General features: G+C 50.1%; 1 protein-coding gene and 1 long non-coding RNA gene across 5 annotated transcripts; both read right to left on the reverse strand.

The window, feature by feature from the left end:
• Nucleotides 1-48229: 48229 nt before the first annotated feature.
• LOC101833610 (core histone macro-H2A.1) lies at nucleotides 48230-108898 on the reverse strand. 4 transcript variants are annotated; one of them, XM_040756063.1, is made up of 9 exons: nucleotides 108751-108898; nucleotides 99641-99845; nucleotides 77791-77897; nucleotides 77234-77431; nucleotides 71105-71212; nucleotides 63257-63347; nucleotides 59049-59138; nucleotides 56878-57052; nucleotides 48230-48975 (listed from the first exon to the last, which is right to left on the reverse strand). In XM_040756063.1, exons 2-9 carry the CDS (start codon nucleotides 99810-99812, stop codon nucleotides 48810-48812), a joined length of 1107 nt encoding a protein of 368 aa, XP_040611997.1. In that variant the 5' UTR covers nucleotides 99813-99845; nucleotides 108751-108898; the 3' UTR covers nucleotides 48230-48809. The 4 variants fall into 4 exon arrangements, with proteins under 4 accessions (XP_040611997.1, XP_040611995.1, XP_040611993.1 ...); XM_040756061.1 differs by having other exon boundaries at nucleotides 71105-71215; XM_040756059.1 differs by lacking the exon at nucleotides 63257-63347 and adding an exon at nucleotides 64903-65002 and having other exon boundaries at nucleotides 71105-71215.
• A 9698-nt stretch (nucleotides 108899-118596) lies between these two features.
• Nucleotides 118597-120103, reverse strand: LOC121143785. The gene is made up of 2 exons (XR_005881109.1): nucleotides 119952-120103; nucleotides 118597-119698 (listed from the first exon to the last, which is right to left on the reverse strand). It is a non-coding gene; the product is annotated as an uncharacterized LOC121143785 (long non-coding RNA).
• Between the last annotated feature and the right edge of the window lie 22996 nt (nucleotides 120104-143099).

The raw sequence follows: 143099 nt of genomic DNA on the forward strand, positions 1-143099 counted from the left end.
ACCTAAGGTCATAGCAGACAGTGAGTATGTTTGAGCTCATGTCTACACAGAACCAGGGGACATGCCTGCCTGTCTGCCTGCCTGCCTGCACTTACAGGGGCCTGAGGTGTGTATAGTGTGCTAGGGACAGAGCTTGGAAGGCAGACTCTGTGTCAAGTAGCTGAATAACAAGACCATACCATCCCCTGTTGTGGCAAACGGAACAGGAGAAAAAGGTCCAGCAGAAGCCCCGAGATTCAGGGCCCATGGAGGAGTTTCTGAGAGCTGTAGACAGGGACGAGCCTGAGATGGATGGACAGGACTCCACTCTGCCGGACACACAGAAAGGTTGTGGACTGGCCCCAAGAGTTCAGTGAACTGTCTGGGTTAAAACCCCACCTCTGCTATTTTGTCCTCAAATGGCTTTTTAACCCGTCCATGCCTTTCATCATCTGGGGAGACAGTAGCCGTGCATCTGGCACGCAGCTGTCCTGGGAAGCAGATGAATGAGTTCTAGACTTTAGCTGGCCTTCCTTAGGGTGGCCAGCACCGAGCACAGCATTTCCCGGGCTTTTTAGACTTTTTCCCACTTGACTGGGCTGGAGCTGGCAGGGAAGAATTTGACTGGGGAGGCACTCTGCACCTAACACCTGACGCTGGTGCCTTCGTCTTCTAGGTAACAGCATGAGCTGGCTCAGGAAGGGCGAGCCGGGTGTGGTCCTCTCCAATGGGGAAGCTCACGGTCTTGTGGGAGGACAGTTGTCCACTCATTCATGCCTCCACACAGCCACCATTTATTGAACAGCTGCTTTGGGCCAGGGACCTTCCTAGCTACCGGGCACAGAGCAGACAGGGCATAACGGGGACAATTGACTGTGGGTTTGTGTTACCAGAGTATCATCAAGATACATGTCATTTGGAGTGGTCAACCTGGCCTTCATTCCCTACTTGTCCTGGCCACACATCTTTCCAAGACCCTGAAATCAGAAGAGCCTGGGTTTGTGTCTCAAAGTTTTTCCAAGGAAATGAGAGGCTAATGAGCAAGACAAGAAGCAGCTCAAACCTATATTTCCAAAAAGTTTCTGTTAACATGGGAAGATTTGCCATGCAGGCTGATGAATATTTCTAAGTTTAATGATGCATGTTGATCAGAGTCCAGCACAGCCGTACAAAGAATGGACCGCTGTTGTTCTTGGCATGGGAAAAAAAGTCTCTAAAGGATAAAATCACAGTACAGGTCTGTACTTTGGGGGACGACATCTATGTAACCATTGTGCACCTCAACACTAACCCAGATGGCGTGACAAAGCCACTGTGTCATTCCATCATGACTCTGAAGCAGTCATAACACAAAACAATGGGCTCAGTCCATTTGGGACCCCTGTGTTCATTGTGGGGTTTGACTTTGGTGGGCAGAATTAGACCAGCGCCCCCAGGCACATACTGGGGCTGGAAATACCATAGAGTGGCTGCCAAGCCCAGGCATGAGTTTCCAAAGGAGAACTGCACTAAGGAAGCCATTGCGTTGGATGATCTGACCAATGTGATCAAAGCACTCCTGCAAGTGGTTTGGTCAGGTGACACATAAGTGGAACTCGCTGTCGTGAGGTGAGATTAGTCCCCCAAGATTTTAAATAGTGGGGAGACCGAGAAATGGGTTGTTCAAATTGAAAGAGGAAAGGAAAAACTACAAAGCCTTGCGATGAAGTAAATCTTGGCTTGAAGCAGCTTTGAAGCTGGATCGTGCGGGAGTCTCCATGACGGGTGGGTCCCCCTCCAGCCACTTGGCCACCTTCTAAATACCTGACAAACTATGAAATGGAAAAAGCTAGATACCCATCTGTAAATGACTGGATATAGACGAATATGATGAGGGGTGCGTGCGTGTGTGTGTGTGTGTGTGTGTGTATGTGTGTGTGCGTGCGTGCATGCGTGTGTGTGTGTGTGTGAGTGACAGAGAGATGCATCCTTTGTGTGTGTGTGTGTGTGTGTGTGTGTGTGAGAGAGAGAGAGAGAGATGCATCCTTTGTGTGTGTGTGTGAGAGAGAGGGAGAGGGGGAGAGAGAGATGCATCCTTTGTGTGTGTGTGTGTGTGTGTGTGTGTGAGAGAGAGATGCATCCTTTGTGTGTGTGTGTGTGTGTGTGTGTGTGAGAGAGAGAGATGCATCCTTTGTGTGTGTGTGTGTGTGTGTGTGTGAGAGAGAGAGAGAGAGAGAGAGAGAGAGAGAGAGAGAGAGAGATGCATCCTTGTATCTTTGCATCATCTGCATCCTCGCATCCACCCATCCTGGCTTCCTCACTAGGAAGACGGCGTTAGAACTAGCCGCTCTCCCTCACTCCTGTTAGCCCCACACTTCCCATCTCGCTCTCAAACAGAGACAGCGTCCATCTGTCAGGTCAGTACCTAGGCCAGTAATTCCATTGTGTTGATCTTCAGAAAGCTGCCCACAGTGGAGCTGCAGTGACACCCTTTCCTGACCCATGTTTCTTCCCAGGATTTAGACTTTTCCAACTTTGCCGAGATAATGGGTGTGTCACTAATTCAACACCAAACTCTCAGTAGAATTAAGTTCATCTCAAAATTGCATTTTCATTCTTCGTTCTGTTGGCTTTGTCTTCTTAAAGGCGCCCCTCCTGGGACCTTCTCAGTCCGGCTGGTGCTTCCTGGGTCTGTCACTCAGCTGTTCGGAGATCATTCTCTGCTACAATCTTGGCTCACACCATCTACATCTTGACATTCTGGTGGCTGGAAGTCTAGGGTGGAGCAGCAGTGTCATCGGTCTGAGGTGAGGCCTCTCTTCCTGCCCTGAGGTCAACATCACGTATTCACTGTGTCTTCCTGTGACCTTGCTCCGTGCCACGTGGACAGAGCCGACACTTCTGTCGTTACTATCTCCTATAAGGAGATGGATGCCATTGCAGCGGGCCCCTCCCTCACAGTGTTCTTTCATCCTAACCACCCCTTTGAAGGCTCTATCTCCACATACAATCCTATTCAGGGCTAGGTCTTTGATAGAGTTGGGGGGAGGGAAGGTGGCAGTTAATTCCACAACAATACGTTTTGTCTCCCGTAGTCCTCAAGCTTTGTTCTGTTTCTTCTACCTTCTGCTGGACGTGGTGATCCCAGGACTTTCTCGGATTCTCCAGAACCTATCCTTTGAGTCTCCTGCTGCAGCAGTGGTCTTAGGGGACAGGGATGTTTGGCTGTCTTCAGCCGTCTAAAGCAGCCCTCTTCTTCATAGGTCCCACCACAGAGACGTTGAGGATGCTGACCCCCAGGTCTTTCCCTCCATCGCTGTTGTTTGGGGCTTGGTTTCTCAGATCTTCTCTGTCCATCACCAATTGTCCAGCTGCTCATCTTCTTGCTGCTGGGTTCTCTCTCTCCCCAGGGACTGGTTGAACGGTGGCTTTGGGTGAGTGCCGCTTGGTCCATGCTTGCTCACGTCCCTTCTCCGAGAGCTACCTCTTCCTTCACCCCGGCGCTCCACAGAATGCTCTGCACTGAGTGTCTGTCTAATGCCGATGCTCTGTTGGCCTCTGGGGACACTCGGTCTGCTACCATTTGACCTAACGATGGGCAGCTCCCCGGGGCCCAGCACAAGGACACCGACCTCTTAGTGAACTCCAGCAGTGGTGTGTGCTTTGAGGCAAACAAAGAACCTTCTCCCTTCTCTGAGCACGCTTTCCCTGCATTCAAAATGCTAGTATGTTGTCAGTAGAATCGAGCCTGCCTGTGTCAGTCTCCCTCTGTTGATTTTGATAGATCATATTGCTGCACGGCATACTGTCTAAATCAGTTCTATTAAACTTCCTTCTTCATAAGTCTTTTCCTGAGATTTTTAACAAAGGTTGAACTGACACTCCATGAATCTGAGTCTCATTAGAAACTTTGACATTTGTGTGTTCTAATGGGTACAGACTTAAAGTATCTAAAATCCTGTGAGCTCTGTTGGTGTTTCTGATCTGAGCAAACCTGCACACACAACGTTCGATGCACAGCATTTTACTTCATTTTGACCAAAAAGGAAGATGGTATTCCATTAGCACCTGCAGCATAGTAGGTAGTGTTCTACTTAAAACTAGGAATAAACAATATTTCATCTATATGGAGTTCTCATAAAACCCCCAGGAGGTAGATACAGATACATATCTAACAAATGCATGGAAGAAGGCAGTTTAGAATGTAGTCCAGATCCCATCGTTTTACAAACCATTTTTGAAAGAGGAAGTTGATTAACAGTCTGGCGTGGGGTGGGTGCAGGGTGGGCGTGAGGCAGGCGCAGGGCGGCCACAGGGCGGGCGCTCAACCATGTTTGTGCTGCAGTTACTGTAATGAGGCCAGTGGCGTGCACTGCGGTGAGGCCAGTGGCATGCACTGCAATGAGGCCAGTGGCGTGCACTGCAATGAGGCCAGTGATATGCACTGCAATGAGGCCAGTGATGTGCACTGCAATGAAGCCAGTGGCGTGCACTGCAGTGAGGCCAGTGGCGTGCACTGCAGTGAGGCCAGTGGCGTGCACTGCAGTGAGGCCAGTGGCGTGCACTGCAGTGAGGCCAGTGGCGTGCACTGCAGTGAGGCCAGTGGCGTGCACTGCAGTGAGGCCAGTGGCGTGCACTGCAGTGAGGACAGTGCCGTGCACTGCAATGAGGACAGTGGCGTGCACTGCAGTGAGGCCAGTGGCATGCACCGGAAGCGTTTGGAGGAGATTTACGATGTCACCCTAAGAGAAGATGTCCTAGCAGGGACTATTATTTCAAATCTGACTTAGACCCCACTGTAGCTCTGTCATGTCAGCTCTCCCTGGCATCACGGCCACAGCTGTAGATGCGTTGTCACAGCCAGGCTCCTACCTTGTCTCCATTCAGCAGCCAGCCTGGGAGTTTTTTGTTTTCAATTTTAGATAAAGTTTACCAACACGTGCACTCTTAAGTGTGTAACCTGACCAATCTTGAGAAAACCATACACACAGGACCAATCCCAGGACCAGACACAAGCAGGCCCATGAGCACTAAAAGCCCCTTGGAGTTTTCCTCCTCACCAACCCGGAGTCAGCGACTATGTTTATCTTTGCCACCATCAATTAGTTTGTTTTTGAACCTCCAACTTCATTTCTCCCACATCAATACCCAGTTATTTCAGCACTGTTAAAAATGACTTAAGAGTATCCTTTAAAATAAGGCTGTGTTCTACTATATGAATTGGTTTAGGTCCTTGACCAAAAAATTTTCTGTGTGAGAATATTCCTGGATTATGCATCCTTATCTGCTGGTATATTTGATTATGTCTGTCAGTGCTGAACCATTCTAGTTATTGGAAATTTATAATAAATCTTAAAACCAGTGAGGTCCTCCAGATATGTTTGCAGTGTTGCATTTTTATTACAGCAAAGAATTCTTGTGGTGTACCACGTGATGATTTGACATATTCATTCATAGTAAAGAGTTATCATAAGTCTAAAAACGACCAAAATTTCATATGAAATTATATCTTTTTGTGTAAAAAGGAAGCAAGGCCGTGCATATGACGTGCCTTATTTCAGCTCCTACAGTGTCCTCCAAGTTTGTCCAAGTTGTGGCAAATGACAGATCTGTGTGTGCATCGGAGGGACGCGTGCTCCATACATGGGCTTGGGGGGCTCAGAGGTGGGTGCTGTGTGTTACCTTTTGAGATGGGGGTCTCTGACCCACCCTGCAGTTCACTGACTTACCAGACTTGCTAGCCAGTGAGTCCCCAGGACCCTTCTGTCTTTACCTCCAGTGCTGGTATTATGGGTGCACGTTGCCGCATCTGACCTTTCTATGTGGGTTGCAGCCAAGCTCAGGTCATTATGACCACACAGTCTGTCTTTACCCACCATGCCAGCCCCCTAGGCATGGAGTCTCTCTTTAAAGACTGAATGATAGTCTCTCTCTCTCTCTCTCTGTCTCTCTCTCTCTGTCTCTCTCTCTCTCTCTCTCTGTCTCTCTCTCTCTCTCTCTCTCTCTCTCTCTCACACACACCCCACATCATATTCTTCTTTATCCAGTCATTTACTGATGGATATCTATCCAGCTTTTTCAATTTCGTGGTTGTAATACTACAGTGAACAAGGGAGCGTGAGAGCACCGGTTGGAGGGTTATTTCATTTGTGTGCTATTCGCAGTGGCTGCCCAACGTTTGTCCTCCCCAAGAGTAGATAAGGGCTCCCTTTCCTCTACATCTCTGCCAACACTAGTTACTGCTTACCTGTCTATGAGAGCCATTCTACCAGGCATAAGGTGCTATCTCATCATGGTTTAGATTTTTCATTTCCGTGGTAAGTGATGTTGAATGCCTTTTTATCTAGGTCTTGGTCTTGGGTTGATTTTTATGGTACACAATGAGTCCACTTTCATTCTTTCTCACGTGGGTACCCACTTTCCCCCCACCACCCTTAATGAGTGGAAAAGACTTCCCATACCCTTTTTGGTGTCACTAATTTTGGTGCCAGAAATTAATTAAGCATGTGTTTGGGTTGTTTTAGGGTCTAGTCTGTTGACTTTTGTGTTGTTTACATCAGTCATGCTGTGTTGATGGCCATCTCTGAGACCAGAAAATGTGGTGCCTCCAGCTTTGTTTTTGTTTCTCAAAATATTTTTGGCTATTCTGGGTCTTTTATAGTTCCATACAAACTTAGAATGTTTGTTGCTATTCCTATAAAGAATTTCAAAGTAAGTTTGGTAGGTTCCACTGTGAATCTATATATTGCTTTTGGCTGTATGAACATTTAAACAATGTTCTAATATAGAAGTATAGAGTATGTATCTATCTGTACATATATATACATATACATATGTTCTTCAGTTTCTTTTATCAGAAATGCACAGTTCTCAGTGTGTAGAGTGTAGTTATTTTACCATCTTGACTGAGTTCATTAAAATATTTTGTTTGCCTTCAATATTTTCATAAGTTGGCAGATCCCCCTTGGTTTTCTTTAGGGTTATGATGAACAAAGATACAACTAATTTGGAGACTTTAATTTTTTTGAAACACAGAACTTTGCTGAATTCATTTATTCTTATACTTGGGGTGTCTTTGAGGTCACACTGCCTACAAATGGGGGTAATTTTGTTTTTAGCTTCTTCGTTGGTATTCCTTACACTTCTTTTTGCTTATCTAATCGCTCTTGCTAGAACTTCTGTGTCACAATGCACAGAAGAGGCTTGGACAGTACCCTTGTCTCACCCCTGATCTTAGAGTTCAAGAGTTCTATCTTCTCCACTGACGAGGACGTTAGCTTCGGGCTTTTCCACAAATGACTTTTATTGTGGTGAGGAGATCTCCTTCTGTATCTAAGTTGTAAGAAACTCCTGTTAAGAGTGCCAAGTGCTTCTTCTGCCCCCAGTAGGATGACCAGGCATGTCTGTGTGCCCTTCTTTAATGATGGAGTGTATCACACCTGCTGGCCTGCATATGTCAGGCATGCTTGCACGCCATGGGTACATTCCCCTTGGCTGTCGTGAACCGTCTTTCTAATGAGTTACTGCATTTGCTTTGCTCTTTTTTTCTTTATTGTTGGGAATTTTCTACATCTGTGTTTACCAGTTTGCTTTTCCTGTGCTGTCATTGTCTGTTTTGGGTATCAAAGTGATATTAGTCTCAGCCGGGTGGTGGTGACGCACGCCTTTAATCCCAGCACTCAGGAGGCAGAGGCACGAAGGTCTCTGTGAGTTTGAGACCAGCCTGGTCTAAAAGAGCTAGTTCCAGGACAGACTCCAAAGACGCAGAGAAACCCTGTCTCAGAAAACCAAAAAAAAGTGGTATTAGTCTCATCATTTTTAAACATTTGTTTCTATTTTATTTTATGTATACCTGTTTTGCCTACATGTATGTCTGTGCATTGCATGTAATCAGTCTCTACAGAGGCCAGACAAGGCCATGGGATCCCTCAGAACTGGAACATGGATGGAATGTCTATTGTGTGTGCTTGTGAACATGGATGGAACCCTTACTCTGTGTGTGTGTGTGTGTGTGTGTGTGTGTGTGTGTGTTCGTGAACATGGATGGAATGTCTATTTGGTCTTTATAGTTGTTTTTAGATTATTCACACCCTCTGAATTTTCAGATACTATGATCAGTCTGCTGTTTCCACAAAAGAGCACACTACGTTGTGGTTGGCACTCCCTCAGTTTGAAGCGAAGACTGTAGAGCTCCCCCAGGTCTTAACAGTCCTCCAGTGTGACAGAGGTCTCAGCCCGTTCAAAGCTCCTTTAGTTCCTGTCATCATTATAATTCTAATTTTCCTAAGAGGCCCTCCTGTCTCCTGCTAGATTTCTAGATATCTTGTGTTTTATGTTGCTGTAAATTGTATTGTTTCTCGCACTCAGTGTTTAGTGTATGTTATGTACATACATAAAGTATCATAAATAACATAATAACAACGTATTATGTCTTAAATATCATTAATTGCTTGCTATCAGGATGTAGCAGTGTAACAGATTTTTCCATTTTGGCTTTTATCCTGAGACAGAATATCTCCTTTCTTAGTACTAGTTGTGGAGGGTGGGTATTTGGTATGAATGCATTCTCAGAGTTTGTCATAGAAACAGTTGTGTCTTCAGGGCAGGGAGAGACGGTTTGCCTTTGCCTGCTGGCCTTCATGTCTAACTTGTTGTTTGTTGCACTGTAAAGTCCCTCAAAAACGGCGTGGGTGAGAGTTCGCATCTTTTTGCTCTTCTCTGCCTTAGGGAGGGAAGCTGTTATTGTTCAGCTAATAAACATCACACCAGTGCCATCAGCAAGAGCTCTCTGCGTGTGCCCCTGGTAGCAGGCAGTCGCTAAGGTAGCTCAGAGGTTTAAATCCCTGTTTAGCTTGCTGCTGTGCGAGCTCTTTCCCTTTGCTGTTGGGTGGACTTCCTGCCCTGCCCCAACGAATGGAATACAGCAAGAGGGATGGAGTGTCAATGCCAAATTAAACTCTGTTTGGTAAAAGATTGAAACTTCCATCTTGGGGCTCAATCTCCCTTGCTGGCTTGCTTGCTGGGAAGGTGGCCACATTGCAAAATGACTGAGAGTTCTGGTCAGCGGTCAGTCAAGTACAGAGACAGTGATTTCAGTAGCTGACAGGGGAACTAGTCCAGTGACATCACAGAAGGACTCGGAAGGACACTCGCTGCCCTTTTAGTCTTCAGAGAACATTGTGGCCGTTAAGTGTCACTGTGGTGCGACACTGGAGTCTCGTCCACACTCACATTCCCGACTGGAGACTGTGACAATATTTGTTCCATGTTTCTTTTCTTTCTAGACGTGTTGTATAGTTTTCATGTTGTATAGTTTTTTTTTTCACAGCAACTAGCATTGATTCTTATCTTGTCAATATGAGTCCCCTGGGATGACTAAGCAGTTGCTAGCCTTTATTCTGTTGATATGGTAAATTATATTGATTTCCATGCAAACCTCACATGGCCTCATTAGGATTTTTATGTAGTATTGTGTTCCCCTTACTAATATTTTAAAGTTCATTATTGTGTTTTTATGACAAATACTGGTCTGTGGTTTTCATTTTATTATATGATATAGTTCATATACCATAAAATTTAGCACCATCAAAATGATGTGCAAGCCAGTGGCTTTAGTATGTTTGCAAGGCTGTGACGCTGTCACTGCTGTCTGACAATAGACCCTTTCCTCTGGCTCCAAAGGAGCCTCAGACCTATGAGCAGCTGTTCCCCTGCTCCCCCTCCCATCCTGCCTCTTGTCCAGCCCCTGAAAACCACAAGCCTGCTCCCTCCTCCTGTGGATTCTTATTCTGAACATGTTATACAAGCGGACACCCGAGTCATGAGTCACTTTCTAATTTCTTACTTGGTATACTGCTTTTGTGATCTGTCCATATTTAAGTCGTGGAATGAAATGCATATACAATTCCTTGTTTCTTTTTACGGAGACATAGTACTAGGTAGCATACATAGGCTGTGTTTTGCTTGTCCATTCACAGCTGCAGGTATTTACATGGCTCCCCCATCTTTTTTTGTTGTTGTTGTTGTTACTCTGAGTAATAGCCCTCTGCGTATCCATGACCAAATTGTGCGAGTACATGTTCTCACTTGGGTTATACCCGGGAGCAGAATCTTTGCGTTGTGTGATGGTTTTTGTCTAACTTCCTCAGCAATGACTGGTGTGTTTGCACAGTGGAAACGCCATTTTCATTCTTTGTTTATATCTGCCTTTATATGTGTGGTGTCCGTCTTTTTTTTTTTTTTATTGCATCCATCCCAGTGGGACGAGGAAGATTCTCATGGCTTGGAGTTGCTTTTCTCTGATTATAGTAAGCATCTTTTCATGTGCAAGCTGACCATCTGTCTGTCTATCTTCTCTGGAGGTATCAAGTTACATAAATTGCCTGTTTTTAAACATTGGGTTATTTATTCTTATCGAGTTGGTATAGTTCTTTGTGTGTTCTAAACACAGGTCTCTCTTCAGATAACTGATTTGCAAAAATTTCATGGGTTGTCATTTTAGTTTCTTACTAAGATTCTTTGAAGTATGAATTAAACATTTCAGTGGTGTCCAGTTTATTTAATTTTTGTGTCTCCGAGAGTCATATTTAGGAAACAAACTATCACCAAAACAAAGATCACAGGATGTGTGTTTAAAGTTTCTTCAAGGGCTGCATAGTTTTAGTCTTACATGTAGATTTTTGATCTATTTCCAGTTAAATTTGGTGCATAACATGAAGAAGTGATTCACATTTATTGTCCTATATAGAGCTACGCTTTCACCCAGTGAGTTGACTTGATGCCTTTGTTAGCACCGGGATTACATCAGTCTGTTCTTTGTTACTGTAGTAAATGCCCAAGGACAAGCTAATTTCATATGGACCAGAGGCCTCAGTGTGTCACTCTGGCATTGGCTTCTCTCTGGCTGCATCACCTCATGGTGGCAACATGTGTGTGAGGAATAGGTCACATCTCAAAACTGGATGCCAGAGGGAGACTGTCTTAGAGTCCCTTCCAAACTCCCCTTACCCACATGACCCGAGGGTTTCCCCATGTGTGATACCTCTTAAAAGCCCATCGCTGCCAGTGTTGCCTTAGGGGACCAGGCTTCTAACATATGAATCTTTGGAGGACACATTCAGTTATGTCCAAACCATAGCATCCTGTCCAAGATTCATGTCTACCTCTCAATGCAAAATGTACCCTATCCCCATAGTCCAGAGCCATAGCCATTCCAGTACTTATCAAGTCCAAATTCAGGGCTAGGGGAGATAGCTCATGTGGTGGTGTGATTGCCACACAAAAGCATGGAGATCTGAGTTTGGTCTGAGTAAAAACCTACATATGATAGCAAGTGCTGTGACCTAGTGCTATTGAAACAGACACTCATTGACCAGCCAACATAGTCTGTAACTCCAACTCCAGAGGATGCAGTGCCCTCTTCTGGCCTCTGCAGGCACTGCATCCATGTGCGCATACACACCTATATACATGTATGTAATTAAAAATGAACTTTAAAATAAATAACTCAGACTTACAAGAAAGTTGTAGAGTTGGTTCTGGAACTCTGTCTCCTTTCCACCCCCATAGCCATAGTACAATTCTTAGAACTAGGAAATTAGCGTTGCTCCAATATCACAAACTTAACAGACTTTATTCTAGCCATAAGGTTTTCTCAGGAAAGTCAGTGGAGAATTTTTGCTGTCATACTTCCTTAGCCGCCTCCTGTCTACTTCAGTTCCTCACTTGGCTTTTTGTGATCGTGACACCTTAGAAGGGCTACTCTGTGGTTTGTCTCTTGAGCTGGGCCTGGTTTTTCTCATGGTAGCCCGAGATTGGACATTTTGGAGAAGGGTTCCCTCTAAATGCTAGGCTAGTCTCAGTTATCCACCTGTCAGTCTCATTTAACATGCCCCACCCACTCACGTGGTCTTGGCTGCGTTCTCTGCAGAAAGTGTCCATTTGTGGTCGATAAATACCACGGGGGAGTAGCTTCGAGGTCGTGCAAACCCCACTGGTGCTGTGGACCTGGTCTGCAGCAGCTGCTGTGATGAGCAGCGGTTCCTTGTTCTTTGACTGCAGCGGTTGCAGTTACTCTGTAAGCAAGAGCTGTTCCTCTACCCCACTTACTCATGCCTCCCTTTATTATGTCAGTATTGATCCTCACACACTCATTCTATAGCTTATGCTTATGTGTGTTTTGATGCTCAGACTGTGTCTGCTTTGGCCATTGAGAATTCTTCGAGGTTGTTTTTTGTGACCCTGTGATCCTTACGTGGATTTATCTTTTATATCAGGAAGGGGTTCTTGGGGATGGTGCTAGGGTCATCGACTGACAAGATGCTTCCATCAGATTCCCTGCAGGCAAATCTGTGGTGCATTTTCTTGGTTAATGATTGATGTGGTAGGGTCCCGCCCACTGAGAGCAATGCCATTCCTGGGTCCTGGCTGGTATAAGAGATCAGAATGGGCGAGCATGCTGCAGAAGAGCCCTTAGCCGAGGCTTTCACCCTGCCAGGCCTCGACCTGCTGGGGGCTGGGATGATGTCTGTGGTACTTGTTACCACTGAGGGCCATGCCCAAGGTCTGTGCTGCAGCCTGATATCCATAGGCTGTGCTGCTGCCAGAGGCCATACGGATGTGAGCGGCCCGTACTGCCACCTGAGACCACGGTGATTTCTGGTTCTTTGCTGCCACCAAGGGCCACGTCTGGGCCTGAGGCCCTACAGTAGCCAGTCTGTGCTGATGTCAGTGGTCTGAGTTGCCACCAAAGGTTGTGTGGATATCTGTGGGCTGTGCAGCCACTGGGGGTCCATACTGATCTGAGTGGCCTGCCCTGCCACCTGAAGCCATGCTAATAGGCTCTGCTACTGCCAAGGGCCATGTCTGGGTCCGTGGTCCTACTGCAACACAGGGATCAGTGGTTGTGATCTGTGCCATCACCAAAGACCACGTGGAGCATACTCCTGCTGACGATGAAGAGTAAAGAGGCTACTTTTGCTGTAATCGGAGATGGTTGCAGATGTGCAGTTGAGAGGGAGGGGCATGGAAAACTTCTGTGACAGCTCCTACCACCCTCAACCTCCCAATAAAGTAACAGCCTAGACAGGAAGCCATCAGAAGGAACTCTTAGAAAGTGTGACGGACATGCTGAAGAGTAGCTCTCTGCAATGGATGGATTCTAGCAGAGGGATGGGAGGGAAAGGACTTAGATCTGTTTGAGTGGCAGGCCACTAAGAATGTGACCATGCTCCAGTGAGTGTATAGATAACACAAAGTAGACTCTTTTATTATTGTTGTTGTTATCTTCTTTTGGGGGGTCACAAGGCAGTGGTGGACATAGGACTGGGAAGGGTCTGGGATTCAGGGTGCGTGATGTGAAGCTCTCAATAGAAATGTTATGGGGGAAGAAAGAAATCAAAAAGAGCGAGCTTCAGGGAGCAAGCCAGCAAGCAGCGTTCCTCCATGGGTCTCCGCTTCAGTTCCTGCCCCCAGGTTTCTGCCTTGAGTTAACGCCCCAACTTCCCTTCATGATAGATTGTGAGCTTCGAGGTGAAATAAACACTCTCCTCCTCACGTTGCTTTCAGCCTGTGTTTTATCACTGCAGCAGAGCGCAAGCTGGGTGGGGATCAAATGCAGGGCGTGGTCTCTGCCATGGGACTGCATCCCCAACTGCAATCGTTGATGCTCCTTTGTATTCTGGTACCACAGAGTGCTCCGGGATCCTTTTCTAAGAAAGAAGTGCGCTCTGTCTTAGTCCTAGAATTAATCCTTTCCCCGTTTAGTGTCTGTTTGCTTATTTTAATTAGGGGAAGTGTATTTAGAAACTAAGATCTGGTTAGCCTATGTCCTCATGGCTACCATGATACCATTGTCTCCCAGTCAGAGCAAAGAGCTCGGGATTACATGTGTATACCAACCCATGCACACAGCATTTATATTTTCTCCTTTGCTTGTCTAACTGAATGTATTTCAATATTTGGTTCATATTGATGTTTCAAATTCTAACCCATCCCCAGCATTCACTTGGACCACCCTCGTTCCCTCACTGTAGCTGTCTCAGGTTGCAAAGAGCCCGACTGCAATATTTACATTTTTTTAACGTATAAAGTTGCTTCAAAACTGCCTAGTTTTTCAAAACTTTGGGAGATGCAAACTTGCTAATGACAGCACAGTATTTACACAGTGTTTGATTTGTTTTCTCTGGTTCCATGGTGCTTGGTTAGAACGTGGTTTCTGAGCGACTTGAGGTAGTTCCTTTCTTGCCTGTCTCCTCCACTGTACCGAAGTCATCATTTCTAACACACATCCATCCCTTACAATCTGTGTTCCTTCCCGGCTCTCTTCCTGTTCGGATTGCTGTTGTGATAGAGATTGACACTGGACGTCTTACTTGATAGTTCTCTCTACCTTATTTTTTTAAGATTTATTTTAACCCTCTCCCCCCTCTCCCCCCTCTCCCTCCCTCCTTCCCTCCCTCCCTCCCTCCCTCCCTCCCTCCTTCCCTCTCTCTCTCTCTCTCTCTCTCTCTCTCTCTCTCTCTCTCTCTCTCTCTCTCCCTGTATTCATGTACACATGCGTGCAGGTATCTGCAAAGGCCAGAGCTGTAACTGCCCCCGGCGCTGGCATTACAGGTTAATTTGAGCCACCTGATGTGGGTGCTGGGCCATGACTGGGTCCTCCGCAAGAATAGCACATGCTCACATGCTCTTAACCGTTGAGCCATCTCTCCAGGTCCCCCGCCTTGTTTTTTGAGACAAGGATTCTCACTGAAACCTGGTCACATTAATTTGACTAGAATGACTGCAGAGGCACGGATAAGGATTCATGGGACTAGGTTCAAATATTAAATATAATTTTTAAAGTCTCTGTTACATTTATTTAATAGATAGTACAATAATCATCTCAGAAGTCTTTCTCTTTATCAGATGTTTGAGCCCCTTGCAAAACCCTTTGTTTCCTATCTTGAACATAGATCTTTATTCCATCAATAACATGATTTTCTTGTTGTAGCACATATTCTGAAGTTCTTCCTCTGAAGAAAACTGAACCCAACCCATGCCTCTGTGAAAGCCAGTCTCTCTGTCAAAAGGTACAGTACATGTTGACCACTACCTATACACAGCGCCATTGCTTGACTGATGGTGGAGACTGCCATGTAATTTATCTCAAGGAAAAGTCACTTTCACAAGAAGCAGATGGCCACCGCAGGTTCCCGCTCTAAGGATCCGCACAGGCTGCTCCCTGTGACTCAACCGACCTGATGGAGAGAGCCACCTGCCCGGACCCCAGAACTAAACTCACTCCCCATCACATCCTCACCTGTGACCATGCCCAAACAGGCGTGGTCAGTGCTACAGGTGGATATGCCACTACAATTCCCCTTTTAGTCTAAAGAAAAAGATTTAGACTTGATACAAAACTATATACAAAGATAGCAAGTAACAAGTGTGCTCTAGGAGAAGGAAAAGTAGGAACACCCACACTTAAGACCTATAGCCAGAGAAGCAACAAGAGCAAATGGCAAGAACTACATATCCAGTCCTAGGGTAAAGGCATAACAGAGATTACCATAGAGCTGTCCTTAGCTGGAAAGTTTAAGTCTTATACCTAATATTTCTATCTGGGGAGAGAGAACAATAATTGTGATAGTCTAATCTTCAACCTCATAAAAAACCTGAGAAGGAAGTTAACAGTATCAGGGTAGACAGGAAGTCCAGGTGAGCAACTTCCAAAGGTGCAGTGAAGACAGAAATAGCACACTACCTGGACAGTCACCCAGAGTCTCACAGCAGCGTAGGGGCAACCAGCTTTGGCTAAGACCTAGAGTATCAGAGTGACCAACACAGACGCAGGGAGGTAGAAAGGCTGTCTTACCCTGACTTGGCAAGGTTCAGCAGTCTTCTAATTTATCTCCTGCAAGCACAGTAGGACAACATGCCCAAAGTCAGCGGTCAAGGTAGGGGCAGTTTTCTGCACAAGAGGCCATTAGCCGAAGAGAGAACAGACTCCAGAAGGAGTGACATCGGTGCCCAACATTTTCTCAGGCATAGCTCAGTGACGTCAGGAGCAATTGTGTCTCATGTAAACGGGGTACTAATATTTAAACATTTAAATGTCATATTCTGCAAGTCTATGAAGTGTTTGAAGACCAAATAGCTATGTCTGACTAATCTCATAGATAAGAAACATGGGTGGTAATAATCTGTAATTCTCAGAAACATAGTTGTACAATGGCTGAAGCTTCCCAAAATGAATGAACCAGGACAGTGACTTTAAAAAAATGTAGCTACATGCACACACACACACACACACACACACACACACACACACACACACATATAAAATTCTCAATAACAGAGATTGAACTGAAATGTCTTGACTAGAGATAGAACTGTAAAGTGTAATCTGATAAAATATCCTAAGTTGTATCAATATACAAAATGTATATACATCAAGATAGTTTCATATTTGTGTGTAAAACATTGTAAACAGACAGAAGACCCTAAACAGTCAACATATGATAATATAAAAATTTAAGTTATCTTAGCTAACAGTTGTTAGTTAGTTCATTAGAAAATCTACCTATATCCTATCTTAACTATGCCTTTCCCATCTATAGCCTAAAACTTATAGAGATACCCGAGTCTGGGCATCACCTTCCATACCCAACCCTAAACAACTAAAACCAACCCTATGTAGGTGAATACTATCCCTTAAAGTCAACAGTAGGGAAAAGGGGCATTGTTTTCTTAGGATTACTTCCTGTTGAAATGGGATGACGATAACTCCATGGACTCCTGTAGGTAAATAAATAATTAGAGCAACAAAAGGACTAGCCGTAACATTTGTAGCTAGTCTCTGCGTAGCAGCGGAGATGCTTGACTGAAGTTCTTATCTATGTTTTGCTTATCAACTCGGCACGGTTGTCTAGGTTCACTCATGCTGTCACAAAGACAGGGTCCGCCAGGTTTTTAAGACTGCCTCCTTTTCTATTGCGTGTATAACACACAGCTTTTTTTAATCCATCAGTTGATGGACACTTAGGTTGACTCCATATTTTGGCGATTGTCTCATTGTTGTTTCAATTTAAATCATTCGTCCCTGGTGCTTAGTGAACACTGATAGGGAAAGGAGCCCCTCTCCCAGCATGGAACTTTCTGGCAGCCAGCATGTTCAAGCTGTGGGGGCAAAGGAGGTGCACAGAGCCAACTGCAGAACGGATGGGAACCTCCAAGCAAATGTCTGTTTCCTTGCCACTGCAGAGGCAAAAGCACAAAGCCAGACTTGACTGTGAGCTCCTGGCTGCTCCTGACTTACTAAGGGTTTTCTCTCTCCTCCCTTTAAACCAGGTTTGACAGCTCTTTCCTGATTGGTCCCATTTTTCACCTCATCTGCATAACCCACACTCAACCAATCAGGGCCTAGCTAGCCCCTATACATTCAGATGAGATGGACTACAGACCACAGAACCACCACAGAGCTTGATAGAAGAGTAGAAAGACTCCCCCCAAGAAGTGCCTGGGGTCAGGTTCAGCAGTGGCATCTCCCTGTGGCTGAGGCTTCTACCCTGGACAGAGAGCTGGCTTGAGGTAGCCTCCAGAATTTGGCCTGAGGCTGCAAAAACTGCTTCCACTCTCCCGTCTTTCTGATGAGCAGCTTTGGAGACCCCCAGGAGCTATGATACTTCTTGGAGTTGTAGTGGCTCGTGACTGGTGTTCAGCTGCTTACTGGGGTTCAACGTCTGTTCAGCTGTATCGTCAAATCCCACATAGTCACCTTCTTATCCTCTACAGTTGTTAATCCTGAAGCAGCAACAAAGCATCTCCTGTCTGTATACTGTCTTCACTGTCTGTCCTCTCCATTTTTAGAGAGGGTTGGTAAGGACCTAGTTGGGAACAGCAGATGGTCTCTCCTGACTATCTCGGTGCTGGTCAGCTTTTGCGTACAATCAACCATTTGCATGTCTTCATTTGAGAAATATCTGCTCAGGTCTTTGTCAATATTTTTTAAAAATCAAGTTCTCTCTTTTTGTGTATTTGTTTTCTCAAGACAGGGTTTCTCTGTGTAGCCCTGGCTGTCCTGGAGCTCATTCTGTAGATCAGGCTAGCCTCAGACTCACAGAGATCTGCTTGCTCCTGCCTTCTTAAGGAGGTGTGAACCACCACCCGGCTCAAGTACTCGTTTTGTCATTGAGTTTGTATTCCTTATACGTTCTAGATCTCTGTTCCCCAGGCATGATGTACCATTTTGAACCAGAGAATCTGTGATTACCCACATCAGTCCCTCGCAGGACTGAACCCATTAATGCTCCCTTGTAGAAATGGGGAGGACTTACAAGTGGCTCTTAGTACGGCAGAAGCGGCGCACGGTTGCCCGAGGCACAGGGAAGACGTCCCTAGCCTCTGAGTTATCCTTGCTCCTGTCCATCACACTCCTCACTGCTGTTCTGTAAGTCACCCAATTCGTCACTGGTTCATCAGGCTAGATGGCGGGGTGGGGTGTTTCTTTGTGATCAGTGTCCTGTCTGGGGTGGGGACATTTGTTTACATGACTCCAGAAAAGTCACACAGTATTTCAGTGTGTGTGTGTGTGTGTGTGTGTGTGTGTGTGTGTGTGTGTGTGTTACCCTCTTACTAGAAGCGGTTTTCTTTCTCCCATCCTATGGGTTATCTCATTTTGTAAATTGTTTCTTTCACTGTGTATGGTTTTTGTTTGTTTTGATGTTATTTGATTTCTTCTCGTCGCTTTTGAGATCATAGCCAAAAGCATCATCCTGACCACCGTTGTGGAGCTCCTGCCTGGAGTTTTCTTCTAGTTGTTTTATAGTTCCATGCTTTGCTCCTAAGTCTAACCCGTTTCGAGTTGCTTTTGATATCTGGTGTGGGAGAAGGGCCCATCTTCATTCTTCTGCATGTGGTCATTCAGCTTTTCCAGTGCCACTTACTGAAGACTCAGTCCTTTCCCAGCTGTAGAAAACCTGTTGAATGGGAGCGCACAGCTTTAGAATCGTCTTCTAACCCTTGTTCTCACAGAGCATGCGCTGCCTTCCTGCTGCCCGGCTGTGTTTCCTCCAGTATCTCCAGCTTGTTTCTTGTGTGTCTGGGTGCGACGTTTCTTGAACTCTGCTCAGTTTGAAGTCTATTTAGCTTATTTATTCACAACTTTGTATTTTTTCTTGTACCAAAGTTTCAAACTAAAACATATTTAAATATTTTTTTCTTCCTGTGCTACTGTCTTTTCTCTTGGGGACTTCCAATGGCATGGATGTTAGACCCTTTGGAATGATCACAGGTCTGTGGAATTCTGTTCGTTGCCCTTAAACTTTCCTATTGTTTAATTTAGATAATTCTTCTAAAAGTGTTTGTACATTCTTGTTTCTATAATCTCCATGCTGTTGAACGTACCCTGTGACTTATAGTCTCAGATGTTCAGTTTATCAGTTGTAAAGTCTGCATTTTCTTCTTCATCATTGTTTCTGTGTATTTACATGTCTGTTTTCCATTCAGTCTGAGACTGTTTATGCTTATTTTGTGGAGGGTAATTCTGTAGTTACATTTAAAATCTCAGTTTAAGAATCCTAGCATCTGCATCATCTTGGGGCTGATGCCCATTGAAGATCTTTCCCTTTGATACATGTCATAATTTTCTTGATGCTTGCTATGTTGAGTGATTTTGAACGCAGGATACTGTGTGGTAAGCTGTCAAACCATGGATTCTATAAAACATTCTGGGTACTGTTCATTGTTTACAATTGCCAGTTAGGCTCAAGCTGCAGACTCAGCTTGCTTTCCGTGGCCAGCTCTTGGTCTGAGTAGGTTCTGCACATGTATAGCATGGGTCATGCTTAGGGGGTTGTTGGCTTTACGAGGGGTTGGCCTTTCTGATCACTCCAGCTTCCAAGGTCCCACCTTTTATGGTTCTCAGACCTAGAGAGTCCTATTCTCTTGTCTGTCTGTGTTTGTTTGACCTACCAGTACTCTTGCATGATGGGACTTGTTCCAGTGGCCACAGACAGAGAAGGACAATGTCTCTCCCAAAAGGACAGGTTCCAACAGGGCTTCAGTGCCCTCGCTGCTGCTACTGCAGGGCTGGCCAAGGCTCAGCATGTGGTCCTCCTCGGCACGGGGCTTCCATGGCACGTCCCTCATGGTTCACATGCTTGTTGGCGTTGTTGAGGACGGGTGGCAAGAATTTAAAATGAGCTAAAAATGTGCCCTAAAATAAGTTTTCATTTCTATAACGATCACATTAAACGTGGGAGTGCACCAATGCTGGCCAGATGCCACTGGCTATGACATCAGGCTCTTTTCCAGGCAGGGCAGAAGTGGGAGAGGCTCAGCTTTACAAGGGCATGTCACCACTAAAGCCCGGAGACTGTGAGGCTTGAGAGAGCCCTGACTGCTCTTCCTGTTTCCCAGCACCCACACAGCAGCTCACAACCATCTGTAACTCCAGGTGCCCACTTCTGCACTCCATGAGTACCAGTCAGGCAAGGGGTGCGCACACGCGCACGTGTACACACACACACACACACACACACACACACACACGTGCGCGCGCGCATGCGCGCGTACTCGCATAGGCAAAACATCAATAAGCATTTTCTTTAATTAAAATCCCAGACTACAAGGAATATTGAGTGCTTTGTAAAAAAAAGTCTGTCTTTGTTCTTGTGGCCACCATAGTTGTCACCAGCTCTTCTGGGATGCACCCGACACCTTTGAGCCACCCGTGTTTCTGTAAGTAGCTCCTCACCCTTACTACCTCTAAGTAACCCCAGGAAACTCACGGGTTCACTAGGCTAAATTTAGGTGGAGTCAAGTATTTGGTCTGTTGCTGGAGCCATTTCTGGAGTGAGCAGACGTTGTGTGGTTCTCTCCAGCCGCACAAGAAGACTGGAGAAAGGGGAAGCGGGAGAAGGGACAGGAAGAGGAGGAGGAAGATGGAGATGATGGTGCTAATATGTCTAACAGCAAATGCTTATGTACCACTTGATGTGGCTGGAGCAGTTTGCACACAGTTTCTCAGTAATAGATGGCCAGGATGAAGGGCACCATCCAACTGTGTTTCAGACAAGCCCAGTGCCAGGTGGTTAGTGGGTGGGGTATGTCTAGGCTCCACGTCCTGGAGGGGGGGGGTAATCCCACCACTCTCTTTGGACTCTTCCCTGAGGGCGGACAGAACTCCGGTCCTGTTAGTGGTGTGGGTCATCCGTCTGCCAGAGCCCTATCCAGGCAAGTGCCACCCAGGAAGGTCGGAAGCCCTTTGTCTCCTTCCCATCTCAACTCGTTCTGTTTCGGGCATAGACAGGTTCCTAGTAAAAGGTCCTGTGACATGTGTCTTCTTGGCCAGTGACCTCACCCCACATGCTCTATGAATGAATGTGCACCTTGTACAAGTTGGTGAGCATCCTGGAAGGTTTCCGCTAGGCACTTGGGTGTGACTGGTGCCATTCAGGGGCCTGGCATAGTATGAGTTGATTGTTTCAAATCTGGGACATTCGACTGGTCTGAGACTCTGCGCTGAAGTTGCTAAGATCTGTACTGCAGTAACATATTTTGAAGGGGAGGCCATATCCACATAACTATATTCTAATGTACTGTTTTGTTTCATTATTGGTTTTCATTGTTGATCTTTTACTGTGCGTAATCTATAAATTAAACTTCACATGTGTATGTATGCATGCATGCATAGGAAATCGTGGTACATACACAGTTTGGTACTATCGTGGTTCTGGCAGCTGCTGGAGGTCTAGGAACATATCCTTCCCAGATAAGGCAGGCCCACTGTGTCTTCTCTGGTGTGTTTTTAATTGTGAGGACGGTACTGTTCACAGAACTGCAGAACCTGAAGAGTTGTGGCTAGAGAAAGGTAGGTTGCTGCAGCATGCTCTTACGTTGGGGTAATGGGTTACCTGATCCTCCATCTCTGTCTTCACTCCCCAGCCGTTGTGGGGTGGTGAGTTTCCGCTGTCCTGTGCTCTCACCAGGATACACTGCCTGCCACAAGCCTGGAAGCAGCAGGCTCGAACAGCTGCGCCTTAGACCTGTGACGCCATGTGCTCAGGTAAACTTTACCTTTCTGTCAAGTTGATGCTATCACTTGGGACAAGCAGTGTTTCCTGAAGGTTTACATTTTGGACATGTAGTCACCAGATGGTGGTACCATTCGGGGAGGTTGTGGAATCCTATGGAGATGGAGGTAGCTAGAGGCAGTGAGTCCCTGGGGGCTTTTGGGGACACCTTCCTGTCATGTTCCTGTCTGCCATCAGGCGAAAAGCACCCCATCAAATGCTCCTGCCGGCCTGTTGCCCAGGCGGTGTGGGGCCGAGTAGCCATGGACTACACTCTCTGAAACCACCTCTCCCACTTATGGCTCTTCCGTTAGGTATTTTTGGTCATGGTGACAAGAAAAATACAGCAGGATGGGGGCTGCTTCTGGGATGGAACCTGACAGTGTGGTTCCTAGGCCTTTGGAACTGATTTATGAGACCAATTTGGAAACATTTGGAGCTGCAAATTTGGAGAAGTTCTAGAATGCCGTAAGCATAGCCTGATGGGTGAGAGTTCAGGAAACTAGAACGCTGGTAGGAGTACAGACCATAAATAACGATGAGGCAGAAGGGAGCAAGTGCTCTCCTGGGAACCTTTATTTACTCAGGGATAGCGAAAAAGACTCCTATGGCCTTGCGAGTAGTATTTATAAGAATTCCAAGCTGGGAACAGGCACACTGACCACCCAGTGACAAACAGATAAACAAATTGTGATGGACTTATACTGTCAAATAGTGGTTGATAAAAGAAATATTCCTGCACACAACAAGGCAGCTGGATCTCAAAAAAACACTAAGTGAAAATCGTCTCCTCGTGTGACTCCATTTATGTGAAATTCTGTGAAAGGAAGATTATAGGAGATCATGGGGGGGCAGGGTCAAAGGCCAGTGGACTGGCCCCCACTGCAGAGAGCATGCAGAGGGAATGTTTTGGGGGACAGTAGAAAGGTTGACTGTGTGTCTGCATATTAATTGTGGCTATGGTCACATAACTATTTACAAAATACCGAGGTTAATCAAACTGTGTCCTTAAAACCAGCAAATGTTATTGCCTGTGATTTATACCTCAATAAATTTATGGAGGAATATATTTCAAATGTAAAAACATGAAACAAAAACTAGTGGTTCCGAGTGCTGGTGGGTGGAGTAATTGGGACTGTCACACATTGTTTGTTGAAGTGTAAAATTGGGCAGCCCCTCTGGGAATGGAGCTGGCAGTTTCCCTCAGAGGAAAGCACACACTTGCCATATTCCATTCCCGGGTATTTATTCAAGAGAAATGGAAACATATGTTCACCAAGAGACTTTTACGTGAATATTAATAGCAGCTTCATTCATCAGAGACTCAAACTTGGAATGACCCGAGTTTCATCAGTCAAGTGAATGGATGGATGGTGGTGCAGTTGCACAGTGAAATACCACTTGGCAATAAAATAACAAAACACAACGCCCACACGCCAGTGAACTACCAAGAAACACAGAATCCAGGGTGCATCTTACCCGAATGCTGGGCAGGAAAAGGATGCTTCCATGAGAGTCCCTGGAACAGACACAGCCATTGTCTGGGGTGAACGATTTGGCTGTGGAGGGGCTCGAAGGAGATTTGTAGAAATAGAATATTCCTGGTTTTGTCTGACTGTGTTGGGCTCCAGGTATGTCTGTGTTTATCAAAAAACAAAACAAAACAAACAAACAAACAAAAAACCGCTGGAGACAAAGTGGAAACATTTCACTTTACCTTTAAAAGAGAATTCTGCTAACCAAGACCTGCCAGCAAGGAGTTTCGGTGCGTTTGTTATTAGAGTGGGTGTATGACTTGGCCTTCTGGTTTTAGATACTCTGCACTAGAAACTGGAAACAAGCCAATTTTGAAAAAGCCTCTTCATTTTACTTTTTTTAGTGTTGAACTTTTGCTTTATATAAATATGTATGCTTTGTGTGTGTGTGTGTGTGTGTGTGTGTGTGTGTGTGCTTGTATGTATGCAAGTGTGTGTGTATGCATGTACCACATGTGTGCCTGGTTCCCACAGAGGCCACAAGAGAATGTGGGTCCCATGGGACTGGAGTTACGGGTGATTGTGAGCCACCATGCGGGTGCTGGGAACCGAAACCAGGTCCTCTGAAAGAGCAGCCAGTGTTCCTAACATCTGAGCTGTGTCTCCAGCCCCAAAGTGTCTGGTTTCAAAAGTGGGAGATGCAGCCTTCATTAAGGATTTATGTCTCCTCCATTTTGCCACGAACTTTGCACCTTCCCAGGGATTTTTCCCATGTGGTTTTCCCCGTAAGGAGCAGTTACCGTGAGACACAGCACTGCACGAGAAGCCGCACCCTCCGTCGTCTGGAAGTAAGACCGGGGCTTAGGTCTCCACACAGCGCACTAGGCTCCTTGCTTATCTGTTTATTGCACATACAGGAAACTCGAAGCTTATTTGGATAATATCTGAATAATCTTTTCATTCCCTGTTATCTTAATGATCTAGTAACAGTAATTTTAAAAATTATTTTGTGCTATCTAAATAATGGATTCACTGGCCTACTTTTGGGGATAAGGGTGGCTCAGACGTGCTGTATTCTGAAACGGAAGGGAAGGGACAGATATTTATGGTGTGCGTGCTGGGCACAGGCTCAGTTGTCATATTTAGTTCTGCTCTTGCAGCTGGCAGAACCCCAGTTTAACCCTGTAGCTGAGGCTCAGATCAAGGAAGCCGCATGGATTTTACGTGGTTAAAAACGTGTTGTAGCCCAGGATCTCCCTAGCCCGTGGTTTGTCTGTGGTACAGCGAGGCAGATGCACTGTGATCCAGAGGCAAGTAAGCGAGCAACCTCTTCCCTCAGATCTGAGGTGACATCCAGCCTGCCCGTGACTGTGGCATGCAACAGCTGATGACCACACTGGAAACCCACACTTCCATCCAATCCACCGTCAGCAGGGTAATTCTCTGTAGCCGTGGAGAGTCTGAGTGAGCCTTTCCCCGCCCGGACGGACAGACACACTCTGTGAAATAAGTACCTTCCAGCCCACCCAAGAGACCCCACAGTTTTTCTTGTGAAAAGACCAACAAAGTTCTCAGCGTGTGAAGAGCTTGTATTACCGTCTTCTGCGGAGCATATCTTGCACTGGATTGAATTTCCCTTCCTTATGCAGAAATCAGCACCAAGCACAAAAAATACTACCAAGAGTAGTGAAGATGAAGAACGCATTGTTCTGCCCTTAAACATTTGGGCCAGGCAGGTGCGTCACCCTGTCAGGATCTGCCCAAGTCCGTCCATAGGCTCCTGATGGTGCAAGGAGTTAGGGCTGAGCAGGGCATTTGTAAGGCAGAGTGATGGCTTTTGTGTGTGTTTGAGGCTGGGGGCCAGGTTCATGGCCAGGTCACAGTGCCAGCATTCCTTCCTGGGCCAGCGGCACTGAGGGCTGGGCTGGAGCAGCTAAGGGGGGTGGGGGAGGAGTGGAGGGTGCGGGTCTTAGAAGGCAGGGCTGCAGCTGCTGTGTTTGGTTTCCCCTTGGACTCGGGGATTTAGATAAAAGGGTTGCTTTTATTGATTGAGGGGACTGGGGGGAGGGAAGGGCCCCTAGAATCAGCCTTCGCCTTTTTTGTTTTTCTAAGCAAACATTTATTGAGCATTTACTGTGTGCCAGGCATCCTGCCAAACGCTTTTCATGCGTTATCAAGTTTAATCCTCATGGCAGGCCTGCTGTTACGGTCTCTTTTCAACTGGGCAGACGAAAACCTCAGAAAGGTTAAGTATTCTACCCAAGGCCACACAGCTTACAAAGGGTAAGGAGCATGGACCCAGGCGCGCGCTCTCCTGGATGGAGGGCCTCCCTCCTTCCCGCCCTGAGCCCGGCCCACCTGCTGTGCTGACACCACAGTGGTCTGAGAAGTCAGTCCTGTGTCACCAGTGGCTCTCTGCCCGGGCACCCAGCAGCGTGGCATTCTGGATCCGGCCTCTCTCTCTGCAAACCGTCCCACCCAGCCACGCCCTTTCTGTGTCCTGAGCTGAGTTGGTGGGTGGCATCCTAGTGACAAGCGTGTGCGTCACTGCTCCTGGGGGCTGGGGGTACAGTTAGCTTTCGTGGAGACACCTCCCTCTTTGCCGCCTTTGCTCTCAACGCCAAGCTACTGCCTGGCTCTTCTCTGCCTCCCCTGCCTCATGACATGGTCAGGACTATCTCATACCCTCTCCCATGGGTGTGGCCCCCCGTCCCTAAGGGAGGGCCTGGCTCAGTCACTATTGCTTGACTGGTCATAAAACCACATGAAGAAGCTGGCGGTGGCACTGCCTATGCCTTCTGCTAAGCTGAGTGTGAAGCTGGCGGGTGGCACTGCCTATGCCTTCTGCTAAGCTGAGTGTACTTCGAGGACTTTGAGGCCGAGGCAGCGGATGGCCCAGACAATTATGGTCTGGGAGATGGAGTGGGCTGGATCCTGCCCAGAGTGTTTGGCTCTCTCTGGTCAGTCCACAGAGGAGCTGGGGTACTGCATGGGACAGCTGGAGCTATCAGAACCACGTCAAGCGAAGGGCTCACTCTGGCATGCCAGGTGTTGCTCTGGCCAACGGGGAGCCAGCCGGGCAAGGATTATCCACTGTGAGATCACAGAGATAGAAACGCATCTGATGCCACTCGCTGAAATGAGTTAGGACCCTGGCTTGGGTGTTCAGGTTGCAAAACCTCTCAGAGGTCTTAGGGGAGATCAGGGCTACCCACTCTGGGTAATGAGCTGACAATGTTGCCATGGAAACCCCCCAGGTGCCTCCTAAGGAAACAGCCTTCTAGTTTCCTTGATGAATTCTTCTGGAGCCCCAGTTTCCTCGTCTGTGACCGAAGCCCTCGCACAGCCTCAGAGCAGCTCACAGGAAGTGGCATCCAGAACAGTGACCCCCCCTCGCCCCCATCCGTAGTACAGAAGCATCTCTCCCCTGGGTGGAGATCAGTTCTGTCTATTGCTGCTAACCGGTTGCTTTAGGTGACTAGAGGATCCATTCTGAGTTTCTGTAGTTCCCAGGAATTGTAATCTGAATCCCAGGCACGGGTTGAGCAGCCCTCAGAGAACGAGGCGGGGGCTGATGTTCAAACTCGCAATGGCGATGAAGCGGCTTGGATGGTGTTAGGATGGCATCAGAGTCACAGGCAAGGCCCGCAGCTGGCTAACTGACCCCAGCTCTGTGACCACCAAGGGCAAGATGGGAACGTGGGCAAGAGCCCTGGCTTTTGTGAAACAGACAGGCTGGCCCAGAACCCTGTACTCTCCACGTGACCTTGAGTGAATTCCTCAGACTTGCGCGCTTACACTGTGGTGGCCTCAAACCCCAGCAGGGTCTTTGGGCGTTAGGTTATAGCTGACAGCCCTAGAGGAAGCGGATCCTCCCGAGCCCCGCATCTGCAGAGTGCTGACCCCAAAGGACAGGTCCCTCCACTAGGTGGTCCCTGTGCCCTTGGAGCCTCTTCTGCACATGGAGATCCTGTTAAGACATGGCGTCTATTGTTCAATCAGCCAGGCTAATCTGCCTGTCCCTCGATAAGGAGAGCGATCAGGTTTCAGGGAGATTTTCCTGGGATTACTTCTAGTAGCCGCTCAGTCTAGACGGGCCTCTCAGTTACAGGGGTATAGACAAAGGCGAGAACTGGGAATGCATGGGCATGAGGTAGCCACAGATCCCTTGGACGCCTCCTCCTGCCCCCCCCACCTCCTTCTATCTTTATCTTCTCTTCCTGGGAGGCCAGGCAGGGAGGAGACCGGGGACTAACCTGTGGGCTCTGGTCAATCTAGTCTAGAGTCCTGAACCCCCGTAGTGTGTCAGGCCAGCTGCGGAGAAACATCCTAAAATGCTGATTAGAGTATGCATTCTGTTTGATCACCGGAGTCCTCTTGATGACACGGTGATGCTTGCTGTGGCCGGTTTACAAATGAGGCTGGTTAGGTACCCAGTGAAGCACTCCAGCTGGAAGGGGGCAGGGATGTTGTAGCGCTGAGGGACAGGCTGGGAGGGGCACGCTGAGCACTGATGTCCTGCAGTGTGCTTATGGGAGACACATACGTGTTGCTGCTGGCTGTTGCTTGGAGTCAGGCTGACAGTGAACACACAATCTGCCTGCCTCAGCTTTCAGAGTGCTGGGATTATAGATCCGTATGGCCATGAAACGGTTACCATACATTGCATGTTGGCGCACCCACCTTGCCACAAAGGGACCTCAAAGGCCTCTAGGCGGTATGTGCCGTCCGTCTACAGACCTCCATTCTTGGTTTTAGCGTGGTGCGATGTTCCTTGTTCAGGGCAAGCCATTCCTGGCCTCAGTGCGCTCATCTGTGACGTTGGCAGAATGCCAAACCTGCTTTGATGTCGTGAGAGTGGCTGAAGAGAAGCCCTGTACGGTGAATCCGAGAACTGTGGAGTGCTGTGTCAGCGTTTGTGGTCAGTCCCCCTCTGTACCACCAGCCCCCAAATCACGGCACAGAGACTTATTAATTACCAAAGCTCGGCCTTAGCTTGGGCTTGTTCCTTACTAGCTCTCATAACTCGAATCAGCCCGTTTCTGTTCCTCTGCATGCTGCCGCATGGCTCATGGCTTTTACCGCTCCTCCTGTGCGTCCTGATTTCTGTGCATTGGGCTGGAGACTCCCACGTCCTTCTCCCCAGAGCGCGCTCTGCCCAGAAGTCCTGCCTAGCTATTGGCCATTTAGCTTTTTATTAAACCAATCGCAGTGACATAACTTTACACAGTGTAATCACATAGCTTGCAACAAATGTTAGTCACCAGTTCCTACCTGGCTGCTGTCATAGAATAGGCTACAAAGGAATGAATGAATGGATGGATGAATGAATGAGGCAGGCTGTCCTAACATGGACTGGCGTGTTTGTCTACCTCTTTCCCTATCTCCCTGCTTGGCCTGGCCCTGAGGAACGTGGGGGCAGTCCTGATTGGCAGGTACCCTCAGGGATCTCATTCTGTGATGACAGGGGGCAGTGGAGGCCCTAGGTTTCCTGACGTCATAAACAGGGCACACACCCTGGCCCACCCTGGTGACCTGAGGACAGGCAGGCATGACCTTGTGCTGAGTCGAGGAAGGGCCCGTTCTTCCCACTGTTTGCAACAAAGCTTGGACAGGCACCCTGAGAAGGGGGGGGTATGTCCGGGTACTCACACTCAACTTGGTAAGGCCTGAGGGCGGGAAGGGGGGAGGTCATCAGACAGACAGACGTGGCTGCTTATGTTGGGTCTGAAACGGTCTGATGTGATTTCCCTTGCTTTCATGCTCTCTCCTCATCCCTTTGCTCTGCCGTGTCCTCCGATAGCGAGCGTTCAGAGGCTTGGCTCAAGAGAACAGGTATGGCTCCTTTAATGGACTAGGTTTCTCCAGAGTAACACACCGCAAGCCATAACAGGATGAACCCCCTTGCTTTTCAGAAGAGACTTCCACGCCAGCATCAGCTTGGTATCGAGGGCCTCAAATCAGAGCCGGGGTGGGCAGAGGCTGCCTGGTTCTCTGCACAGTGCTCCCCTGTGTAGAGTCTTGAGTGAACGACTTTCTTCCTGTAGAGTCTTGAGTGAACCACTTCCTTTCTGTAGAGTCTTGAGTGAACCACTTCCTTTCTGTAGAGTCTTGAGTGAACCACTTCCTTTCTGTAGAGTCTTGAGTGAACCACTTCCTTTCTGTAGAGTCTTGAGTGAACGACTTCCTTTCTGTAGAGTCTTGAGTGAACGACTTTCTTTCTGTAGAGTCTTGAGTGAACGACTTTCTTTCTGTAGAGTCTTGAGTGAACGACTTTCTTTCTGTAGAGTCTTAAGTGAACCACTTCCTTTCTGTAGAGCCTTGAGTGAACCACTTCCTTTCTGTAGAGTCTTGAGTGAACGACTTTCTTCCTGTAGAGTCTTGAGTGAACGACTTTCTTTCTGTAGAGTCTTGAGTGAACCACTTCCTTTCTGTAGAGTCTTGAGTGAACCACTTCCTTTCTGTAGAGTCTTGAGTGAACGACTTTCTTTCTGTAGAGTCTTAAGTGAACCACTTCCTTTCTGTAGAGCCTTGAGTGAACCACTTCCTTTCTGTAGAGTCTTGAGTGAACGACTTTCTTCCTGTAGAGTCTTGAGTGAACGACTTTCTTCCTGTAGAGTCTTGAGTGAACCACCTGGCTGCTTTGGGTCTCTCATTCTTCTCAGTCTTCCAAATATCGTGATTCTCAGCCCATCTTCCCTGGGCTGGGTTGAAGACTCTGGAAGTATGTGCTGAGACACGGGCAAGTGTGTGGTCCTGTCCTGTCGTAAAGACTTGTTACTGATGGAAAAAGATGGTGGCATGTGGCTTTCACTGGCAGGGTGTGATTTGTGGTATTCAGTGCTTAGCTTTAGGTTTCTGCATTTTAAGAAACAGGCACAGACAGTGACTTTCTGAGTGAGACTCTGGTGGCTCAGGACATAATGGCAAGACAGGACAAGTGAGCTCGTGACCAGTTAAATGGAAATGACAGAAGACAGGCAGCCTTTAGGACGAGAGGAGACCTCGTCACCTGGCAGGGGATTGACATCCAAAACACATAAGGAACTGCAGATGTCAGGCTCCCAATGAGTTAGCACACCAGCTAACGAATGGGCGAATGAGCTGAACTCAAGCATTAAAGACTTGCTCGGTGTCTTTAGCTGTGAGAAAGATGTGTACCCAAGGTGGCCTGGCATGTTATGTCATCCAGGGAGGGTACAAGGAAAGTAATAACAGAGTGCATGATGGGAAAGGGTCACTCTTATACTATTAGTCAGATTGTAAACTAGTCCAGGCACTAGGGAAACCAGTATGAACATTCCTCAAAAAAAAAAAAAAAGAAAAGAAAAAAGAAATACCATATGACCCAGCTATGCTATTCCTGGGTACATTCCTAAAGGAATCAGTCATGTGCTGGCTAGAACAGTATCTGCTTGTTGCAACACTATGCACAGTGGCTGAGTTAGGGAATCAGCCCATGTGTTCAACAATGAAAAAACGTGGGGTAGCTACACAGTGGGGCATTATAACAAATAATAAACCATGTTGTTGATGAAACTAGACAGACTTACAAGCTACCATGCTAAATGAAATGAGCTGGGCTCAGAGAGGCCGATGTCACCAATGTCACCCGCTTCTCTCATGTGTGGCTCTAGTTGGTAGGGAAGGGAGAAGCATGAGAATCATGGGGTAAACAGGAGTTAAGTACACTATGCACGGTGCATGATGGGGCCACAATAAAGCTCTCTTTGTAAAATTAATATGCAAAGAAGTTTAGACTTCTGAAATGTATGGATGACTCGGAAAACATGTCAAATAAGACAAGTGTTTAAACGTTTCAAGAATCCATTCTCCCTCCTCTGTCTCCTTTGGTGACTCAGAGCGGGCAGAAGTCAGTCCATTCTCTCTGACTTGCCTATCATGACTTATATATCACGTTAATAGCTTTAGCACCTGTACTATCTAATCTCCAGCACATAGTTAAGCAGAAAATCCTGGGATTAACACTACTTCCTAGTGAATCAACAGAGGACAGTGAGATAATTCACCTCAAATCACCAGCTGGAGATGGAACCCCGGAATCCCTCACCTTGGATACCTACCTGTGTTGATTTTCTCATGTCACTATAACAAATTACCACCAAGATGGTGGCTTAAGGCATCTTCAGTTGTGACCTTGGAAGGTCCTGAAGGATCTTCACGGATCAAATGTGAGTGAGCCCACTACATTCCTCTCAGAGGCTTCAGAGCCTGCTACATTCCCCTCAGAGGCTTCAAGGAAGATCTTTTTTTCATATTTTCTTCACCAGCTTCTAAAGGCCGCCCTGAGCCCCTTGTCTCCTGGCCACCATCTCCAACGTCAAAGCCATCCCTGGAGGGTCGTGGTCTCCTATGCCCGTCACTTGCCTTTGTCTTCTGCACCCTCCTAAGGTCCTTGTAGCCACACTGGGTCTCCCCCAGAACATCTCACTCCCTTACAGGCAGCTGGTTAGTAACCTCCAGTCTAGGGAGATCTTAATTCCCCCTTCTCATGCAGTCTGATCTCTACAGTCTCTGGGGGTTATAACGAGCACAGGCACAATATAAAACAATCCAGGCCATCTTTCGCTTTGAGATTGGCCAGCGAGCAAGCTACACATGCCCATTACTTTGCCAATCGCATTACCCAAGATAAACAAGAATGTTTACCCTGTGAAGGCGTGCATGTGGTTGTTCATAGCAGTGATACATACATACATATATATGTGTGTATATATATATATATATATATCTCGAACAGCCGCCAACTGTGACAAGGCCGAGTGTCCATTAGCTGATTAGTTCATATATATGATATATATATATCATATATAAAACAGCAGCCAACTGTGATGATAGCCTGAGTGTCCATTAGCTGATTATTGATGGATAAATGAAGCATGGCATCCATTTAGCACAGTGTGATGTCACAGCGAAAGTACAGGGATTACTTACACATGTCGCCGTATGGATGAGCTTTGAAAACATGAATTAAGCAAACAGGAAGCAGAGCCAGTATACAATGTCCTTTATGTGAAATTTCCCACAAAGGCAGGTCTACAGAGACTGTGAAAAAGGTTATGGAAGAAACACTCGGGACAATGTGGAGGAGGAGATGGACGAGTTCCAGAGCTAACCTGGGGTAAAGGCTATACAATGCATTCACTCACTATTTTCAAGTTTGTTAATTTCGCAGCAATCAATTCACAATTCACTTGAACTTCTAAAGCGCTGGTTCTCAACCTACGGATCATGACTGGGTCACCCAAGACTCTCAGAAAAGCATAGATACGTGTATTATGATTCATAACAGCAGCAAGATTACAGTTATGCAGTAGCAATGAAAGTAAGTTTGTGGCTGGGGTCACCACAATCTGGGGAACTGTGTTAAGAGGTCACAGTGTTAGGAAGGTCAGGACCAGTGGTTCGAGAGGCTGCGTTTAAGCAATAAGAAGGCCGGGCAGCAGGTGGTTGTGGGGCAGCATTCTGGTGTGTTTAGCAATAATGGAGTAATGGAGCAGGGAGACGACTTTGTGAGCAAAGTGCTTGCCATGCAGGTGTGGGGACCTGATTTGCATCGTTAACACCAAAGCTGGGCCTGGTGCTTTTCAGTCATTCTAGGGCTGGAGGTAGAGCAGGAGCTCCCTGGAGCTCACTGGACAGGTAGCCTTGCTGCATCAGAGCACTCTAGTTTAGAGAGATTCTCTCTCAAAACCTGGTGCTCGCCTTTGATCCCAGCACTCAGGAGGCAGCGGCAGCTTGACCTCTGTGTCAGCCTGGTCTATGTAGTGGTAGTGCAGTAGTAAGATTCCATGTCAAAACACCAATTAATAGGTAACACACACACTTGCCTGTTATGACATGCTACTCTGCTTTCTGCAGTAACCCAGAACCTACTCTATTCATTCATGTGGCAGTCGGTCCCTGCTCTGAATGGTCCCAAGCTACAGATATGCTGTTTTAAAGGTTTCTTTCTACGGACTCAAGTGGCTCTGCCTCCTTGATTTTGCTGCTGGCTGAGCCTGGTCACTTAATGCTGTCAACTGGGTTGCCCTGGTCCTGACTTGCCTCACTCACTGCCTCTGTCTGCGATGGCTTAGATGCCCTGGAGATGAGTTTGTCAGACTCATCTGACTCTGAGGGTGTTCTGTGCGGAGAAGAATTGGGCCTTCCAGGTGTGAAGCCTCTCGGCTCTTTCAGGACTCTGGGTCTGTCTTGTCCTCTAAAATGCCCTGGACCAGGAAGGTAACCTGAGAGTTGGCCTCCCGCATCACAAACCACCATCTCACTTGGCCAGGGGCAGCTGCTATCTTCCTAGACCAGTTTCTCCCGCGCTGCAGTCTACAGATTATGTGAGGCTTGGCATCCTTAGGTCACATACAAGCTCAGACGCTGCTGAGTGTCCATGAGTCCAATGGCTAGACTTTCTGCAAGGCAGATTAGATTGTCTATATGCAACCCCTTAAGAGGGGGCCTCAAGGGGTGTCACCCAGGGAGACACCAGATGATTCTCTGAGTAGACCTTAGCAAGCCACGCCTGTTGATGCACTGAGAAATCAGCTCAGCCTTGTTTCCAGGGCCAGCCCTCATCTCTGAGACTCACACGGTTTCTTCGCTGCTCAGTCACACACGGCCAGAGTTTCTCCATTTGTGCACGGACCCAGCGCTCATGAGACCCTACCCTCTTCCTGTCCGGCCTTCTCAGGGCTGGGAGCAAGGTGCTTTCAGGGACAAAGTCCTGAAACAACTATCAGTGGAGGACACATTTCCTGTGACGTCTCTGGGCTTAGGACAGGTGACTCCAGGCTGGGAAGTTGCCCTGTGAAATTTGGCCCTATCACCCACAGATAGACATGCACCATCCTGCAGCTGTGAGTTTAGTTTCTTGTCTCACTTGTGTTGGCCATTCTCCTCAGAGTAGCCTTGGCCCGCCATGGAAAAGTGGGAAGATTAAGCTGTAACTACTTGCAAAGGCCGTTCCTATAGTGAGAAGGGGTTGGGGAGCTTGAACAAAATCGGGGTTGCCCTTTCTGTTCGGGCTTAGGCTGAGTGTTCTCTTGGGAATGATAGCCAGGGTGTGTGCTTCCAGGAGAGGCCCAGAAGCAACCCTGCACCTTGGAGTGACAGGTTTTTTTTTCTTCCCTAAGCCCAGCTGCTGCAAGCCAAGGAGGCTTGCACGGCCCATGGTGGGCTTCTGGAGGATCCCATTGGCTTCCTCATCCTTCAACAAATGGGCTTGAAGAGCAACCTACTCCCTATGACTCCATCTGTGCCAGTCTCTGTGGTAGGAGGCCAGACTAAGAAGTAAGTACCTGGTCCTCTTTTGCCAAGAGAATTAGCTGACATATTCAGAAACTATCCGTTCTCTTTTGAGCCCTAGACTCTCATGTCATTGGGAGGCCAGATTGGAGGCCCCAAGGTTTCCTCTGGATAGATAGTATAATACCCACAAACCACCTGCCTTGCATCTGTCTCCAGGAAACAATGTATTGGCCTCCATGTATAACACTAGAGAGGGAGCCCATCCAGAACGCAGCTTAGATCCCATCTTCCCTGGGACCTCTGAAGAATTATATGGTGTTTTATTGGTTCTTGGGGTGTTTTCATCCACGCGTACAGTGATCATATCCAGCTCCGTTCTTCTTTCTAACTCTTCCCGATACACTCCCAACCTTCTCCCACTCCTCAAATTTCACACCCTTATTTTCTTATAGCCCACTGAGTCCATTTTCAGGGCTGTTATCAAGGAGGGTAGGGACTGAGAAGACAGCTGTCTCCCTTGACAAGTGCCACTCTGTCCTCTGTAACTCTGCTTCTCCTCCTTCCCCAGACGTTCTCTCTGGTTCTGTCTACGTCTGACCTGTACACTGATTTGGGACTGGACTGTAGTGGCACCTTGCCTTGGCAGTGAACTTGTAGTAGTGGCCTCACGTTGGGCGCCAAATGAAGGCAGTGGTTTAAATGAGTTCGCCAGACTCAAGATAAATGACACATAGGTGTTTTTCAGGGAAGGACTTACACAGAGCCGAGGTCTTCCTGCTCCAGAACTCTCTTCTCTCCGGTGCTCTCCACGACCCAAGAGTGCAGGCCAGCCCCTCCTCTACCTAAATAGGTCACATTTATACCTGAAACCACGCCCAAAGGGTGTGACCTCTCTTACAAGTTCACTGGCAAGGCAAGGTGCCACTACACAGGACCCAGCCTCTTTAACGTCTGTTCTTGTATTTGTGTGTGCACATGTGTACATGCATACGTGTGTGTGGAGGCCAGAGGCCAACATCAGATGTCTTCCTTGACTGCTTTCCATCTGCTTGCTGATTGGCTGGACCGCCTGGCCAGTGAACTCCTGGGATCCACCTGTTTCCACCCGCCCCGGGAACTAGGTTTGCAGAGGTAAGCCACTGTACGTGGCTTTTTATATGGATGGTGCAGACTGAAACTTGGGTTGGGTCCTTACGCTTGTAAATAAGAACTTACCTGACTGGGCTGGCTCTGCAGTCTAAATCCCATCCTGTTCATATGGCTAACATTGGTGGGTTCTAGGTCCATTCAGAAAGAAGATGAAGCTGTTTCACAGATCCTCCTAGGATACATGAATTTCACAAAGGTGACCAGCAGACCATTCTCAGAATTCAAAAAGCGATATCAACTTCCCAGAGATTTCCAGGTTGGGATGTAGCAGAGGGATGCTAGCTCACAGGAGGGATGCTCACAGGAGGGATGCTCACAGGAGGGATGCTCACAAGAGGGATGCCAGCTCACAAGAGGGATGCCAGCTCACAAGAGGGATGCCAGCTCACAAGAGGGATGCTATGTGGCCCTGTCTGGGATGCCTACCACCCCGACCCTCCTTAGTCAGACAGCTTTGGTTGCCCCAGCCTTTAAGGGAGCCTAGTGCAGCTAACTATCCAAGTAAGGTGTGTATCTTCTGGAGCAGATGAAAAAAACCCAGCCATGCATTGGACTGAATGTCACAGTGAGCCTGCTTCCCCTGGAGAACCGGCACTGAATCACGGTGCGAGCTAAGATCAGCCCTTCCTTTCTCTTTTGTTCAGGAGCCTGGCTCCTTCCCAAGCCAGGGAACCTGTCCAATGGTGCAGCCATTGGTGTGACCAATGCGGGTGGCAGCTAACTGAGGATGGGAAAGGCTTCATTTTGTCTGCCGGCTCTCGAGGTTCCAGTCTGTTTCTGCCTGTGGTGAGGCTCACAGTGGCGCTAAACCCTCGCTCACAGGGGACACTGGGAAGCAAAGGAGATGGAGAGACCAAGACACTGTAGCTTACTCCCAGTGACCCCGAACCTTCTTCCCACTCTTAACATTACTGTTCTCTCCCAATCACTTCATATTTGGGGGAGCCCTCAGTGTGTGGGGGCTTTTGGAGAACAAGATCTAAACCACAGCATTTCCTTAGAGAGGTGTTGGTGTTCTGAGCTGCCATTTACTGAGGACTCATTCCATTCCAGGCTCATCTATCATGTCATTCCATCTTGACAGCCATTTCACCGTGGCGGTGTGTGTCTGTGTGTATAGCGGTAGTGCATTTTTTTAATATGCAAGTTATAGACCCAGAGAAACTTAGTATATACCGCAAGTCACGGTTACTAGAGCATAGAGCTGGAAGCCTAGCACGGCTACCACTTGACACGAAAGCGCCAAGGCCCGGCATTCTGTGATTTGCACATGGGAGCTGCCTAAGACAGATGAGCAGAAGGCTCTGCACTAGTCCTGATTCCTGGCCTCCGATGGGCTGCCAGGCAGGCAGGTTGCATCCTCCAGCACTGCCCCGAGGTGAGGAGTGCCCAGAGTGGTCTCCCTGTTCCTCCCAGGCAGGTAGGCGAGCATCTGTGGAGGCAGGACTGCCAACCTGGTGGGCAAGCGCAGGGCTGCTTAGACTTAAGGGGTAAGTTCAAAGCAGAAAGGAAGCTGTCTTTAAATGCAGGGGCAGTGTGTGTGCTGGGGCCAAAGGAGGATGGTGGAGAATTCCTAGTAAAACTTTACGGCTTCCTGCCTTCCCCTTCTCTCCATCTTTAAGCCATGAAAGTCATGCATCTGGGGGGGCCGTCTTGCTGAGTGAGGGCAGGAACCACCCAGCCCCCCCTTAGACCAGCCAGGGTAGGACCTCCAGCTTCATCAGCCTCCACCCTCGACTTTCCAGTGTGCGGCCATCTTCCAGCCCCGGGGTGACAAAGAGCAGCCTTGAGCTGCTCTCAGAAACTGATGGCACCTACTGCCCTTGGCCGGCCGGGCTGCGAGCGGGCAGAGGAAGCTCAGCTGTTATCCTTTTTATGTGTATTGACTTAGTAGAGTGCAAACATGTTAAAAGTTCACTTTCTCCTTTATAGGAGTCTATAAAAAAGGCTCTTAAACCAGAGTCCTAGGGCTTCCGCAAGACAAATGCGGGCCAAGGCCTCGGGGAGGTGCTGCGCCTCCCTCTGCCCCTTGCAGGGCTGTGGGCTGCTCCAGGGCGCTGATTCAGGCCAGAGCCTGGGTGAGCACCTGGGCCTTTCCATCACGACGCGTCCATGCCCGTGGCCAGAGGAGCCCGCTGTGGGGGAGACCTCCCTGAGGCTGGCAGCCTGTTTCTGGTGAGTCCTTGGTGACCCCCTGGGTGTGAGTGGGGAGTTCTGGGGTCCAGGACTATTTCCTGGACCCCATGACAGGGCCAGTGGTTCTGAGTCGCTGAATACGCGGTGACTGTGGGGCAAGGAAATGTCCTCTCTCAGAGTGACAGTTCTCAGCAACTGTCCTGCCCAGTGACTCAGGTCCCTGTGCAGCCGGCAGTGAGGAGGGACACTTGGGAGGCCTGGAATGGAAAAGGGGGCTCCTCGTTTGGCTTTGGGAGCCACAGCCTTGTCTAGCCTTGTCTGTGGAAACCGCCCTCTTACAGCCGAGGGGGCAGGTGAGGCAGTTAGAGGTTAAGCCCCGAGGTGCACTATGGAGGGTTGGCAACTGCCAGGGCCCTTCCAGCCTTAGTTTCTTCGCCTGCCATCGTGGCAATGGTCCCTTCTCTGAGTGCTAGGCTCCTGGCTTTGTCACAGGAGACAGTAAAGTCAGAGGACGGGAACTGAGCAGGGGGTGGGTGCCGTGACCCAGAGGAACTGGCAACTAACAGTCTCCTCGCAGCTACCAGGCATACTTGGCCCTGAGGCAGGTGAGCAACACTCACTCTTGGCTCAATGAACAGCCGAGGACGGCTAACAAATTGTGAGGCCCTGGGCTCTTGGAGAGTCCGGCCAGTCCCTTTGCCCGGCTTTCTTCCCTGCTGTGCGTCCTGGCTGTGGCTTGAAACAGGAACGGGCAGGCTCTCTCTGACCTCAGGCGCACGCACTGGGTATCACCTGGCACGCACTTATGCCCAGTCCAGCTCCACGAACCGGACCCCCGAAGAGGGCCGGAGCACAGAGCTCAGTCTACCATCTCTGCATGGTGACCGACCCAGGTGGACTGCAGAGGAGCAGGTCCTCTTGGGACCTGGAAGACGCTGGGTGAGCATTGACTCGGAGTGCCCCCTCACAGCCCTACAGCAGAGATGGTATCCACGCCGAGAACCTGAGGTCACCTAGGCTCCCAGAGGAGCAGAACAGCGCAGAGAAGGAAGAATATTCATGCTGCTGTGCAAATCCACCCAGAACTCCCGGTGACAGAGCGGCGTTGCAGCCAGGCCTGGCCTGGCCACTCCGCCTGGGTCCTGTGGGCCCTCTGGGTCTTGGACAGTGGAGATGAGTCACTAACAGGAGAGTCCTTCCCGGGAGTCCAACCTGATAGCAGGCGTCAGGCATTTCGTGATGATGATGTCACCGTGTGAGCACTGTTGTTGCTGTTCTCCGCGCCTCAGTGTGGTGGCGTGTAGTGCCTCAGCATCATTTGCTCATGAAGTGCCCTGGCTGGGACATTCATTCCATAGTCCAAATGAAGGGACACAGAAAACTCGGGCCCTGTGGCCTTCGGTGTCGTAGAATCAGGCTGTTCCGCGTAACTCTGTCCTACTGGAGATGTTCCGTCCTTAGCGCCATCAAGCCGTGTGGCTTCCCCTGACCAGGTGTGGCCATCACACGCTTGAAACGTGACCAGTGTGGCTGTGAAAATGGATTAGCGACTTCATTTAGTCTTAGCTAGCTTAAATTTAACCTGGTTAGCATCTGCCATCTCAGTCAATACTGTTCTAGAATGTTCTTTCCAAGCTGGGCTTTATTCCCTGGCTGTCCTGAGCCATGACAGTGTCACATGGAGAGGGGCTCCGAAGGCTTCGGTCCCTTTGGCCTCGTACGATAAAGGTGGCTCCTATGCTTGGGGAGTAACCACATGGGTGAGATAACTACTCCCCAAACCTGGTCATGGCTCGTCTGGGTGTGAGCTCTGCCAGCACACAGCTTCTACCCTGTATGGCGGTTAAGGAATGAAAGCAGTTCTTACTTCCAGGCCACTGGTGACCAGCACGTTGTCACCAACCCTACACAACAGGGGAGGCGACTTTTCACAAGATCACACAGCAGTGGTGGTTTAGGTCTTCACTCTCCTAGGAGCTCCTCAGAGCACAAACGGAAAGACCAGCCAGGCCTCCCCTGCAGCAAAGGCAGGACACAGGGACCCTGCGGTCACGGGCCCCGGGGTACCATCCCTCTTATGGGAGCTCCTCTGCGTCCATCCACCTTCACAGGCTCCCCAGCGGGGAGTCGCCTGTCCTCGCCCTGTCATCTGTTCATGGCAGGGTCCCCTGGCTAGGCGTGGCCATGGTGGGGAAAGAGCTTCCTGTTTGTATGTGTCGTGATGGCGGCTTTGAGATGCTGAGTGACCTGCAGGGTGGAGACTCAGGACAGCCTTCATAGCTTTCCATTTCTGAGCCCCATTCTCTGCCACCATGCTGTCCCTGACTCTGAGTGACATCTGTGACATTTGCAGGGAGCACCGGCCACGCCCCTGGGCACATCTCTGTGAAGTGGCCTCTTGGAGTGAGCGCTACCCTGAGTTGGGAAGGGCGAAGAGTGGGGTGGTCCCTGCTCTGTGGGGCGGGAGCCCTGAAAGGACCTTAATAGGCACATTGTCCCCATGTTTCCAGAGTGCCGCCCGCCCGGCCACTTCCTCACACGCTGAGCGCTGGATGAGCTCATGTCTGAGGCTTGAGCAGCACAGAGAGCTGGGCCTGGCTGCTGGGAGGCCCTGTGGCCTAAGAAGCCCTCGCAGGCTGAAGGCTGGCAGAGTCCTGGAGCGGAACCTTGTAATGAGCTGAGCGCCGCCTGGATTTATGGGGCTGCGCACATGGGCCTGGCCTTCCTGCGAGGGCCTCCACACGGGAACAAAAACAAGTGCTGGCCCAAGTGTGGCGCGACTGCGTCTTAACAAGAGTCTGCTAATTATGGGAAGGTCTCAGCCAGAACCCTAACCGGAGGAGGAGAGCAATTCCTGTCTGCCGGGGCTCTGCTGGCGTAGCCTGTCTCTGCCCAGGAGACCGAGGGCATGCAGACCATGGTGCCTATTCACCAACTCTGCAGCCTCAGACATTGCATTGAGCTCACCTTCGCCTCACGTGTCCTCATCTGTAAAACGGGATCCCAGCTTTTCAAGGCCAGTGGAAGGTAGTGTCCCCGAACAAATAAGGGCTAATTTCAGAATTTGCCATTCCTGCCTTGCATCCTGGTTAGGCCAGGTCCCTGTTCTGTGGCCCGCACAAATTGTTTTACCTCTCGGATCCAAAAAGTGTTGCCTAGAAGACGGATACAAGGAATGGCGCGCGGAACTGTTAGGAGGACGTGGTGTCGTCTGTGGGCTGCTCTGCCTACACTCAGTGCTCACACAGGGCGTAGTCTGTGGGCTGCTCTGCCTACACTCAGTGCTCACACAGGGCGTCGTCTGTGGGCTGCTCTGCCTACACTCAGTGCTCACACAGGGCGTCGTCTGTGGGCTGCTCTGCCTACACTCAGTGCTCACACAGGGCGTCGTCTGTGGGCTGCTCTGCCTACACTCAGTGCTCACACAGGACGTAGTCGCGTCCCTGTGACGTTGATGTTGGTTCCAACCTGGGAACAGAGGTGGCCACTGCCTGAGTCCTGTGCTGGTCTCTCAAAGGCCCTGCTGCCATGGTGACAATGCTTGGTGGCGTGACAGTCAGGGAAGCAGAGGTGGGACACACTTCCTGCCAAGAGAGCATAGAGACCGATCTGGGCAGCCACGCTGAGGGTCACGGCCCCTCTTTTGGATGAGAGAATAAAACAACAAACAATAAGACAGTACCAGGAGCCAGGCTGTGGTACTGTGGAGCAAGCTGCAGGACCTATGAGGAGCCTCCTGACACACACACGTACACAATCATCAAGGTATGCTGACATACACATGTACACAATCATCAGGATACACTGACACACGTGTACACAATCATCAGGGTACGCTGACACACACATGTACACAATCATCAGGGTACGCTGACACATGTGTACACAATCATCAGGGTACGCTGACACACACATGTACACAATCATCAGAGTACATTGACACTCAGGCCCTTTGGGAAAGGGATAGAGGGTGTGTCATTGTAGGACCGTGTCTTTGTGGAGGGCAGAGTCTCCTTACTCAGTATCCCCAGAGCCTTGTACCAGGCATGGCCCATGGAAGTCAGAGACTGTGTACGCAGACATAGGCAAGGGTCGGGTGGAGGGGCAGCTGCATAGGACCCACCGTCTGGCAAACCCGCTGCTGCAGCCCGTGGATATGTAGGGTGGACTGAAAGAGGGTGCCCTTCCAGGAGAAAGCATTCCCGGAGGATGCTGGGAGTGTCCAAGGGGTGGAGACATGCAGGGTTGGGCGGGACTATAAATAAGCAAAGGTGATGGTGGTGGTCTTCCGGAGACAGCCGGTGCGTGCCAAGGGCTGGTCGGCCAAGACGTGTGGCCCCTCTGGAGTGAGGTCAGGCGCAGCTGTGCCTGGGGAGAGATCTGGTCTTTTTCCTTGATAAACCTCAGGTGAAGGCAGCCCCCTACGTCCATGGTCTCAGTTTATCTATTCTATAAAACAGACACGGAGTCAGTGGCAGTGTGTGTACGTGTGTTCTGCATGCTGGAAGAGGTCATGTAGACGGGATGGTTGCTGTGCTGGAGACACTAGGAGGCAGAAGAGAGTTCCAGAGAAAGCCTTTGGGAAGTAGGCCTCGGAGGCGATACTGATACTCATCTGCTTGAACGGGCCATCGTTAACTCCTAGAGCACTCTTAGGGACGGCGGGCAAATAGGACAAACACTTGAAGCGAGTGGAAGTTCCTTAAGTTCCCATGTCACTTGTCCCTGTGACGTTTCCTGTAGTGCATGCAGCCAGAGGACCTCAAGGTGAGACCTCATAGCCAGGACCTCTGTGGGACCTAATGAGGAGCTGCTCGGTTTCAATTATGCGAGGGGCTCTGCCTCGCACGGTTTGACTGACAGCTCATTACCCTGCTGCCGTTTTTTTGGGCAGTGGAATTTAATCTCCCAGGTGGGAAGCAAATCAATTTGCCCATCTGCCACAGCTGAGCCTACTTAAACTCAACTCTAATTTATTCTCTTAAGCTTTGTTGTTTCGGAGTACAGAAATATTAAGTTTCCCAGGCAGCTTGGGCAGGGTGCACAGGCAGATGTCCCAGAGAGTCTCGTCTGGGGTCTGGCCTGGGCAAGCCATGGTGGTCACCTGGGGATGATGGTGTGTTGGGAGTGTGTGGGGGTCACCATGAAAATCACCTGCCTAAGGCCTCGGGGTAAGAAAGGACTCCTGCCAGCAAGGCACATGGGCTTCCCGTTTTCTGTATGTTCTAAGCTGCGCTACTCCACGCTGCAGTCAGTAGTGTGGTGTCGTGCTAAGCACAGACTCGGAGAGCGTCATTCTGGTGCTGCATGCTTTTCCCGCTCCTACTGTGTATACCCTAGAACGTGCCCAGGCTGACATCAAGTACCTGGGAGTCACGGTAAGAGATGGCGCACTCTGCTCAGAGTCTCCAGAGACTTGTCTCAAGTTCTTCAAGGGGTTATGATGACAAATCTGTAGACAGTTGTACCACTTCACAGAGCAAAACAGGTCCAGAAGGACACCTTAGAAATTGTAAACTGTGGGTTACAATTGGTGGGAGGTGGCTCCCTCTGCTTCTACTCGGGTTCTAAAGATGGTTATTTGCATGTCCCTCAGTTCTGTCCTTGACCAAACAGAAGGCTCCAGAAACTCCTATGTATGTGTACGTATACCATTATGTGTAGGCATGTGTGTGTGTGTGTGTGTGTGTGTGTGCATGTGTGCATGCGCACACGTGGGCATAGGATGGAGTCGCTGGAGGGGCAGCAGAGGAGGCAGGTGTGTCCTGTGGTGGGAAGCAGTGTTTCTGCCACAGTTCTGAGTCTGACAGTCCAGCCCCTGCTGGCTTGGTTTCCAGGGGTCAGGGAGAGGCCAGTCTATTTACATGCCTTCGCCAGGAGTGCAGGGGGTGTCGGGGCCTGGGGATTAATGAGCAGTGCATTGCCTCACCTGTTGGGAGGGTCATGTGATATGATTTTGATATGAGGGGGCCCCAGAAGCAAACATGGCAGGTCAAGTTATAAATAGAAGAAAAGCCCAAAGAAAGGTGGCTCCGCCCCTTGCCATTGAACGTGTGTCTTTCTTCTCACTGAGCAGTGGGTGTCAGGCTCCCTCCTGCCCCGGTACCCTCAGGCAGACACCCCCCTCCCCGCAAGGTGGCTCCAAGGCCAGCTTCTAAGATAAAGTGCTTCGGGGACAATTAAATATCATGGTTGCTAATGAGGATATGGGACAAGCTTTGCCTCCAGGACCCCAGGATGACAGCCAAGCAGTGTGAATGGCAACCGCACAATGGAGAAGCTGGCAGGGCCCTGCCTCCTGAGGAAGGCTGAGCAGACAGCCGAGAAGCCCTGGGACCCGGGAGGTGTGGACTCTGGGTGAAGCATGGAGGCCGGTGCCCGCAGCGCCCTCCTCCGCCACCCCTTCAGTGTGTAAGCTGACCTGTCTGTCAGGGCTGGCTATAGCGCGACCCAATATCGACCTGACCCTGAATGGAAAGGAATTTGCCAAACGCTGAGACGAGGGTGCAGAGGCTGGGGAGGAGGGGCTGTTGTGAGTGGGGGTGGGGTACAGGCCGGGGTCCTCAGCGAAGGGGCCCAGGGTGCCTCCTGCCTGGAGCTGCCCATGTTACGCTCGGCTCTCTTGGGTGAGAGATTCCAACCTTTCCGACCAAGTCTAGGGCATGAGGTTAAATGTTCCCAGAGACTCTGGAGCTCCCACATGAGAAGCCAAAGCTCGGTCCTCCAAACCCATCACCTGTGTGACAGGCCACTCCATACAGAATGCATTCAGTCATGTCAAGCACTAGCTTGCTTACATACACATTTTTCGAGTTTTATTCTTATATATGTGGGTGCTCTGTGTGCACCTGTGCCTGGTACCCAAAGAGGCCAAGAGGCCAGGAGGGTGTTGGGACCCCTGGAACTGGAGTTACAGACGGTTGTGAGCCGCCATGTGGGTGCCGGGAACGAAACCTGGGCCCTCTGGAGGGGCATCCAGCGTTCCCGGCCAAGGAGCTTCTCTGTGGCTCCTTCAGCACACACGCTGACTCGTGTTTCGTGTGGTAGGGGGCTCATGGCTCCAAGGCTGACTACCCAGGTCCTACCAGGGGACAGACAAGAAACCCTGCCTAAGTGCAGAACAAAATAATGGGCGATATGAAAGGGGAGTCCACCTGGAGAGGCTCTGCTAGTCAGGCTGCGCTGGGTTCAGATCCTCTCTCCCTTTACAGCCACGTGGTCTTGTGGGAAAATGTTTCTCCTGTTTCCCTGTACCGGAGGGGCCGCTCCCGTCCTCACAGGCTTGCCAGGGGAAGCAAGGGTAAGGACGTGCACAGAGGACACACTCACTGCTGCCATGGTTAGTTTGGTCCCAGTTGGAGCTGTGGTGTCTTGCTAGATCCCAGGGGTCATTTGAAAGCTCCTGGAGGAGGCTGCTGAGAGCACCCGTGGATTTTTTTCAGGGTGGAGCCCCCACCACCATGGGCGAGGGTTGCTCTTCAGAAACAAGTCAGGGGAGGGGGTGGGGATGGCTCAGTGGGTAAGAGTGCTTGCTGTGGAAACATTAGGACCTGAGTTCAAGTCCACAGCGCCTGTTATGACGATATTTGTGGGGAACTTTGTCGGATTCCATGTTGGGCGAGGTTGACCGAGGCGGAGGGACAAAAATGCCAGTCAGACAGAGTGAAAGTGAGAAGTTTTATTAGAAAGGGAAGGAAAGAGAAAAGGGGAGAAGAGACCGAGAGAGGACAGAAAAGAGGAGGGAGACAGGAAAAGTCCTGTCCGCCCCAGGGGAACAGCGGGAAAGAGATACAGACAGCCAAAAGAGCGGAAAGAGGGCATAAGTGGGCGGGTCTGTCTTTTAAAGGGTCCTTTGCACCTGCGTGCAGACTGTACTCGTGGAACCCTGGGCTGAACAGGTTTCTGCCTGAGAGCATCCTGCCAGGTGACAGGGGCAGCCCAGTGTAATGCCTGAATCCTTACAACACCCACAAAAAAATTAAGATAAAAATTCCAGCTGTGGCTTCACGGGGCTGTGACAACCAGTGTTGTGACAGGCAGAGGGAGGACAATCATGTTGGTTTGCTGGCTGCCAGTCACGCTCTGGGTTCAGTAAGAGACCCTGTCTTAAGTAAACACAACAGAGCAGGATGTGCACATATGCCCCCCCCACACACATGAAAAACTGTTTCCTAAGTGAGGGGTGAGTTTGTTTTCTGGAGCAGCTTTGGAATACAAGGGTATATGGTCCTGAAGTCTGGATGGACATGGGGACTCTGTTCCATGGCATTTGCTTAGCTTGTCGCAGGATACCCTGGGCTGCGGAAGGACACTTCAGGGCCTGCATCATCCCTTCACAGTAATTTGTATGCGCATTTTACTAACCCAAGCTTGGTCTTCTGAGTGGAGGCAGAGGAAAGGTTCCTTGCAGATACATTTCTTACATTTTTGGTTGTGAGCCTAGCCTTTAACAAAAGCTGAGCCACCTCTCCAACCCCAATAGATGCATTTCTTAGAAGCCATGAGTCTCCCCCAGCCCCCACCTTCAAACAGGAGGCTGGTGGCAGAGAACACGTTTTGACCCATTTTTAGAAACCAACTAGTTGGTTTACAGATGCTGGGAATCTCAGCTAGACCTTCTCCTCCTCCGTTTCCCTGAAGTTTCTTTAATGTGCACAACCCCAGAAACCATTGTACACTGGAAATTCAAAATCTAGAATCATTTAGGTGATTTTGGTAACTCATGCAAACCCTGCTAAATGCAATGAATTCTTTTGTGCAGTTGCCCAAAAAAAAAAAAACAAAAACAAAACAAAACAGAAATTTCCTGCCATTCTCTGGGTCCTTTCCCAATCCTTTGGGCGACATCTAGTGGACGGTCTTCAGACACTCCGCATTGCTTTACTGGTATTGCTCCAAAGGTAAAGAAACCCAAGTCTCAAAGAAGCCATTTAAACCTGGGCTCCTTCTGGACATTTCAGTAAGTACCCGACAGGTTCCATTCTCTTGAGTTAGAACTGCCACCAAGGCCAGGTGGACTGTCAGTGACCAGCGCCAGGGTCTGTGCTCAGGGGTCATCTTTTGACCTCCCAGGCAAATCACCCTCAGGCACTGTTCCCAGATGGGGCGTGGTTAACGGCAGGCCCCGCCTTTTGGTGTGATAGCAAGGAGCATGGGCGATGTTGCCCAGGAAGGCCTCAACGACGGCGCCTGGCACACGGCAGATGCCAAAACTACCAGCGAACGGCAGTCCCTACTTGTGCCCCTGCAGCGGCTACACGTAGGAGTGATGCTCTCGAAGATGGAGCGGCTCCCCTAACAAAGTCCGGGTTCCTGTTTGAAGAGACATCCCCTGGGAAATCAGTGCCAAACTAAGCCTTGCTCTAACAAGAGATGAGACAATCCAAGCCTAGCAAAACAATCTGGTTCTTTTCAAAAGTGAGGCAGAAGAGTAAGGTTGTGAAAGTCTTGCTCAGGTCTGAGTTAGGTTGTGTCTACTGCTGAGACTGCTCCCCTTGTGTCTTTTGAGACACAGGCCATACAGCCCCAGCCAGTCTCTTATTCACAGGGCTCTACCAGCCCCTGCCTCCACGCTGCCATTAAAGGCATGCGCCACCACACCAGGGAGAAAAGAGATCTTTTCCTCTATCCATGCTCTGTGGACACTTCCAGCTTCTGTGCTCTTTGGTAGCCAGACTAAGTCACAAGTGCCCACGAAGCGAAAGGCGTCTTGTGTTTCCCTAAGGCACTTTTGACCCTTGAGTGGCAGGACATCCTGCGTCCTTGGTAGTGGCGGAATGTCTTTGGGGAACCCTCTTGCCAGGGGTCCTCCTTCAGGGATGTGACCAAATGCAAACCAGCAGAGGGGCTGAGGCTTTAGTTCTATCCACAGAGCCCAGGTACAAGTCAGAGACAGACAGGGGCCAGGAGGGCAGGAGAAGGTTGGCCCAGAGTCCGAGGTCATGGTCTCTGTACCCGCCACTTACCACCTGCGGCTCTGAGTACACGCCCTTCCTTCTCTGTGAAATGGGGCTAACATCCCCAACCACGCTCAGGGGATTTGAAGATTTCTACATGAATTCTCTGCACATCCCTAGGGCCAGCAGAGGGACTGTCGGGGGAGCCTTCTGGGTTGTAGGCTGCGGAAGGAGGCCCACATCCTAGGGAGACTGGCCTGAGGCTCACAGGAACAAGGATGCAAAGCATGCCAGTCACAACAGTTTAACATTTTACTAAATCAATTCACACAAATTTCAAATTGCAAATATAATTAAGGACAACAGATTCAGTTCTGTTAACATTTTTCATTTTCAAATCTATCATTAAGACAAAAAGTAAACAAAAGTTAGGTCTGTTGCAAATTTTATGATTTTTTTCTGAGGGAAAAAAACAAGGAAAAAGAACGCCACTGGATGTACAGTAAAGCGTCACAACACACGTTACAAATGGGGCTTCCTGCTGCTGCGACACAGGAGAGGGACCGTCCTCCTCACAGCTCTGTGTTAGTCCAGACTTCATTAAAGTAAAACTATAAAATCCCCTAGGTTAACTAAGTCAGACACGGTCTGGACCGCAGTGCTTAACAAGGACAATGCTGACTATCAGTGCTAACAGAAAACATTTTAGAAGGTCAAAAACAATCAAACTGGAAACCAAAACCTCATTTTCCCCAGAAGAGCGAAACTGAGAAGGAAAGGAGTCCCACCCCCCAGTAAGAGCAAAGGGCTTTTTTTTTCTTTTTCTTTCCAGTTGGAGGTGGGGGACACGGTCTTTACTGGCTCTAGGGATCACTGGCCTAGTTGGCATCTAGCTTGGCCATTTCCTGCACATAGATACCTATACTCTCACTGTCAAAAAGCACAAAGTACACGGTCTTGATGGAGGATGACATAGTGGACACGAAGTAATTGGAGATGGCCTTCAGAATGAGCTGGGCTGCCGTCTGCTTCGGGAACCCATTCCTGTAGACGAGAACACAGAGGTCAGTCAGTGTTCAGGCACCCGCTATGAGCCCACCTCAGCTTCCCCTGCACGGTCCTCCCTCTGGGCTGGTGCTTACTGAGCCCTGGAGGTGTTCCCACAGGGGTGCACCAGAGCCCTTGCGGGAAGAGTTGATCAGAGAACTGCCGTGTACTGTTTGCACTTGGGAGTGAACCCGCCACCAGCATGTGACCCTCCCCTGTCTCAGAGCATCTCAGGTGTCCTCCTAGACTCCTTGTCCTGAGGAAAGACCGGCTCTGACACAGGAGAAAGAAGAGCAAACAGCCCAATGGCATTAAAAACAGATCTTGAACACAACCAGAGGGCAAACCGTTTCTAACCATGGTTACTGTCATCCTGTGGTGGGAATGAGACGCCCATGCCTGGACACTGCTTATAACTCCCTTAATGGGGAGCTGCACCTTTGGTGGGGCTCCTCAGCTCGTCTCTGCTGCCTCTTCTGATGTCTTTGTGCTACTTGCTACAGACGTGTTTACGTTTTCTCTCTGCTGGGCTTCTAGAGCCCGCTTCTGCTGGGTGTTGTAAGCACCTGGTGTGGCGTTAGCTGTCTACCTGCGGCCCACTGTGTCGTCTCCGACTCAACAAGCAACTCATTCAAAACCAAAAGTAAGGCTGTTGTAGAGCGTCATCCAGACAGCCATCTAGCACTCACAAGATGACAGACAATAGCCAGGCATCCGTGGGCACAGGAAAAACGGGATGCAGTCTTTACAGGGAGGCAGCACCCAGGGAACGTTCTGGAAGGAATTCTGGGTGTGCATGAGTTGGTCGAGGTGTATAAGCTTCTGTTTCTTCTGTCCATTGTCCCTGGAACCACCATTAGCGTCAGACTGCTAAGGCACCAGCCAGTGTCAGCCCATCATGGCCAGGGGGGTCTCCAAGTAGCTCTGGCCTCCAGTTGTATGCCGGTCTTATTGAGTGCCATGGCGGTGAGGGCTGCTGGACCCAGAAACCATCTCCAAATGAATCGGTTAGTATCACAGCCACGGGCAGGGCAGCACTACGGTGCAGAGCAGAACTCTGGGCCAAGTAGCTCTTGACTTCAGGATATCACCAAAGTGTCCAGCGCAGTATATCCTGTCGCTGTGTGTGGTTCCACTGAAGATGCCATATGGAGCTCGGAACTTAGAATATGAACTCAGAACTTGGCAGCTCAGTGCTCATGAGCCTGTCCTGGCCAATACTGTGTGTGCGCCTATAGGGGTTCAGTGCAGGGGGGCTGGCCTGACCTGGTGGAAGACGTGATCACAGCACCCCTAGTCTTCTGCACACAGGGTGAGACGTGTTCACAGCACCCTAGTCTTCTGCACACACGGGGTGAGACTGTTCACAGCACCCTAGCCTTCTGCACTGTGTGCCTGTGACTCGGAACCACCTGGGAGCCACATTTTCCACAGCGCTAGTGTCCAAGGTGTCACATGGCCACAGGAAAACACTCTTTGGTGACCTGCTATCACCTAGGAGACCTGGGCAGTCCCACACACTTCAGGGAGGCAGCTTGTTGTTAGAGGGCGGCATCACCTCAGGGCATGTTCCCAGGCTGTGTGAAATAGTGGGGTGCGTTAAGGCTTAGGGACTCTCTGCACACTGCAGTCTGGTTTTATCCCAGAGTGACCCTGGTGAGCTAGCGAGGCTGGAGGACAGGGACAGGACAAAAATAGGACTATATAGTGAGGTAGCCAAGCTGGCTGCCTCAGATCTGAAGGCCAGCTGGGCACAGGGCCATGACTCCCTTCCTTAGGTATGGAGGAGCGCAGAGGGGGTACGCTGGATGGGCTTGGTGGAGGAGGTTACATCTGACCTTTGCTGTGGAGAGCTCAGTCCAACAGTGCAGACCACAACTAACTCTCTGAGTGTTCCTGTGTCCTGCCCTCAGACCCAGCAGATAGAGGGTTGCCGGACCGGGCAGACCTAGGCCCATGCGCATAACCTGGATAGATATGGGAGCTGTTCTCTGCATGCGAAGGCCCAGGCCGTGCTCGGCAGGTGCCGTGCTCGGCAGGTGCCGCGCTCAGTCAGCGCAGGAGGCCTGCCTGTCCCTGTAAACCTGCTCAGGTGAACGGAGCTGGAGGAGCTGAGGAACTGCCTGCTGCAATTCCCCAGCCAGGCCACAAGCTGACCTCCGGTGTGCTCAGCCACAGGCGTGCCTGGTGTCCAGCTCTGACCGTAGCTCAGCATACCAAGTGGGAGTGCTGTTGTGGTGTAGACACTGCTGTGGTGTAGACACTGCTGTGGACCAGGCCTCCCCCGACTGCAGGCCAGTCTCCTAGGCGCACCGCTGGTCACTCCTCCCTGGTTCGGCGTTCGCTGGCAGACCCTCAAGTGCTTCCCAGTTCTCTCCTGTTGCTGTGTCCTAAGTCTGAACCTGGTGTCCCCCCTCCCCCAAGGTCTGTGACCCCTCTTTAGGAACTGTGTTCTACTTGCAGGCAGCAGAGCGGGACTCCATAATCTGGATTTGGAGGTTTACGCCAGCAGCAGCACCCAGCAAACCCTCCTGCTGGGTGAACGTGCACCTGTTTGTCCTAGGAAGCCATGCCTGAAGTAGCGGCCCCGCCGGGGTCATCGAGACAGCAGCAGCAAGGTAGGCGCTCGCCTTGTGCTGCTGGCACGGGTGGCAAATGCGTGGGTGGGATGCTGACCCGTCACACACCATCCCTGCACCCCAAAGGTGGGGGCAGCGCCTTGTCTAGCCCCTCATTCAGCACACAGGTGACCTGACTATTTGCCCCTTCCCCCAGGGCAGAGGCGGGGCAGCGGAGAGCTTGTAGACTTCTTGACTGCACAGAGATCCCTGTGTCTGTGACTCGCCCAGCCCTGTGAAGGCAGAGGACAGGTGACGCTAATGTGTGTTAAGCATCAGGGTGTGACCGGGCCCCCAGTAGAGGGAACTTGTCTCTCGGGATCATCCTCAAGGTTCCTGTGGTGGAGTACTACCCCAAACCCTCAGGCAGCTGTGACTGGGTGACTGCGGCTGGCGTCACAGTCACTGTAGGCTCTGTAACCAGTGCCGGCCGGCCTCAGCTTGCCGGAGAGCTGCCAACCAGCGTGTGGTGCCCAGTTGTACTGGACGGCGGTGGGTCTGGCTGCTGGCACACACAGCATGGGCTCCTTGGTACAGGTCCTGCCTCAGTCCCCGTCTGTATGGCCGCCGCAGTCTTGCCAAGTCTCTGCCTTCTCTAACGTGGGCAGGTCGCACAGACTTGAGAGGGTTCCGCTGCTCTTGGGCAGGGTGCGAGCACTTGTTTCCCCAGGCGTGAGGAGATGCCACTAAGTCGTCTGTGATTCCCTCCCAGACCCCCCTGCTCTCAGCTGTGGCTAGTGTTCTCAGTACCTCACGCGGGACTGACCCCTCTTCTACCTGTCTGGGACCTTGTGGGCATACGCTAGCGCCGTGCGAGCCTCCCCGGGGCCACTCCCACTGTGCTGAAGCACCCTTTCTCCACAGCTGGCCCCAGACTCCCCAGCTAGTGCAAAGGCGTCGCAAGGATTCTGTCGGGCCAGGCAGGCATGGGATGCTTGGGGTCCATGGAAAGCTGGGTTCATAAGAGCCAGATCTGGGGGTAGGTTCCAGGTCCCCTAGCCTGCAGCATCCTCTGCTGTGTGGGACTCACCAAGCCTTCTCACCTCCAGGGGTGTAAAGGCCACTGTGAGGAGCAGGCCAGCTGGAGACCCCAGAAAATCTCAGTCAGCAACCACGTCCCAGAGGTGTCTTGGAGGGAGAAGTGGGGAGTTATGGGTAATGTGGGGACATGGCTATCACCTATATGATCACTTTGTCTGGTATTAGGTTTCTTGTGTCATGCTGCTGTCCCCAGGACTTAACATTATCCCAAGGCCAGAGGACGTCATGGTGGGCTCTGGTCCCCTTTCTTTCTAAAGTCACCCCTGGGTACAGGACACTGCTGTCCCCTGGCAGCTCAGGCAATGCTGAAGTATGCCACATTTCCCAGAAAAATCTATACACCGTGGGCATGCGGGCAGGGGTCCTGGGCACGCAGGGGGGTGCAGCCTGCCTGACAGGAAACTCTAGCTCTGCCAAGGATGAGCTGTGTGACCTCGGATGCTCTTTAACCTTTGAGTGGGCTTGACAGTAGAGATACTGCTGCTAGCCGTGTCTGGGGCTCCGTGAATACCCATAAATGGTGTTTGCAAAGTACAAGTAGCTTTCCTTCTAGGTTCATAAATCTGAGGGATAGTGACACACACACACACACACGTCCCTGTGTGCTGCCCCACGAGGCGTCTCTTCCTCATGTCTAACATCACAAGGTGTGACAAAGACCGGGTTACATGAATGGGGTCTCCATTGCCCCCAGTCAAAGCCGGAGGGTGGCAGGAGCAGGCCAGTACCTCTGGGGGCCATCGCCAGCAGGTCACTGTGTTTGTATTCCACCGTGACTTCTATGCCGGGGACACTGGGTGCCGCAAACAAGTCGTTTTCTTTCCCCCTCTTAACCCCACTGATTTACTGGCTGGCCTGATATAATCCCATTCTCTCCCCCATGAAAGCAAGGGCAGCTGTGTGCGTGGCTGTGGATGAGGTCTGCCTGGCAGATGTGGCCAGGGGAGCCTACACATGTGCTGCCTTTGGCATTCCGCCCTTTAAAGGCTTCCCATTGGTTATTTTTAAAAACTTTTACTCCATGAAAAATGTAAATAAGTTTGTAATAACAGATGTTCTTTTATGAGAATTGCTTTTATGCTTCAATTAAGAATTTCCCAATAGCCGTATGAAAGAGCGTGAAATTATTACCTCCAATAAAGGTTGCTATTGCCTTGCTCTTCAGAAGCACCTTTCATCAGGGCAGATCAAAGCGCATCCGAGGCACTAATTAACTGAGCCTCAGAACCATCTGTGAAGAAGGGGAGACCCCATGGCCTCCCTTATTAAGGAAGGCCCAGAACAGAGAGACTGATTCATTTACCAGAGGTCACACAGTACAGTACCATAATGCCAAAGAGCAGACCTTCTAAGGGAGGTAGAAGCAGTAGGTATGGCTGCTTAAGCTCTGACCAGAAGCCCTGCTAGAATAAAAAAAACGATAAAAAGAAAGATCTCGAGCCTCCTTTGGGAGGTGCCCTGACACCCATAACACATCCACGTCTACGACGAGCTCTGGGGCCCGGGTAGACGCTTGCCCAGCAGATGCAAAGGGCATTGGGAAGGCTCAGCTCTGCTGTGTGTTCACGCTGTAGCCAGGCTGGTCTCGAACCTGCAGCAACTCTCCCTTCTCAGTCCTCCAGGGCTGGTAGTACAGGTCAGCCACCACACTCAGCTTTCTGGTGCCGACTGACTTTTCAAATGACGCCTATGCACGGTGTTAACGAGAGACTGGGGTGGAGATGGGCAGTCGGGGGACACAGCCACCCACCCCACCGCACTTCCCAGGAACCCCCAGGTCTGCGGGCTGAGCTCCTGCGCTGGCATGGCGCCTGCAGAATGTGCTGGCAGGTGGGAGCCAGCGGCAGGCGTGGGTGCGAGCGACCGAGCTTTCATTCTCTTCTACTCAGGAGCCCTTCACTAACTGGAGGGCCTAGTTTTGTATACGACTCCCTGAGTGAACACCACCGAGGACTGGAGGACCTCTGTCAGCACTGTGTGGGGGAGGATCTGCTACAGCTCGTGGCCCGGGAGGGAGGGCTGGGACGGGCACCGCCTGCCATTGCAGCGGGGCCACCAAAGCCTCCAGAGAAACAGGGTCGGTAACCGCTGACCGTGGGGGAGTCACTTAGGGTGTGAGGTCTCAGCGACGCCCTAAAAGGGAAGCAGGGGCCTCTGCCCGCCATAGTTCTTGTGAGGGGGGAGGGGGTGTTTGCCAAGAGCTGCTTTTACCCTGCAGGGCCCAAGCTGCCTGGAAGGGCGGCACACTGTAGGGCCCAGCCAATCACTGCCCCTATCCCCTCCTGCCAACAGCAGAGGGGAGACAGAGCCTCAAAACTGGATGGGCTTCCTAAGGAAGGTGGGCGCCCCGTCTGGACCACACACACACACCTTGCCAGTACAGACACCCAGGCAGTGCTCCCTGGGGTCTCAGCTCCTGACAGCTAGAGCCCGCCCCCCCAAGTGTCTTCACTGCACTTCACGCCCGGCCTTTCCCAAGCTGGTAGCAGACAGGGTTAGCGGCCTGATGTTCCCAGTGTGCCCTGCCCCTCCACAGTGAGGCTCTCAGAGCCTCGAGATGCTCAACACGGACCGCTATGCCTGCTTCTCGGTGTGAGGGTTTGTTTCCATGCCATTGGTCAGCTGCTGCACGGTGGAGCAAGATGACCTCTGCGGGGCCCGGCTGCCCGCCAGACCCCAGGAGTGGGTTACAGCTAAGTCTGACCTCGACACCCAGCTGCAGAAGGACTGTACCGCCCCAGTACTGGTCCTCTGTCTGATTTTGAGAGCCGGTCTCACTTGCCACCTGGGGTACATGATGAGCAGGAGCCGGGCAGAGCTTAACCCCAAGTGCTTGTCTTTTGATATTTTCATTCTGTCCTACCTTGGATCCACCTCCCTCTATGGCTAAGGGGGCTAGACATGCGTCAGGGGTGTCCCTGAATGGAGACCTAGGGAGACCACTGCATGAAACTGTAAAAGGTGAAGCCTGCGTTCCCTTTGGAGACCCCCGTATGTTGGAGATGCCAGGGAGAGCTGTTAATGGGGAGTGGAACCAGCCCAGGAGAAAGGAATGTGTTGCAGCAAGAAAGCTACTAGGAGTTGGAGATCTGAAGAGTACTCTGACGTCAGACATGGGGATGCAGTTAGGTGTGTGCCCAGCTGGTTCTTGGTCTTGCGTTGGCTCTGTGTTTCCTCACTATGCTCCCATTCGGGACTGTAGTGTATATCCTGTGCCGTTACATGCTAAAAGTATGTGGCCTGCTTATTTAATTTTACAGGGTATTAAAGTTAAGAGATCACAATGAGTCTCAGAAGAGACTCTGGACTTTTAAACAGGGTTGAGGCTGATAGACTACAGGGACTTTTGAAGTTGGACTGAATGCATTTCTGCTTTATGGAATGGCTACAAGCCCATGGGGCCGGGAGTAGAGTGTGGTAGTTTAAACAAAAATGCCCATGGGCTCATAAGGAATGGCAATATTAGGAGGTGTGGCCTTGTCGGAGGACGTGTGTCACTGGGGATGGGCTCTGTGGTTTCAGAAGCTTAAGCCAGGCCCAGCGGTGCTCTCTCTTCCAGATGTAGAGCTCGGAGCTCCCTCTCCAGCACCATGTCTGCCTGCAGCCACCATGCTTCCTGCCAGGATGACAATGGACTGAACCTCTGAACTGTGAGCCAGCCCAATGAAATATTTTCCTTTGTGAGTTTCCATGGTCACAGTGTGTCTTTACAGCGGTAAACACTGGGCACAGCCCCTGTCTTTGTCAAAGTCTCTACGGCAATCCAAGGCTGGGCTATCACACAGTTACAGGCTTGTCCTGGAAAGACCCTTTCCTCCTTCTCTCTCCCTGTGTCCCCACTCCTGTTTGAATGCCCCAGGTTCTTAGTGCCCCTCAAGGCTCCGTGAGGTCTGTCTGTCTGTCAATGACTTGATCTTCCTAACTCATCAGCACATCGCCGTTTTAATCGTTTTAAATGCATGCGTATGCATCTCCGCATGTGCGACCTGTGTACAGGTGCCTGCGAGGCCAAGAGCGCGTTACTTGGAAGCTCGAGTCACAGACACTTGAAAGCCACCCCGGGTGGATGCTGGGAACCGGAACCCTGAAAGATCGGGAAGTGTATAAGAGCCAAGCGGACTACCCAGCCCAGCACACACTGCATTCTTTGGACTGTCGAGCGACAGACAGCTCTGTACGCAGGGGCCGTGGCTGCAGAAGAGACACCGTGACTGACATGGCTGAACGCCTTTGCCCATACCTGCCGCTGCCAATGGATGGGAAGGCGATGGACTTCAGCTTCCTGTCGTCAGCCAGGGCCAAGCAGTTTTTCACCGTCTTTTCCAGAAGTTCTTCGCACTTGTCTGCACCCCAGACTGGACTATTACAGTGAATCACAAACTTGGCGGGCAGGCCGTGGCCCGCACTAACAGCGGCTGGAAGGGACAAGAAGCAGCATCTGTCACAAGAGGCCAGACCCACACCCGCTCTCCTGCTCTCCAGTGCCCCCTAGCTGCCTCTGTGGGCCTGTGCCCAAGGACCACTGCAGCTCCCTCCGTGCTATGGCTCTACCGTCAGCTTGAGCTGGGAACTACTCTGCGGTTGTCTCCCCGCCACCCGGACAGTGGCATTCAACCAATTGCTACCAGGACCTGCAGAAGAATGCCAGTGACTCCCCTGCCGCAGAAGTGTGTGGTGAGGCCTTACACACCAGTTCCACTGAATGTCAGCGAGTAACTACGATGGATCTCTAACACGCTACACACAAGCCAAGACAGCCTTGGAGCGCAAGGCTTTGAAGGAGTGGCAGCCTAGCTGTGTGACCTGATCCTGTCCACGGTGACAGAACAAGACTGGCTCTCAGAGGCAATTCTTCCCTTCCTGGAGGTGGCCGGTGTCCAGCCACACCTCTCCACGACTGTCCCCTCTGCTTTGTGAAATCTAAGGACACAGCCTCAGTTCTGGAGCTGTAACTGGCCTCCTGTCTCCTGGAGCAGTTCTGGGGCCATTCACTTCAGGAGCTGCGACAGGATGACACTCGCGTTCTTGGTTTGCTTGAGCATCAAAACCTGTCTGCTGAAGGATTAGCACTGCACCATGGGTGTCATTAAGGGCACTCTGTAGGGTCTCGTGGTGCCATGAGCAGTGGTAGGGCTGTGCTCACTAGGTCGCCATGCTCTGCCCTATGGTTAGCAGCATTTGAAGTTGGCGCTAAGCCGGTTGGGAAGGGGCTAGAATAGAACACATTAACAGATTGTCTCTGGGCAGGGGTAGGGTTTACTGTACTGATACTTTTCAAAATAGTCTAAGCCAGGTATAACCCCAGCACTTGAGAGGCTGAGATAAGATCATCTGAGTCCAGAAGTTAGAACGGACATCAAAAGATGCTATTAAGACAAGCAAGAGCCACCTGGACCATCCCAGCAGCCTTCCCACAGTCATGGCTCGGTTGTGCCAAGCTGTCTCCCGTCAGACCACATCATGTGCCGAGAGTCACTGGTGGGCCTGCGTGGGAGCACGGTGGGCGTGGCCAGCAGCCCCTGCTGCAGTCACCTCTGCCTGTGCCCACCCCCGCGCAAGGCTGGCCTGAGGTGGGACCGCCTGGAAGAGTCTTTTCATTGGTGCTCTGCCCGCGGTGCTCCTTACAGGAAAACAGAAGAGGCATGGCACAGATCATAGCTCCTATTTCATTGCTACAGGACCGTGACACTAGGCCCAGGATGCGGGTGACATTTCATCGCTGGGCAAGGCAGCTCCTCACCCGAGAGAACCTCTATAGATGTGTGTAATCACCCATGTCCACCTTTAGTCAAGATTTACTTTTAAAACAGAAGGCCTTGACAAAATGGGCATCCAGGATTGCAGAGTCCGAACTGAGGAAGGTGAGGGTCTGTCTTCGTGCCCCTCCCCTTTGATGGATCCCCGAAACCCTTTTCTTCAAGCCTGCTAACCCCCTTAAGGTCCGAAAACTTGAGCCCTACTTCCTGACTTCAGCTCGTCCCCCATGGACGTCCCCGGTCTTTTTCGTCCCTCTCCAGCGGAGCGGTGGTTATGGCACTCGAGGAGCGGGTGTTTATGTTTCCCATTAGAAGCACAGCTGGCTGAGGAAGGTTGCTGCCAGCAGGGCTGCAGGTGGCCCCATCTCACCCTCGGTTGTTCCAGCTCTCAGATCTGTCGAACCTGGCTTCTGTAACTCCTTTGCGTTTGAGATGGAGACACCAGATGGGGCTACCATGAGTAGCTTTTAAGTATGAAGGTGGTTTTCCCGGGCCTTCAGCACTGCTGACCATGCGCGCACCGGGCTCTAAGTGATCAAGCTCACAGGGCTTCTACCGTGCAGACACGGTGGCGCTGCTCTGAACCCTAACTCTCAGCTCTTCCCCAGCGCGGTGCAAGCCGCACCGGACGAGCACAGGGCCCTTCCCACCTTACCTCCAGCTACTTCCAAGGGTCCGTTCTTTTTCCGAAGTTCCAGAACAGCTTCTACAAACTCCTTGCCACCTTTCTTTTCCAGTGTGTTTCCTAGGTAAGGGCAGGGCAGGGTCAGAGTGCCACCCCATCTGAGGCACGCAGACACTCAACAGGTCACTTGATTACATACTTTAACTGGTTTGAGCAGCTACACTTTCACAAGGCTGCGAAACAGGACCCACGCCTGGGCTTCTCAGGGAGTAAAACCTGGAAAGGCTTTGCCCTGGGCCACTATGGCACTACAGTTGTTTCTGGTGCCGCCCCTCTCTCGGGGTGGCTGAGGTGGGGATGCCAGAGATATGAAGGAGGCATCTGTTCTTGGCAAAGATGCCTGAACTGCATGGTTTCCATTGGCGTGAGGAGCCGGGTGGCATTGGCTTCCAATGCGTCTGCTAAGGGGCTTATCTTGGGGAGAAGCCCCGAATAAGGGTGTCTGTGAAAACAGTAGCACACGCTCCTCCCCTCAAGCAGTCAGCACTCTTGGAAGGAAGCCAAGGAGAAAGTGTTCCCGTTTGGCCGCCTTTGGGCCGGCACTACATGCTTAGTTCCTATTTTGCAGCCTTGGTGTCACATGTGAATTAAATAAATAGAGAAAAGAAAGAAAGAAAAAAAATGGTCTCAGACAATATTTTCTTAATTACATTAATGATTTGGAATTGCTTTGGGGGAAGGAGGAAAACATCAGAAGCAGAGCTTAAAGACCAACAACTGATATTGCATAGTGCTTGGGAAGGCGTCAGGCTCTTAGGACCCAGCTTTAAGAAGGTCTTTCTGAAACTGGGACACTTGCCGGGAAAGTCAAGACGACCAGCGCCTCTGAGAACTTAGGGCGCCACGGCTCATGGGGACCGCCAGCAGCAGTTTCAGCTGTGGCAAACAGCAGCTCACCCTGAACAGAGTCCTAGTCTTCCTTAAGCTCTGGTTCCTCAGTTTTGTGCATTTTAAAGTCCTTTTCCTTGAAGAGGATGAACTACTCCCCTTAAGATTCACCATCTATTCTTGGAAAGGCTATGTGTACCTGGGTTGGTCAAGTATTGGAAAGTACCAACCCAGATTGGAATGAACAGTCTCATCAGAGTCAGTCCTGTGTACATGCGTGCTCCTCGGGCCTGGATTAACCCAAGGAAGTGTCTGCAAGTGAAAGGCAATGAATACCCTGAGTTCTGTCACGGGTAAGACCGTCACTGTCACTGCACGAGCCCAAGGAACATGGATGAGAGTGGTGAGGAGTCCTCGGCTAAGACAGGACCGGGCTTGAGAGGCTTACGGTGGATCCTGTGTCTGTCCTCAACAGGTCAGAGTGCTACTGTGCCTTTGCCTCCCTGAAAGCACCCTGGATTTTCTAAGTCTCCCACCTGCTGCTGCTCCATGTCCATAGCAAACTGGCACCAGAGTAGCAACTGAATGTGCCCTGTGTCTCTGAGGACACTCTGGGCCTTGTGTCCCCGCTCTACCACTCAAAAGTAGATACGGTCCAGATGTGAGACCCCATAGAGGTTCAGCTAAAACATCCATGCAGCTGAGGAAAAGGAGCCTGGGGTCCAAACCTACCAGCTTATGAGTCTAGTCTTCCTTCTAACCTGTCTCAAGTGTAAAGAGGGGACAACATTCTGTTGGCTGCTAAGGCTCACATTCTCTGTCACATCTACTCTTAGGTGAGGACTGAGCAACTTGGAAAATAAAGTCAGCATTTCACTTATGAAGATCACTGATTCCCTGTTAAGATATACAACATCTCCTAAGAAAATAGGCTGCTTTATAATTAAAAGTGTTTTATCTTAGGAAAAGTGTTTACTTTAAAAATATTTTTACTTATAATTAAACATTGCTGTAATTAGAAGTGAAGTTGCAAGCTAAAAATACACTTAATGCATGTCTCAAACTTAAAAACTGAACCCTAGGGTCACAGGCAATCAACCCAGTCAGGACTAGACTCCTACACACACATATGTATGCACATGTTCATGTAGACACACGTGTACTTTTTAACAAGAAACAGGCCCATTTTCAACCATATTGTCAACACTCTTAATGTAAGGCTCTTGCTTTTTAGGCTCAACTTCAGGGTTAATCATAAAGCAATCGGCTGATTCGCCCCCAAGCATAAACATGTGTTACTCCCATGAGGACAAGAACATTATTTCATGCTTAGAAAGCAGGCATAAGTATCAGTGTTCAAAACAGCCTAAGCAAAACTTTAGGCTTGGACAAATGTCAGGCTCAGCCTGTGGTCTATTTCACTGTTAGAAAGAACTTTTGATGGGTAGAAGTTAATCACTGGGCTAAGCATCCCTGCACTCCAATCCTCCTTCCAGCAGTCTCGGGACTCAGGAATTCACACCAAAAAGGCAAAGTGCAGCCATTTCTTCCTAGCTCCCTCTTTTCCCTTCTCTCACATCAACGTGGGAGCTGGAACCAATTGAGGCCACGCACGAATCTGGATTATTGTTGTTTTGGGATTGTACAAGGTATCTGAGGTCAGTACTAGTTTGGACTGGATCTCTAGGCAGAGAGCACAGAGGCGGCCTTTGGAAGACTGGGTTCCCACCTGGCAGGCTTTCCTCCTCCTGCTTTTCCTAGCTGTGACAGAGATGGTAGCAAGGCCTTGGCTACACTTTCTGATCCACACTGCTTATGAGCCACAGAAGGTAGCAATCTCTGTGCATGTGTCCGGTAGAGTGTCAGCACTGTCACTACCCAACAAGGCCAGTCCCAGTTTGGAGAGGACAGAGTCTGCTCTGCATGTCCCTCCCTAGTGGGCTGCAACCCTGTCTCTAAACTTCCCTCTCCCCTCTTCTGGCCAGTTCTGCTGAGTAGGAGCCTCCCACAGAGCCAGCAGTGCCCCGGGCCTGAGTGAGACACTCTGCCTGGGGTCTCCACAGTCCCCACTGCATCCAGCACCCTGGATGACAGGATGAGCAGGCCTCACGCATGCCCAGCTGACAAGGTCGGACCTGTGCTGCGTGTTTATTTACTTTTCTCCACATAAGTACGTCCTTCCCACCAAGTTTCTGCTGAGTTGAGAAAGGGAGCGTCTTTCTTTATGCTGCCTTCTTAGGAGGGCCTCAACTGCTTGCAGCCTGGTTTCATTTTGGCATGGCACACCTGCCAACTGTTCACTTTTCCATCCATGTCTGAAATCCAAAATGCCCAGGTGAGTCATCAGCCCGAACTACAATGCCTGAAGCAAGCGTGAGAGCAGGCTCTGCCGGTGACAGAGTCGAGTTGGGCAGTGCAGTCCTAACCTATCTGTACCTAACACCCAGGACTCCTCATCTCATCCTCCAGGACTCTGTGCTGGCTAGGAAAGCCATCCTTCTCTTTGGACGCAACCTTTGGGTCCACACTCAGAACACTGATTAGGCCCAGCACATATGTGTCTAATCACAGATGCACGTAACTACATACATAATCCTCTTTACCAAGCAGAGAAAAGGAGGCATGGAGGCTTATGCAACTTGGCCAGGTCTTATAATGGGTGGAGAGTGAAACTAGGATTCATGTTCCTCCCAGGTGGGGAAAGCCTCCTCACGACACACCCTCAGGCCAGTGCTGGGCCTTTGTCCCTTATGCTCTCCCATACTGAGCAACCGAGCACACTAGACCCATGGGTGCCAGCTGCCAGGGGACACCCAAGTGCTCCCTGTGTCTAGCACAGTACTTCTCAAGTGCTGTCCCAGAACAGCCTGTTAAACATACCTCCCACCTGACTGAACCCTGCATGTGGGAACACATTTAGAAAGGGTGACTGACCCCTTTGTGTGTCTGAGCTGGGAGGCTATTCACAAGAATGAGCATGTTTCTGACACCTGACGCCTGGGTGGGCACAGAGCCCTGTGCGCAGGAGTTTGCCCGCCTGTTCTGGTGCGGGCACTGAAGTGGCTCTTCCTGCCTGTAACTGAAACCTCTGGGAACCCAGTCTCCAACAAGGCTGCACCTCGAGGAGGCAGAGGAAGAAACGCTGCCGCTGAGCCAGTTTCCAAACCAGAAGTGCCCACGGGGCAGCTGCATGATGCACTGGCTGGCAGCCAGCTGCTCTTCCCCAGGAAGGTCGGGACGGCTGGAAGTGCGAAATGAATGCAGCCTGCATAGCTGTCAGAGGATCAAGCTGTCTGCGCGGCCGACTGACCATGCACACACACACTCGGCAGCACCCAGCTCGGCATTACCTACTTCACCACCGATGTAGAAGTCAGTGTTTGTCGGGTGAACGACAGCATCACTGTCGATCGAGGCAATGTCAGCCTGAACAACTTGCAACTATAACAGGTAAACAGATGTAGATCAACTGTGTTGGACCGAGACCCACGCACAGGCACATTTACTAACGCCCCAATGGCAGGGCTGGCCTACCTGGTCGATTCCAACATATGAGCCCAAGGGGCAATCAGTCCACGCAGTGTGCGCACATGTGGATGGGAGTAAGGACAGGAGGAGGAATATCAAATGTGACATGTTTAAATTAAACATTTGAATGACAAGTCAAAAAAAAAAAAGAGAGAGAAACACACATATGAGATCATTTCCAAAGATTAAAAGAAATAAAACAACGGAGGCCCCACTTCACCCTGCAGAAGCCTCTACGATGCTGGCACCCCACTGAGAAGGTTACAAAACACGGCATCTGCTTTGAAAACGTGGGCTGTCAGGCCAACCACAACAATGAGTTTCTCCATTGGTCTGTAGCAGTCAACTTGGAGGCTTTGATTCTTCCCCGGGCATTTACCATCTTTGCCTCCCTTCGAATAACAAACCGCTCAAGAAAACAGCCCAGATACACGCAAAGGGTTGCCTGTAATTTTTTCCTGAGTGGGTGGGAGTATTGTTCCAGGCTTTTCTCTTTTCCCAGCAAACCCTTTCAACATACTTTGGACAGAACCATTACCGTTTACAGCTCCTGCCCTTTGTTTTACAGGTGGCATCTGGCTACAGCAGGTAGAGAACAAATCCCAGCCAGGGCACTTCCAAGCTCCCGTCTGTGCTCAGCAAAGGCCAGTGTGTGGGCGGGCGCGGCCCCTTGACGAGAAACAATGCACAGAGAATGCACTGCGGTCAGTGGTGGATGCCGCCGACCCTGGAGGCATCTGGGAAGCCTGTGTGCCCCGGCAAGGCAGCCCCAGGAGTGTACTCATCACGCCTCGAGCTGACAGTCCCTCTCATGAATGAAACCAGAGGCGGGACACCTGAGGGAACCTTCCAGCTTGTGTTGGATGCCAGCTCTCCTTGCATAGGGACAAACTGAGAAAGTCTGTCCTGATTACTCTCCAGGTACAGTACGTGCAGGTGGCATTCAGTCACCCACCACACCAGAGCAGAGGCTGGGGACAAGAGCTGGGAAATCTGCTTCTGAATGAAGGATGGCTCCACGGTATAAAATCTAGCTTGCTTTCTTTCATATGCTTTGGCATTCTAATGAAAGCTTAAATGGAGAAACTATTGTTTTGTAGTTACCTGAGGTTTTTCAGCTTAAAAAAAATACAAAGAAAAAGGAAAGAAAAAGAACAACCAAAAAACACGATTTAAAATCCCTCCCAAGGAACCAGCAGCCAGTCTGATCATTATGGAAGAGAATTTAGATGGTAATGCATTTGCAATCCAGGGGAAATAGCCAATCACAATAGATGAGACATAAGAGACCATCTCCATTTGGAGCAGCCTAGAGTGAGTCAATATTTAAGGTCTATAACCAAATGCCAATCAAGGATTGGGGATTTGCCTTGACCATGCTTAAGTCTAGGCAAATGGAAAGCCTAAATTCTGGGTTCCATAAATTTTCATCTGACAGCTGGTGGTGCCAAACCCCATCCCCAATTACCTAGGTCATCTTTAAGGTCAATGTCAGCATTGGTAGGATTGATTATGGCCTCCACCTCAAAGCCGGCTAAATTACTGATTTCACTGTGAATAAGGTTCAGCTGAAAAGAAAAGCACGAGGTGGGAAATAACAGGAGAGCCGGCAAGTGGCAGAGAAGCGAGCCCCGGACACGGGTGAGGCGGTGGCGCTCACAGGGCACGGGGCTCGGAGAAACGGGAGCTACCGGGAACGTGGATCTACTTCAGACAGACTCCGTGCCACGGGGTGCTAGGGGAAGCGAGCTTGGCGGGGCACTCGGAACCTGCAGCGGTTGCTTAGGGCGAAAGGGAAGCACCGGCCGGCCACATGGGCCTGGGGAAAAGCTGGAAGTTGCCCTGCAGGGGAACTTGTAACCATGAGGACCTAGAATCAGGACGCTCAGGGTGGGGGAGGAGGCGTCCTTGTCCTCGGGCACTAAGGCAGTAAGTAGAGAAATCTCCTGGGTGTGTACCTACTAAGTGCCACTATCTTGCAAGTGTTTCCAGGTCTTTAAGGCCATCTTTATCACTGCAGCCGCTGGCTGCCCCTCCCTCCTCCCATCTTGCTCAGGAGTAGCAAAGAGCAAGAATGTTCTGTTGCTTGGGAACATTTAATTTTATACGCCCATTAGTCACACAATGTTGGAGTTCTGGGGACACCGGGAAAGAAACCACAATGCATCTTGTCAAAAATAGTTTCCCCTCACTGGTCAGGTTGCACTGAGGCCAATGGCTGGCTGGGAAATACCTTGCCTTGTGTCTGTCTCATCAACTGGTCTTTCTGGAGGGCCATGACCTTTCTGGCACTGTTGCTCTGTTGCCATGACAACCCTTGATCACCAACTAAGGGCAGTGGGTGCTGGATTCTTCTGTCCTGGCCCTGACCCCTCCTTTTCCGTAGGTACAGGTGTGGCTAAGAGTGCACGTTCACAGTCATCCTTCGATGACCTCAGCTGTCCTGACATTCACTACGGAGTGGGCAGATGGAGCACAAGCCAGGATGGCTCCTGGGTATTGCGCCCCAAGGTGTTAAACTTCTGGGGCCAACCATTTTGCTTTTTAAAAAATTATTTTTGGTAAAAAAAATTATACACAAGAGAAATGCATTTCCAAAGTTATGATCCTTAAACGCTGCTAGATCCTCAAAGTCTAGAAGTGCTTTGTGAGAAGGCAATGGTAGGAATGAACGTGGCTGTTTGGCTAAAGAAAGATTCAAAGACAGAAGAGAGGCCCAGGTTCAACACCGGGCACCCTCTTCCTCTTCCTGGTGGTGACTTGGGTCTCGTGGCATCCCTAAAGCAGCAGAAGAAAGCCATCAGGTTTCCTCACCAAGTTGCCTATCGGGGCTCTGGGCCCTGGGGACAGATGCACTGAACCCTATAGGCCCTGGCTGCTCCTTCCTGCTGGGAGGAAGGTAGGGTGGGCACAGACTCCAAGGAAATGCTATTCATAAAAGCAAACACGGAAGTCACACTGTGAAGAGGAAGAGGTTGGCGAGAGAGGCAGAGGAGAAAACGGGGAAGAAATCCTTTGCTCAGTGTGGTGTGAGCGCGCGCACATTTAAGTATCTAAGGGTGAGGTGTTGAAAGTCAAGCAGATTCAACACCCACAGAACTCTTTCCTAATTCTGTGGGTATATCTGGGGTTGTATTCAGTGGAGAAGCACCTGCTTTCATAGATTCTGATCCATTAGCCGGGAGGCATCATCCCTGGACCGTCAGAGGCCAGCCTGAGACTGCTCTGGGGGAGCAACAGCTCTGTCCAGGAGGATGGGCTCTCGGGGAAACCAGGGAGCATCCCGCCTTTGCTGAAGGAAGGAAGCAGCAGCAATCAGGGCTCAGTTCCTGGGGAATTCCTAGTCCTTTCTGGCCTCATCACAGTGGAGAGTGGTCTTTGGAAGTGAGGACCAGTGCACCTGAGAAGGCCTGTCGCTTAGTGCTGGTAACTCCCCGCTAACCGAGGGCTGCCGGTCTCTCTCACGCACATCTAAGCATGAGGCTAATGCTGGGGTTGTCCATCTGTGCTACGTGTCAGGGCGCAGAACGAATGCTCAAACCATGGCACCGGGCTACAAGGCTCTGCTGCTGTCGCAGACTGCACTAGCATGGGAAGATTAAAACCTCTGGTCCACAGAGTATGTGCTGCAGCCCGGTGGGGAGGAGATGGGGGCAGCAGAACTGGCTCGTTCTTTGCAGGAAGAGGGTAACTAACTTGGCCTGGGAAGGCTGAGCCAGTGTCAAAGGTCATTAGTGAGATGCCCATCAGCAGAAACAAAGACCCCAGACAAGAGAAGGACACCCATGAGCACAGTGCATACAGGCTATGTGGCCATAAGCCCCGAAAGGACACAAGGTCTAGTTACCCACACCTGAACCGCCATGCCCTGGGTCAAAACAGAAGTCAGTCTGGGGTCTCCTCTCAGCCTAGGAGCATGTCACCACACAGAGCACATGGCAGAGGAGAGGGACTTGCATTAAAAATCAGATTGCCAGAAAACCGGAAATTCCCAATAGGCTGATTTTCCGGGAAGGAGAAAGATCATTAGTGGTTTTAGGGTCTGTGTAGTGAAGATTTTAAAACTTGGGTTTTACACCATGGTGTGAGGTTGGCGGCTGCTGCAGAGACAGGCCACTGGGGTGGCCAATGAGAGCAGGAGTGTGTCCCTTTGGCTACCGTTGGAATAAAGGGACTTAGTCCAGAAGATTGCAATGTCCCTTCCCCCACCAGCGACTGATGGTCCTGCTCTCAGCGCGGGGTTGACATTTGTAACCAGGCCCCTCCAAGGGTGGTTATGTCCCATTCAGCAATGAACATCAAGCACCATTAGGTGTAACTCCTGAGGTGAAATGAACGTCTCCCCTCACAGAAAGACTAAAGGAAATGCCAAGCTCAGTAACCGGGCCGTTGGCCAGGGTTGCGTTCCGGCAGCTTGAAGCCAGTCAGGCCTTACCAAGGTGGGGAAGTTGGGGGAGTGTCTGCCCACTGGCGAAAAGCAGCGAGTGGCCTGGTTCTACGACCCTGACCTGACCTAGCTGACTAAATGAAGTAATACGATCCCTTTAGAAATTCAGTTTTAAGCCATGCAAGTGATGACTACAGATCTTCTGGATAGTGTGTTTCATGTCATTTGTGACAATGAAGGGGGCCGCCTGGGCCGGCCTGACTTTGCTAACTCACACCTAGTGCACAGCTCTTTTCCTGTCCTCAGAGTCCACTTCCTGCTGCAAGGGATGAGAAGGGAGTGGTCCCCAAAAGAAGCATCTTTCGCAGGGATCCACAGCAGGCCACTCCTGTCTTCACATCTGTGTTGTCCTGTGTCACCCATGGTTCTAGCTAAAACCTTCCCATACAGCCTTGGGCCTATATGGTGGGCTTCTGGCCAAGCAGTGCCCCAGGAAGACATGGGCATCCAGAAAGTGCCAGAGGCCAGGGTGGGGCTGTGCTGCATGACCCCATCACCGGTCCCGGTTCTACTTCAGAGGCCGGGCAGCCATCTGAATGCAGGGATGGGGTTGAGAGTTCTCTCTCTGTCTGTCTGTCCCTCCCTCTGCCCCCCATCAGTAGAAGTGGCATGGGTCAAGCAGAATTCCTGGCACTTGACACCTGGGTCTCCAGCACTGGTACGGTGGCCCTGAACATTTGGGAGGCTCAGGGACTCAATCAAACCCTCCCTAACCTGATTTCCCAACTGCTTCAGATACAGCTTCCACCACAGACAGACACGGATGCATGCACTACAAGTGGTTTTTTTGGTGGTGGTGGTGCTGCTGCTGCTGTTTTGTTTAAAATAAACCATGAGGCTTTTTAAAGGGCAAAGGGAAAGCCAAGTCTCAGTGGAACCACGAGGCAAACATTTGTGGGTTTGGGCTCATGGCACTTAAAAAAGAGAGAGAAAAAATTCAATGATGTGTGTGAATGTGGGAGTCACAGAAGGATGAGGGGGATTCCTCCTGAGACTTCAGTCTGTGAAACGCATCGTTAACAACAACAATTAGAGTCTAAGTGCTGGACTGGTTCCTCCTATGAGTAGCTTAGCAACCAGGCTCACCGGGCTGGAGAGGCACAGTGTCCCCTTTCTCCACCTGCTTGCTGCTGTACTCAAGTGCTGCTTTCACTGTCACAGATGGGAAATGAGGTGCACAGAGCAGGGTATCACAACCACGTTTCTGAAGAACACGTCCAGAGACATTTTATAAAACCCAAATGCAAGCTAATGCCCGAGCCAGGCTTGCAGTGTGCATTGTGTGACTCTCCTGCCTCCCAGCACTGCACAGTAACCCTGATGCCTGACAGTCAAAGCCAGTAATGTCTGAAGTGCTGCTTCAGGGTAACATCCGTGCACTTCCTCTGCCTTGGGCTACCGGGCTACTCAAGGGACAGAAGCACTCATTTCTCACGTGGGTGCCCAGGGGGACCTGAGATAATGCAGGTTAGTCAGCTGCTGTTTGCAGTCACTCTGGGGACCTGTTCTGGGGAGCACGGGTGTCAGCATATCCTGCTGCCCATACATTCAGCAAGGAGGAGAGTGTCGAGAAAAAACAGGTCGGCATGTGGTGCCTTTTCTTAGGGCCGGCCATTCTACTCTGGGTTCTAACTCAGTCAGTCTTTATAAAGTCCAGATCTCAAACAGGCACACTAGCTTAGTGATCTAGCCTGATGCCTTCATCCTACTCCCCAGACCATCTGCAGATGATGGCAGCACCAATACTGTTCTATGGCTTTCTGGACCCTGACAGCCCTGGGAGGAACAGCGAGTGTTACAGAGATTCGCAGTGTTTGCCCTGAGGTACCCATTCTGCAGTCAGACCAGGAGGATCCCAAAGGGAGGAGAGTTGCCATGCCTAACTCTGCAGACACAAGCAAGGTATCTTCAGCAGGGCTCCAGGCAACGGCCCGATGTGGACATGGTTCCCATTCTTTCTCGAATAACAGAGCAACAGAAGGGCGTCTGTGTTGGCACATGGGGCTCAACAGAGCTCGGCACTTTTTCATATTGTTTGCAACTGTCTTTTCCTGTGAGGTGAATGTGAGTTCTAGCTGAGACTGCCTCTCGGGTGGCAGCAGAAGGGTATGGAACTGGGGGAGGCTGGTGGGGTGACTAAGGGGTGGGTGAGGAAGGTAGGTGTCCCCAGAGACTAAGCAGTGCTACCTGCTCGCGAGGGCGCCCAGTCCCGGCTAATCATTTCCTTAGGGAAGGAGACCAGCAGGGGATGTCACACATCGGTGTGACAGGACCTGTTAAAGGTATGGATCCCAGGTGTTGGCCTCCAGCGAGGAGCAGAAGTTACACTTTCAAAGCCCCAGACCTTAAGATGACAACTAGAGCTGCTGCTTCAGAAAAAAAGGCACACAGAGTACAGAAAATGGTTACAGAACGTAGACAGCAATGGTTAGAGTCAGGAGCAGTCACCGTAGGAATTGCATCATGAGAGCCTGAGTGCAATTAGTGACAGGAGGGGGAGGGGCTGGGGACAACTGGCAATGGGTTAGCAAGGAAACTGGGATGCAAAATAAAACTGGCAGTGAGGACCTAAAAATGATGCAGCTTCTAAACCAATCACACCCAGCAAACCGGCCAGCAAGGTCAGATTCAGGCCTTAAAGGTGCTTTTTAAAAAGTTGAGACAATCCCCACCCCTCTTTTAATCAACTTTCATCTTCAGGTCTTAAAAGCCTTTGCATCATTTTTATTTTCAATAAAAGTGAATCAACTTTTACAAAACCATGGCATCCTGGCAAAGCTGCATCACTGGGACGGCTGAAAACATATTGCCCACAGTTAAAAGAAACAACTGGAGTCGCCTGGTGGGTCGGTGAAGAGGCCCCGGTCACCTGCTAGTGTGTCTAAGAGACCCAGCTCCTGGGTCAGAACCGCTGGATACGATCTCTCCCCAGCACAGCCCGCGCCACCCGATAGCCATCCCATTTCATAGAAGCGCCCCTCCCCTAGGCTGAGCCCAAGGGGCCTGCCCACCAGTGGGAGCGTCTGCCTTCTCACTCTACCATCTCCCCTCCCTGGAACCTGCCAGAATCTCTGACCCAGAGTGGCATTCTGGCAGCATTCACCCCTCCCTGGGGCTACTTCCAAAGCCATTCCCCACCCTACCCCACCCCCGCTGGTCTGTCCACCCTCTGAGCTGGGTGGCACCCCGGGGCCCTGGAGCAGACTGAGCAGTGTCTGCCTACCTTCTGGCCGAGGAAGAGGCTCTTGGTGGAGAGGACGGTAAAGCCATCCACAGGCGTGCCCTCTGTTGTGCTGTCTGCGCTGGCCGCCTTGCTGACTTCTCCCTGCTTCTTCTTGTACAAATCAAAGAGTTAGAACATGGACCATCAGGCAAGGGCCACACAACTCTGTCCTTCCTAATAAGGACACAGCCCCAGGCCTCACCCATTACCAATGCAGAGGACACAGGAAACAACCACTGGCATGTCCCACAATGGAGGCTATGACTTATTTTGAGAGCCCAGAGTTCTATGAAAAATTTTGAATTGCAGTTTTGCTACTTACAGTCTTGAAAAAACTCTTAAAAGCAAACTTAAATTTTCAATAATCTAGGGTAGAATCACTTCATAAATTCAAAGTAGTATCTCTTCACTAACGGTTTTTAGGTAACTCCCCTTTTTAGATATTTGTGCATGATTATGGCTAGAGGCTCACTCTTGCAACCCTGAGCTCAGAAGGCTGGCTGGAGGCAGGGGGACTGCCTGCATTAGTTTAAGGCAAGCTGGGTACATAGTTGAGTTCTTGGCAAGCCTTAGCTACAGTGTGAGATGGTGTCTTACAACACAGAAGAAAACTGCTTTGGGTGATGTAGTGGAGACGGCTGTGTCCCTGCCCCTACAGTGCCAGACTTTAGCACAGTCCCCAGCACCATGCAGACTAAAATACGTGTGCCCTGGAGTTCCTGAGGAACTTCCAAGAGGAGCAGGGCCCTCTGTTCTCAGCTTCCTAACATAGCCCCTTCTACCCTTGGTCCCCCCTCAGAACCCTCTCCTTTCACTGCCCAAGTAAGTGGTAGCAAGGACATGCAGCTCTGGGGACATACTTCAAGGATGAAAACTAATAAAATGGCTATTTAGCTTATTTGCGGATTGCCTGTTCAGGACAGTGGGAACTAACTAGACATTGGCAATGACTTCTAACTAGACATTTCACCTTTTCCTTTCCCCTCCCCTAGATTGTCAGAGTACACTGAAGCAGAGAAAGGTCCACTGGGAGAAAACCAAGGTGTGGCTAAGGCAAGGCTCAGCGGCAAACACCTGCCCAGATGACGGGGGAGGGGCATCACAGACGGCTCTGCTCTCCAGGAGGGTGGTCTTGGGCAGCAAGCTCAGGGCAAGGCCCGAGTTCTAGCCATGCATCTGTTTACGATTCAGATCCATAAGCACTGCTATAGTAGCAGCTTCCCTTGCATTGGGAAAAACATCTAATCTTGCTGATTGCTTTGGCAATGATAAAACGGACCGTCCATAAACTAAATAAACTAAACCCGCAGCTCCAGGGTTTTGAGACCATACACAAGCACTGTAGCAGGAAAAAAAGAGCCAGCTGAGGCATATTCAGATTCTCTCCATTCATTTTCCAAATACTTCAAACTTATCTGTCCTGACTCGTGTAAGAGAGCCAGGTAACCAGGAACGAGGAAAGCAAAGGCTGTCAAAGCCATTCACGTGCTCGCTGCTTTCAGTTCCATGCTTTCAACAAAACCAGAGAAACATCTGACCTAACAGCTGGAAACCACTGAAAAGCATACTGGCAGCATCTGGTTAATGGCAATATACCAATGTCAGCCGCTACTCAGTGGTGAGTGTGGCATGCCAACAACAGGAAAGTCTGGTGAGGGGTGGGTGCTAAAGACCTCCACGCTGTCTCTGTAACTCATTTGTAAATCTAAGTCCATTAACCAAGGGGAAACTGCTAACCTGACCATTTGTAGCAGGAGAAAAGAGGACAGAGCACTGCTGCTGTAACAAGCCTCTCTGTCACATTCTGGGGAGCAAGACCATGAAGGTGCTCACAGCTCCCGCTACAGATCAGCATGCTGACCTTTGTCTTTGTCTGTCTTAGCAATTCATACATCTTAGAATCCTTGAACCAACTGGGGAGGAAATCATTCATTCTACAAGATGCCTTTCCAATAAAATTTAATTTTTTTTCCTCTAAGACCTGGAATGCATTTGTTGGTTTGATTAGATGTATATTATTAAGTGTATTAACTTAGAAAATGTACATCATTTAGTGTAAGATCACAAGAACTATTTTGAATGAGTTGAACTATCCAGTGTTCTGCTACATATGTTACTAAAACACTAGGCATAAAGATACATTACAAGAAACTAGTGAAATGGCTCAGCAGCTAAAGACAGGAACCACATAAGCCTGGTGAACTAAGCTTGATCCCCAGGACCCATGGAAAGGTGTGAGGAGAGACCTGAATCCGAGAGGTTGTCTTTTGACTTCCATCCTCGAATGGTGGCACATGCACACACACACACAGCATAGGCACGTTTGCACACGCACGCACACACACACAGCATAGGCACATTTGCACACGCATGCGCGCACACACACACAGCATATAGAATTTAATTCTGTAGGGTAAGTAAAAGGAAGGTAAGTGAAAACATCCAAATTTTCCAATGTTAGTAAACTGCTTTGTTGTGAATTTGTACTGGGTAGCTGACTCTACTGAATGCATATAAACAATTGATGATAGAGAGAAATAAATTTTTAAAAACCTGTAAGTTTCTTATATAGGGTCTGTTGGACTTTAAATGTATATGCCACAAAACTTTTTGAAGATTCTCTTAGGAGGCACGGAAGAAAAGGCTTGGACACCTCTATCCTAATCAGGGCAGCGTCACTCATAAAGGAACTGCTCAGTCCGTGGCCAGGAATGGGCTTAGGCAGACAGGGAGCACACTGCCTTGTAAGTGGTGAGAAAGCCTCCAATGGAGGCGTGGGCTCGCATCTCACTTCTGACACAGATGGGACATGAGCCATGCCAAGGATACCGGAAATGGGGGTCCTACTATACTTTATTTACATGAGAAGCCGAGGCCCGGGGTCAGCACACTCTAATCTCTGACCACAAACCCTCCTTTGCCCAAGCTCTCATCTCCTGTCCCTACTAGTACCTGTGACCATGCCCAAGCCTAAGCTCTCTCGCTACACTGACCCATTGGGCAAAACACTTATAATTCATATTAAGTCTCTGAGTGGTTATTTAGAAATGGCTGCGGGCTGGGCGGGATAGAGACCTTTACATGTCAAGGTGTCAAACCCTAAGAACCAACTCCTTTCTTTGACATCCCTTAACACAGTGGTCCTCAACCTTCCTAATGCAGTTCCTCATGTTATAGTGACCTGGAACCATAAAGCTATTTCATTGCTACACCATAACTGTAATTTCGCTACTGTTATAAATTGTAAGGTAAATATCTGATATATGACTCCCAAAGGGGTCTCGACCCACATGTTGAGAACCACTGCCTTACAGACCATTAATCACTTAATTTGCACTTTATTCCTCGGAAAAGAGGCACTCACCAAAATCAGCCTGGCCTTTTGCACACCTTCATCGCCCTGAGGGGGTTGCTCTGCACACAGGGAAAGGGTAGATTTGAGAAAGCAACAGGGCAGGGCCACGGCAGCTCCGCCATGACACAGACTTCCAGGTTCCCTGGGTTACAGCTTCACTTCATGGATGGGGAAACTGGGCGCTTGCATAAGGGACTCGTCAAGAATGCACAAATGGCACAATCAGGATGCAGCCAGGTCACAGACCCTAGGCCTTCCCCTTTTGACACTCTGCCACACTGCCAAAACAGTGGTTATGTGACTTAATGTTTTAAACATCTAGGATAGAAGGGCTTGCTATACCTACATGTTGTTATACACACAGACTTTCCGAAATGTTAATAATTCATTATAGACTGCGATGGGAGCAAGATCTTTTTTTTTTCTGCCTCCAAACTTACACACATTACCTGTACAAAAACATATTATGCAATATCCCCAGAGTCACAGGCTTGTAAGGCTGGAACAGACCCCGCCATTTTATGGGCTAGGGCAGACCAGGGCAGAGAGGGGAGCAGGCTTGCCTGAGGCCACCCAAGTAGGAAGAGCCTTGGGCACAGCCAGAGCTCTGGACTCAAGTTGTGGGGCTTTCTGTCTGAGTGTTCCCACCATTGCTGACTCGACTGTCACACTGGAGATTTTCAAAACCTTCAAATTATATAGAATTGAGGGAGGAAATTATGATTTGGACTTCAAGTGTTGACACTTGAAAAATACCAACTACCTTTCAGTGCAAGTGTTTCATCACGTTCCTGAGGTGGTGCTCCACGCAGGCCCCCGGAAAGGTGATTTTCAGAATGTGCCATGGCAACGTGGAGACGCCAGGTCACTGTTGCTGGGAGCTGACACAATTTACATTAAACAAATGTTTTGAAAATTAGCTGTTCACGGTTCCAATTTCAGCTTCCCCCATGGTTTAATGTTAGCCAAATACTGGTACAGTAAGCAGACAATGTGTTTCATTGTGTGGAAGAAAAACAGACCACCATCACAGGCTCCCTGCTTTTGTAATCAAGGGAAAAGTTGAGTATTCAAGTGATTATTGACATATGGTTATTAGAAACATAGCTACTAGGGACTGGAGCAACACACACATGCATACACTTATACACATGCCACACACATACAAATAAACTCATACACACACCAGACACACACGATACACTCACACATACCACACACACATGCAAATATATCCACAAACTCAAACACACAAATACACTCACACATATCACACACACCACACACACACATGCAAATACATCCACAAATATACTCACACACACATACCACACACACAAATACACTCACACATGCAAATATATACACCCACAAATATACTCACACACACATACCACATACACACATAAATACATTCATATACGCACCACACAAATACACTCACACATTACCCCCCCCACACACACACAGGTACACTCGCTCACACTCCACAAAGAACAGATTCCTTGTGTTTAGTAAGCTGGGACATTTAGGAAATCACTGGATGAAATCTAACCAGAAGACTAGGGTCAACGGGAGCAGGGCTCTGTCAGGGTTGCTGCAGGCCCTGGCATCTCCAAATGTGTTCAGGACGCACAACAACTTGAGTGCATGAAACCTGAGGGCAGGGGCCAAGCTCAATATGTGGTTCCACCCTGCTGGTGCCAGCCCCGAATTCCAGGCCTTGTTAGCAGCCAGGCCCCCGGGGTCCATTTTCAAATAACAGTAGGCTTGGCTTCTCCGTGTTTCTAACACGCCAAAGGGCCGCCCTGGCACTTGTCCTGTTTCCCCTGCTTTGCCCTTCCAACTCCGAATAGAAGGAGAGGGAAGGGAACCTGCCAAACTGCTCACTTCATAGTTAGCAGAAACGAATGAGGAACAGCCTGTGAAGCCCCTGCGCTGCTTGCCCTACTCCTCCGGGGCTCCTGGGCAGGGTGGGTGCAAGTATCTGGAAATACTGGCTCCCCTTCGAGGTCGGGCCTCTCTTTCCAGGAGTGCAGCCCGGTTCCGGGCCTTGGAAAGAAGGTGTTTGTTTTGCTTTTGATTTCACAGCGTGCTGTTTGCACTCATAAGTGTGTGTGAGGAGGTCCAGCACCTTCTCCCCAGCTAACACAGGCTCCAAAACAGTGTGAACTTCCCCATCAAAATAACTCCAGGTCACGCTACGGAGAGCTTTCCTCTCCACTGATCAGTGTTCTAGGACACTACTTTCCGGTGAGGCTCGGTCTGTGAGGACTGCCTGAAAACCGCATTGCTATCCTGTCTTGACGGAAGCCAAGTGTTCTGAACGACACTGTTGAGTGCTCCTGCTAGAGGACACCCAAAGGAGGACACGTTGCCAAGGCAACACATAGACATTGTACAACTCAGCCTCAAAGCATGTGGGCAGACGGTTCCCTCTGAGGACAGTATGGTGGCTGATCCCTGGCACAAGGGAGCCTTACCATAGGCCCTCACACCCACATGGAAGACCAGGTACAGAAGGTGTAGGGCTGGGCTACCACCCACCTCCAGCTGCTCCCTGAACACTCACCAACCATCCCCAAATCCCAAGGGGGTCAGTCCTCCAGCTGTGGCCAGGTGCCATGAGACACTCGTGAATAGCCAGTGAGTTGGACTCGCACGCGTTCCTGACTCCGTTTCCCCACCAGGGATGGGGATCAGTCCTGACAGGGCTGAGAGGTCCCCTGTGACCTCATTTACCCCAATCCACACATCCCTGCCAGATCCCATACCTTAGACTTCCGGGACCCCTTCTTGCCTCCTGTTTTCTTAGCCACCGGCTTCTTCTGGGATGGAGACTTGGCCTTTTTGGCTGGTGGAGGAGTGATGATGGCTTCCAACTTCCCCTTGGATCCTCGCTTCTTCGCTAGCAACTCAGGATGGATATTCGGCAACACACCCCCACTGGCTATGGTGACTCCTTTTAGCAGCTTGCAGGAAAACCAAAGGCACAGGTGGTGAGCCAGACTACCCTGCTCCAGGAGCGCCCTTCCTGATTTGAGAGGCCAACACTGCTCATACACAATGCTCTCTGAGCTGGTTCAGCTCCTTCCTCTGTGGCAGCCACAGGATGGGCCCAGGACTCCGACTACACAGTGACGGAGTCCTTGAGTCCTCTACACTACCATTTCTCCCAGGGCAGCCAAGCACCCTTGTCACCTCCCTACCCTACTCCCAGCGAAGCCCCAACAGGCAGGAAGCTGCTTGAGGTGGTTCCAGTCACCACAGCCTCCCCTGGGTAGTCTGGGTGTATGCTAGCTTGCTTGGGGGCAGGCTGGAGAGCCCATACCTGGTTTAGCTCCTCGTCGTTGGCTACAGCTAGCAGGATGTGCCGGGGAGTGACCCGTCCCTTCTTGTTGTCTCTCGCTGCATTACCAGCCAGCTCCAGGATCTCAGCTGTAGGCAGGGGAGAGCATGTGTCATTTCAGGGCATAGAGAACTCACATACCCCTGCACTCCCGCTCACGGTGCAGGAATGGGCACAGGAAGTGACTACTTCAGGAAGCAGCTAACCAAGGTGGGAAGCTACAAGCGGGTTTAATAGGAAAGACGGGCGGGATTAAAGGGTTCACCTTTTGTTTTGAAAATGGAGAGGCTGGGGAGGAATGGAGACCAGCCGAAGGAAGGCCACTGAGTAAGTGAGATAGAAACCCAGCTCTGGCCCCTGTTTCCCAGACAGCTGCCCAGTGAGGGGTGCTTGGAGTGGGTGTGGCCAGGAGGACATACTACCTGCACTTTTGGTAATGCATCACCCATTTGTAGAATTCAAGGGGAGGGAGTGTGATACAGACGGCGTTTGAGAGACCATTGATGCTTGAATCAAGGAAGAACATTTGAAATCAGGAAGCTGAGACTAGGCTCCTAAAGTCAATGTCACAGTAATATAAAACAAAAGGGTGGGGTTACTACAGGCTGAAAAAAGCTAGAGACAGAACCAACTACAACTGTGTTACTTTGATGGGATCCTCCAAAGCCACGTCCTCTGGAGACAAGTGAAAGGATCTGAACATGGGAGTCACAGCCTAGGAATTATCTTTCTTAAACTGGACAGCAGCATGGCCAATGTGAAGGGAACAATCTTGTTCTGAAGAATTGTATGCTGTGGCTGGAGACAGCTCAGCAGTTGAGAGCACTGGCTGCTCTTACAGAGGACCTGGGTTCAGTTCCCAGCACCCGCACGGCAGCTCACCACCACCTGTTGTAGCTCCAGTCCTGGGACCTGACGTCATCTTTGGTCTCTGCTTGTACTGCATGTGCACACACACATGCAGGCAGACACTCGCGCACATAGACTGAACATGAACAAAGGTAAACAAGGAAAGCCATGCTCAGGTATTTAGGAATGGAGCATCTTGACGCTGCCTCGAGAGCACAGTGGACTGTTGGAGCTGCCTGTGGTCAGAGCCCCTCTTTCCAGGAAAGCCTGTCCTTTGTAACACGCATGGACCTGAACTTCACGGACCTCGAGTGACATGTCTAAATGAAATAAGCCAGGCACAGGAAGGTAAATGCTGTAAGAGCTTACTAAGATACCAGATCTGAAGAAGTTTAATTTAGAAGTTGAGGCTGGGGTGCGGTGAAAGGGGAAATGATGGTCAAAGGGTACAAAGATTCCGTTGTATTTTAGGGAAAGTTTTAATGATAGGCCCAGAAATGTGTCACTAACGTATATTTTAAATGTTCACCAAACTTAAACACAGGAATATGATGGGCAAGCACGTTAACCAGACTAATCCACTTCCCTACTAAGGACTTGGGTCTTCAGCGTGTAGATTGTTACTTATTAAGAAAAATACAACAAGTTTCTTCAGCATTTTGTAAACAAAAATCACGATGGGAATAAAACCTAACTGTGAGGCTGAGTCTAACCTTATCAAGTCTGTTTTCCTGCCCATCAAGGCAGTCTCATGGGGCAAAAAGACAGATCTTCCGCTATTACCAATAGCACTGGGAGTGCCCGCTGGCACGAGATCCCTTGTAACTCCCTGCTTGGCAATACAGTTCCCTTGGTAACCTGGGCAGCCTCACCAGTGACTCCTCACTGTCTTCGTGGGACGTGCAGACTGTTCCCGAGTGTGTCATCTGTCGCCCATGCCACCATTCTGCCCGTAACGCCTTTCTGTGCCACCACCTGCTGGCACTAAACAAGGTCTGGCATCCCAGTCATGCTGTGTGCTCTGGGTTACCCTGACAAAGCCAGCGTCTGGACACATCCCGGAATAGGTGGAGATGAACTCGTAGCTGTGTGAAAACCAAGTCTGAAGCTCACAGTACTCAGGGTTGTCCACTGTGCCTGCTTTGAGACACTGTCGGACTTTGGTCTTAGACTTACTAGGAAGCCAGGCTAGCCTCAAACCTGTGACTCTCCTGCCTCAGTCTCCTGAGAGCCAGACTGGTGCATGTATCACTATACTTGAGATGGTGTGTATATTTTTGAGGTTAACAACTAAGCCCCGTGCAAAACTTTGCTGCGCATGTGTGAAGATGAGAGCTCGCCTGGCTGCTCATGAACACTTTCATAATGGCAGTGGGTTAGGGGAAGGGACATCTGTCACACTTGGGACGGCTGGTCGCCTTCCCTAAATCCAGGAAATCATTTTGCTCGGGCACTCCACAGATACAAACAGCCCTGTGTTTAAGAAGGAACGCAAAGGCACCGAGGTTGCTGTCTTACCAACAGGAGGGACCGACATGAGTCTTCACAGGCTGGAGCTCTAGTGAGTACCAGACCCGGGCTTCATGTGCACGGGAACCACAGTGTGGGGCAGGGAGACTGGCCGGTACTAACTGGATAGAGGCTTCACCTTCCCCCTCAGCCTACAGGGCTGTTCTCCTCCAACCTCAGTACAGCAGTTTCTCAGTGTGGAGGGAACCGCTGTCCTCAAAGGTCCCTACAACTGTCAAACCAAGAAGGTGCCTGTATGTGCCTGAGGATGCAGGGGTCACAGATGCTAAATGCCTGCTTGTGGTCCAGCAGAGCCTCGGGATCCTGTCCTTGTGGTGTAGGTAGCGCACCTGCAAGGCCGCTGCTCTATCCACAGCTCAAAAGTTAGCCAAGTGGGTGCCTGAGGTCCCACAAAAGCAGGATCTGGCAGTGAAGGCAGAGAGAAGAGCCCACCGGAGCAGTCCCAGGGCTGGAACTCAGCACTTAGGAAGGCTTAAGAGGGGCCTCTGGCATCATGGGCCTGTGCGGCCTCTACCACACTCCCCTCTTCAGTCTTCCCCCTTCCCTGCGGCTAGAGGGGCGGAGCAGCCATCAGTGTCAGGGGCCAGAGCATGCAGACGGCCGGCCGCTGGCAGGTTACAGTCTGCTGACCCTAATGTGCTAAGGGTACCTTACCTGCTCCTTATTAAAAGCAGAGGACATACAGGTGCCTCCAGTGGCGGACTCTTACTAAATACTTAAGCCCGCCCCATGACAGACAAATCACGTGGGAGCAGTTTCTGGAGAATTCTGTTTTCTGTTCTTGCAGGAGGGCCAGCAAAGGTGGGGTGGAGGAGAGGTGTGAGCTCTCTGGGCCTTTGAATTTGTGTGTGTTTTGTTTCTAAAACCGTGCAGGGAAATGGGAGATGAACCCTGAGCGGTGTGGACTGCTTTCTTGGCTGGAAAGGTAACGTGAGACTGAGGCAGAAAGAAAGCAACCGAGAGTTCCAGAAGTGAGCACCAGAGGTGGGGGGGGGGGGCGCTGAGCCCGCAGAACTGAGGACACACGGCTTTCACTAGCTTGAGCCCTGGGTCTCATTTGTGTCTGGCTTCGATGACCTTAGTTTTCCTTTGGAAAACTTCAAGGACACCTCGCATGTTGCCAGTCACCCTGGATTCAGGGATGCAAGGAGACTCGCACTGGCAATGAGAAGTGAGGTGGGCAGGGTTAGGAATGGGAGTTCCTAGGAAAGGGCAGGGTCGGGGGTCACTCCCTTGCCCTCTGTATCAAGGTGGTGAAGTCCAAGGCTTGCTTTCTGCAAAACCCATCAGCATGAACAAGTTGGGATGAACGTCCAGCCCTAGGTTCCTACCACCAAAGAGTGGGCTCTGGACTCTGCAGGGAGGAAGCAGGAGCTGTGCCCATCACAGCAAGGTGGGGCTCACAGACACTCCCGCTCACCGAGCAAGTACTGTATCCTGTTTACTCTCGAGTTTTTTCCAGATGGATAGTAACCATAGCAACACTATCATCAGGGGACACACAAGACAGAGTACCTCAAACGACACACCTTTTACAAGAAGCACGTTCCACACCCTAATCGGCCTCTACGCTGCAGAGGGCAGGGGGCCTGGGCATTTTGCAACAGCTGAGAAAGATGAAGGGCACGCCCCGAGTGCCCAGAGAGCAGGGACCACAGTGTGCATTTGCCCCCTCCTGAGTAGCAGCTGTACCCTCCCCTCCGCCCTTTCACTCAAGGCCCAGCTCTAGAAACAGCGATGAAACGAAAGCTCTCCTGGCGGGGAGAGGCTGCCTGCTGCATGAAGAGAGAGATACAGACTGCCAGCCATTCAACCAGACAGGGCACTTCCTGCTCACCCTCCAGGGTGCACCGGCCTTCGGACACAGGGAGGGAGGATGGCTGCCTGCCTGCCGTGTGACTGCTGCAAGGCACACACCACAGGGAGGAGCAGGGAGGAGGGCCGGAGGCCTGTCTTCAGAATGCGGCCCTCTCCTTGGTAAGTTACATGGAGGGCAAAGCCATGGAGGCCCTGAACTGCAGGGCAATACCTGTGGCTGCATCTCCATGGTTTCCAGGGCTCAGTCCCTAGACCATTCCTCAGAGGGCTGTTTAGGAGGCTACAACCAATAAATAAATAAGTAAGAATAAAAAGGAACCTGTGAGAAACCGTGGAAGGCTGGGATGGGAGCATTAGCAGGGAAGAAACAGAAATCCTCGCCAGACCCTTCGCCCCCTGGAATGTTCTTCCTGGCCAGAGGCAGGCTAACTTTTACGGCTAATGACCAACACTGGCCTGGGTTGGGGCCCGGCGCACATGAGGTTAGTTCCAGAGGGGATTCCCAGGCACAAACGCTGCGTGAGGCGTACTTCTGGGTACTCTGGTAGCTGCTCTTTTAATATCGTTTTAAGCTCTGATGGGAAAGACATCCAAGCAGCCCACTCTTGGCAGGGTCTAGCATTAGACAACTAGAGAGCACTGGCTCCTGGGTTGTGGTGGCCAGGACTGGTGATGTGGCCTTGTCTTCTCAGAGCCCAAAGCTCCCAAGCCTCATTGAGCATGATGGTTTCAGGGCAGCATGACAAGATTCCCACGGCCTTGGACAAGGCCATGGTTTGGCAGTGGTTACATCCTTGGAACAGCTGGCTGAGCAAGAATACTTCTGACAGCCCTACCTCTCAATTTTACCTCAAGCCCAAAGGTTTAGACTCCAACCCTCCCCCCTCCCCTCCCCCAGCACCCTGTCTCTAACGACCAGCTCTGCTGTATGGAGGCATCCCATCTCCCTCCCTTCAGGGAGATGAAGTCATGGCTTGCAGAATTAGACTAACAGCTAACAGGTGATGTGGTGAGGCTGAGCCAAGCTCCAAACACAAACCTTGCAACAGGAAAGAATCTGGGGGCTTTTACAGAGCTGTTTGAAGCCTCTCGTCTAACAAAAGAAAGACTGAAAGGAACAATCAGAAATCAAAGAGAGCAAATACTCATGTAATCCCAAGGAGAATGCTGATATCTGCTACGGAGCCGACAACACGGCAAGCTGTCTGTTTATTGTGTTTCTTTTGATTCCTCGTCCCTCCATTGACTTCACTGAGTTCAGAATCGGGACACCATTCCAGGAGGCCTTAACCCGATCAGCCCCAACTGGAGGGCGACTGCTGAGAGCTTCCTGGGTCCTGGCCACAGAGGCCCTCTCCAGCTCCCTCAGTGGCCTGCATTGTCTGCTGCCACGTCTCCCACAGAATCCACTGCCTACCCTGCCTTCCCAGGTGGGGGAATGGCAGAGACTAAGGCTGGCAGAGTTGTTCCCTTAGTGAAGCTCTGGACACAGCAAAGTCCCCTGGTGTTGGCCTGTCCCAGAGCCCACCCTCGTTAGGCCCTGGGATCTCAGAGGAACCGGGAATTCCACAAGCAAAAGCTATGCAGGCATTGTAGATGTCTTTCTCTGTTGAATGCAAAGACTTTTTACCGCTCCACTGCCCCCACAAGGCCCACTCAAGTGCATCCCTGCTGTCGCTCTGTGAACTAGGTGCCATCTGGTGCAGTCCCACAAACACTACCAACAAGACAGGGCTGTAGCCTAATTTGGGAGCCTCTGAAGTACATTCCATTGGACACCCCCTTTTCACATGTCAGGGTCACATGCACGTTCTGAAGAGACATGCATGGTAACAGAAGAGACACTTGAATTGTTGGCAGTGTATCACCTCACTGTAACCCACCTTCCAAGCCCAGTGCTTGAGTATCTCCAATGCCAGGGACCCCTCCTTCACCTCTACAGATGGCAGCTCCGACTTACACCACCTCCAGTTGGCCTGCGGCGAAGGGCATCGGCCATGACTGCACTGTGGGTGCAATTTGCTGTCAGCCACGGCCAAGACAATACCCAGCCTCGGTTTCCCATTTTGTAAAATAGGATTAGGGTTACCTCTGAGGTTTGTAAGGGTTGAGTTACTACTAAAATGCTTAGTAGACTTGGTAAATGCGAGCTTCTATGTACTAAGACTGCAATATCCTCATGATGCAGGGGGGGAGGGGAGAGGAGGGAGGGGCACAGGGAAGGGGTGGCGGGGTGGGGGAGCAAGGGGAAGCGAGAGCAGCAGCGCCGCCCTGATTACAAGGGCAAGCAGCTAGACTTCCTTTCCCTTGGTCTCTGCCATCTAAGTGCCTGGTGCAGAGGTGCGTCCGAAAAGCAACAGCAGGAGAGGAGCAGCAGAACCCGGAGTTTCCTCCCCAGCAGCTCGCCCTGTGCTGTTACACCTAACAGCTTACACATGTTTCAAAAATGCACTTGAACTCTATTAACCTCTGTCCTGCCAGACCTGCCTTGATGGAACACAGCACCCCAGGCAGCCACACGGGCCGCCTCTGCCTGGGGATGGGGCCTGGGACTTTCATCTGACCCCAGCAGGGGGCACCAAGGTAGGGCAGAACCAGAGCCAGCTGCCGAGGCTACAGAAATCTTGCAGGGAGGAGGGAAAGGGAGGTAAGTGACCTAAGCAAACCCCTTCTACCTGCAGGGTCCCCTGCAACACCAGTCACTTACTTCCAAGGTCTCTAAATTAATTTACAAGGGAATGGTTAGTGTGTATGTTTGTTTTAATATGGGAAGCCATTTGTTCTTAATTCAGCCCGAGAAGGGGTGAACAATCAGATGTCTGCTGAAATGAAATGACTTACAGCATAATGTAGAGGAAGTTCATTTAGAAAGCCCCTCCTTGGTACCACTTCCCAGATGGACTTCTAGAGGGAAAACCAGGCACAGAGCAGCAGACTGTGCGTTGCTGTGGGGACGATGGCTTCGATACACACTCACACAGGCAGCATGGCCATGGGGGACCAGAATCAGACAAGTCAGGGAGACGCAGAAAGACACCCTAACAAGAGTGAATGCAAGGCGGGGCTGCTCCATGCTGCCACAAGTCACAAGTGCTAGGGCACCGCCTCCACGCTTGCACAGCCTTCTCACGGCAAGGCTGCAAGCATGCGGAACTTCGGGTTGCTCTCCAGGGCTGAGTGGTTCTAGAAGAGCAGCAGCAGCAGGAGAGCGCCCCAAAAGAAGAACCCCCAGAGGAGCCACAGCTGCTCCTGGGGCCACCTCCACTCACCAGCACTGCCTTTGTCCTGCCAGTGGGTCCCTGGCATTGGGGGTCACTGACTCAGCACATTTGCATAAGCTCTATATACACCCAGCACTCCATTCTCCGTTCTCTGAGGGGCCAAAGAGGGACACTGGTCCAGAAGTCTCTTGCCCCCCACTGCCCCCCACCCCAGCACCCCTGAGCAACACAACCGTGCGCACCTACTGCCTGCGCAGGCTTTCCCGTGGGGGTTCTCCTGAGGCTCTTGGGTGTGCTCTGTGGTTCCTCCCGAAACCCCGGCACCTGTCACTCTAAGGACCATGCCGTCTGTGCGCCTACCGCTTCCCACTCGTGCTCTGGACTCCCCTCACCTGGCCCTTGTGCCTGTGATCCCGCAGCCTCCTCTTGCCCGATGGACGGACGTCTGTTTCCCTGGCCCACACCAGACCACAGAAGTGCCTCCAGCCCCTGCGGGGCCCTGTGTACTCTCTGGTAGTTACCTGTGACTGCTCTGGAGCCTGTCCCCGCAGGCTCAGCCTGCACTGCGCACAAGGGCTGGATACACACTCGTACTCCTGAGTGCCCAGGAGGGAGGAGGCGGGCCAGTGGTCCTGTCCCCAGTTCTCCTAATTGCTGGGGGTTCCGCCCCGGGAAGGCCTGCAGAGCTGCTCTTGGCTGAGATGAGTTACTGTACTGGACAGCTCTGGAGGAGTTCTGGGTGGCTTGTGGACTCAGTGAGTTGCCCCGCGTAAAACATTTCCCTGGTGCCCGGCACACAAGTGTCAACAAACATAAGCTGCTCCACCTTCAGAAGCACTTGCCTGACACTCAACAAAATATCATGGCGAGCCAGTCCCTGAATCTAGACTGGAGACCGGTGGGGCCCGAGGGAGGGAGAGCAGGGCAGGGTTTTCTCAATGAATGCAGACACTGACTTTCAGCAGTCAGCGTTCAGATTTACAAAGACGACGACAGATAAAATTTCACCACAGTCTACCTCAGCTACCAATGATCACTGCAAGTAACCCCATCAGGCAATCGCCAGCTGTTTGCAGAGGGGCTCCGCCAGCTGAGATGGGAGAGCTATAATGAGTCAGGCGTCTACACTGATACAGAGCAGCCCCCTACAGACCACGCAGTGAGAGGACACCCCCCAGGAAGCTGCTGATGGGGGCAGCTCTGGGGACCTGGGGCCACACACTTTCCAGCCGCTAAATGGAAGATGCAACGGCTTCATAAGGAAGTGGCTGGGGTCAGAAGAGAAGGGGTGAAGAGCATGAAGGTAGGGCCAGAGAGCAGGCTGAGTGGAGCGTCTGGCAAATCCCAGGAGGGCTTATGTCCCCTTGGCAAGCGAACCTGAAGGGGGCTGTGGGAAGAGATAAGACAGAAAGGGGGCTCAGTGTGATTGATACCTTTCTGTAGGTCTTGCTGCAATCCATTATAGCTCTGAGAAGTTACTCGTTTTTTGTTTTGTGTTTATGGTATTTAATTCTGGGTTGGCTAGACATAGGAACCAAGAGACCAAGAGTACTGTAAATGTCTCTCACTGGTCACTGTCATTTCAGGGGGAAATCTTGGGGGAGGCAATGCGTAATTCTTACCTACTTCCCTCTCCTCTCTGTAAGTTTTCAGACGCAATTCCTGGTGGTGATGTAAGGGAGGTCCTGGGGCCCATTAGGGATGTCACAATTTTAAGCAGCTGGGTGGCTCCTAGCAGCTTATGGTGTAGCTCATGGTGTATGCTCATGGTGTAGCTGACAGACCTCGGTGGTTCCGGAGCAACAGGAAAGAGCAGTCTGTGTGAGCCTTCTAAATCCCTCCTGTCTGCCAGAAACAGCGGCCCTGTCACGTGCCCCCTCACACAGGTGCAGCCCACCTCTCCAGCTCGTCCTCCTTCTGCTTCATTTAAAACTCCTGGGTCTAGAGTGGCTCCCGAGTTTCCCCGGCAGCACAAACCACCGCCGCCCGCTCCCTCCTCAAGTTCATCAGCTCATCATCCGGACTAGTCTTCCTCCCGCTTCTCCTGAGGACTGTCATCCTGACTGTCTCCTTCGATAAAGAACTATCCAGCAGCTGTGGGAGGCCAGGCCCCGTGCGAGGAACTCAGAGCCTTACTGGAGAGACGGGAGGGAAGGCACAGTCCCTGCACTGGACTCCCAGCGATGGCCTCAGACAGGGCTGACACATGGGGCACTGATACAAACCCTGACTCCAGCTTGTGCACTTGGCCATGAGGCTGTCACAAGTAGGTCATTCTGGATGAGTTACTGAATGAGAGGCCTGATCACTGGTGTGGTCGGGAAATGTGAAGGGCGTACTCAGGGCTGTTCTCCAAGGCCCTGGCCTGGTTTCATGGATCAGAACACAGGCTCTGGCCACAGTGCGGACAGTGGGACAAACTGCCATCCTGGAGGAGAGCGGCCAGGCTGGGCCCGGGATGCTGGGACAAGGCAAGTGAAGACTGAGCTCGGTAAGGGACAAGAAGGGTTAGGGGCCATTAAAGATCCTCGGGTCCTTCCACTGAATCAGTCCATGTGTGCTGTTTTCTGAGTTTATTCTGGAATACCAAAGGAAAAGACTATCTTCACAAAGTACATATATCAAAAACAAAGAGTGGGGAGACGCTGGGCACTCCTGAGTATCCTTTGTCAGGTGAATCTTACCAGGGGAACTTTTATTTACGACAGAAAATACACTGGGAAAAAGGCAAGGCAATGCATCCCGTCGGGTATGAGAAACCACTATGAGGAAAAAAAATGTAATGATACAGACCAACAAAGCAGAAGTCCTTGTTATCCTAGGAAATCTACGTGTAGTCTAGGCATCACCTCAGATCAGGGGAGCATGGGGTCTTCAATTAATTGTGCTGGGGTAACCAGCTTACTACATGAAACAAAACCAAGGTGGATCTTTTATCTTACACCATCCATCAGGATAAATTTCAAGTGCTTCAAAGTAAGGATGTGAAAAAAACGAAACCATTAAAAGCAGGGCATTTTTTTCAGTTGTGTAAATGAGTGCTCTCCATCCGTTCCCACACAGGTAACCTTAACTAAAGTCAGAGGTGTGCAAAGACAAAGCAGAGGAGGGAAACCTGTGGAGTTCAGCAGAAGGGGAGAGGAACCAGAAAGGGCAGCGGAAGTGAAAACGCACTACTTACATGTACAGACTGTCAAACAGTGTGTGTGTGTGTGTGTGTGTGTGTGTGTGTATGTGCGTATGTATGTATGTGTGTATGTGTGTATGCATGTATGTATGTGTGTATATATGTATATATGGTTGGGGTAACGGTTCAGCAGGTAAAGACTCTTTCCACCAGGACTGATAAAACCAGAGTTCAATCTCGGGAACCTAACTCCCAAAAGTTACCTCTGACCTCCACACATGTGCCATGGAAGCATGCTCATGTACACACATATACATGTACAAAACAAATAAGTATAGTGTGTGTGTGTGTCCTCCTGAACAGTCACTCAACGTCCACTCCAACAGAAATGGACTAACGAAGACGTCATATCAGGGGCTGGAGAGATGGCTCAGCAGTTAGGAGCACTGCCTGCCCTTGTAGAGGACCTGGATTCAGTCCCCAGCACCCATGTGGAGACTCGACCACCTGTAAACTCCGTTCTAAGGGATTTGACATCCGCTGTACACACATACAGGCAAAACACCCACATGCATGAAATTAAATCTTTTTAAAGATTTCATACCATTATTTAAAGAATATATAATAACTGTAAAATTTATTTGAATATAATGATAACTAAAAATGAAGTAAAAGCAAGAAATTATATTAAAATAAATAAAGAAAGACAAGCTGACATTTTTAAGAGCTCCAGCAGAACTTAGAGAAATCGGAGTGAAATGTAAATGCCACGGCCCAGCTTGGGGATGACTTGGTGCAGCGGCAAAAGCATTTTCCAGTCTGATGACCCATGTTCAGTTCCAGAGGCCACAGAGAGCCCACAAGGTGACGTGCATTCCTAAGGCAAGATGGGGGGACAGAGACCCAAGAATCAGCCAGAAGCTTACAGGCCAGCTAGCCTGGAGTACATAGTGTGACAGCAGAAACGAGGAACCCCGCCTCAAAAGGAGATGGTGGAGACTGAACCCCAGAAGCTGACCTCCGACCTCCGACGTGCCCCATGGCACTTGCACACCAACACACATACACCTTTTTTACAACGTAAAATGTACTGACTGGACCACAGATTACATATCATTGACGAGAGACTTAATAACCTGGAAAGACTCAGAGGACACACACCCAGATCAGAAGTGCTTATCTAGAACCTTCAAAAAGAGACTGGAAAGAAAAAAGGTTAACAGAGAAGGTGGAATGAAACCCTAACACGTATTAACCCTGTGATCTACAGAGACTGAGATATCATCAAGTCCACCGACAACCTGAGAGCGCTTACCATCAACAGACACCGGGGAAGAAAGCACAAAAAAGTTGTGCCATTGCTTTGTGAAAACAGAAACATCTCGGCATGCTGTAAGCTCCTCGTGGTCCAAGAAAAACAGACCCTTACGGAAGAACTTGTCTGCTCTTCTGCAGATACTGGTAGCATAAATGAAAATGTCAGATGGCCCCTTCAAGAGATACCGTGAACAGAATGGCCCCTTCAAGAGATACCGTGAACGGAGGGAGAGAACTGAAAGAAACCAGTGGAAAAGGGATCATTTCAGAGTCACGTTGAAACCTGGTACAATGGAAACTCGCAGGTGAACAAGGATGACACCCCCCCCGCCACCGCCAAGACTCCTAGAAATAACACGTATGTAGAGTGAACTGGCCACCTCGTGTGACCAAGCAAGACTTCCACTGGACACCAACCCAGTCACATAACCTTTGACCTATAGTCTGTCCTGCCAATGGGATGGGCTGGGGTAAGGGTGGCCAAACAATGACTGGTCCAGCCTGAAATCCACGCCACCCCCTGACTCTGCCTGGAGTGCTGAGACCCCGAGGCTGGATGGCCCAGTTATCTAGAATAGAACCAAACATGACTAGAAAAAAAAAGTCAATCTAACGATATTCTGCTATTCTCACAGATTGGCGACTACCCTAAGGTCATCAGAGAGGCTTTATCAGCAACTGGTGGAAACAGATGCAGAGACCCACCAAACATTAGGCCTGGCTGGGGGAATCCTGCTGAAGAGAGGGAGGAAGAGGTGTAGGAGCCAGAGGGGCCAGGGATACCACAAGAAAACCACAGATCCAGCTAACCGGGGTTCATAGGAGCCCACAGAGACTGAACTGACAAGCAGGGAGCCTGCGTGGGACTGACCCAGGCCCTGTGCGTATACGTGACAGTTGGATAGTTAGTCTTCTTGTGGGGCCATGAACAGTGGGAGCAGGGGCTGCCTGGTTTCTTTTGCTGGATTTCCTGTTCTTCATACCGAATTGCCTCCCCCAGCCTTATATAAGGCAAGGTGCTGCTCAGTCCTACTGAACCTCGGGATGTCCTGCTTTGTTGATATCCATGGGGGCCTGCCCTTTCTTAACAGAAGCGGAGGAAGAGGAGATGAGGCAGGCAGAGGGAGGTGGGGGAAGGGATTGGGAGGAAACTGCAGTCAGGATGGAAACCAGATATTTTTAAAAAGAGAGAGACCATGAAGACACAGTGAGCCTCCATGCTCTAAGTTTTCAAGCTCCCTGGTTTATCTTCAATAAGGCAGAGGTTTTCAACAAGTATACTATAATGTGTGAATATCTATATAAACAACTAGTCTCAACAGGGATGTTACATTATTGGGAAAAAAAACTCAAAATAGGCCACAGACCTAACTGTAGAAAACAAAAACCAAAAAACTCCTAGAAGGGAAAGGAGAAAACCTAGATGTCTTTGGGTTTGGTGAGCACACTACAGGCCCATCTGTGAAAGAAAGAACTGATAGGTTAGCTTTTATCGAAAGGAATTTGTTCTGTCCTGTGAGGGACACTGTCAAGGGCTGGAGACGAAGCTCGATGGCAAAGCATTGTCCAGCACTGTCCTAGGGTCATCCCAGAGCCACATTAAAAAGAAAAGATGCAGTCAAGAGGACCAATGAGCTGAGCGTGAGGGGTATTTGCTTACAATCTCGGCACGGGGGATGCTGAGGTGGGAGGATTCTGAGTTTAAGGTCACCTACCAGACATGGATACACAGTAATTTCTAGGACAGCCTGGCCTACAGGCTTCCAAACAGGGGGGAGTGACGGTGCTGAGTGTGGTGGCACACACCTTTAGTGCCAGATCTCTGTGAGTTTGAGACCAGACGCATTTACACAATGAGCTCCAGGCAAGTCAGAGCTACAGGATGAGACCCTGTTTCAAAACAATAAACATACAAAGAAGCCTAAGCACTAATTTATAATATAAATGAAGTCTGATGTAAATGTTGTGATCCAACCCTGAGTCCTGGGAAAGAATGGGAACCTGGTACTGCTGCAGAATGCTCATGTCCCATCTGCCCCCGGACAAAATCCACGGACTTTTAGGAAAGCCAGATTAGCCAGTGTAATCCCTAATAGCAATCTACACAAGCCTTTATACCCACAGGTAGGTATAATCTTCAGCCCTCATCAAAGAGCAGAGAAACCACAGCCAATCAGAATGCAGAGCTGCGGGGCCCAGTTTGAGTGGGCGTACCTACAAGGCACTCCCGCACCTGAGGCTCGGGGAACACTGCGGGAAAGAGGGCTAAACAGTGTGAGAGCCAGAGGAGCAGGGAATTTGCTGTATCTCCTAGTAATGCCAGACGCTACACCCATAAAGTGTCACCATGACTGCCCAGGCGTGAGCTGGGCAAGGATGACACCGGTGGACACGACAAGGTGGACATAGAAAATTCCACAAGGCTGGGAGCCGGAGAGGTGTTCCTCACCAGGGAAAAGCACACCAATTGTTTGTCCAGTGCCAAATGGTCAGCTCTGAAAACGTACATACAAGTAACATACGGACTGGGCTGGTTATATTTAGAAATACAGATGGAAATAACATACATATATTCGTGCAGTAACAATGAAAGAAGAGGCCATGAATTTGAAGACAAGTGGGGAGGGTTTGGGGGGGTAGGAAAGGGGAAAATGTAATTATATTATCTCAAAAATCAAAAGTAAAAAGGAAAGGAAGAAATAAGGAAGGAACTAACTAGAGCCCCATCAAGGACACTAAGGACTCGTCTGGGAGCTCTGCAGATGCATGCGCAGTGGAGGAAGCCAGTCTCTGCTGCAGCTCCGCATCTTGGGTGAGGCCCACCCTCAGCTTCCAGGCTCTTCCCCCTAGCCCCAAAGCATGCACACCCCAAAGAAACCCTTTAGATGCTGACATCGCTCCTTCAGTTGTTCAAGGGCTCCTAGGAGTTATCCACCCCCCTCAGGAGATGAAGGACTGAGGTCGCAGGTGGCCTCAGCTCCTCAGTCACTTCAAAGTCCACTGTGCAAGACTGTGCACTAATTCTGTAATTTGTTACCAACAAAGAACACGGATAGTTCATGTTAGCGGCAACCAGACTAAAGCTGTTCACTCTGGCACACAGAAGCCACGGAGTCGGCTGCTCCCTCTGGCTGGTGGGGTTACAAGTGCATTTCAGTCCCCTGAACTCTCCAACACAGAGTACTCACAACGCCAGGGAAGGAAGCTAGGCTCCGAATGCCCTCTGCACAGTGAACTCTAACTTCTGGCAGCCAGCTTTCCTCTTGCTGCAACCCTGGCGCCTTAGAATGTCTGGCTTCTCATTTCTGAGTTTTGCTTTAAGGAAAATGAGATAGGTGTTGGCCTCTGAGGAACACAGTGTCATGAGCCGTCATGCAGGCAGGGGATGCAGACATTCCAAGGCTGTGGAGCATCATCTCAGCGCTCGGCCTGAATCCATGCCTCTTTCTACTCTATTTTTAGCTGTGTTAGTCCAGGACACACTGGGGTGTCCCAGAAAGGAAAGCAGAAAAGAGATCGGGACTCATTTTTCAAAGAAAGTGACAGATTAACTGCAGGCCGCGCCTAAGCCAATCTTCAGTTTGTAGGATCCTTTTTCTCTCCAGAGTGGCAGGCGTGACAGTTGCTAGTTGCAAGGCATGTCTGTGTGGCAAGGTACGCTGCTACCAGGAGAGCTCTCTCCCCCTGGAGGTGGGGTGGGAATGGGCAGCGGCACATGCGGCATTTAGGTGGAGTTAAGAGACCAGAAGCCACACAGGCTGCATGGGTGAAGATGACCACTTTGGCAGCCAAACCCAGTGGGTAGAACACATCTAGCAGCTGTGCCTTGTCTTGGGGTTTTAGTGCAGGCAGGCCCAGGTCCCAAACCTCATCCAAGCTGAACAGTGGTCATCAGATCCCCCCCCCCCCCGGGGAAGGGGCTGCTTCTCCAAGTCAGGAGCTAGCCCTGAAACTTCGTAGCTGTTAGACCAGAGTCTGACCTGCAGGGCTGGCCATGAGAGGGAAGGACCAAGGTTAGAGACATGGGGGAGGGCGCCGCAGGCCTTGGGAAGAGGGATGAGAGAGTAGGGGAGCAGCAATGTGCCCATGCTGACGGGCGTCCTCATCACTTTACACATTGTGCACGTCTGACCCAAGCAAGACTGAAGAGCCACAGGCCGCCACCTCAGCCTACAAGGGCCACATAGCATGATGACAGTAGGTTTCTAAACAGCCCAGCTTTGACTCCAATCAGTGGTCCTGTACGGGTGGTCTGTCTTGGGAGCCAGCAGCCGCCATTTCCCACGCTGCTCACCTGCCTGCACGACCCCTTTGCTGGTGGACTTCATTTTGACACGCTGGCTAAGGTCACTAGAGAGTTAAATACAGAACAAGGTGTATGACCAGGTTAGACACCAGGGTGTCTGGACATCAGCAGCAAAGTGGTCCGATCATGGAAGAACCAGGCCTGTTCTCTCAGGGCTCGGGCTGAGAGGCCACAAAGGCTCTTCCTTCCAGGGCAAGCTTCCTGAGACAGAGCTCTGCTCTCCAGGCCCAGTGTCTAGGTCCCTCCCTAACTTAGTGCAAGAGTAGCTCACATAGCATGAGCATACACCTTCCCAAGGTGACCATCTAACTTAGGTATTTCAGCACTACAGGTTCTCTGTGGAGGAGACCTGGGTGTTCCCAGGCCCAGCTTGGAAAGTCAATGCTAAGCCAGACCACAGTTCATTCTTTAAGGTGATACTCTGTGTCTCCCTCTTAGCCCTCTTCAGAAGCTACCTCTTCCGGGCTTGTGTCCCTGGCCGTGCCATATCAAAGCATTCATATAGGCATTTCTTTTTTTCCTTTTTAAGAAAGTATGAATCTGGTCATGCCCTGATTTTAGCCACAGACATTATACTATCCTTAAATGTCACCCTACACCAATGGGAATTCCAGGGGAGCCGAAGAATGTCCCATGTCTTTTATATATATTTTAGATTTATTTATTGTATATGTAAAAGTGTTTTGCCTGCATGGTTGTGCAGCAGGCGCATACCTGGTGCCCTTGAAGACATCAGATCCCTGATATCGGAGTTACAGACAATTGCAACTGCCACACAGGTGCTGGGAATTGAACCTGGGTCCTCTGGAAAAGCAGTCCGTGCTCTTAACCATGGAGCCATCTCTCCAAGCCCCAAGTCCCATTTCTTACATCACACTTCCCACTGTTGACACTGTGGTGAGCTCAGGGAGAGGCTCTTTGGTTTTCTGGGACTGCAGCAAGAGCCAAATCTCCTTAAAGTGTCATTCATCGTAAAGTTCCCCAGTGAGCTGGGAAGGTGGTAGCGTTAGCAGTGGCTGCGGCTCCGGCAGAGGACCAGCTCCATCAGCAGCCCCCGAGACAGGCAGCTCCGGGGGATCCTATGCCCTCTTCTGACTTCTGCAGGCACCTGCTCTCACACTCACATAGAGTTCTCCCCACACCCTACACACAAGCGTATACACACGAGTCAAAAGGAAATAAATCTTTTTTCCAAGGTCTCCAATACCACGGGGTCAAAGATGGTGGCTGGGTAGAATCTGCCTTTGACTGCTCACTGTCCCTCATGTTAACACTGTTTTATTCTGTTGCTGATTGCGTATTATGAAATGCAAGCTACACTGAGTGTACACAGCGCTCTCAAGGGGTGAGGCTGGGAGACCAAGAGCCAGGAAGCTGGTTCTACAGCAGAGCTGAAGCTCTCCAGGGACAGGTGCACTGCCCTGCACACTTCCAACAGGGCCTGGGGAAAGGCTGGGCCAGCCAGGACCACAGTGCAGAGGTCTGGGGAAGGAGGCTGTTAGACCCAGGCAGGACCACAGTGCAGAGGTCTGGGGAAGGAGGCTGTTAGACCCAGACTTCTTCCACATGGTGCTTACTCCTGACCTTGGCAGACAACTGGGACCCTCGCCCAGGAGTAGGAACCGACACACCAGCTTCAAGTTTCAGAGCAAGACGCATTACTACCTTCTCACATCCCTTCATCCTTAAGAGGAACAGGAAAGACAAGTTGCGTGGCTGGCCCTGAAAATACAATCTCCACAGGGTGTAACATGCTCCTAGCCTCTGGTTCTCAGGGCACCAGCAGCTCAGCACCTTCCCAGGCTGATGAGGCCTCAGCTCTGGAATAACAGGCCCTCTCAGCTCCTCCATAGCCCGAGAAATCCTTCACATTTCCAAGAATGTTCCAGAATCCAAGACATGGGGAAACTTCAGCACCAGCTGAGAGAGTTTGCCAAGGAAGTGTCTTGAGGTATCCAATGATGGAGGCTTCTGGAAGAGTTCAGCAACAGTATTAAGACATCCTGTGGGTGCCTGGGGAGACCAGGTGGGTGAGTCAGTTGGACGGATAAGTCACAGTGGGCAAGGACGGCTCCCTTTACCATCCTTAAGGGAGGTGGCAGCCCAGTCACCTCCGAATAGAACTTGTGGAAACTTCCTGCTCTCTTGTGCTCTCCTTTGGCACATGGAGTACACTGTTATGAGGACTTGGCACCTGGTAGGTGAATGAGACTTCCCTCTGACACCCGCCCTGTGTCACAGCACAGCATTTGATGCTCAGCTTGACCAGACTCCAAACTGACAGAAGGCGACCCCCGTTCCTCCCTCCTTCTCTACCTTTCTCATGCTTGAGTGTGGGACCAGCATCCAGCAGGTGAGGAGCACGGGGTCCCAACTCTTGCAGTAAAGTCTGACACCGAGGCCTTCCCAGGCCTATGCTGACCTCACCTTCCGGCCCCCTAAAGCTTTCCCTGATGGTGACTCCGCAGGCCCAGGGCTGGCCAGGCATCCCTTTCCTTGGCTCATGCGCACTCTGCACACAGCAGCTAATCTGGACAGAGCTCCACAGAGCGGTGCCCGCTCCGTTCTGCCCACCACTCTGCACGGTGCCTGGCAAACAGCAGACACTTAATAAATGTGCAGGATGGATGAGAAAAGGTCTTCAGTAAAAACAAAAGCAAAGGGAAGAACAGAAAGGAGATGTGGTCCACCGCTCTTTTCACCTAAAACTTCCAGACATCCCTGCGCGTCACATTCTGACCCGACAGGTGGAGTGCTGCTAGCTTCTGAGAGCAGTCACGGTGCACGCGACACTGCCCTGAGGGGTGCTCGCTGGGCACAACCCCTGCACCCATCTGACTCTTCTCCATTAGGAAGCAGGAAGCAGTGACCTCACAGGGATAGCACAGTGCTGACCACTCTCGACATCCTCCTGAGTTACACGGGCCAGGCATGTGGCGGGCAGCGTCAGGGGATGTTCATGCCAGGGACTAAAGCTGTGTGCAGGCAGATGCAGCGTGTATCCAGTTAGCAGCGGCCCTACTGGAAGAACCTCACAGAACACAAAGCAGCTCACACTTCATCGTGCAGGAGCTGCTTCCCCAGCCGGTCACAAGCTGCCCTGGCGGATCCGCTCTCCCTTGTGAGCACCACCACGCACGGCCACGGCAGCAGGGGTCAGGGTAGGGGCAGCACGGTCAAGGTCTCCAGACCCAGGTAAAGGATCTTCACTTCGGTCTCCTAAGCAAGCGGGCTCACGTTCATAAGGGAGGCAGGCAAAGACCAGAGACTTATAAGGATGCTCGTGGGCCAACAGGTAGCAGCTGCCTCAGATGGCGGAGCGGCGGCGGGACTGACCCCTCACACTTCACTAACGGAACAGCAGAAGCTACAGGGGAGAAATGAAACCCACGCTGCATTTGACCCCCTGGGAGTGTCTGCGGCAGCAGGGGCACGATGGTTCTAGGAGGCCAAGACAACAGCTTTCCCATCTTGCTCTAAAGAAGCCGCTGTGCCGCTCACAGAGCCTGGAATTAGTGGAGCAGGGGTAACTGCCTCCATTTGAGCAATAAGGAAAGTGGGCCCAGAAATGCAGGTAAACTGGTACGTGAAACTACAAAGTCCTCTGCTTTCTCCCCAGCCACTCCACCCATCCCTCTGGTCGACTGCCAATGCTACACATCGTTTCCCAGTCACGGCCAGTGTCACTTATCAACCTGACATCCCTGGGAAGAGCTGACCCCAGCAGGCTGTGTAAGAAAGGTAGCTGAGTAAGCCATGCAGAGCAAGCCAGCAAGCCGTGTTCCTCCACGGGCTCTATTCTCAGCTCCTACCCCAAATTCCACCTCGGCCTCACCTGATGAAGGGTTATAACCTGTAAGCTAAATAAGCTCTCTCCTTCCAACAAGCTGCTTTTAGTCAATGTTTTATCACAGGACAAGGAAGCGCACTGGTACTCCACCCAAACTCTAGGCCTCTGTTTCCGTCCTTATCTACAGAGTGAGGGTCATGCCCAGCTCATATTACCAGGTCTGTCACCTGTGAGCATACTTCCCAGGCAGAAAGTCGAAAGTCCCAAAATATGTGCAAACGTCTCATGACTTCCAAAATGACAACTTTCTGAGGCTTGACGATCATGAGAATGTCGCCTCCCTCATGACTGTGCCTGCTCCAGGCCTGAAGCTTGCCATGGGTAGAGGCGTGGGCAACCCGGGAGCAGTCCAGCAGCTAGCTGTCCCGGTTCAGAAGAGGTGCCCTATCGAGCCCAGTCTCTTCTCTTTCTTAGAGGGGAGGCAGCCACAAGAAGAAGGGGTCTACTTCCTAGTGCCCAGGAAGCTCACCCGGTTATTAAGTGACGTTACAGAAGACAGCAGCTTCTGGGGCCTTCTGAGCCCCTTAAAGGGTGTGTGCGGACCAGGCAAGTCCTTTTATGCTCCCGGGCCTTGTTTCCCCTCACTAAAAACAGGGACAGAATGTGTCCCTGCCCAGCTGGCCTCCCACGATGCGGCCACGATGTAAGATCAGACCTGTGCGAAGGACCGCAGGCCTCTGAGAAGTGTCTGACTCCAAGACTGGAAACAGAAGCATTCAGGGTGAGACTATGGCACCCCCTGGGCTCAATGGCAAGAACACATACAGAATACATCGAGGACATGGGACAGAAGCATAAGGAGCGGCTTCTCCCTCCACCTTGGGCCAGTTTGAGCACTAAAATGAGCAATGGCGTAAGCAGAGAATTACACACCAAGTCACACAATCATGAGCCAATAGGGACAGCACAAAACTAAGAAGGGAACGGCATCGGGAGTGGAGAACATCGGATTGACAGAAGAAGGCCACCTAGGGTAGACAGGATGGAGGAAACGGAAATGAAAACCTCTATTTCATAACCACCATAGATTTCAAGGTCATTCTCAGCTCTGTATGTAGAGTCGGGGGTAACCTGGGCTACATGAGACTTTGCTTCAATAGAATGAACAATCCAAACTCCCAAATCCTTGTTCAACATAACCGCCGTGGTCTAAGGGCTCCCTGAGGCTAAGGTCATCCCGGGAGACTAAAGACACTGGGTGAAGACAGCTGTGTAAGAGATGTGCAGGAAGCTGGTAGCTGCCTCCTCGATTGAACGAGGAACAAGACAAACTCCGCCCAGGTGCAGAGAGAGTAAGAGTCAATACCACCCCTGCTTCACCTGCAAAGCAAGGTCTAAAAGTTCCTATTATGAGAGTGACCCAGACCAAAGAACGAACACTCGGCAAGGTAAGTGGCGTGGATGCTTTAACGTGTCAACGCGACGAAGACTTGGAAACAACTAAAACCTGGAGTCATTCAGGATGAAACAGAGCTAGGCAAACCTGATGGACCTGTGCAATCCAAAACACTGGAACAGATCCTCAGCCAAGAAAGGAGTCCAGAGTCATAGATGATGTTATCAGGGTAACCCCACAAACTTGAAAATGAGGCAGCCAAAAGTACACACAGAAGAATCTGTGTCCAAGAAGCATGGGAGAGGGGCAGGTAGCTGAGGTATAATGTTAGCAGATCTGGGTTAAAAAAAAAAAAACAAAAACGATTCCTGTTCTATTTTGGTGAAGTTTCTCTGAGTAGGAAAAGAGCCTGCAGGTCCTCACAGACCCACCAGGTCCACCCCACCGGTGCCGCCACAGCCGGCTTGGGGACACTCACCTGTCAGGTATTCCAGGACGGCAGCCATGTACACAGGTGCCCCCACGCCGATCCGGTATTTAGGGTGACCTTTCTTGATGTACCGCAGCATCCGCCCCACGGGAAAGATGACGCCTGCCTTGGCTGACCGAGAGGTCTTGGTAGATTTCTTCTTCCCACCTCGGCTCGACATGGCGGTGGCCCCCGAGGCAGATCAGCAAATTCACTGTGGAGGCAAGAGGCGCACAGTCAGGGCCGCTGGGGACAGCTCACTCACTACCCATCTCCCACGTACGCTGTGGTCTCTTGATGGGAACAGGTAACAGACACAGCAGGCAGATGCTGAGCCCACTGAGCCTGCGGGGTCATTTATGAGCTCGGAAGGAACTGTCTGAGCCTTGCAAAGAAAATATACAGAATGTGCATTTTATTCTGTGACAACGATTTTATGGGTCACTTCTGTTTAAATGTTATGCTGACAATGACTGCTCGCAAGTGTCTTGCCTTTACGCCTCATGGTGTAAAAATAATAAAAATAGCAGAATTTCGTTATGTTCTACACCTCTTTAGTGACTGTGTTTTTATGCACTTCAGACAGAAACAACACATCTGTAGTTATAAGGAAAGAAAACTATGGTCTTCACCCAGAACAAGGACACACAGCCAAGAGGCTGGATTCTGTAATGAAAGTTGTGTTATCTCCCCCAGGACTCTGGCCTACGACAGCCAGGTACGGCAGGTTGATAGCTGAAAGAGGCCTCCTGAGCACACGCAGTCCACCGGGGCTGCCTTGGCGAAGGAGGCGTCTCCGGCTCTGCTTTCACCTACTCCCAGCAACACGACCCTCACCCAGCTCCTGCCACGACGGCACACAGCTCGTTGGATGTTAACTACGCGGTCACAGGCAGCTGCAAAGGTCTCCTTCCCGTACCGGCTCTCCTTCTACTCTCTACCCGGTAGGCCGGTCAGTCTTGTCGCACGCACATCTGAGTATGTCCCAGTCCTGGTCTAAAAGCGTATGAGGACCAGCACAAATCCCAAGAGTCACGATCGTTGGTCACCCCCATGCAATGCCCTAGAAACCCAGGCCTAGCTTGGCTTCACATCACGGAGAGCTAAGCTCTGACACAGGGATCCGTGGGGCACCCATGCAGGTTCTCCTGCTTTTCTTTGTCAGGGCCTCCTTTAGCCCCTCCTTTTGTACGCTGCCAATCATCCCTGATCCGGCTGTCCATAATCTCGGCTCCGTGAGCTTCAGGCAACAGCGGTGATGGCCCTGATTCCTGCTTCCCCTGCAGACTGCAGTGAAGGGAGGGCTGAACCTGACCGCACTTGTAGGGCGGCAAACGTGTCCACAAGTGTACACTACGGGGACTTTGCTAGGCCGATGTGGTCCCTGCCCTCCCAAGGTGGTGGGGAGAGAGATGATTAATAATAAGCCTGTAGTCGCTTACATCCTAACTCTAACAAATGTAAAACTGGAGTGTGAAGCCAGTGCGAGGTGCTGACAATGGGTTGTGAGGGACGCCTGTGAGAGACACTGGGTGAGTCTAGGTCTCCCATCACTGAGACACTAGGGTCAGGCTCCACGATGTGGGGGCCTTCCAGTTCTAAGGAGCATGAAGGGCTGTGAGTTCTTGTCATTCTGACACTCAGCTTTATCTTGGGGTCTGTGGTCCACACTATCGTCTGCCTGCCAGAGCCGCAGCTGTGAGGGCATCCTGGGCATGCTGGGCAGCTCCAGCCTCTGCCAGGAGCCCTCACTGTGCCAGCAAATGTGTTTCACAGACCAACTACCCAAGATCTTCAGAGCTTTTGCTGCTGGTGTCTCTCCCTTCCTCCAGCAGGAGCAGCCTGTGGTCAGGGATGCCTGGCAGAAGCTTAGCCCCTTTATGGCATGCCAGAAGACCTACAGGTATGTCTGGACTGCCTCTGTAGATGGCAGTGTTCACAGGAGGACGTAAGTACCAGGACCTGGAAAGTTCTTCTCTGGCAGTAGCCAATAGTCTTTATGTCAAAAAAGTTAGTGACACTCTGCCCCTATGTCAGTGTACATCTGGCTACCAGACCCCTATGACAAAGGCCTACTTATCAGTTCCAAGGGCGCCATAAAGTGCTCTGGGTCTCTAGACCCCATCACAGGCAATATTGTGTACCACACAACCCAAGCAGGAGGAAGTGTGGCCCTACTTCCTGCTAGCCCCCAAGTCATAGCAGTTCTGCTCCACCCATCTGCAAAGCTCCACCCCCTCACCTGTGCCCCTCCCTGCCGTGCTTCAGATTTTTACCTCTCACTGAACTTAATAGCAGGCTTTCTCCAGACGCCACAGCCACCCCTGCCCTCCTCCCCATCTCCTTGAGCTCTGAAAACGCACCTTTACCTATTTCCACAGCACTGTTGGCTCAGGAGCCCCGGGCCACCTCTGACACCCTGAACCCATCATGCTGTGTCTCCACCTGGAATGCCCTTTGTCCTCCTGCCAGCCTGCCCAATGGAGGTTCACACACACACCCTTCTTGGCCCTGGTCACAGCCAGAATGACCACTGCTCTGTGTTCCCATAGCCTTGTGTCAGTACGCATATGTGCATGCCCAATTCAACTGAAAAGCAAGTGACTGCATGCGGACCACTGCAGGTGACTCATCGCGGGGCCTCCTTACCTCCAGCAGTGTGTGGTGGGTTCTAAGCATCCTTTGCCTGATTACTTCCTACCCGTCGTCTCCAGCAAAGCCTGTGTGTGTGTGTGTGTGTGTGTGTGTGTGTGTGTGTGTGTGTGTGTGTGAGGTCCTACCTGCTCTGAGGTCTCTGGGGTATGGGCGGCTCCAGCTCAGCTCCAGTGTGGGGGCAGTGGCCATGGAGAAGAGGTTATTGGGCACCGTGATCGATAATAAGAAGTTCCACATCAACCTGACCTGTTCCTAATACGGCTCTACCACTAGTGGGCATGTGGCCTTGGTCAAGTGGCTCACACCCTTGAGCTCTTGTTTTCACCTGTCAGTCAGAGACGATGGTAGGAGGGACCTTAAAGTGTTGGTGGGGAATTGGTTGAGTGTGTGAGCAAGGGGCTGACACTCAGCCACTGCTCGGCTGTTAGCCATGTCCCAGTAGAGGTAAGACAAGAAACAGCAACTCCTTGCAGGCCAAGCCTTACACTTGCCCTGGTCAGGGCACTACTGCTAAGCTGACATTAGGTAATCCCCTCCAAGTTACTTCTCACTCATAAAAATCCCTGCTATGGTTTCAATACGATGACCCCCAAGGACTCAAGTGTTAGATTAGTCTCCATGTTGGTGGTAAAGGGTGTCAACTTTAAGAAGAGGGACTAGAGGATTCTAGCATTGGCTCCTTCAGACTCCTCTGCCTTCCTCTCTTACCATATGATCATGCTCATGCTCCAACGCCGTAATACACATCAGGAGCTAAGCCGAGGCTGGCACCACACTCAAGAACCTTCAAAACTGTGAGTTACGTGAACTTCTTTGTAAAGTTACCTAGCCTCGGACAGCTCATGGTAGCACCAGAGAAGCAAATACATCCAGAAAAGGTCTCAATGACTGGTGGTCACATCTCCATGACTCATGGATTCAGACCCTCCTCACCTCTGATTTTGCCATCTTTGATTCCGGGCTCCCACTGTTGCCATGGAAGGGGAAACATCAGGGAGGGTAACACACGAATTTTTAGAGGTGAGGACTGAAGGTGAGCACACCACTACTGCTCATGATCCATCAGTCAGAACTCAGTTACACACTGACATGTAACTGCAAGAGAGGCTGTGCTAGACCATGTGACAACCCAGCTTGCAAGCTGACTCTGAAGCCATGGTGTAAACAGCAAGCCCAGGGTAACCTGCGTCCTACACGCAGCCTGATCTGAGGGAAGGACAGTCCTACATCGTGGACAAGATGACTCTCCAGGCACTCCGCCTCTTCTCAGGACACTGCCGCTGTCCCAGAAGAACAGCTATATTGCTTGGCCAGAGAAATATCTCTGTCCTTGCTGTGCTCACCATCCAGGGTGGTACCCTGTTCAGTCATCCAAAAGGATCCATCCACTGAGTGTCCCAAACACTCTGAAGACACTAAGGATGCATCCAGTTACCACTGCTGCTAGCCACCCCTCTGCTGTCACCAGTCCAGGACATGAAGATCCTGCCACCACCCATCCTACGGGATCTCTGGGTCACATCCTTCTACCTTGTGGTTTCCGTGTCTCTGAAGCTTCCTATAGCTCTGGGTATTCAGAGGATAAAAATTTAATCTGTCAATACGATTAGAGGTGGTGCCTTTGGGAAGTGATTAGGATTAGGTAAGGTCAATACATGGACTTGTTCCCACGACTAGACCTTGGTGCCTTTAGAGGAAGAGAGTTTAACACACACATACACACATACACACACACACACACACACACACACACAATCCCTGTCCCAAGCCATGTGATGTTCTACACAACCTCAGGACTCTGACAGGAAGGAGGCTACCACTAGATGTGGCTTAACCTTTCACCTCCAAACCCCTTTCTTTTCTAAAAGAGCCTAGCTCAGATAGCGCATCATAGTACCAAGACAGACGACCTCACTCTGCAACTCCTTCATCTATATGCTAATCACAGCAGGTGTGAACCTTGTTTGCAGAAACGCAAAGCTTACCCAAGGAAAAACTTCTGGAGAAACGGGCCTTTTAAATCTCGAGTCGCAAGCTGCCCGACAAGGTGTGTCTGGGAGGATACGGTTTGTCCTTGCAGCACAGATGGAACCAGAGAGGAGCTGGAGGGGAGGGCTACATGAAAGCAGTGGACAAGACAAGAAACCCTCTTCCACCAGGAGGGGCAAAGAGGGGACGTACCACAGAGATCAGCCACATGCCCAGAGCCTTCCTACAGCCGACGCCTCCACTCCCATTCCATCCTCAGCCCCAGAGCTCCGTGACTCAAACGCCCTTCCCACACCTGTTGCCCTCCCTGGGGTGCCTGCGTCTTCCGTGGTGGATGCAAGTCCATCAAGGAGCTCCCCAGGCTGCAGTCTGCGGTGGCTGTGTTTTCTGCCCCTGCTGACATCCCGGCGAGGTCAGTTCTGACACAAAGTCTCGTGCATCTTTTCTTTTCCAAGCCTTTTCTTATTCCTACCAACTAGAGCACCCCAGACTGACTTGCTCCCTTATTCTGGCTGTAGCTCTTGGGACCCAGCGATAAACAAATAAATCCTTATATGATAATTTCCCTCTGCCAGCTCCTTCTACTATATTGATTTTTTTTCAATTCCATGTTCTCTTCAAATGCTTTTCCATCCTCCCTCCCCACCTATTCACCATTCTGGGTCATTCACATACATATCGGGCCTCAACACTCGATACACTGTATCAACATCTTAGTCGCCTTTGTGCTCCAAATCAATTTCCTCTGTTCACCACTGTATCCCTGCTTGCTATTTGGTCTATGACCGCTTAGCTGCCGCTACAGTGAATAGAGTTCCCATTAACAGAGAACAGAGCAGCATGTTCAAAGGCCAAGGACTCAGCCATGGTTAGCGGGGCATCAGGAGCGTTCTTTGGGTCAAGACATCTGTCAAAGCCTCACAAGTCAGGGAGTTTGTGCCACCTTGGGAGTTTCTAGGAAGGAAATGGCTAAGACACAAGTCACACAAAGGGTTATGACTATGACAATCTTTGACCCTGTTTACCTTTCTTTTCAGTACTATTCTGACTAATAGCAGCCAGAGTAAAGTGTTAATCTTCTTCGCACCTGTAAGACACTGATGCTATGACAGGGGTGACCAACATTTTTACTAGTGCAACATGAAGGTGGCATCTTCAAAGCGCTGGAGCACGTTCATGCTAGGACGCACAGAGCCTGTGGGTTGTAGGCTGTGCATGTAACCAATCGGGGCACTCAAATTGTGGAATTGATCAATTCTGAAGCCCTCATTACCTAAGCCACAGATATATGTGTACTATGACTGAAGTTACTGGCTAGCACTACTAGGGAGTTGTGTCAGAGAACCTGAGTCCCAGTCTCAGGCATGGGGATGAATCAGGCATGGGTAAGTGTTCAAGACACTAGCAATGAGGGCCACCTGCTCCATCCCCGGCTGGTGAATAGATGCTTGTATCCAATCCACATGCACGTCACCACCCTGTCAAGGTTGGCCATGGAGGCAAAGCAGAGGCACTCAGTTCTGAAGGGCGGGCCAGAATCACTATTCCTCTCCTGCCAGAATGTTAACAGTGGCACTGTTGTCCCGTCCCCAGAGGCACATGGCTGCTACACAGCCCAAGCTGAACTCCGATGTGGTTCAGAAGAGACCGGTCTCTGTACTCTTGATCAATCAGGAAACGTCTCTTTCCATTCATCGGACACTAAATCACAGGGTGAGCCATTGGCAAGCAAAGGAGGTCCCGGTACATGTATGTTGCTCGAGTGTCCAGCTTCTAGTGGTTGGGGGGGGAGCAAACCAACCCCCCAAACACAAGTGTCATTCCCAAGCAGGACATGGCTTGTAGCTGGAGCCTGAAACTTCATCCTTCAATGTGCCCTGTGCCGTGCTTCCTGAACCACACAGAGGGACCAGTCCTGCACTGCAAGTGCAAAACTGCCACTCGCCTCCTCTCCCCAAAAAGGGCTGTGCTAAATTCTAAGACAGCTCCCCCAAAAAGCCATTAGAAGGAAATGTGACCATAAGAGGGCAGGAACCCGGTGAGCCAAGTGTCTGGAAGCTTCTGGGCATTTGCTGAACAAGTGTTCCGACTAAGAATGAGACTGTCTGACCACTGCTCCCCTCTCCTGCTCAGACCCCGTTGGTGAGTCCTGACTGCCTTGTGATTTTGCCTGCCTGTCCCCTGTCCTTAACTGACCCTAGATTCTGCCATCCTGGACCTCTGGCTCTACCTCCCAGGTCCTCTACTGTTGCCCATGACATCTGCACACGTGGTTTCTCAGGCCCAAACACTCGCCCACACCTGTCCTCCTGTGTCCAGCAAACCTCCCCTTGATCTTTCCAGGCCAGATAGAGCCCGATCCCACTAACACGGCTGTCCCTCCTCCACGGGTCTCCTGAGAGCCACTCGCCTGTTTGCATCTCCTACAGTCAGTTCTCCAGGGCAGGGCCTGGGCATTTCTTGCTCATGACTATGTCCCCATTACCTAACCCAAAGCAGATGCTTAGGACATACTAGTGACTGCAAGACACCAACCAGGCAGGGTTGCTCTCAGGAAGCAAGTCATAGGCCTCTCTGGAACGAAGAGTTGATCCATTGCAGTGCACCCAGAAGAGTTGCAGCTGGAGCCGCTGCCCAGAAGCTTCCAGATTGAGGGAGGGGCTCAGGTTAGCTAACGGTCCCTCTTAGCTCCCATCCCTTCCAGGGTTGATGTGCCAAGAACGGGCCCTGAAAAGTCCACCGAGAACCAAAGGCTACTGTAAATCTCTGAACATCACACAGAGACTCTCTGGGTTTTCCAGCTTCTTTTATTTAGATAAGTCTTTAATCAACTTGAAGCATCAACTCCAAGCTTGTCACTGGGGAGCAAAGAATGACTCTTTCTAGGATTCCAGGAAATGGCAGACTGATCTGCACCACTCCCAATGCTGGCCTACTTGGTAAAAAGCAAGCCAGCGAGGGGGTATCACATCAATTTCTAGACAATTCTCAGTATATTTCAATGTGAGTTCTCCCTGCCTCATGGCAAGTTAGCACCTGCTATAAACAACTTCCACCCACCCATCCCCCATTCCTTACCTAGGCATCACATTAACAGCAACAAATGAAAACTATGGCCCTCTCGCAGAAAAAAAAAAAAAACGAGAAAGGAGAAAGTGTAAAGTCTCAGGACTTTCATGAAGGGGAAGCCCCACGAATTGAAAAACTCAGAGGGTGTGTGTAAGCCGAGTTGCTGCTGCTCAATCGTGGACAGGGTGTTTTAAATCCGATAGCAGGCACGAAGTGTCCATTTCAGAGCTAGTGACAACTGGGACTGCAGGAACCTAATGGTGACAGAGGGGTTAGTAGACTCAGTCCTAGTCTGAGTCTGCGCTCCAGGATGAAACTGGGACTCCCTGCAGCAGAGTCTAGAAACAAAACACTTCCTCTCTTTTACCAGTAAAACCTCAAACCACAGAGGTGTCAGGAAGGAGGAAAGCGAGCAGGAGAGCCCCTCTAATTGTCTATTCTTTTCGGCTGTTTATTGGATCGTTAAAAGCTTACAAAGACTTCATAATGACCTTAATTGTTGCAGCCAAGGTCTGTCTCAACCGCTTGTTCAAAAGTCACTCACTTTCGAACTCAGAAAACACGTCCCTGCATTTCTTCTAAAGGACTCTTTCAAGCGGATCAGCTCAGCAGTGTTATCGGTGGTCTCGGCGACAGGGCTCACCGTGAAGCACACCTGTTGTCAGGTGATCCAGCCAGCAGCATCCCGCGCCTTCCATCCCCACTCACCCCACCCCCAGAGACTCTTCTCAGCTGTCCCTCTGCGCGCCTGGAGCCTACGGCCTTCCGGAGTCACCTTAAAATAACACCTCCCCACCACAAAGCAAACAAAAGGCGAGCGAGAGCAGCGGGGCTTCCATGGCTCCTCTCCAGCCCGCCCGGGCCTGGAATTCGGTGGCCGAGTGGTCCCCAGCGCCCCCCTGCTCAGGCCTCGCGGCGGGTCCCCTCCAGCCGGCCACACAACGGCCTGGGGCTCGCGCCCCACTTATTGTGCCCGGGAGAACACGCGCGGGCCGGCGGCGCGCGACCAAGTGCAACTCGGAGCACAGCAGCTCCGGGCCCGGGCGGACGGGCCGGTCACAGGGCCGCCGGGCCCCGGGGTCCTCGGGCCCGCATCAGCTCTGGCTCTACCGCCGGGGGAGGGACCCGATCGGCCCCTCTCCCACAAAGCGCCCCGGCGGGAGCAGGGGTGCGTCTCCAAGAGAAGTTGGTTTCCGGGTTTGCTTTCCGAACAAAACCACCCGGACCCGCGCGCTGCCCCGGCAGGGCCTCGGCGGGCTCCAGGCAGCCCGAGGACCGAGAGCAACCGCCCGAGCTCTCCCGGACGCCAGGCAGGGCCGCTGCGCACGGCGGCGGGAGGGCGCGCGGGGCCCAGACGGTGCGGACCGGCCGCCTGCGGCTCCGAGGCCCGCGCGCGCGGCACTTACCGGGCGGCTGCAAGGTGTGGGGCCCGAGCCCTGTCGGCCGCTCGCGCCGGTCCGCTCCGCACTCCCGCCGGCCCGCCCACGCCTCCTCGCTTCCCGCCCGCGCGTCCCGCGCTCGCGCCCTCCGCCCGGCTCCGCTGGAACCAGTGAACTGGAACCACTCGCGGCGGCCCCGGGATTCCCACAATGCACAGCGCGCCGCTCGTCACATCCCTTCCCGGCCTCGCGCGTCCGGCCACCCCTCCCGCGCTACCCGGCGCCCCGGCCTTGACCCCGGCCGGGCCTGCGCGGGGCCGCGGACGTCAACCGCTCCGGCCTCGGCTGCACCCGGGCCCGGCGGCCCGCACGGTCCCCAGGCATCGGTCCGCGCGCGGGAGCTGCGGGAGTCGGGCCTCGGGAAGACGCGTCTCAGCCTGTGTCTTCAGGGAGCACCCACTGTGCGTCTCGCGCCGCACAGGAGCGCAGTCCACAAAGACGGGGGCGGGGGTAGCACCATTGCTGTTACCGGGGATCCGTTCCCCCTTCCACCCCCCTCGGTCAGTGCAAACTCCCTGCGCCTCAAGCCAGCCTTTAAATACAAGCCCTGTTCAAGCCGCTGCCTGCCCCAGGATCAGCCGCTGCATCTCAGCTCTCCGGATTCGATCTTCGATCGGTTCTCCACAGTTGGCCTCAAAGTCCGGTCTTGCTTTGTTCGTGGAATCGGTTAGCTACCTCCACTAAGCAAACCTTTGTCGGCTATTGGCTCCAAGTGGGGACTTGCTGGTATAAGCAGTGACACTTAACTACACATTTGTTGAGGACAGGAAGGAGACAGGCAGAAAAAAAGGATAGCAATGTCCATCTGCAAAACTGGAGACTCTCCCCCAGGCCCAGGCTGCACTAAAGTAGCAGCAGGTATTTAGATTGAGACCTTAGTTTTGACAGCCGAGCCTGCTCTCCACATCTTACGCATAATTTTAAGGCCACGCAAAGCACTAATCCCTGCCACCCGTGCATTCATTATTTCAAGTAAACACTTAGAACGTACTTTGCACCATGCATAAATTTCAGTACTGGATATGAAGCGGTTAACAGCACAGGCAAAAACCCTCTGCCCTCCTAGAGTTTGCAGTCTGGTGGGGGAAAAGAAAGGCAAGAGACAAAGAAGTCGTGTATGACAGGGTGTGAATTCTGGGGTGAAGTAGGGTGGGGAAATTAACAGGAAAGGTAAAACGGGAGTGTTCAAGAGGCAGTCTTGGGACTGGAGAGATGGCTCAGAGTTTAACAGCACTCCATGCTCTAGCGGGGGACCAGGATTCTGTTCTCTGCACTTATGAGATCCCAGTAAATCCAGCCCCGGGGGATCCAATACTCTCTTCTGACATCCATGGACACTAGGCACATACACACGGAGGCAAAACACTAGCACACACAGAATAAAATAATAAGTAAATCTAATTTTTTAAAGAGATGGCTCAGTAAGGAAGAAACAGTTAAGGAAAAGCCTGGAGGAAAAGAGGCAGCAAGCAAACCATGTAGCTGCTGTAGAGCAGTGTTCTGAGCATGAGGCTCTGAGGCAGGGGCATGTCTGAAACTATTATGCACCAGAGTGGGAAAATAGAGTCCAGAAAACAAAGGGGAAACATATTGGACTCTCTGTCACTGTGAGGAATACTTGAGAGGAACAATCTAAAGAAGAATTTTTTTTGTTTTTACTAAATTCCAGAGGTTTCAACCCATAGTCAATGGCTCTAATGGAATAGAACATCAGAGAGGAAGAGCACATGACAGAGGCCGCTCATCCCATGGCAACCAGGAAGCAAAGAGAGGGAGCCAGGGCAGGATACACTCCAGTGACAAGCCCTCTGTAATCTAATTCCTCCCACTAGGGCTCATCTGAAAGTTTCCCAAACCTCCTCAAGTAGTAAAACCAGCTAAAGACCATGCTTTCAACAGTGAATGTGTAAGGGTAGGCATTTCATATTCTAGCTATAATATCTGCTCATCTCATAATACAAAAGGCCAGAGTCTCCATGGTCTTCATATCCCAATGTTGTTCAAAAGTTCAAGTTTAAAATCATGAGGTTTGAGGCAAACTCCTTTGTGAGCTCCTATAGCCATGGCTCTCAACCTTCTGAGTGCCTCAGCAGGTGAAATCAGCCAAATACTTCGCTGGGTGCCTTTGTGTGAGCAGGGAACCGCTGAGTACACTCCTGTTAAGGGGAAGTCTTCAAATGAGTTTATACATTTTTATGCCCTTCTGTCTACAAAGCCTGGTGTCTGGCTGATGCCTGAGATGCCTTCGAGGTATCCTTCGGTTGTCCTAACACAGAGCTCTTGGCTTCTCCTTAGTAGCCCTGGTTTCTTTAGGAACCATCTCTTTATCAGTCTTTGTTTGACATTGACTTTTCTGACCAAGGTGCAAGTTTCTCAGATCTTTTCTCACTGTAAACCTGGCTAAAAGCATCAAGTCACACCCATGCCATACTTCATACTTCTTTGAGCCCTTCTCCATCAGATTAATTAACTGTTTAAGCTTAGTCTTCTATGTCTCAGGACACAGACAAAACATAGACACACCTATTTGCCAAGGTGTGATAAGCACAGAGACTCCGTTTCCAGTGAATTCCTTGTTGTCGTCTGAAAGCTCACAAACACCATTTTCATTGTCCACATTAATATCCATCCTGGGTGTCTGAGCTCCTACCGGAACCAGCTGTTAAGTTCTGCTTACGGAAGTCTAGGGTTTTTCTAGCCCACATCTTCAAGAGCTGCATAGTTCCTCCCATGATCCAGTTCTAAAGGCAACTGAACCACATAGCCGGCGACCTCTCCTATGCCAAGTTTCTACGTTGGTCATACTGTGAATAAATACTCGAAAGAAGCAAATTAGGGAAGAGTAATCCCGACTCACAATTTCAGAACACCGAGGCAGGGAGTGATGATGGAGAGGCTCACATCGCCGTGTCCACCAAGCAGAGGGGCCATGTGCTGTGGCTGGCATTCTCTTCCCAGTTTTTACTCCATCTGGGCTCCCAGCCTGTGGTGCGGTGCCACCCAGATTCATGGCAGACCTTCCTTCTTAATTATTCCTCCCAGAGACATGCTTTACTAATCTATTCCAATTGACAATCGAGATGTAATCAAGGTCTGTCATCATGGAAAGGAACGGGAGAAAAGATGCCAAGGGAGCAGGCATAAGGGAAGCCAGGGGGCTGACTCCTTTGTCGCTTGACCCCCCAATCCTCGGGCAGGCACCCTCAGTTCTGCAGAGGCCACCGGGTAAAGTTAGAGCCCGCTCTCCTCCAGAGGCCATCTCGTGCCACCTCCACCCTGTGACCCCAGTATGTGACCCCCAGAGGCTGCAATAAGAGCGGTAGTACTCTTGTGCTGCCTGATGTCACAGGACTCTCCCTCCATCTCTCCCTCCACCTTGTGCCCCACCCTCTGTCCCAGTGATCTGCCCCTTCCCAGTCTGGCTTGGGGAGACGCACAGCCGCCCCTCTTAATTTTTAAAGACTTTGGGGTTTCTTTTCCAATTGCAAAGTAAATGTGCACTCCTCATGGGAACTAGAAAAATAAAAATGCTCCAAAGATAAGTATCACAGTAAGCACTCACTGGGAAAGAATGTTCCCCTCCGAGCAAGGAGCAGTTTGTGAGTTACACGGGTTTCCTAAATCTGCTTCATATTAAATGTGTACGGTTTCCACTCCAGCGCTCAGCACCTGCTTTTAAACTTAATGGTCCTCCGTGAGCATTTTACCGGAGAGTTTTCCTATAACCACAGCTCTCAAACTGTTTGGAGTGAGAACCCTTGACACTCTTAAAAACTGTGGAAGACCCTGAAGAGTTTCGTGTGTGTGTGTGTGTGTGTGTGTGTGTGTGTGTGTGTGTGTGTGTGTGTGATCTCTACTAAGATCTATGGATGTAACTCAGTGATAGAAACTGAAAGGTACTTAGCAAGTGCTTGACCCTACATTCAAATCCTTACACTGAAAAAAAAAAGAGTACCATTAGAAACTAAACTAAAACTGAGAAAAATATTCAGCAAAATGTTCATTTAAAAATGTTAACATGCGGGCTGGAGAGATGGCTCAGAGGTTAAGAGCACTGACTGCTCTTCCAGGGGTCCTGAGTTCAATTCCCAGCAACCACATGGTGGCTCACAACCATCTACAATTCAATCTGGTGTCCTCTTCTGGCATGTAGGCAGAATACTGTATATGTAATAAATAAATCTTTAAAAAATGTTAACATGCATATAACACAATAATGTACTCTTATAAAAATAATTGTATTAACCAAAAAGCTAGCAAGAAGAGTAACATTGTGATGTGATTTTGAACTCCTCCTGAACACATGATTTAACAGAGCTAGATTCTGGTGTCTTCTATATTCAATCAGTTGCTATATTCAGTTTTGATGAATCAACTTTGTGCATATAGATGTACATTTGAACTAGAGGGTTTATAGTCTTTTCAGATACTTGCAGATACTTTTTGATACTATATTCAAGTTAAATAATATTTTGAGAATGTTTTATTCTTTTATGTGTATGAATGTGCCCAAGTATGTGTGTATAAACCACCTGTATGCAGGTACCCATGGAGGTCAGAAGAGGGCATTGGGGCTTCTAGAACTGGAGTTATGACCTGCCTAACATGGGTGCTGGGGATCAAACCTGGGTCCTTTGGAAGAGCAGTCAGTGCTCTTAACCACTGAGCCATCTCTCCAGCTTCAGCAATAGTTTCTTAAAGGATATTGCAAGATAGAATCTGAAATCAGTGAGTCAATTTTTGACATCAGATACATTACAATGCATTGGTCTTATGTCTGGAAGAGACCATTTAGCTGCACAGGATTGGGTCATTTGGAAAATACAGGCTCCCTGAATTATGCGGGGCTTCTGTAAACTGTTCATTGCACACACTGGTACTGTACCTATCCGTGTCATACTATTCTGGTAAATACCATAACCAAAGCAACTTGGGAAGGAAAGGGTTTATTTAAAGCTTATACATCTATGGCATAGCCCATTGTTGCCAGAAATCAGGGCAGGAATTAAAGCAGGCTCTTAGGCTCCCATTTCGTAACCCTTTTATACAACCTGGGACCACCTTGCCCAAGGTGCCATTGGGCCCTCCTTCATCATTTAGCAGCTAACAAAATGTCCCACAGATATGCCCCAAACTGGCAGAGGCAATTCCTCACCTGAGGTTCCTTCCTCCCAGGTAACTCTTTGGATCAAGGGGACAGGAACTAACCTTCGTGCATCTGGTCTGAGGGTTTTTCAGTACTGGGAAGTTGTCAGGGTCATGGTGGAAAACAGACGTTTCAAATTTGTAGTATTTGCATGAAAGCTCAACCATGTCACAAAGGCTTTCCTTAAAATAGCTAGTTTGTTCTTTCTGTTTCAAAAAAATTCACTCAGGAAGCAGAAGCAGGTAGGTCTCTATTAGTTGCCTGGTCAACAAAGTAAGTTCGAAGCTAGCTAGGGGTTCATAGTGAGATCTTGTCTGACTTCAAAAACAAACTGCATTGATAAGAAGACAGAGATACATTGTTACAGCCTATACACTCTTCCTCATCCCTGGAAGACAGATATTTTGTTACAGCCTTTAGACTCTTCCTATGGGGAAGAAGAAAGATACATTGTTACTGCCTATAGGCAAGTCCTCTTTGGTGGAAGTCAGATATTTTGTTACAGCCTTTAGACTCTTCCTCTGGGAAGAAGAAAGATACATTGTTACTGCCTATAGGCAAGTCCTCTTTGGTGGAAGACAGATATTTTGTTACAGTCTATAGACTCTTCCTCTTGGGGAAATCTCCCTGGAAAGTTTCACACCTGGAAACTCAGTTCCCCTGAAGAGTAACGCTGAGGCCTATAGGCCTTTACAGACCTACAAAAATGTCATGGTTTCTTTTAAAATCAGAAGAAAATTAAAGTTAGGTCCTTTTTTTAACTGAAGAAAACAGCATATAATTGTAATACATTTGTTTTAATGGCAGCAAGATTACAAAATACAATTTTTCCTTTCTTTTCTAAAAGGATGAAGCTCACAAAGGTACAATTGTCTGTGGTCCACAGAAGCACTGTGGAACCCTGCATCATTGTGCCAATTTGAAATGTGTTCCTTAGAAAAGGTAGGAGTAGTGATGTAAACACTTTTCCTTGGGGTGACCATCCAAGTTTATCAGATAGTAAAAGTCCCTCATGTGTGCTTATTTTATCACACAGACTATATCTTTTAAACTTGTCCTGAATGATCATGCCAGGGTCCCTGTTCGGGCACCACTCTGCTGGGTCCTCCAGCAGTCAGGGCTATTGTGAGGGCCCGTCCATCCGGTCACTTCCCAGGACCGAGCAGGTGGTGAGTGTCGACAACCCAGACCCCCCTCCTAGTCACTGGAGAGAACCACACTGAGTATGGAGACCTGCCAAAGCAGAGTCTTGCTTTATTGTAACAGGCATGGGCATATATAGGATTGAGAAAGTGGGTGGGGACCTCAGGATGGGCTGAGGTGTAAGGATCAGTAATATTCCACCACATTAGCAGTAGCTGGGCAGAGGTAGTTTGGATGAGTCACTCCTATGCAGAAGTGATAGGCCAGAGACAGGTCTCCAAGCTCTAGGCAGGCTCGGGAAGTTCCACTAGGCATTGTGTCCAGGCCTTTTCAGGACCAACATGGTCAAGATTTAGTAAACTTAATATTTTTTGCTGTGACATCAAGAGCACAACGAAACTGGCTCTTCCCCCTGTAAAGACTGGGAATAGTGAATCATATTTGTTCAGTAGACTGCTGGCTTGTGCTTACCCCATGCTTCTTTGTGCAAAGAGCAACAGTGAAAAGTCAAGTTGTGCCTTGGTACCATTGTCGTGTTCTCTGTCCCACACCTGTCCTCCAGGCCTGCCTCCTTTGACCCTCAGATCCACAAAGGTTTGACCACTTTGGTGGGACAAGAAGTGTTGAGGACATGGAGGGCGCTTAACCCCACCCACTGCCAAACACACCTTGACTTCTCTCAGGAGCCGTCTGATGGCTACAAGTCATTTTAAAGTAAGACCCTCTGACCCTGTGACTCCGCTTCTAAGACTGGATCCCCAAACTCAGATGTGCGGAAAACAAATTCTTGAGACTATTGCCCATATCTTTGCAGTAAACAACCTACTTCTCTTGGGTTCCTGTGTGGAAGACAAGAGTGGGTGCATGCTCCAGGAAAAGTAGGTGGGGCAACCAGGAGAGTGACAGACCTCTTGATCTGCCGCCTTGTTCTATCTGCTCTTCCCCTCCTAGCAAGCCAAATACTCCATTCCACCCAGAGAAGCACTTAGCTTCTCCTCGGTCTCTTACTTTGACAGTCTATTTCCCTCTCCCTGTGACACCTTCCCTGGTTTTCTAGGACCCCACTCCTTATGTTTGTTAAGCAGTGAATGCTCAGCTTTAGGGGAAGAGTTAGTTAAGCAGTGAATGCTCGCCCTTAGTGAAGAATAGCAAAGAACCCTGGGGTGTATGGGAGGGAGGAAGGACTGTATTACCATCTCTTTTGTTGCTTAAAGACCTTTCTATATTGAATTGGGTTTTGCCCCTGAGGTTAGAGCTGGGCTGAAAACAGTTTGAAAGATCATCAGCAGAACAGCTGTACTTAGAATGTGGTCCATAGACCACTCTGGGATCCTTTCAGGGAGTTTGTGCCTCAAAATTGCTTTTATTTTGGTAAGAGAGCCTCATCTGCCTTTAAAAAAAAAAGTCTGTTTTGCTGTTTTCAGTGAGATACAAAGGCTTCCATGAGTAAACCAGGTACTTAGCACAAAACAAACTAAACTAATGCCTGGGGCTTCTTCACTTCCCCTCTCCTCCCCTCTCCTCTCCCCTCCCCTCCCCTCATCTCCCCTCCCCTCCCCTCCCCTCCTCTCCTCTCCTCTCCTCTCCTCTCTTCTCCTCTCCTCCTTCTCCATACCTTCCTCCCCTTTTACATACACTCCCCACACACACACTTTTACATTAATTTGTAGGCATACAAATTTAGAAAAGTTTTAAACTTCTGTCTTCTAACATGAACTTTTGTGTGTCTTCCCAAAGTGTAAAATTGCTGGGACATTACAAGTAACAGTTTATATGTGCTGTCTATCAATTTCCTCCTAGATGAAGCCTTCCACCTTGAAGGGAAGTTCATTAAGACACAGAATTTTCTAGAACACTGGTTCTTGATGCTTCTAATGCTGCGACCCTTTAATACAGTTCCTCATGTTGCGGTAACTTCCAACCATAAAATTGTTTTCATTGTTATTTCATAACTATGTTTGCTATATTAAGGGTCATAAGATAAATACTGTGTTTTCTGATGGTCTGAGGTGACCCCTGAAAAAGGGTCATGTCACCCCCAGCAACTCTCGGGCTGTCCTGCAGGGAAACTCTTCCACGTAGCTGGCCTTTCTCAGACCACCAACCCCCAAATGACGACTCAGGGACTTATTACTAATTATGAAAGCTTAACCTTTAGCTTAGGCTTGCTTCCAACTAGCTCTTAAAACTCAGATTAACCTGTTTCTGCTTTTCAGTGTTGTGCCACACGACTTTTACATCTCTCCCGTGCTGTATTGCCTGCTTTTCCCATCTCACTGGCATCTCTCTGTCCCTCTAATTCCCAGCATTCCTTTCTCTCCCCAGAAGTCCCACCTAGTCCTCCTGCCTATCTATTGGCCATTTAGCTTTTTATCAAACCAATCAAAACAATACATCTTCACACAGTGTAAACACATATCCTGCAAGACTTCCACTCAACAAGTAAACAACTCAAAGTTTTCAGGAAGTCCCTGAAATGAACCAGCTGTAGTAGACTCCTCACTCCCCAAGCATGTATAAGCAGTAAGGCCTGCTTAGAGACACTCTCAGGCAAGCCAAACTGCTGAAAGAGACACTCTCTAGCCTGTTGAGCTACCTGTAAGTTGTACAGTGAGATTCAGGTGTCCAGCTTTCGTGACATGGTAGGGATTGGGGGGTGTGATACAGCAGCCTTGGAGTCATTTCTGCTCCTCTAAGTAATCCCTCACCAAGACTCCTGTAAGTAACCCAAATAAAACTTATTGGTTCACCAAGATAGGCTTTGGCCTGTCATTGGTTCCCTATTTGTGGTGAGTAGATATTTGTTTGTTTCTCTAAGAATAGTGTCACCCAACAGTATGACTTCTTTTTTTTAAGATTTACTTATTGTGTATAGAATGTTCTGCCCACATGTCTGCCTGCAGGCCAGAAGAGGAAACCAGATCTCATTATGGATGGTTGTGAGCCACCATGTGGTTGCTGGGAATTGAACTCAGGTCCCCTGAAAGAGCAGCCAGTGCTCTTAACCCCCCTGAGCCATCTCTCCAGTTCTGACTTCTTGATGACATACACTGTATAGTATACAATAAGGTCAACTAGTATTTTAAATATGTGCATAACTTTTCCAAATTATGTCACAAAATTATATGTAGGTAAGAAGGTTCATCCAAATACAAGATACTCCAGTGGGTTTAATGTCATAGAGAATTTGAAGTTAGTAACCTGTCTTTAGATTCTACAGGATCTAAGAACTTAACGTTCTAGGAACTCAACATTCTACAAAGTGTGAAGAACTGGCTGTTGGGGAGGTCCTGTGCATATGTCAATAAAGCACTGTCTGGCCTATAGGGAATCAAGATAGGAGGGACTAGGAGACCAGAAGGACTCTGGGAAGGAGAAACACAGGAGAGTCGACATGTGACGCCATGGAGTAGGAAGCCCGGAACTATTCTCCGGTAACAGACATACTTAGATTAACAATTATGGGGTAAATACTTAAGTCAGAGCTAGCCAGTAAGAAACAAGCAAGGCCAACAGCTTCATAATTAATATAGCCTCCTGTGTGTTTATTTGGGACTGATGTGGCTCTAGAACCAAGCTGGCGGGAAGGCTTCTCTCAAGGAAAAAGCTTCTCTTAACAACTGGCCACTTGTCAAACTTGGGAACAGAGCTGGACAGTGTGCACAATTATCTGAAAAGATTATCCTAATGCTCCTGCATTGATCATATTAAAAATAAAACCAAAGGCTTTAGATGGGGCAGGGGAAGTGTCCAAAGTCAAAAAATGAGCAGGACTTCTGGGTGAGATGATGAAGGAGATGCTGCCTTCAAGTGACCTGGTACAAAAAAGTCAACAGTACAAAGCACCAATCCTTCCAAAGAGAGGGAAAGGAGCTTCTGGAATTCACAAGAGGAACAACGACAGGTCACTGGGAAGATGTAGCAAAAAGACAACACACAGAAAAGTAAGCCTGGCAGGACTCAGCGGCAGCCTGCCCCTCGCTCCCTCTCTCTCTGGTCTGGGAAGGGAAGCAAAAGCCTGGTCCAGAAGACGAGCCAGAAGACGCGGTGAAACAGAGGAGCAGCCCTGGCCTAAGGATGTGTCCATAGCTATACCGGCTCCAAATGCAAGCTCGGGTTTCAGTGAGACGGTGGTTCCTGTAGAGACCTGCCACTAGAGAGAGATCCATTTCTTCATTCCATGTGACTCAGGGTGTGGTGGCCAGACACCGCCTTGGGAGTGAATCCTCTGTTTCAAACTGAGATATCCTATGGGCAGGAGAACAAGGAACCACCACATATCAGGGAGTCTGAACTTAACCTGCCATGGCTCCAAGATGAGAGGCAGCATTTAGAGGCAGCTGTGAAGAGTGGCGAAGGCATAGATGCTCACAAACCCCCTGGCAGGGGGTTTGGCTCAGGCCAAGAAGTGTGTAAAGACTAACCCATGCCCAGTGCATCCTTCCACCAGGGCAGTTAATACTTTGGAGGACTTGAGGATGAAGCCCCATCCTCCACTGGTTCAGGCTGCAAGCCATTTGCTTCCAACGCTTGGGATACACTTGGGGCTTCGGCTGCTCCGGGAGGTGTGGAGAGGAGTCTCGGGAGTCCACAGACTGCAAAGCTAAGCATGGCCAGCAGAGGCCCCTGGTGCACAAAGAAGGGAAGCCACTAACGTGAAAGGCAATTTCCACCAGGGCAGCTCTTCCCTCGCCAACAGCACATAGCTGGCTGTCTCTAACTTTCTAGAAAAAAATGACACACCATCTTTTTTTCCTTTCTAAGCCCTCACTCTCCCCCACCCTCCCTTCCCCTGCACTTTTATTGCATTTCTTACTTTATCACATTTTTAATTATGTTTCTAAATCCTCCCTTGTATACTCATATGAATTTTGCTTACATGAAGTATTCTTTACCAGGAAACGCATTCCTTCTCCTTTCTCTTTTTCTTCAGGATTTCCATTTTATTATGGTGGGCAGGCGAGCACACCTGCGGCGGCCCAGACGTGGAGGTCAGAGGACAACTCTGTGGAGTCAGCTCTCTTCTGCTGTCCTGGGTCGTCAGGCATTTGCGCAAGAGCACTGCCCACCGAGCCGCCTTGCTGGACTTCTTCGTTTTGTCCCTTCCCATGCTCCTCCTTCCCCTTTGCCTTCCCACTCTGCTTTTAGTAGCATTTCAATTTACCTCATTTTTAAGATTATTGTATCTTGAATTTTTAGCTCCATCTTATACTCACCTAACCCGTGTGTGTGTGAACTTGCGTGTGGACGTGTATGTACCTGTGTGCACATGGAGGCCAGAAGTCAGTGCAAGCTGACTTCCTCAGTCAGTCTCTGCCTTGATTTTTTTTAAGGCAGGGTCTCCCACTGAACCAAGCTCACTGATTCGGCCAGATTGACTCAGCAGTGAGCTCCAGGGACCTGCCTGACCTCACATTCCCCTGGTGCTGGGTTACAGATGTACACTGTCCCTCTGGCTTTTACCTGAGTGCGGAGGATTTGAATTTGGTTCTCGTGATTTTGCTGCAAGCACTTTATGGATGGAGTCTGCCCTCAGCCCCTGGATTTGTTTGGTAGCTCTCTCATCAGGAAATTATTTTTGACTTCTTTCTTTTTTATATTGGTGTTTTCTAATCTCTTGCTCTTTTCTCTCCCTCTCTATAGCTTCTTTCCTTAGTTCCTTTCCTCTCTTTTTCCTCCTTTCCCTGTTACACTATTTCCACTCTTACCTTAATTAATCATTAACTTCACAGGCTATATCAGTTTTGCAGTTTGGAGTTTGGTGGTTATTAGTGCCTTAATTGATACTTTGTATTCCTGTGTCTCAAACGGTTTGATGATGTCTCTATTACAGCCTCCCCCACTTTCAACCCTCAGCAAAGCCCCCGTGAGTCACAAATGGAAAGGCATTCTGACATGCCGTGGTCACACAAAGACCATAGTTTACAACAGTTTACTCTTGGTGTTACATATTGCATGGGTTTGCAAAGGCCTGCTGGATGGTGTGTGGCTTCCGCTCCATGAAAGTGATTTTACTACCTGGACGTCTCTTTGTCTGCCTGTTTGCCCTTCCCGCTTCCACTCCCTCAGTAACCGGCAACCACTGATTTTGTTTTTAACTGTCTCTGAGGGGCTCACTTTTCCAGAACGTTGTCCACTGAATTCAGACAAAAAGTAACCTTTTTATTTTTTTAAATGTTATGTGTGTGAGCGTTTTGCCCGCAAGAATGTATATGAACCATGTGTGAGCAGTGACAGAAGAGGGCATCAGATTCCCTGGGGAACTGGAGTTACAGATGGCTGTGAGCCACCATGTGGGTGCTGGGAACCGAACCTAGGTCCTCTACAAGAGGAGCAAGTGCTCATAACCACTGAGCCATCTACCCAGCCCTCAGATAAATTCATTATAATGAAGTCTATCTTGTTATTTCTTCCATAGATTATTTTCAGGATTGCCGCCAAGCCCAGGTCACCAAGGCTTTCTTCTATAGTATCACGCAGGAATGTTACAATTCTGTGTTTTGCATTTCGATTCTGTGGTCCATTTCATCTAGTGTAAAGGGCCCCAGGTCTGTGTATTCATTACTAGATTATTACCGTGCACGTGTCCAGTTGCTCCAACACTGTATGTTGAAAACCTTCTCTGTATTGATACTGTAGACCTGCACCAAAGACCGGTGATCCACATTCCCGTGGGTCCGTTTCTGGGATGTCTGTTCCTCCCACTCAGCCCTGTGTGCATTCTGTCTCTAACACCAGCTGTCTCTGTGGCTGCAACTTTGTATGAAGCCTGAAACTTTCATCAGTGTTTCACCTCTGTGCGCCCTCGTCCCGTACTGACCAATCTGGGCCTTTCCCGTCTCCACATAAACTTTAGAATCAGCTTGTTGACACCTTAAGATTCCTTGCTGAGAATAGAATTTGGATGGCTATTCTCTTCCTTTTTCAGTTCCCTGGAAGATTTTATATTGGATCGGCAGTACTGGATTCATTCTTTATATACAAACCTGATGGAAATTAGTAGAGCCCTCTGGAGTTTTGTGTGGTGGGAAGGTTTGAATTACAAGATTTATTTCTTAAGTATTATTTAAATTATCTATTCTTATGTTGGTCTGGGCACTTGCTTGTCCCAGAACTAATTCATTTCAATTGAGTTTTCAGTTACCCAAATTAAATTACTAAGATTACATGCTTTCTTATTTTAATGTAGTGCCTTTTTCAGTTTTGATTTATTCTTCTTTTTTCTTTCTGGAAATAGAGTTTCTGAGCCTAGGCCTCCTTTGAATTGGAGTTACAGTTGATTATGTGCAACCGTCATATGCAGAGATTGTCCAACAGGTCATTACGAGCATTGGAAATTGTTGGGGTTCTTTTGGTTCAGTGTATGACTCTCTTCTACTAAAAATTTCGTATGTGCTTGGCAACAATTTGAAGTTTACTATCACTGGGGATAATATTTTATATTAAGTTAAGTTTGGTTTACTGATTACATTTTTTCAGATTTTCAATATCCTGGCTGATTTTGTGTCTTTTTTTTAAATCGGGTGTTGAGTGAGGGATGTGAGAGGCGTCCATGCTGACTGTGGATTTGTCTCATCTCTTTTTGTCCTGTCTGCTGGGACTGTGGCTTTAGATACATATATGCATGCTTTTATATATGACATATTTTACATAGTAATGTATTGAAGCCATGTCATTATATGCATGCTTTTATACATGGCATACTTTGCATAGTAATGTATTGAAGCTATGTCGTTATATGCATGCTTTTATACATGACATGCTTTGCATGGTAATGCATTGAAGCTATGTCGTTATATGCATGCATTTATATATGACACACTTGCATGGTAATGCATTGAAGCCATGTCGTGACATTATGTGCAGGCTAGGACTGTGACATCACAATGTATTGTTCCACATCGTTATGAGACTCTCAGCTTTCTTCCTAACAATGCGTCTTAAAGTCTATTTGGTGTTATATTAGAATTTTTATTCTCCCCTGTTTACACTGTGTATTGCACTCTTCCTCTCGAACTTCTGTGCTGCTAAAGAGATTCTGGGACAGCATGGAAAGAGAACATGACCTCTGTGGAGTCGGTGCTCTCCGAAGGGAATCACTGGTGATTATCCCCAGCCTCCAGGCCTGGGAAAGACTGCCCTGTGTATGTATTCCCCTCTCCTCTTCCTTGTCTTCTTTCTCCATGTAGTTCCCTTGAGGTTGCATTTCCTGAGCTCATGTCAGAGCCTCTGCCTTGGGCTATCTTTAGGAAACCTGCTCTAAAAAAAGGGGGGGGGGTGGGCTTGTTCTGGAGCCATAGATAGAGACTCCAGCTGAAAATCCGAACTACTTATTGGATGGTCTTCTGGTTGGGTATCCTGGACACCGATCCAGTGAATACTTGCCATAGCTTCTGCTCAGCGGCTGGGCTAATTAATACTGAACTCTGAATTCCCCATCTGAAAGGACCCATTGGCACAAGACACCCAAGACCGAGTTCTCAGCATAAAGGAAATTGATTTGCCCCCGAGGGACAGAGAGCAGGGACTAAGAGTTGAAGATAGAAGACAGAGGCTAGGGAAAGGAACAGGGGAGGGGCGGAAGGGATATCTGTCCTGGGGGGGACAAAGGGCTGCCTCCGGATGGAGAGGAGGCAGACTTGGAACATAGACAAACAGCAGTTTGTAAAGGTAAAAGGGGAACGCCTAGAATGAGGTGTTTCAATTGTTAATAAGGTCAGCCAAAGGGGGGCTTTTCATTTCTGGGCTTTAAGGCTTTGGTAGCTGGACCTTGGTAGTCAGCCTCAGGGGAAGACCTTGGCTAGCTTTAGGAATACAATCTAACAGTTTTGTAGCAAAGGTTTGACTTCGGAGCTGCGTTTGCCATGCTGGGACCTGCTGTGGCCGCTTCTCCATCCCTCCTCCACCTTGCTCTACAAATCTTCAGTTCCTCTTTGCCGCTGTGAAACAGGCCAAACGTTTATGGATATTTTTAGCGAAGGCTCGTTATGGGAGTGAGGGGAAGCAAGCTCCCATTCCAGGAAGCAGAACTCAGAGCCCTCGGTTTTACTAGGAAACCACAGGGTGGTGTGGAAGAAACTGCTGTCTTGCAGGCCCCAGGCTCTGCCCAGCATGTCTGTTCTCCAACCCCTCTCCCCGTGTTTTCATTTTCCAACAGCTATGTGTTTAGATGCCTCCAAGCAGGCGGCTTTAGCACAGTTGTTCCTTATCAGCTACAGCTTCATCTTGTGGCTGCAGAGTCTCCATACACGCAGAAGAGAGTACAGGCAGGGGTAGAGGCGGGAGCTGGAGGCCAGAGAAGTCTTCTCGGCTATCCCCTTCTTATATTTTTTTGGTTGTGAGCCTAGCCTTTAACAGCTGAGCCATCTCTCCAGCCCTGGCTGTCCCCTTCTCATTACCCAAGAACATTCCACCTTTCTGCCCGAGTCCCCGCCAGAGGATCCCCTCCTTTTTCTCTTCACAATGTAGTCACTAAGTTTGCTGTTATATGGTATTGCCCCCTGGTGGTTCAAGACTACATTAAGCGAATACTGCTGGTCTAAGTGAGTGGTGCTCAGTCAGCAATGGGGAAGTCAGGAGAATTTTTTTTTTTAATGTAAAGAACAAGGACAGGATATCCAGATCTAAATATATTATGACAGCGAATTTCTCCCTCTGGAGTCACAGCTCTGGTGACCTGAGAGCCAGACAATGACTCACTCTTGTTAGATTCTTTTTTGTTGTTTGGTTTGGTTTTTGTTTTGCTTTAAAAGTCTGGGGCAGAGAAATGGCTCAGTGGTTAAGAGCCCACGCTGCTCTTGAAGAAGACCTGGGTTCGGTTCCCATCCACCCAAATGGCAGCTCACAGCCCTCTGTATCCCCGGTTCCAGGCTATCCAGAGCCATCCGCTAGCAGGCAGGCATGTGGGCAAGGACACACGTGCGGGCAAAGCCTGCGTACACCTAAGAAATAAAGATGGTCTTTTAAGTGGCAGGTTAAGAGGTCACCACGTTTTCTTGGAGACTTAAAATATTTGGGGGCGGGGCGGGGCGGGGGCCGGGGGACTGCCTCTAAATAGAAACGATGCAAATGGCTTCGAGAATAGGACGTGCCCAGTAAAGAAATAGCCCTCGTGTGAGTCAGGGGGGCTTTACCTCTGTGGGCCTCACACTTTATTCCTTGTTTGTACAAGTGTCCCACTGTAGCTTTTCCTGTTGAGGCTATGAGACAGAGAGAGGGAGACAGAGAGAGGGAGACAGAGAGAGAGAGACAGAGAGAGGGAGACAGAGAGAAACCCTGCAGTCTAAGGGGAGGAAAATTAATGTCAGGGCTCCTACCAAGGCCCCCGGGTGTTCTTATGTTTCACTGTGCTTAATTAAGCTGACTTGGTAGCTGTATTGGGTAGGACTGGTTTTTCGGATTCTTCATCTAGGAAGGAGAGAGTTTTCAAGCATAAGGTGAACTAGTTCCCTGGTCCTGGGATCAGTCCAGCAGACAACATGACTACTAAGTAAAATTTTAATGGAAACCTGAGATGATATAAAAATGTAGAAATGTTAAGTACTGAGCTCAGAAAATCTTCATAATGTCAATATGGTCAGGTCAGCTCTACAGCTCAAGAAATGGATCATTGTTGAGTTTCACAAGCTGCAGGCAGATGTGGAGGAACTCCTAGTGGTGGTGGTGGTGGTGGTGGTGGTGTGTGTGTGTGTGTGTGTGTGTGTGTGTGTGTGTGTGTGGTGACAGTATTGTTGGCACATCATTGGGCTATGGAACCTCTCCTTGTCTCTCATTAAAGATTTTCACACACTGTTTTTCTCATGTTTTCCCCTCCCCCAACTCCTCTGACTCTGACCCTCCCCACCATCCTATATACCCAACTTTATGATTTCCCCTCTCAAAAAAAAACCATAAAAACAAAAACAAACAGAAAACCAGTAGGACAAAATGAAACAAACAGCACACAAAACACCACGGAGTTCATTTTGTGTTGGCCAACCACACCTGGGCAGGGGCCCGCCCTGGAGTATGGCTGACATACACAGAAGAGACTCCACTGGGAAAGACAATTTTCTCTATGCTAAGGTTTCAGTTGCAGAAAGCTTCTTGGTAAGTGGGGGGATTCCTTTTCCACGTCCCATTCTCTCTGCCAGAGCCCCATCTGACTTGAACCTATGCAGGTCATGTGTGTACAGCCACACTCCCCGTGAGTTCATGTGTGCATCAACCCAGGTCATGTGTGTACAGCCACACTCCCCGTGAGTTCATGTGTGCATCAGCCTAGGTCATGTGTGTGCCGCCAAGCTCCCCGTGAGTTCATGTATGCATCAGCCCAGGTCATGTGTGTACTGTCACACTTCCCATGAGTTCATGTGTGCATCAGCCCAGGTCATATGTGTGCCGTCACAATCCCCATGAGTTCATGTGTGCATCAGCCCAGGTCATGTGTGTGCTGCCAAGCTCCCCATGAGTTCATGTGTGCATCAGCCCAGGTCATGTGTGTGCTGCCAAGCTCCCCGTGAGTTCATGTGTGCATCAGCCCTGCTGTGTCCAGAGGACACTGTCTCCCTGGGATCGCCGTCACCTCTGGCCCTAACAGTGTTTCTGCCTCCTCTTCTGCATAGATCCGTGAGCCCGGAGGGGAGGGGCTCTGAGGAAGGCACCCCACTTCTGTCTGAGTGTTCAGACAACCCTCACGCCCACACGCTGTCCTGTTGTGGTCTTTGCGTTAATTCCCACCCACAGCTAGAAGCAGTGTCTCTGGTGAGGGAGGGCATCCTCTGTTCATGCCAGCACTGGAGCTGAAGATGAGAACAAGGCCTGGGCTCGGCCCTCCTGCTACAGTTGTCTGCACACGGCTGGACTGGCAAAGATTCGTAATTTAGATCAGTGTGGTTCTAGGAGGTATCCCAGCCCAGCAGGATAGAATGTAAAGGGTATTGCTTCATGATGGGCCTGACAGGAATCACCAGTCTAGAGAGACAGACACCCCGGTCTCGAGTGGCTCCCAGGCCTGCTGGAACCGGCTTGTCCAAGCGCTCCAGAACCCATCACCACGGCCTTGCTGCAGTCATTTCCAGCCCTCTGAGGATCAGTCGTTTGAATGGGTCTAGCTCTTCAGGTGCTATGAGGAACTTCTAGAACTTAAATGGTCAGGGAGGTATACTTATGGCCAGTAGTTAATAATTTCAGAATGTAGCCGGGCTTTGGTGGCGCAAACCTTTAATTCCAGCACTCGGGAGGCAGAGGCAGGCGGATCTCTGTGAGTTCGAGGCCAGCCTGGTCTACAAAGCAAGTTCCAGGACAGCCTCCAAAACATTACAGAGAAATCTTGTCTCGAGAAAAAAAAAAGAATTTCAGAATGTAACCTGAGATAAACTTGGATACCAGCTCTGACTGTGCCACAGACAGGCAGTGTCTCCTTGGACAAGTCCTTTGAACTGAGACTCAGTATCATTGCTTATGAAATTCAAAGGAGACTACTGCCTCTTTAATACATTGTGTAGATGAAATGAACTAATCTCTGTGTGCACACTAGGCAGGGGGCCTAGCTCCCAAGTGCCAGTGAGCCTTAGCTAAACATATCACACCATGGTCCCCCTCTGAGAATGGCTTGGGGCACGTAGGTGAAGACAGCTTTGAGCTGAAGCTTGTGAACCATGCCAATCACAGTGATTTTTTTATTCCTCTCACCCTGGCTGTCTTCATCCCATTTTCACAGACGTGGTAACAAATCGATTTCCCACCGCCAACAAGCACTGTCTGTGTGAAATTCAGAGTGATCTTGTGGCAGTTTTACCTGAGTTCCAATGAGGACCCAGCTGGTGTAATTGTAGATAGAAAATGTTGCTGTAGTTTCTTTCCCACCCAGGTCCCACAGCCACCTCAACCCCAAATAAACACGTGGATGCTGTATCAGTCATGAAACTGTTGGCTGGTGACTAGGGTTTCCTACTGACCAGCTCTGTCTTAATTATTAACCCATTTCTACTAATCTAAGTATTTCCACATGGTTTTGGCTTACCAGAGAATGCCTGGCGCCTCCTCTCTTCCCGGCCTCTGCATGACAACTGCATCTGCCCATGTTTCCTAGAATTCTCCTCATCCCTAGCCCTGCCTATGCTTCCTGCCTGTCCAATCAGGAAATCAGTGTTTCATTCATCAACCAATAAGAGAAACATATGTACAGAAGGACATCCCCCAACAAGGAAAAGTGCTTAGAATATCCCCCAACAAGAAAAAAAATACTTAGAATACACAGAGTGCTTTTTCTCTTAATTCCCCCCAGAAAACCACGGAGAAGGTCAGACTTCAGAATCCCTTAACCTATACTCAGGTACTGGCTTGCCTACATCATCCTGAGCAAATGATTTAACCTCAACTGAGAAGGGTAGGTGGAAGACAGTCTCATTTTCAATCCATGCTGCTTTCTTGGAAAGGTTCCTGGACTCCCTTGCAGCTAGGGTTCCCAGGTAGAAATACATTCCTCTTAGTGATCTTCCTTGTGGGATTTTTTGGAAGGCAGGACACAAATAGCAAGGCTCCTTTCTCCTAACGAGTTTGGCTGTAATGAAGCCAAACCAAGATGGATGTCTGCCAGCTTCAAGAGTGACAGAAGTGGCCGTGGCAGTAGTTATGGTGCCAGCTACAGCAGCTGTTTGCTGTCCTCAGTTGAGCTATATCATCCACATGTCCTTGAATATTAGGATGTGGACATTTCCTTATATTCCAAAGATAGCTATCACTTCTATGCATATTCTTCTCTAACTCTTGCCACAACGTATTAGCCTTTGATTCCTTATATGAAAATCCTTATAGGAGACACACAAATGGCTTCCGGGCTTTTGTGCTGGATATGAATGACACAGGATGGTAATACTATGAATACTTTAGGAGCGCAAAGATTTTGTCAAGCTATTAAATATAAAACTATCTTTTGCAGAGGAGCTGGCTGTCACTAATGGTTACAATAAGGCTCTTTGTGGATCTTGCTGCCTATTTCTATTAGCAGGACTTTTGGAGGCAGACAGAAGGTACCTAAAACAAGAAGAAAATTGGCCTTTGGCTAATGCTGTTTTCTCCTTATGTTCTTGCCAACATTTCGTGTTGCCTTAAGAGATTAGACCTTTTTATGGCTTGCTCATTGCCCTGCTGTCTGCAGGCAAGTTATGCCCTGACTGGCTTGGCATGTCCTGCTTGATGGAGACCAGGCCTGCTGTAGGGCTGAGAGCAAGAAGGTTATTTGATCTCTCAACTGTGGCTCTTACAGGTCCCCTGGAGAGGGTTGTTACCCACAGACCTCTGCTGGGCTACTTGTCCCAGGGCAGCCAAACACCAGCAATTATACCAGAGCCAGGAGGGTTTCACTGGCTGCATTTGGCAGTTGGCAGAGGGCAGCCTCCATGGAGGCTCCAGGATTAGATCTGGATGCCACCAAACCTTTCTCAGCAGCCAGGCAGCAACTTCTTGGCCAGGCTGATGGAAACTCCTAAGGGGCATCACATGCCTTCAGAATCCTCCACTACAAGAAAGGTCTTCCCACTTGGTGCCTGTCAACATGGACCCAAAACCTGGGACTTTGGTCACTGATTCCTGAGTCCTGGCCTATAGACACTAGTGGCTGGAAAGCAGAGAAAACTTCTCTCTGTGCTAGTCCATGAGGTTTTATTATTGTTGTTGTTATTAAGATGCTGCCTGGCATTTCTCCCACTGCCTTCTCATTTCACCTCTCTCCCCAGAAGAATTTACGGGGCAGAAGCCAACTCATAAACTCGTAGGTCCTTGAGAGGTTCAGATCCATCCCTTTCCACAGACGAAAGCATAATGAAGGCATCCCTGCTGTGAGCTGCTGCAGCTCCTCTCCAACCACACTGCCAGCCCGGGTAAGACACAAGCCTGCCTGTGCAGATGGCCCGGGTCAACATCGTACGTGTCACATGTTCTTGAAGCACCGGCAATCTCTGCACTAGAAACCAGTGTTTTATCTTATCTGAGAGTAGAAAAATCATTATTTGAAGAGTATCAGAAATCCCCTCCCCTAAGATGAAATCCAATCCATTCTACTCTGCACACACACACACACACACACACACACACACACACACACACACACACACACACACACAACCAACCCCCAAATGGATCAAAGTCCTGAAGATCTGCAGCTGGCATTTCGAGAAGGGAAACCCTGCCTGCAAGGCATTGGCACAGACAGGGTTTTCTGGAGAGGACCCAACGAGAAAAAGAAACAAAACTGCCACGGCTAAGTGGGATCCCGTTGAACTTTGGCAAAGAAAGCAGTGAACAGAGAAATGAAATGGTGGCAGGATGGGAGGAGGTATTTTCTAGTTATTCAACGGACAGACAGCAGGCATCCGTAGTGCACACAAAACTCTACCTCGTTTTAAAGACGGGAGGGTGCCAACTTGCTCCAGGCAAAATGGCCATTGCTAAAAGAAAGAAAGGATGACAACAAACCCTGGAGAGGATGTGGAGGAAAAGGAACTCGGGAATACTCTTGGTGGGAGTCGACCTGCAGTCACCGTGGAGAGCATGTCCTGCTTGATGGCGGGCTCTGGCCACATGATGCAGGGGAGCGCCAGCTTATGACCCAAGGAAATGCAATCCGCACGCCCGTGCACACCCAGGTCCTACCAACAGCCAAGATGTGGTGGACACAGCCTAACTAGCCAACAACTGATGCTTGCGAAGGCAAAAGTGAGGCTTGTGTCTAAACAGTGGGGTGTTACCAGCCAGAAAGGAGGAGGAACCCTAAACCCTGTAATTAGCAACAGCGGGGATAGAACTATGCTAGCCGTGGAATATTTTAAAAGTGCATTTGATTTTTACATATGATAATATTACTAAAGCTAGAAAACACAACACACACACACACACACACACCATGAAACAAATGTGAAGGATTGGCTGGAGAGATGGCTCAGTGGTTCAGAGCCCACGGTGCTCTTGTAGAGGACCTGAGTCCAGTTCTTGGCACACACAACAGGCAGCTCGCAGCCACCTTTACTGCTGGATCCAGGAGACCTGCAGGCACCGGCATACATGCGTATGTACCCGTGCATAAACATTAAGGGAGAATTTTACATTTGGGGAGGAAATTCACTAAAACATTTAAGGAATTAGCTCCAGATGTGGTAAGTGACATACGTTCAGGCTTCTACTTTAAAACCAAGTAAGATCCACATTTTTTCAGCTAAGATGATCATTACTCACTTACGTATTCATGTGTACAATGTTTTGGACCTGATGACTTTTTATGAAATGGTATTTAGTACAACATGCTTATGGGAAGATGAGCAAACTGTGAGTGTACAACTCTGTGGATTTTCACTAAGTGAACATAGCACACCCCCCTCCAGGAGCAACCCCTACTCAATGTGGGGACACCAGACCTTGAGCAGAAACCCACTTCCCCTTCGGCCTGGGAGCAGGCATCTGTGTAATGTTTACTGAAAACAATTCAGTGCTTTAAAGCTCTTGATAGGGCTCAGATAAGGGCTTGCTCACTGAAATACCATGCCTTTCACACCCCCTACGGCTAGATGCCTCTTCCTGTCCCCCCTGTGGTGTCTCCCCGATTCTGGGGCCGGAGATTAAACCACCAGCCAGGAGGGTGAGAAGGCTGGAAAGAATGGTATGTAGATGAATGGCAGAAGTCCTTAAAAAGGGAAGCTCCTTTTTCTTAGAGGGACTTCTCCTGAGAGCTCTCCTAAGTGGACTGGGGTCTCCTCCTAAGCTGACTTGGGAAGCATAAAGTTTTCTTAAAGCAACCGACCGGTCTCTGTGTCATCTATCCCGACCACCTCGCTACATTCTCGGATGCAGGCCGCACAGCAGGTGCGACAACTCAATACCAGTGGCAAGCAAGGAGGACTCTTTCTTGATTCATTGTGGGTTTTTTATTCTTAAAAAGTTTATCTCTTTTTATGTGTGTGCGAGTGTACCTGTACCACATGCATGCAGGAACTCACAGAGGTCAGAAGAGGGCGTTGGCGTTCCTGGATCAGGTGTTACAGGAGGTAATGAGCCACTGTGTGGGTGCTGAGAACCAGGTTCTCTTCAAGAGCAGTAAAGGGTCCCCACACTGAGCCATCCCTCCACCCCCCCCCGTTTCTTGATTAAATGGAATAAACTCGATTTGTCCCCTTTTACTCCCCATGGGAACTATTCTGTGTCTGGCTTGTGCTTGGTGTTTCTGGTGAAAGCCGCCTGCGTTTCTGCCCTCCCTGGTGGGAGTGTGGGATAGGAGGACAGCTCAGACAAAGGCCTTGCTGTGCTTTGCCCTGACTTCAGCCCCCTAGTGACTCGACATGAAAGGAAGTTCATACGTGCGATCCCAGCACTGAAAGGTGCGGACACTAGGATCCTGGGGGCCTCATTGGCCGGCCAGTCGAGCAAAATCAGGGAGGAGGCATGGAGGGAGGGAAAGAGAGATAAAGAGAGAGACGAGTCAGAGAAAGCACCGTTATTTCTGTTCTGTGCTAAGTCAACTTGCGCAATGGCCCGAGATAGGCCTTGAGTTCAAGATAAAGTAACCTTAGTCCTGCTCCTTAGCCTGGATGTGGCTTCTCAGGGCCATTCCCTGCCCCTCCCATGACTCAGTCTCCTGTGATGGCCTCAGCCTGGGGCTTTGCTCTCCATCTGTGCAATTGGCCAAGGCGTTCTCCAGACAAAACTTGTTTGATCATAAAATGGGCAGCATGGACACTTCTTCCTGTTCTTTCCGGGGCCGCCTTCACCAGCCTGCAGGAATCTCTGGGAAAATGTTCTGGAAAACACAGAGGCATTTTTATGACTCCCTCCTCACCTAAACCTGCTGGGTTAGGACAGAGCACAGACCCTCAGGCTCGGACCATTATCCTCCAGTTTGGACCCTGGCTGCCCTGGCTTTGATGTTGCCTACTAAATGTCCCCAGGTCACCAGTGAGCTCTGATCTCTCCAGCACCTAATAATTCAAACAGCCTGAAGTCAAGAGCAGCTAATCAGACAAGAGCCCTTGCAGCTGCAGGATGGGACTGTCAAGAAAGGGTGTCACTTTCATTCTGAGGCCCTTGCCCTCCAGCCTGATGACCAAGGCAGATACTACCCTCCTCCAGCCAGGGGATGAGGTTGATTCCTGCACGGAGCAGGGTGGAGGGCAGCCTGGCTATGGCCATTGGTTGCAAGGTTGGAAACGTGGTTGTCCTGGCTGGGCCATCAGGTGAGAATTAAATTTTAATTTAGAAGTCCTGCCTCTGCAGCCCTGGTGGCCGTCGTCTGGGTGATTGACTGGCTGGTTTCTTTCACCTTTGCCTGCCTTGGGTTTTTACTGGCAGCGGAAATGAAGGCTGAACCGGGGCAGGAAATTCCATGTACACAGGTGTTTCTGATTAGCCCTGTGCACCTCGGCCAGGGGCACAACCAGGGGCCAGGGATCTCTGTGTGAACCTGGAGCCCCTCTCTAGCCTGGCAGCTACGGCTGCTTTGTATTGAGGGAAGGCTGGGCAATACGCATGAGCCGCTGCGGGCATAGGTGCCAACAAATGGTGTCCTGCCTGACCCAGGAGCCCCAGGACTACGGAATGGCACAGCCTCTGCCCTGCAGTGGGCAGCCAGGGCCCCAGAGCCTGACCTGGGAGATTAGCATCCCCAAGATGTGTTTACACATTTAGCTCGCTCTTGATGTGGTTGACCTGCCCCCATATTCACGTCTTCCAAGGGGCTTAGAGATCCTAAAGCACCCCCTGTACTTAAAAGGGCATCTTCAGAGGGGTCGGAAAGGGCAGCCGTGGGCTTGGTCTAAGATGGCCATCTGCAGAGGTGGTTTCAGAGGCCAAAGTAGCAGCTTCCTCGTCTCATGATACTTCTGTCCCGCTGTGGGGCCATTTCCACCCTCAGTCTCCCACTACCATGAGCAGGCGCTCGGGGCTCTGATGCAATCCAGACTGTGTCTCGAGAACATAGGAACCTGAGAAACGAGACACACAGAAGCACTGGGTTCCACCAAGCAAGTGCCCCCGCCCCCAGCCCCACCTCCCAGTTTTCCCATCTGCTAAAAGGGCATGACAAGAGCACTCTGAGCTAGACTGGCATGTGGACTACTGAAACAGCTTTTCTGTCAACTCTCAGCTACAGGCCTGGGATTAGAGCTGAGGGAGCCCATTGCGTAGCTCTCACCTGGGCATATAGGCCCTGGAACAGCCCCCAAGGGCATTGCTCCAAAGGCACAGTTTATGGATGCATTGGATTGTAACTTCAAGCACAGCCCAAGGTATGACAAACATTTCAAAGGCCCGTCAAATGGTCAGACATACTTCCCGTTAGACGGAAGTGACAAGCGTGGACCCAGATACAGAGCCCAGAAAACAAGCCTGTCTGCCTTGAGGAAAACGGAATGATGGTGTGAATGACTGCTTATTTACTAGTTTTAAGCCACCTGATAGGTTAATGCACACAGCAGCAGAGATGGACATGAACGTGTGTCAGACACTGAAGTTCCAGTCAGCCTAAGACCCGTGGCATCACAGAGGACGAGACTAGTGTGACCTCAGACGTGGCAGGGGATTGCTTGAGAAGGCCCTTGCTCCGCCAGGGACATCAGCACAGATATGAGTGACTACAGATGGAGGTTCTTGGTGTGAAGTACATATGGAGGATGTGAGACTAACCAGCACCACAGTCGGCCGTGTGTGTGTGTGTGTGTGTGTGTGTGTGTGTTATATGTGCTGTGTGTATGTGTGTGTGGTGTGTGTATATGTGTGTAGGTGTGCTATGTGTGTAGGGTGTGCTGTGTGTGTATGTGTGTGTGGTGTGTGTATATGTGTCTTGTGTGTGTATGTGTGTGGTGTGTGTATGTGTGTAGGTGTGCTTATGTGTGCTGTGTGTGTATTTGTGTATGTGTTGTGTGTGTATTTGTGTGTGTATGTGTGTGTTGTGTATGTACGTGTGTGTAGGTGTGCTTACCTGTGCTTGTGCAGGGTAATATGTGTCTTCCTCTATCACTCTCCTTCTCCTAACTCTATTCTAGTCTATCCTAATCTAGTCTATTCTCTGAGACAGGATTGCTTCACTGAACTCAGATCTTGTCATGTTGGCTAAATTGGTCAGCCAATGAGTTCTGGGGACCTGCCTATTTCCACACCTCCAGCACAGGGGATATAAGGAAAGCTGCCTTGACAGCTTTTTACGTGAACACTGAGGTTCCAAGTCAGGTCCTTGTGCTTCAATGGCCAACACATTACCCACTGAGCCATTGGTCTTCTTTAACGACTTAGGATGTCACACCCCTGCTGCTCTGTAGGGATGGAGGGGGCAGGGAAACAGAGAGCCCTTCCTTAACACCAGGGCTAAGTAAGAGAGCTGTCTTCTCTGTGGCTACACCTTGGGACATACGACCTGTCTAGCTCTAGGAGCAGAGGATTTGTGCTGAGCTGGAGGTGCGCTTGCTGCCAGGACTGGAAGGGACTTCACAGAGGGAAACGCCCCCGCACTCTGTGAGAAGAGGATCCAGGTCTGTCTGTGTGCAGAGCCCTTCAATGGTGTCCTGGGAGCTAGTCCACAGCTGGGCCTTAAGCGGCCCCTCCAAGGACCTCTTGCTCTCAGGGAAGCTCCAATGAATGGTTGCTTGCGGGGCTGTGCAGGTTGGGAGGGAGCAGAGATTTCTAAGAGCTGGCTGTTCATCCTGGTGAGCGGCCAGTTAGAGCAGAGCTCTCTCTTTCTCTTCTCTCCCTCTCTCCCCCTGCCTCTCTCTCCCCATTCACTGCCCATCATCCTAGCACAGCTTCTTCTGAAACCTTTTCTGACCAGCCTCAGTCTGAGCTGAGAGCACTACTAGAAACCAAATATGGCTGTCTTTGCCTTACACACTGTCAACTCCACCACCCCACTCTGGATCTAGAACATTCTTACTGAGCTTGCTGGGGACCCAGGACCGTTGGAGCAACAGCAGTTCACAACTCTCCGTTCCTCATGTGTAGCCTCTGACAGTTCTTCAGTTTCTCCCCCCATCCCCGAAACCCCCTCCTTCCCTGGCACACAACTAGGAGACATAATTCACCACCCCTCCCTTTATGTCTCCCGTGCCTCCTGGGGTCATCAGTGCAGTTCCTCCAGGGAGAAACTCGGCTCTGACCCAACTTCTAGCCTCCAAGGCCCTCGCAAATACTATCAGACAAGGGTACCTGCTATCTTAAAAGTAAGGTTAAAAAAAAATAGCTACCTAACACTGGTGACAAAGTACTGGTCCCTCACTGTGCTAAGTACTCCACCTGCTGCCCCATCCTCCTTGGCACCCAAGAGAAGAGAGACACCCATGTAGTGGTTCACAACTCTCTGTAACTTCTGGCCTCTGGGTACTGCATGCCCATAGTATACAGGCACACACGCAGGCCAAACACCCATACGCATAAAAGCATAAAATTACACACGTGCGCGCACGAGCGCGCGCGCGCACACACACACACACACACACTCAAAAAGGGGGTGGGACATGGAAGGGAGAAATAAAAAAAACAACAAAGAAGACTGGGTAAGGGGGATGTTTGCTAAGGTCACAGAGCTAGGACAGAGTGGAACCTGGGTCTTAACTTCAGCTACGTAACCACAGAGTCTAGCTTTTTCTTTCTTTAAAACCCTCCACTTGCTCGGTCTGTTATCTGCATAATTCTAGGCTTCTGTTTCACCAGCAGGGCCTGGCGGAAAGTCCCTGCATATTTCCTTCTTGTCCCTGAGGCAAAGCTTGGGTGTGCAGAGTGTTGTATTAATATCCAAAATTTCTAGGACAAGCTGGCCCCACGCTCTGGACATGGAAATGCTGTTTGCAGCCTGTGTTGCACTTGGAGCGGTGTCTTTTGGTGTATTCAGTCAAGGGACCACATGGAAACACTTTAGACTCCCTGGCCCTGCACAGGTCCTGGCTGGAAGCCATGAGTGGCGGCAGGTCCAATAATTTGGAGAAGCAGGTATGGCTGTGCCAAGAACTGAGGGGAGTTGTTTGGAGCCTAACCAGCCATTCCTGCTCATGGGAACAGCCATCAGGAGATGGGCCCCAAGCCCAGTGAGTGGAGCACTTCAGGGATGGGATGCTCTATGCTACTAGTTTATGCTGGGCAGTGGCCACAGCCACTGAGGTTGTGGCTGAGTTTATTTGTGATCTCGTCTGCAAAGAGGAGGCGTAACTTTCTCTTCCTTCTCCAATGACCTGCCAATGACCAGAGACCCCACTATCCAAGAGATTGTAACAGAGACAAGAGACAAAGGCATTTGGCATGTCTAGAAAGACAATTCGGGCTGTGACGGCTGGCTGTGGGAGAAGGAGACCGGGTGGCCCAAACCCGTGAAGGCGGGACCTGCTGCACAGGTCCGGCCTGCTTCTCTGAACACATGGATGGTGCGTCCTGCCTCCCTTCTCGGCCTGACCACACAGGCTGCAAAGCACAGGCCCTCCCCAGGGCCTTAAGGGAAGATGGCCTCCCCCAACATCATCTGCAAACCTCATCTCCAGGCTCAGTGCTTCCTCCCAGGTGGGGCTGCCCGTTCTCGGAGCTCAATTTCCCCATCAGCCCCAGGCCATATATCTTGCCTCCCTTTCTCCTATGCTTTATAGCTTGCTGGAAACATGGTCCCTTAGCACTTCGAAGGTACCACTTGAAAGCATCTCACGCTAACCAATGAGATTCTTTTTTAATTTGAGGGGGCTTATTTCTCCGAATGGCTTTCCTGACCTCAGGAGGGCATGCTCCCCAATATTAAACTTTTTTTCTCTTTAAAAAGAGTACAAAAATGACTCACATCTGTTTGATATTTAATTCAGATTGAATGGCAGGATAGGAACAAAATTGAGCTGCGAAGGGCCATAAAGCGTGATCTTTGAGAGAGCCACGCATGCTAAACGTACAGAAAACAGGGAGAGACCAGGATGGAAGGAACGCATCCTGGGCGGTGGGGCGTCTCCTGCCCGGAAGCTGAAGCAGCAGCAGCATTGAGAGGGAGACGTGGGAGAAGAAGGCAGGGCCCACTGGAGGCTGTGGAGGGCTGCTCTCCAGACCCAACAGGGTCCAGGAACCCAGCGCTGGCAGCTGCAGGGCGGTGGTGTCACAGGGCCCTGCTGCAAGGGCTGCTGGGTAGCTCTACACAGACAGCGTGGGTGACCAGCCAGGTGCTGCTCTGTTCTTAGGGTCCAGGAGACCAACTCAGAGAACCAAGGCTAAACCCCTTTGTTCCTCCTTCTGGTGGTCCATCTTCCAGAAACCTCAACATCCTAGATCGCAGAGGACAGGAGATGATGCTCAGAGAAACCTGTTACCTCCAGTCTCATAAGAAGGAAGGGGGTGTCTGTGCTACACAACGTGCCACTGACTCCAAGCTCTAAGAGGGAAAGACCCACCGGGTGTTAGTGACGCACGCCTTTAATCCCAGCGCTAGGGAGGCAGAGGCAGGCAGATCTCTGTGAGTTCGAGGCCAGCCTGGTCTACAGAGCCAGTTCCAGGACAACCTCCAAAGCTACTGAGAAACCCTGTCTCAAAAAACCGAGAGAGAGAGAGAGAGAGAGAGAGAGAGAGAGAGAGAGGGAGGGAGGGAGGGAGGGAGGGAGGGAGGGAGGGAGGGAGGGAGGGAGGGAGGGAGGGAGGGACGGAGGGAGGGAGGGAGGGAGGGAGGGAGGTGTCCTGGGAAAGACATGATTACGGCCACTTATCCGCTACTCCTACTCCCTACCAGGCTGCATTTTCAGTAGCAGCTAATTGCAGTCCTCGCATAAGTTCTCCGGCTATGAAACATGATACAGGTCATCCTTGCTAGGCAGACCTCAGCAATGAGGCCCCAGCAGACAAGCTCAGAGTCATGGGGCCCTTTATCATGGATGCAGGAAGGGAAGGGAAGCAAAGACAGTTGCTGGTGCCACCACTGGCTGACCAGCTGAGCAGGTTGGGCTCACCTCTGCCCTCTGATTCTCCGTTTCCTCATCTAGAACATGCGATGGCTTAACCTTCTCCTGAGGTTACTTCTGATCTCTGCAGTGATTAAAAAAAGTTCTTGAATGGGAGAATCATTTCATTTTAAAGGCAATTTTACTCTGCTGTTTTCTTGCTCCAGCCAGCATCTGAGCCCAGGGGGACCTGAATGCGTCCCATGTAGCAGGGGGCCGAGGCTCTCATAACGTTGACTGTTAAAGATGATGAGGTGTCAGTCTAGAGAGATGGCTCGGTCATTAGGAGCACTTGCTGTTCTCACAGAGGACCCAAGTCCAGTTCTCAGCACCCACATGGCGGCTCGTAACTATTTATAGCATCAGTTTCAGGGGACCACAAGGCATGCACTTCGTGCACAGACACGTGCAAGTCACGCATTCATATATATATGAATATATATATATAATCTTTTTAAAAGATCATGAGACCTCTAAACAGAATCAAACCATTTAATTTAACAATAAACTATATTTGGGGACTGGATAGATGGCTTAGATGGCTCAGAGGTTAAGAGCACTGGTTGCTCTTCCAGAGGACCTGAGTTCAATTCCCAGCAACCACATGGTGGCTCACAACCATCTGTAATGAGATCTGGTGCCCTCTTCTGGTGTGCAAGCATACATGCATACATAGTAAAATAAATAAGCCTTAAATGTTAAATAAATTGTATTTAATCATACGAATTACTAAATTTTTAGTTGAATTATTGAAGTTACATGAGCTAACACCTTAAACAAGCCATATTTAATTCACAGCAAGCTAAACTCATTTTTCCTAAGTATTTTGTTGTAGCTATATCCTTTTTTTGTTTGTTTGTTTTTTGTTTTTCAAAGCAGTTTCTCTGTGTAGCTTTGGCTGTCCTGGAACTCATTCTGTGAGCCAGGCTGGCCTCAAATTCATAGAGGTTCGCCTGTCTCTGCCTCCCAAGTGCTGGGATTAAAGGCGTGCGCCACCACCACCTGGTATTATCTACATTCTTTAAATTTACTTTTATTTATATGTATGTGTGTGCCTGATTGTTTGTGTGTGCACTATGTGTATTCAGTGCTCACAGAGGTTAGAAGAGGGCATCAGATCCCCTGAAACTGTAGGAACAGGCACTTGCGGGCAAGCCTGGGAATTGAACTGGATCTTTTGCAAGAATAGCAAGTGCTTTTGACTACTGAGCAACCTCTCCAGCCCTCGTGTCTGTATCCTTGAGCATATGAAAGGGATGGATCCTGGGCAGTGGGGCGTCTCCTGCCCGGAAGCTGAAGCAGCAGCAGCATTGAGAGGGAGACGTGGGAGAAGAAGGCAGGGCCCACTGGAGGCTGTGGAGGGCTGCTCTCCAGACCCAACAGGGTCCAGGAACCCAGCGCTGGCAGCTGCAGGGCGGTGGTGTCACAGGGCCCTGCAAGGGCTGCTGGGTAGCTCTACACAGACCAGCCAGGTGATGCCTTGTCCTTGATGTTCAGGAGGCCGTCTGCTGCCTCTGTGTGGCAAACACCAGAACAGCGTGTGCTCTGTGCATCTTTCCCCTTCCATTCAAGCAAGCCGCCTTGTAACGGGTCTCTCAGAACTAACCACGGTGGGAAGAATCACACTATAGTAATTGGCAAATGCCGCCGTGGGGACTTCTGCACCAGAGAGCCTGACTGTAGAGGTTGGCAAAGTGAGGTGTGTGGAGTCTGGGGGTCCCTTTCTCCGAAGCAAGTGCATCTGTCATCGGGAGGAACTTGTGGCCTAGGCTGTGCCCTGACTTTTCCCTTATCACAACTCCAAATCTCCAGAAAGCTCACCCACCCCACCCCAGATTCCCCCCCAGCCCCCTCCACCCCCCCTCATCCCCCCCTTACTTCTACTCTCCCTTGAGAGCTCTGGTTTTGGAGGCCTGCTGGGATAGATGGAAACACTTTCTTTGTTTAGCTGAGGAGAGAAATTCACAGCTCGTAATTGCCCTGTGGTTTTCTGTTAACCAGGTGTTTGAGCAGGGGCTGTGCAGAGTGGGGAAGAAGTCTGAGCAGGTGAGGTTCTGAGATGTTTCCACCCAAAGTCTACGCAGTAACTACACAACCTACAGGCCCAGGAGAAGCAGGGTATAAAACTGCCAGGCAGCCCTCCTTATTAGCGTCCCACCTAGGCCTCCCGTGAGTGTCCATCGGGGCCATGTGATCCTCGGTAATGAGGCCCAGGGCTGACTCTGAGCCTCCAGCCTCCAGCCAGCTGCCAGTTCTCCTGGACAGAGTGCCTGTTTCTGAGTGGTGAAGAGTGGGAGACAAGGCCTGTCTGGAAACAGCCCTGCCTGCAGACCCAGGGCTCGTGATGTGAGCCTCTGCTGGGGGCTGCTGCTGGCTTCTGGGCTCAGTGACTGCTTCCGGGGTGAAGCCGTTTTCATTCTTAGCCTGAGCACCTGGCTGCTCAAAGCCCATTTTTAACAGCTCCTGCAAAAAGCTTTATCAAGGCTTCGTTCGTCAAGGGTCTGCGCAGCCTCGTCCTTAGAAGCCTGTTCCCACAGCACCCAAATGCTTCCTCAAAGCTCGCCCTCCTGCCTTCGGGGCCGTATTGAAGACCTACCGGGAGCTAGGCAGTTGCCAATCTACCGGCATGCACGAGAGAGTTTCTGTCACAGGCAGGGTTCTTCTGGTAGGGAGTTCTAGCAGGCAGACATCTGTGTGTCATTATGACATGGTACCCATCCTCTTTATTACAGATGCTTAGGTTGGAGGGGTTGGCACCAGAGCCCCTGGACAGGGGTGTCCTCTGTGCTGTGACCCCTCCTCCCTGCACCGTGCCCTGCCTGGTGGCTGCCCTAGGGCCTGGGCAAGGCCACTGACACGGAACACTAGGAGCCTGCATTGAGGTTTGGCTGCCCACGTGTCCACCCCACCCTTCCCTCCTCCGCGCTCTGTCCTGCAGGGACTCAGGCCCTTCAGGCCAGCAGTCAGTCTCTGTCCTTTGCCAGCTACTCCTGCCAAAGGGAGTCTACTGGGAGGTGGTGGATCTCAGAGCTACCCTCTCTGCCTCTTCCCACCAACCATGAGCCACCCGCCACCCCTGCTGGCTGTGGCAGTTCAGGATGGGGCCTACTCCAGTGTCACTTGCACCCCTCCAGTTACAGGGGTGCAGCCGGCAGTGGTTATGTCTGTGCATGTCAGGCTCTGAATCCCACTTCCTCTCTACCTGGTCGGCAATTTCCCGACTTGTATCTCCGCTCCCCAGATTACATTCTTTTTTTTTCCATGCTTGAGACTGGCTTTGTTTACCTGAGTCCATCCTGGACGATTAAAAGCCTCTAAACAGGGATGCTTAATAGTGTCCCTGCTCCTAGCCCGTCTGAGGCAGGCTCTGGAAGAATAAATAGCATCCAGACATCTGACCCTGCAGGGAAGCAACCCCAGGAAGCCAGGTCTGACCGCCTGGCTCAGCACTGGCTTCTGCTTTACGGATGACTCCCCAGTCCCTGACTCCTGTAGCTTTAAAAGAAAGCAGAGCAGATGCCCTGGGCAGGCTTCCTTCCAGGAGTTAGAAAGCTGGGCTCCCGGCCTGGGGCTCAGGGGCTTCTCTGTGTTGATGTTATATAGAGGGACTAGGGAAACAACGGGAGAAAGATGGGAGTCCCTTGTCTCTCAGGAGCCAGGTCCAGATGGTGTCCTTCATTCCTACATGGGTGTGATCTAGACTACGGTTGCCCTTTTTCTGACTACTCCTTGTTCCCAAATGTCTAGAGCTATGCCCCTGGCAGCAAGCATAAATGCAGATGCCGTCTTCCTGGGGATGGAGGCCATTTTTCTCCTGGAAATAAACACCAGAAGAACCCGGGAGAGGCTGGGGGTGGGAGAGTTGTGTCCTCTCTAGGACGGAACGAGCTCCCTGGCCAAACGGCAGTCCACTGCCCTTTCAATTCACATGCCCGCCGGAAGAAGAAAATGATTGTGCTCCTCTGCCGGGGCTCACCTGGCTCTCCGTTGCTCACTTGGGATGGCTCGTTCCCACTGGAGCATGGGATTGGAAAACAAAAGTGGAAACAATCTTCTCCTCCATCAACCCCCCCCCCGCCCCACCTCCCGCAGGATTAATGCCTCAGCCATAAAGCGTTTACAAA

Source organism: Mesocricetus auratus, unplaced genomic scaffold (assembly GCF_017639785.1).
Source record: "Mesocricetus auratus isolate SY011 unplaced genomic scaffold, BCM_Maur_2.0 Super-Scaffold_100013, whole genome shotgun sequence".
Taxonomy (NCBI): domain Eukaryota; kingdom Metazoa; phylum Chordata; class Mammalia; order Rodentia; family Cricetidae; genus Mesocricetus; species Mesocricetus auratus.

Coding starts and splice junctions, on each gene's coding strand:
- LOC101833610 (XM_040756059.1), bottom strand. CDS start 99,812: ATGTCGAGCCGAGGTGGGAAGAAGAAATCTACCAAGACCTCTCGGTCA. Junction 77,898..99,640: donor CGTCCTGGAATACCTGACAG/GTGAGTGTCCCC, acceptor CCCTGCCTACAG/CTGAGATCCTGGAGCTGGCT. Junction 77,432..77,790: donor ACGACGAGGAGCTAAACCAG/GTATGGGCTCTC, acceptor TTTTCCTGCAAG/CTGCTAAAAGGAGTCACCAT.